The sequence below is a fragment of the Oncorhynchus clarkii genome, chromosome 21, assembly GCF_045791955.1.
Source record: "Oncorhynchus clarkii lewisi isolate Uvic-CL-2024 chromosome 21, UVic_Ocla_1.0, whole genome shotgun sequence".
NCBI classification, from domain to species: Eukaryota; Metazoa; Chordata; class Actinopteri; order Salmoniformes; family Salmonidae; genus Oncorhynchus; species Oncorhynchus clarkii.
In genome coordinates this window covers 9,561,983-9,688,662 of record NC_092167.1, presented here as the reverse complement: position 1 = coordinate 9,688,662, position 126,680 = coordinate 9,561,983, and the positions used below count along the sequence as shown (strand labels likewise).

At 41.7% G+C, this 126,680-nt stretch overlaps 10 protein-coding genes across 28 annotated transcripts; 4 read left to right on the top strand and 6 right to left on the bottom strand.

Annotated features, from left to right (window-relative positions):
* Positions 1–5,070: 5,070 nt before the first annotated feature.
* On the bottom strand, positions 5,071–6,761 carry LOC139379299 (RAD9-HUS1-RAD1 interacting nuclear orphan 1). 2 transcript variants are annotated; one of them, XM_071122101.1, is made up of 3 exons: positions 6,631–6,761; positions 6,254–6,456; positions 5,071–6,099 (listed from the first exon to the last, which is right to left on the bottom strand). In XM_071122101.1, exons 2-3 carry the CDS (start codon positions 6,434–6,436, stop codon positions 5,338–5,340), a joined length of 945 nt encoding a protein of 314 aa, XP_070978202.1. In that variant the 5' UTR covers positions 6,437–6,456; positions 6,631–6,761; the 3' UTR covers positions 5,071–5,337. The 2 variants fall into 2 exon arrangements, with proteins under 2 accessions (XP_070978202.1, XP_070978203.1); XM_071122102.1 differs by having other exon boundaries at positions 6,655–6,761.
* Positions 6,762–6,879: 118 nt separating this feature from the next.
* On the top strand, positions 6,880–11,907 carry LOC139378498 (forkhead box protein M1-like). 2 transcript variants are annotated; one of them, XM_071120718.1, is made up of 9 exons: positions 6,880–7,016; positions 7,737–8,239; positions 8,357–8,505; positions 8,735–8,929; positions 9,117–9,245; positions 9,423–9,479; positions 9,790–9,841; positions 9,976–10,145; positions 10,246–11,907. In XM_071120718.1, exons 2-9 carry the CDS (start codon positions 7,780–7,782, stop codon positions 11,050–11,052), a joined length of 2,019 nt encoding a protein of 672 aa, XP_070976819.1. In that variant the 5' UTR covers positions 6,880–7,016; positions 7,737–7,779; the 3' UTR covers positions 11,053–11,907. The 2 variants fall into 2 exon arrangements, with proteins under 2 accessions (XP_070976819.1, XP_070976820.1); XM_071120719.1 differs by lacking the exon at positions 6,880–7,016 and having other exon boundaries at positions 7,717–8,239; positions 10,246–11,193.
* A 455-nt stretch (positions 11,908–12,362) lies between these two features.
* LOC139378499 (cystine/glutamate transporter-like) lies at positions 12,363–19,274 on the bottom strand. Of its 2 annotated transcripts, none has more exons than XM_071120721.1 (12): positions 19,124–19,274; positions 15,185–15,311; positions 14,803–14,918; positions 14,582–14,707; positions 14,374–14,473; positions 14,241–14,285; positions 14,021–14,144; positions 13,815–13,918; positions 13,624–13,720; positions 13,352–13,501; positions 13,051–13,228; positions 12,363–12,903 (listed from the first exon to the last, which is right to left on the bottom strand). In XM_071120721.1, the coding sequence occupies exons 1-12, from the start codon at positions 19,176–19,178 to the stop codon at positions 12,839–12,841; spliced, it is 1,287 nt and encodes a 428-aa protein (XP_070976822.1). In that variant the 5' UTR covers positions 19,179–19,274; the 3' UTR covers positions 12,363–12,838. The 2 variants fall into 2 exon arrangements, with proteins under 2 accessions (XP_070976822.1, XP_070976821.1); XM_071120720.1 differs by lacking the exon at positions 19,124–19,274 and adding an exon at positions 18,431–19,041.
* Positions 19,275–20,609: 1,335 nt separating this feature from the next.
* On the top strand, positions 20,610–24,158 carry LOC139378500 (peroxisomal biogenesis factor 26). Of its 4 annotated transcripts, none has more exons than XR_011628303.1 (6): positions 20,621–21,043; positions 21,138–21,278; positions 21,443–21,771; positions 21,860–22,000; positions 22,230–22,983; positions 23,038–24,158. XR_011628303.1 is itself a non-coding variant. In XM_071120723.1 (5 exons), exons 1-5 carry the CDS (start codon positions 20,832–20,834, stop codon positions 22,331–22,333), a joined length of 927 nt encoding a protein of 308 aa, XP_070976824.1. In that variant the 5' UTR covers positions 20,610–20,831; the 3' UTR covers positions 22,334–24,043. The 4 variants fall into 4 exon arrangements, 2 of the variants coding, with proteins under 2 accessions (XP_070976824.1, XP_070976823.1); XR_011628304.1 differs by having other exon boundaries at positions 22,230–22,956; positions 23,038–23,806; XM_071120723.1 differs by having other exon boundaries at positions 20,610–21,043; positions 22,230–24,043.
* A 6,307-nt stretch (positions 24,159–30,465) lies between these two features.
* On the top strand, positions 30,466–35,189 carry LOC139378497 (protein mono-ADP-ribosyltransferase PARP12-like). The gene is made up of 3 exons (XM_071120717.1): positions 30,466–30,916; positions 32,088–32,223; positions 32,623–35,189. Exons 1-3 carry the CDS (start codon positions 30,645–30,647, stop codon positions 33,556–33,558), a joined length of 1,344 nt encoding a protein of 447 aa, XP_070976818.1. The 5' UTR covers positions 30,466–30,644; the 3' UTR covers positions 33,559–35,189.
* Positions 35,190–62,819: 27,630 nt separating this feature from the next.
* On the bottom strand, positions 62,820–80,608 carry LOC139378495 (basic helix-loop-helix ARNT-like protein 2). Of its 12 annotated transcripts, none has more exons than XM_071120704.1 (17): positions 80,415–80,591; positions 75,509–75,635; positions 75,364–75,402; positions 75,199–75,240; positions 74,297–74,454; positions 72,375–72,463; positions 71,580–71,672; positions 70,702–70,819; positions 70,206–70,352; positions 69,776–70,007; positions 68,206–68,312; positions 67,782–67,929; positions 67,498–67,550; positions 67,290–67,401; positions 67,041–67,125; positions 65,029–65,128; positions 62,820–64,838 (listed from the first exon to the last, which is right to left on the bottom strand). In XM_071120704.1, the coding sequence occupies exons 1-17, from the start codon at positions 80,470–80,472 to the stop codon at positions 64,666–64,668; spliced, it is 1,881 nt and encodes a 626-aa protein (XP_070976805.1). In that variant the 5' UTR covers positions 80,473–80,591; the 3' UTR covers positions 62,820–64,665. The 12 variants fall into 12 exon arrangements, with proteins under 12 accessions (XP_070976805.1, XP_070976808.1, XP_070976809.1 ...); XM_071120707.1 differs by having other exon boundaries at positions 62,820–64,823; XM_071120708.1 differs by having other exon boundaries at positions 62,820–64,820.
* A 4,723-nt stretch (positions 80,609–85,331) lies between these two features.
* Positions 85,332–95,417, bottom strand: LOC139378494 (serine/threonine-protein kinase 38-like). The gene is made up of 13 exons (XM_071120703.1): positions 95,035–95,417; positions 93,304–93,443; positions 92,358–92,409; positions 92,077–92,199; positions 91,642–91,849; positions 91,138–91,292; positions 90,873–90,975; positions 90,685–90,746; positions 90,346–90,463; positions 90,092–90,215; positions 89,835–89,930; positions 89,539–89,630; positions 85,332–88,948 (listed from the first exon to the last, which is right to left on the bottom strand). Exons 2-13 carry the CDS (start codon positions 93,435–93,437, stop codon positions 88,824–88,826), a joined length of 1,392 nt encoding a protein of 463 aa, XP_070976804.1. The 5' UTR covers positions 93,438–93,443; positions 95,035–95,417; the 3' UTR covers positions 85,332–88,823.
* Positions 95,418–97,053: 1,636 nt separating this feature from the next.
* LOC139378493 (mediator of RNA polymerase II transcription subunit 21) lies at positions 97,054–100,483 on the bottom strand. Its single transcript, XM_071120702.1, has 5 exons — positions 100,465–100,483; positions 99,983–100,079; positions 99,573–99,687; positions 98,830–98,930; positions 97,054–98,338 (listed from the first exon to the last, which is right to left on the bottom strand). Exons 2-5 carry the CDS (start codon positions 100,022–100,024, stop codon positions 98,159–98,161), a joined length of 438 nt encoding a protein of 145 aa, XP_070976803.1. The 5' UTR covers positions 100,025–100,079; positions 100,465–100,483; the 3' UTR covers positions 97,054–98,158.
* Positions 100,110–104,741, top strand: LOC139378492 (FGFR1 oncogene partner 2 homolog). Of its 2 annotated transcripts, none has more exons than XM_071120699.1 (7): positions 100,110–100,376; positions 101,335–101,488; positions 101,603–101,720; positions 101,863–102,005; positions 102,118–102,231; positions 102,349–102,481; positions 104,519–104,741. In XM_071120699.1, exons 2-7 carry the CDS (start codon positions 101,354–101,356, stop codon positions 104,530–104,532), a joined length of 657 nt encoding a protein of 218 aa, XP_070976800.1. In that variant the 5' UTR covers positions 100,110–100,376; positions 101,335–101,353; the 3' UTR covers positions 104,533–104,741. The 2 variants fall into 2 exon arrangements, with proteins under 2 accessions (XP_070976800.1, XP_070976802.1); XM_071120701.1 differs by lacking the exon at positions 104,519–104,741 and adding an exon at positions 102,570–102,788 and having other exon boundaries at positions 102,349–102,533.
* LOC139378491 (transmembrane 7 superfamily member 3-like) lies at positions 103,064–115,473 on the bottom strand. The gene is made up of 12 exons (XM_071120698.1): positions 115,167–115,473; positions 113,262–113,416; positions 111,991–112,141; positions 111,374–111,494; positions 109,849–110,020; positions 109,537–109,714; positions 108,911–108,997; positions 108,391–108,471; positions 106,916–107,068; positions 106,682–106,779; positions 106,344–106,506; positions 103,064–106,228 (listed from the first exon to the last, which is right to left on the bottom strand). The coding sequence occupies exons 1-12, from the start codon at positions 115,237–115,239 to the stop codon at positions 105,975–105,977; spliced, it is 1,686 nt and encodes a 561-aa protein (XP_070976799.1). The 5' UTR covers positions 115,240–115,473; the 3' UTR covers positions 103,064–105,974.
* Positions 115,474–126,680: the final 11,207 nt, after the last annotated feature.

Genomic DNA, 126,680 nt, shown 5'->3' with positions numbered 1-126,680 from the left:
TATGCGTATGGATGTCCCGGTAAGTTTGTCAAACATCCGGTAAATTAAAATCTTGCTGGTCACAGTGTCCGGCACCAAATTTTCCAAACGGAAACCCTGCCCAGGCTACATGTCTGTTCTTTACACTAATCCTCTACACATATCCTCTGAAAGACTACACAAGCAGATTACATCAAATAATCACAGTCCACATTGCAGCATTCAAAACAGGAAAGGGTGGGAACTGCCCTCTGATTTTATTCTCCTCTCAGGGTAAAAATGGACCTATGGATTTCACACTTTTTCTGCCGAGCTTACAGTAACCTCCTACGCACACAGCACCAAGCTCTGCTCTCAGGGCACCTCTGGCCAGCACAGTCCTAATGCACTGACATCAAACAGACATCAATAGGAGTGCTGGGGAACCATAGGGGGAGTTGGTTTCCCTCAGACAAGCCATTACATTAAGGACAGTGCCCTCAGTTCTGAAACTGATTGAGAAGCTAGTGTAAGAGGAGGGAGGGAGAGGCATGGTCCAACACGTCATGTCAGTGTTTCCCCTGTATTCATAAAACGTTTTCAGTGTAAACTTAAACAACTAAAACCAGATATAAAGAATAGAGGTCGACCGATTATGATTTTTCAACGCTGATACCGATACTGATTATTGGAGGACCAAAAAAAGCTGATACCGATTAATTACATTTTTTTTGTAATAATGACAATTACAACAATACTGAATTAACGCTTATTTTTACTTAATATAATACATCAATAAAAATCTATTTAGCCTCAAATAAATAATGAAACATGTTAAATTTGGTTTAAATAATGCAAAAACTAGCTAGCCATTTCACATCGGTTACACCAGCCTAATCTCGGGAGTTGATAGGATTGAAGTCATAAACAGCGCAATGCTTGAAGCACAACGAAGAGCTGCTGGCAAAACGCACGGAAGTGCTGTTTGAATGAATGCTTACGAGCCTGCTGCTGCCTACCACCGCTCAGTCAGACTGCTCTATCAAATATCAAATAATAGACTTAATTATAACATAATATCACACAGAAATACGAGCCTTTGGTCATTAATATGGTCGAATCCAGAAACTATAATTTCGAAAACAAAACGTTTATTATTATCGCATATACCCATGACTCTGTGTGCAATGAACGCAAGAGAAGTGACACAATTTCACCTGGTTAATATTGCCTGCTAACATGGATTTATTTTAGCTAAATATGCAGGTTTAAAAATATGTACTTCTGTGTATTGATTTTAAGAAAGGCATAGATGTTTATGGTTAGGTACACGTTGGAGCAACAACAGTCCTTTTTCCGCGAATGCCCACCGCATCGAATATATGCAACGCAGGACACGCTAGATAAACTAGTAATATCATCAACCATATGTAGTTAACTAGTGATTATGATTGATTGATTTTTATAAGATAAGTTTAATGCTAGCTAGCAACTTACCTTGGCTTCTTACTGCATTCGCGTAACAGGCAGGCTTCTCATGGAGTGCAATGAGAGGCAGGTGGTTAGAGCGTTGGACTAGTTAACTGTAAGGTTGCAAGATTGAATCCCCGAGCTGACAAGGTAAAAATCTGTCGTTCTGCCCCTGAACAAGGCAGTTAACCCACTGTTCCTAGGCCGTCATTGAAAATAAGAATGTGTTCTAAACTGACTTGCCTAGTTAAATAAAAGGTGTAATTTGTTTTAAACAAAAAATAATAAATAGGCCAGATCAGTGTCCAAAAATACTGATTTCCGATTGTTATGAAAACTTGAAATCGGCCCTAATTAATCGGCCATTCCGATTAACCCGGTCGACCTCTAATAAAGAATGCGGAAACGATAATGAGGGTATATATTTTTAAATAAGATCATCTTTGAGAACTAGCTAACAACCACCAGAATAAAAATGGGGCATGGGGCACCTATTGATTTTGTTATGTTTGAGTCACTCAGATAGCATAAGAACACAGCATAAGCCCTGGCAAAATGTGTAGAATTGCATGACATTTGCATAAAAGTAGCTATCCAGTGTTTCCAGATTAATACGAAATATGACCTATAAAGAATTACAATATGAGTAAAATAGCTTTCCTTCCCAAAAAATGCTTTTCTGTGTTGGAATGGTTTAGGCGTACCCCAACAACAGAATGGTGTGGGCATATACCGATCATTAAAAATATTAATACGAGTAGACTGCTGATTGGCCAGCTCAACCTCCTTAGGAGTATTACATCATACTCCATCAGGAAAAATCAAGCATTTTTTAATAAACGGTCTGTTTGAGATGCAAGTTTGAAGTGTTTATTCTCCAATTTTTGCTTTGGCCACAAATATGAGTATAGGACAAGTCTATAACATTATTTGGATATGAGTTAACAGAATACTAACTTTTAAAGTGAGATTTTCACTGGACAGTTACTTTAAAACTGCACATTTTCTCTCAGTCCCATGGTAAAATGTGTAGAATTGTAGGAAAGGATTAGCAAGTTACTAGAATAACGTCAGCACAAATATGGAAAACATCAGATCATGATGTGATCCATATCCGATAGAAATTTAATTTTGTGTTAACAGGTTACCCTAGCTAGCTAGCTAACGCTACTTTAATTTGCTCATCAAAAGAACCTTGGATACTTTTTTAACTAACTGCTGTTGCATTGAAAGTCTTGCTTGCTTAGTTGCAGCCCATCAACACGAGTCGAAAGTTGTCAGCACCTGATTCATCATCACCTCAACTGTATAGCTGTCATTTAGCCATTATAGCTAACCATCTTTTTCTGCCCCAGGTAGGAAAATGTCGATGTGGCTGTAATTTATGCGTTGGCCACAAATACAAGTATAGGACGAGTCAACAACATTATTTGGGAGTTAACAGCATATAAACTTTTTAAAGTGAGATTTTCTCTGGCCAGTTACTTTAAAACTGCTAATGCGCTCTCATCCCCATGGCAAAATGTTTAGAATAGCATGAAACTAGCTATAAAACAGTAAAATGTTCCCTCTGCCCCATGGCAAAATGTGTAGAATTGCAGGAAATTAGCTTTAAAACTGTAACATTTTGTCTCAGCGTCCAAGAGGGCCTCTAAAATGTTCCGTGGAAATCCTAGAGGAAATACTGCATTTCTTGTGCCTACATGTTTGCCTATTAATTTTCCTGAGCCATTTTCCACAGTGTGCATTGATGTCACAAAGGGAATAGCCAATAATATTGTTTGTTGTGGGTGCAATGGTATTGCAACATTCGTGAGCACGCTTTAAAAACCAAAGACTGTGGAATTCATAACATTCAGCCATCCTACATTCCAATCCACAATCATATGGGGGTGGAGTGTCATTATTTTGACCAGGAATGCACAGCATATGGAAAACGTTTGCTAGTGAAATAAGCAGTAAGAATCCCTAAATGAAACTCAACTTCACAGGGTGAAATGAAATGCAGTGGATTTCACTTGTGGGTGCTAGTGTAACACATTAAGCTGCTCAAAAGAACAGTGTTTGTCATAATAGCAGGGTCATAAACAGTATAAAGTCAGTTGTAATTTTAATGACAAACTGTCATGACTGTGTTTATGACAACTGATTCTGTTATGCCGAAGGGTTCTGGTAGTGTTAAATAAGAATCATACTCTGACACATTATCATTTGTCTATTGCCTCCATGTAGCCTATCACATAACTATCACATCATTAACCACGAACTGAACCATCCAACACCCTAATCAACATCGGATTGTCCCCATGTTGGCCACAATTCCATACCATCATCATGCTATGACATTAGCTTGATTCACCTGCTTTTGTTGATGTTGTTCATCCTGTCACTTCTTCCGTTTCGGGAGACTTCTTCGGTAGTGACCGTGCCAAGTGATGTTGCCAAGATTGCCCCCCCTCATAGGCCCTAACACTGTATTTTTTAGCAAGCTACCCACATTTCTGCGATGCCGTCTCCAAGGAGAATGGCGCAAGCTCCTATGACAAAGACACAGTAACTCGAGAAATCGAGTGTAATATATTCCCCATCTGATGGCTTTCGTGACGCAATAATGTAACGTTAGCAACCCAACATATTCAAGACTTGAGCCTTGACAGATGTTTATAACGTCGTTATAGCTTCGTTGTCAACATGTATGTTCATACAATTTTGACATTTTTCAGATGGAACGTTATAGCTAGATAGCTAGTTAAAATGAAAAAAGATTCCCTCATTTTCAAACACATTCCTGTTACAAAAAAATATTTAAAAGTTTTACGAGCAATCCATGAAGAATTGTGCGCTTTCTGCTTTACCGTTAACAAGCACGCTAACATTAGCTAGCCAACAATCGATGGGGTTTTCCTAGCTACAATTCACTGACCAACTCACGCTTCCCTTTCGCGATAAAACGATGCCCAAATGGTTAATGATACGCGTTTAACTCTGCTTGATTCCTGTATATAATAGTTAGCTACATTTCAAGTTGTGGAAAATATGTATTTTAGTTTTTGCTTGGTATTATCTTCCATGATTGATTTACCACTCAGCGTGCTCGGCTATCTTCAGGCAAGCAAGAAACGTTAGCTAGCTAGCCTAACATTAGCCAAACTAGCATCAGTCTTCTCGAGCAACAGTGCCTTCTGAATAAGTTAAGTGAGACTAGTCTCGCGCACCACCCACCAGACACGCTTCGCCCATGCAATTTGGACACTGCATGTCTACATAATATAATGGGCAAAGAACTATATATATATATATATACACACGTTTTACTTACCTTATGCTGTAGTAACTCATGTTTATCCACGGTTGCTATGGATCCCAGCTGGTGGTGCAGCATACAACTTTCCTTGACACGCTTGGAAAATTGTTCCCCACAGCCCTAGTTACCGCACATGACTACAACGGACTATCCTATTGGATGGCAGGTTATATAGACTTGAGTGATTGGACAGGTTTCTTTGCCTCTGCATTCCATGTTACCACAAATGTAGCTAGTAAATAGACCCCTCTATTTATACCAAAAGTTACTAGCTAGTGTTGTAACACTCACACCACAAAAATGCATTATGCATTTATGTAAAATTGAAAAACAACCAATTAAAAAAAATATTTAATGTGGACCCAGGATACAAAGAAAACAAGAACCTAGACAGAGTCACATCCATAGTGGGCTGAACTACCAACTGCACATGGACAACGTTATTCCGAGCAGCAAAACAATTGAGTGGACTCAATAATATTATAGTTATTGCAACATATCACTTTCAATCAGTGGACTAATTTATTAATGTGGTGTTAACTACAATTCAGTGTTAATTGCAGAACATGATAGTAAAATGATGTCAACATTTACAGTTATGTTGATTAGATGCTAATTAGTGCCTCTGCACTTGAAAGATAACCTCGGTCCATCAGCAACCTCATCAGCCCTTTCCTCCTCCTCCATGTAACCTTGACTCCATAGTCCCTCTCTGGGGTGTCTGTTGCTAAAATCTCTGAAGTCACAGTATGTGGCGGGGTCATCGGCTTTGGCAACAGGAGGCGAAGAAAGGAGGAACTTCCATCATGGTGTAACTCTGGAGTCTCTACATCAATTGGGGAGAAAACATTGTCCGTGCCAGGGGTGTGGTGTGTTGCTGAGGCAGGAGTCTGAGCAGAGCATGACGCTGGGCTCTTGCCATGTCTGGCAACATTGGCAGCTGATGTTCTAAGGACCCCCACACATCTGCTGGAGGTTGATGCTGCATCTTCCGGTGTTACCTCTGACAACCGTCTCCTCTCAGCTGTCCCTTTCCTGAGAGAAATTATCCGTGTTGGTGTCTCCGTTTCACCTTGGTTACTTAGGTACTCTGTACTTAGAGAACCAACCTTATGAACTTGCAAGCCCTGCTGCTCCTCATGGGCCCCAAGAGCAGATTCTACAGCTTTCTTTCTATGTGCATGCTTTTGATGGAGAGGTTGGGCTGTTGACCTTCTCTGAAAGGATAAGGCTTGGAACTTGCAAACACTACCTTTTCTGGATAAGTGAGAACTCCTGTCAAGAATGCTTGGTGCAGAGGGGCACTTCTTCCTCCCTCGCCTTCCTCTGGGTGCAGGGGGCGGTAACTGATCAAACTGTGGACTCACCTGAAATTGAGTGAATGAGTGACATCTTTGAACATGTTTGTCATACATTATTTATAGTCTATGGTTTGAAAGGACAACATTCAGAAGATAGTAAATAATTACATTAAAAACATGATTATCATCATACACATTAACAGTTATAAACTGTGATTACCCAAGAACTACAGGCTGTGCAGCTGTTCTGTCGCTGCTCCTCATCTAGAAATGACTTGGGATTGAGTGCGCCTCTCACTTGAGGCACATTGTGGTATCTGGCGTCATCAAGTGGTGGCTCAAAAAACAACAGCGACGGCTTCTGTGAGTATGGCAAAGATTTCTTTCTTGTTTTACGGGGCATCAGAGATCATGGTTGAGGAGCTGATGGGATCAAGAGAAGGTTAAATATATGGTGACGTATTAAAGGAGTGCAGTATGAAACAAATGTGGCATATAAGAAACGTTTTAACGCTATAGCCTGCTTTGGGTTAAGTAGCTAGTTAGCTACAACAACAAAAAAATAACAACAGAGTGAACACATGGAAGAGTACTTACGCCTTCGTATATCACACGACGTACCTGGGTGTAAACTGCATGTCAGAAGTAGCTAGCTATCAATGTTTTGAATAAATAATGTCAGAATCAGAAAGGGCAAACATTTTGCATTTGCTTCGCTGTCCTCCAAGTCTTTCCGTTAACATAATGGTTAACACTGATTGGTTTTCACATCCACTGGGTCACCCATTGGATATGCAAAGACCACATGACCGGAATCGCAAATACCGCGCCAAAATTCAAAATCCCATTCACTTTCACACTGAATGAAAGGAGATTGAGATATACAAACTACCTGTCAACTTTCATTTTCGATTATTGTCATTGTTTAATTAAGGAGTCAAATAACCCAGAACAAAAGCGCATTGCATCACCATAATATGAAGGTTTGTGATATGCAACTTGGTTAGTTGCTAGCTAGCTTGCTAATTAACTGGACTAACGTTAGCTTGCAAACTAAACGCGTTAACTATTACCGCTATCTAACTAACTACTAGTTTAGTTTGGGGAATATTTTTCTACCTTCTTTGTATGTTAGCTAGCTAACTATAAACCCGTGGATTAGCAACTATCTAATTTAGCTAACACCATCATGTTCTAGAAGACTGCGTCATAACCATAGCTGATATTTGAAAGACTGGTATTTCTATTCTAAAATCGTTAGCTAGCTAGCTATAGTAACAATTATCTGGCTGCTTTATTTTTAATTGATACAATCAAATAGATTTTAGTATAGTTAGGTTAGCAAGTTACTAGAGTAACGTCAGCACAAGTATGGAAAATATCAGTTCATGATGTGATCCATACCCGATATACATTTAATTCAGCGTTGTTACCAACGCTACTTTAATTTGCCCATCAAAAGAACCTTGGATAATTTTTTTGAACTAACAGCTTTTGCATCGACAGGCTTGCTTACTTAGTTGCAGCATATCAACTCAGGTAGAAAGTTGTCAGCGCCTGATTCGTCATCAGATCAGTTTAGCTATCATTTAGCCATTATAGCTAACTAGCTCAAACCTAACCAGCTTTGTCTGCCCCAGGGAAAATGTAGTTTTGGCTGTAACGTTGCATTCTAACTTTAACGTTACCTGTTATCTCTTCAGACATCAAGTGAAGTCAAAGGGCCAGCTCTGTAATCTGGGCAGAATGAGACAGAGCCCAAGAAGGCCCCTGATCCTTAGGAGGAGGAAGCTTCCTTTTCAGCTAAATGAACCAGCAATTGATGAGCCGGATGGACTACGACACAAGGAAGCATCCACATCCAAACCCTCAGGTGGCCAGTGTTTTCCTGATGGCATCCGTATCATGGACCATCCCACTATGCCTGGCACACAAGTGGTTGTCATCCCCAAAACTGCAGACCTTCAGAGTGTAATTGGGGCCCTCACTGCCAAGGGGAAGGAGTGTGGCTCTCAAGGACCAAACAAATTCATCCTTCTAAGTGGTGGTGGCTGTATCAAGGATGGTGCAGATTCTTTCTGTCAACCTAGCTATATGAGCGGTTGCAGCTCTGGTAGGGGTAGCATGGCTCTTGTCACACAGCCAGAGAAGGCAACAACAATGGACTGCCTAAAGGATACTAAGGCTTTGACTACAATTAAACCATGTATGTTTATTTGCTTTCATGATTTTGGGTTAAATGACCCTCTACTTTTCCAGTGTTGTTTAATTAACTGTTTGATGATGAACATTGTTGATGCGCACAGTTTTTATTATTTCACAGTGAATAGGGACCTTGATTGCAGTCCTCTAGATGACAGCCTTACTAACATCCAGTGGCTTGGGAGGATGAATACAGACGGTCTTGACCCAGATCCTGCTAAGAAAGCTGCCAACAAAGAGAATCTTGACACTTGCCAACAGATTCTCCAGGTTTGGCTCCTCTTTTAGCTTCTCGGTGTGATTGTCAACTGACGTATGTAAACAGTGATGCCGAGGGTGTCACCGGCAACGTGTTATATGTTTATTTAGAATGTTTCAAGTGTTGCACTTAAGTGTGATATTAGTTCTGTGTGCTTGCTGCATATGTTGAATCTTAAAAGAGTAGTATCTAAATAGGCCAAACAAAACCAACCTCTCTCTTGTTCTGTTTTGCACACAGTCACAAAGTGAGCAAATGGAAGCACACAGGGTTGTCAAAGACCCCTTGTCAGAGAGACCACCCTACTCATACATGGCAATGATTCAGTTTGCCATCAACAGTAAGAAGAGCAGGAGGATGACATTGAAAGAGATCTACACTTGGATTGAGGATCACTTTCCATATTTCAGAAAGGTGGCCAAGCCAGGCTGGAAGGTAAACATCCACAATAAGCCCTTGGTCACATAAACATTTTATTGGTGCCATTGTAGTAGTTGAGGACCAAATCATGTTACAATAGAAGCAGAAAAATACCCCTTAAGCACCAAACAAAAACTTGTATAATTGCCAATGGCATAAGCCACATCCTCTTAGTTTGATATTGTCTATGCTCCTCTGCCAGAATTCCATCCGCCACAATCTCTCCCTGCATGACATGTTCATCCGTGAGACAACACAAGATGGCAAGATCTCCTACTGGACCATCCGCCCAGAGGCCAATCGCTGCCTTACTCTTGACCAGGTTTACAAGGTTGGCATGTTACCCACTTTTCTGTTCTAAGTCATATTTTGTCGCTGGCCAATTACAACTATGGGACTCCACAAAAGGGCAAATGCCTGCAAATAACTGTCTTCACTCTGAAATCTACTTTTTGATTATTATCTTTATGATAACTCTGTCCCTTTTGACCAATTTTCCACCCCACAGACTGAGTCTGATCCAACTTCCATCTCGTCTCGGACCATGCAGGTCTGTGACCAACATGTAAGATCGTTTTACCCTTCTTTTCATCTGTGGCAGTCAGTCAGGGAGGACAGGACAGTCGGAGAGAGGACAGGACATGCTTTCCATCTGCTCTTGTTTAGTTCATTAAGCTGACAATTAATTTCAGGGGAGATGTGAGGTGTAGGCAGAGAGAGGCAGACGTCACAGGACCACCGTACATAGTAACTTCTCCTACACAGGTCGAACTCATGCCGTCTTCATATGTTGTCTTTGAGAAGAGAAAGGGACCATTTCAATTAGAATAGTTGTGTTGGGAATAAGAAGTTAACATCTCAATTGTTTCCCGCAGCAACAAAAGAGAATTGCTCCTGACATCAAGAAAACATCTGCCAGTGTCCCTGGTGAGTGAGGGAAAGACGTGGGGGGAAACAAGCAGCTGGACGATTACCAAACCTTTGAGAGTTGGAAATGAGAAATGATTGATGTGTAGCCGTTGCCTCATTACTTCTTTTTTTCCTGCCATCCATATGTTCAGAGAGGAAGATGAAGCCCCTTCTTCCTCGTGCAGACTCCTACCTGGTCCCCATCCAGCTGCCTTTCACCCAGTCACTCTTCCTGTCCTCGTCCACACAGCTCCCCCTCTCTGCCCCCCAACAGAAATCTAGCTCCTCAGGAGGGGGCAAGAGGGTCCGTATAGCTCCCAAGGTAAAGTCTCTCCATACCTTTTTTTTATTGTAAAGTGGCTGGAGGTTACTTGATTCCCTATAATTATTAAATTAATACATGTTGTGACTGCGTTTGGCAGGTTACGTACAGTGATGCCTCCACAGTGATGCTGTATGCTCCTCCAGTTGAGGAGATGAAGGAGGAGCAGGTCTGTGTGCCCCTGATCTCCGTTACCCCTAGGGCCATTCTGACCAACACCAGGAAGGCAGTCAGCAGCTCCCGTCGCAAGCAGCGCCTCGTCCTGCCTTCCAACGAGGAGCCCGTGCTCCTCTTCCCTGACAGCACCTTCTTCGACTCGGGCCTGGCCTCCGACGGCTCCGCCTTACAGGACGCCGAGCTCGACCCCCGGCCGGAGCCTGACAGCCCCTGCAGGGAGTTCTCTTTCAAGACCCCCATCAAGAGCAGCCACCCAGCCTCCTCCACCCCCAGCAAGCCACCCACTGTGCTGTTAGAGCCCTGGAGGGTGACGCCGCTGGGCAAGGAGAGAGGCGGCATGCTGGACTTCAGCCCCATCCGCACTCCCGGCCCCAGCTTCACCCCGGACCGCCATGACCACACCCCCTTCAGCTTCAGTAGCACTCCCTTTAAGGACCTGCCCTTGTTCAACTCCCCTCGCGAGCTGCTCACCTCTGCACGCTCCACATCCGCGGCTGGCCCCACCGGCACCTGCTCCCCGGGGCCAGAGCGTCTGCAGGGCTGCTCCAGAGAGCTCCAAATCGGGGGTCCCTCCACAGCCAACCGCTCCCTTACGGAGGGCTTGGTCCTGGACACCATGAACGACAGCCTGAGCAAGATCTTGGTGGATATCAGCTTCTCTGGCCTGGAGGATGATGATCTGGGTATGGGGAACATCAGCTGGTCTCAGCTCATCCCTGAACTCAAGTAGCCACTGCCGAGCAGAGAGCGCAACCCTTTCAAAGTTTTTTGCTAGATGAGGATGTCATAGTCTCATCATTACCCAAGCTGCTCACATTGTCTTCCAATCTGTAAATGTGGGAGTTTTCTTTCTAACTTAGATTTTACCTTTGTCTTTGGTTGCTTTTGTCACTACTAACCAGTCCTTTTCCTCTCTCTTGGTTGTGTTTCATGCCACAAGCTTAAGTGACCATATTTTGATTACAATTCACTGTCTCCCACGATAGTCTTGAAGGAACTTCTAGGGAACCGAAAAGTATGCCTGAGTTGTATGTTGATGTATGTAGCCTAGATAGAAGATGTATGTTTAATTTGCACATTTTGTAATATGTTTTGCTCTTTAAAATGTACATTTATACATAGATAAATCATCACTATCCAGTGAGACCGACACTACCATGGTAGAATATAAGATGTGGTGCCTCCTCGGAAAGTGAGCGAGTCGCCATTTGATTGGACCTCTGAAAGGACGTAACATGATGTACAGATGATCAACCAATGAGAGAAAGTAATAAACAACAAGGACTGTCTACACCCAAAGGAGATGCCATTTTTGATTGACCAAGTCAACACTTATTCTAGTGCACTTTTGTAACTTATTCTAGGTATGACACAATGTCCAATCTGCTTTGTGAACTTTTAAAGAGTGGTGGTAGTAGTGAGTGAGAAACTATGTAAAAGCATGAAGTAGTATGGTGATGTCTTACATCTGTCTGTAGAAGGGAAATGTATTTGAATTTAAAAAAATGTATGTTTGAATTGTCATTGGAAGTTTTTTGGCTAGAAGATTAAACATGCATTAAATGAGTTTATGGTTTTATCTTGATCAAAGGGTCATAGTTGTTACTTTGTTATGGGAAAGGAAGACGGCATCATTTGCATATGACCAATTCTGAACGATGTATGGCTTTTTATAGTTCTTCTGGGCTCGTTTGTTAGCTGTGCTTGTGGTGGACACATTCAGGTTAAAGTTTGAGGAGCATCCTGTCTGCTAGTGTTTAATATCATGGCATGGGATTGCTGGTGATTGACTTGGCTTCCTCTTTTTACAGTACTGGTGTCTTGGAAACTAGTTAATGTAAACGTTTAAAGTGCCTTTTTTCTTTTTGGGTGGGTGTGCTGACTACAGTGAAACCCGCTGACTTTGCTGCTCCTTTTCACATTGGTTAGGTTTAGATGTCTTAACTAGATTCCACACAGTCCTGGGTTTATTGTCCCATATTATAATTGAAGGTATGATAAACTGGAAGGGGCATGAACACAACATAATATGCAAGAACCTTTACATTCTGGCTCAGTATTTATTACATGACCGGTACAACAGACCCCAGAACAAGGTTTGTGGAAAAACTGACATGGGTCACTTTTAGGATGTTTAAGAAAATAATGTCTGTTTACTGAATCCTATGTAAATGGAATAAATGAATACGTCACAGTTTCTCTTTTTGTTTTCAGTACTAAATACCAGTATGGCAACATTTGCTCATGATCGTCATTTTAAATGTAAATAATCAACACGAAACGTCTGTCGTATTCAAAGCGTAAAAAGTACACCTCATTAATTCAAGTAAACAAAAACAATAGTCATTGGGGTTTTTTCAGCAGAACTAACTTACCCAGCAGTGAATGCTGTAGAGTTAACGGCTCATTATTTTCCAAATCTAACTAACATGCCTTGGTGTTCACATCTACATACAATATGGAGGGCACAGCAATGGGTGTCCGTTTGGTCAGTGCGTGTGATTAAAGAAGCGTCTTTAGTAGGTCTGAACTTCCTGCTGAGCCACCTCCAGCAGTATCTGAAGCTGCTTACTGCAGTAGTCTGGAGAATAGAGAGACAGTCCTGTCGGTGACTCACACAACAGCCGTAACTATCCCACACAACACCACCCTCACCTGACATTTCTGCTATCAGTAATTTAGTATGATGACAACGACATTATAGTGGCATGATAAGGATGTGACTCACTGAAGCTCTTTCTCCATCGAGTGGGCAGGTGTGAGCGGTGCACGGTCAGGTAGTAGACAGGGACTCCAGACAGGGTGAGAGCGCAGCTGCCCCCTGTGTTCCAGGGGTCTGAGTACAGAGACAGCCCAACGATGAAGAAGCACACCACTGTGAAGGTGACTGCAATGGCCAGCGGCACCTAGTAGACATAGAATAGAATTATGAGCTGATCATAGGAATACAACTAGGTAAGCAGTCAAGAAACAGCCAACTAGTAAGTACCAAACAAGGGGCATTAGTTAATTATAGTAGTCATAGCGACCTTGAAGGGTCTTGGGTGGAGGGGGAAGCGGTAGCGATGGATGAGCATCCCCATGGTCGCCATGGCAATGAAGAGCCACCGGGAGAAGGAGGCAAAGTTGATCAGCTGGAAGATCTCTCCTCTGGCCACCATCACTACCACCATCGGATACTGCAGGAAGGACAACACAAACATCTCAACTGGACCATGAAAGCAAAGCCAATACAGATGTTTGTAAAGAGACTCTAATTGGGTTGGCAAGGTAAACTATGGGCAGTAGTAGTAGACTATACCAGCAGCAGAACAGCAGGCAGAGGCGTGTTTCGATGGATGTGGATCATTGAGAAGAGGACTGGCCAGTGTCCCTCCCTGGCCCCCACGAACAGCATCCTGCACCACGGACAGACAGACGTCTCGTGAATAGAACCAGCCAAGAGTACAACAAGGTGTATGTTTCTGAATTACGAGAGTGCAGCATTATTACCTGGGTGCTCCAAAGAAGCCACCATTAAGCGCCCCAAGACAGGACACAGCTACCAGTACAGGAATCGCAGAGGCCAAGCCGTGAAGCGCACGATTGGCAAACGTCTGCGATAAACAGACAGCATATATGAGACTGACATGCAGTTCACTTCATATGCAGTTATTTTCCGTCTCTTGGCTTTGACCATCTGGTGCCATATTACTGACCACAGCCACAGCGTCAGACACAAGCAGCTCCTCTGCTGTCATCATGGTGTAATAGGCCACGTTGACAAGAACGTAGCACACAGTCACCGTCACCATGGAGAAGATGATTGCCAGTGGGATGTTTCTGACAAAATAGAGCAGACAATCAAAGACTTGAGGTTACTTGATTTTTTGTGTGTAAATAATTGGTCAATCACATTGTTTTTTTAATGTAAAATACCTATTTGGGTTAATGACCTCCTCTGTGACAAAATTCAGATAAAACCTGCAAAGAAAGTAAAAGATGTCCATTTATCAGTTAACAGTTCTTTATGGATGGTATGGTATGGGATTTTTTTGTGTGCACTGCATACCATCCACCATAGGCATATAGACCAGAATAAAAGGCCAATGGTAGCTTATCCAGTGTTAATGTATCAATCTCAAAGCCATTCTGAAAGTTCTCTGTCTGTCCTGGGGAGGGGAGCGAGGAAAACGAGTTAGCAGGGTTTGACTGAATAGGGTCCTGGGTATATTGTGTACATCGTGTATCATGTAACTCTACCAAAACCACTACCCCACCTCTGGCTAATGCCATGATGCCAGGAACGATGATTAGGACTAGGGCAAACATCTTGATGAATGTCAGCGTGACCTGGGTGCGAGATGCCAGGGTCACACTCCAGCAGTTTATCGCCACCACAAATGCTACAGTGAGAGGAGGAAGATAAACCTTGTTGAAATAGTATACCATAGTAATCAAACAATTCACAAAGTCTTATCGGTTGTATTTTATCACTCACTCACTCCAAGGATGCTGACCAGTTTAATCAGTGCTGTGGGAGGAGCACAAGGGCTGAAAAAGGGATCCACCACATAGCGTCCGAACGCCAGGGACACGTAGGATGCTACAGCTGGCCTTTACAGTCCACATGGAGTACAGTATTAAAGTATTAGAAAAACTTGTAGTAAACCATACTGTCTCCTAAACTATTCTAAGAGTGTATGCACAGAGACACGGAGATACAGGCTGCTGACCTGATGAATAAAAACTCTGCAGAGAGACACGGAGATACAGGCTGCTGACCTGATGAATAAAAACTCTGCACAGAGACACGGAGATACAGGCTGCTGACCTGATGAATAAAAACTCTGCACAGAGACACGGAGATACAGGCTGCTGACCTGATGAATAAAAACTCTGCCCAGAGACGCAGGAACGCAGGCAAGGGTCCTAATGTCTCCAGCAGATAGGTGTAGTGGCCCCCTGACTTTGTAAAGGTGGTTCCCAGCTCAGCATAGCACAAGGCCCCTGGACAAAGGACAGAGACAGATGACACATCTCCCACAGGGCATAGACGTCAGTTCAACATAAAGTTTTGATTTACATTTGGTTGAGTGGTCATCTAATGTGAATTCAACGTGAAATCACAAAAGAAATTTGCCATGTCATTGGATTCAGGTGAAAAGTTGAGTGGAAAAAATGCTAAATTCCCGCACGTTGATGACTTTTTTCAAATACAGTCAGTTTTCCACGTTGACTCAACGCCATCACATTGGATTTGTTGGTTGAAATGATGTAGAAATCATGTGGACTCAACATGTTTTTGCTCAGTGGGCTGGGATATTTTATATTGTATAACTATCTCTATACATTCAGGAAACATATTTTTTTTTAAATATTCATTATTCAGTGCATATCACTAGTTATAGCTGTGCTTATAACTGTGGTATAATAAAGATAAAACTGGAGGAATACCTGGGAAAGGTCAGCCACACATCCACCCCATGCTTTCAGCCCATTCTACCCTTTTCATCAGTTTATTTGGTCAGCCATAGGCTATTACCCTATAAACAACCTTGATGAATAGTACAGATCTGAATTTGATCACTTGTTGCTTAGAATTTTGTTGCTTAGAATCTGTGCAGGAAATTCAAACTTGTAGTGTATTTGAGGTTTAAAAAGGCTTCTAAAGTTTGTAATTTCCACTAAAATTTCCATTTCAGACTTGATTTGCTCTAATGAAAAATGCATCAACCCCTACAAAAATGTCCATTAATTATAATCCACATAATAATTCACATTTCCTGCTCATTTTCCTGCTGTAGCAAACTGGCTCAAATTAAGATCCTACATCTGTATATTAAACCATCAGTTTAATAGTAAACATTTGGACATCTGTGCAAGGACTCATTTACTTGAATGATAATAAATGTTTTAAATTATGTTAATGGTACAAATAATAGTGGAGGCATGTATTGACAATAACCTGTACAGGAAACTGTTATTATCTTAATTAAATAAGATAAGTCAAAGTTACTTTTACAGTTGAAGTCAGAAGTTTACGTCCACTTAGGTTGGAGTCATTAAAACTCGTTTTTCAACCCCTTCACAAATGTCTTGTTAACAAACTATAGTTTTGGCAAATCGGTTAGGACATCTACTTTGTGCATGACACAAGTAATTCTTCTTCTAAGGACAGATTATTTCAATTATAATTCACTGTATCACAATTCCAGTGGGTCAGAAGTTTACATACACTAAGTTGACTGTGCCTTTAAACAGCTTGGAAAATTCCAGATAATTATGGCATGGCTTTAGAAGCTTCTGATAGGCTAATTGACATAATTTGAGTCAATTGGAGGTGAACCTGTGGATATATGTCAAGGCCTACCTTCAAACTCAGTGCCTCTTTGCTTGACATCATTGGAAAATCAAAAGAAATCAGCCAAGACCTCAGAAAAATAATTGTAGACCTCCACAAGTCTGGTTCATCCTTGGGAGCTATTTCCAAACACCTGAATGTACCACGCTCATCTGTACAAACAATAGTACGCAAGTATAAACACCATGGGATCACGCAGCAGTCATACCGCTCAGGAAGGAGACTCGTTCTGTCTCCTAGAGATGAACATACTTTGGTGCGAAAAGTGCAAATCAATCCCAGAACAACAGCAAAGGGCCTTGTGAAGATGCTGGAGGAAACAGGTACAAAAGTATCTATATCCACAGTAAAACAAGTCCTATATCGACATAACCTGAAAGGCCGCTCAGCAAGGAAGAAGCCACTGCTCCAAAACTATTTCACAAAATAGATGGCATCATGAGGGTGGAAAATTATGTGGATATATTGAAGCAACATGGTCGCAAATGGGTCTTCCAAATGGACAATGACCCCAAGCATACTTCCAAAGTTGTGGCAAAATGGCTTAAGGACAACAAAGTCAAGGTATTGGAGTGGCCATCACAAAGCCCTGACTTTTTTTGAGCAGAACTGAAAAAGTGTGTGCGAGCAAGGAGGCCTACAAACCTGACTCAGTTACACTAGCTCTGTCAGGAGGAATGGGCCAAAATTCAGCCAACTTATTGTGAGAATCTTGTGGAAGGCTACCCGAAATGTTTGACCCAAGTTAAATAATTTAAAGGCAATTCTACCAAATACTAATTGAGTGTATGTAAACTTCTGACCCACTGGGAATGTGATGAAAGAAATGAAGCTGAAATAAATCATTCTCTCTACTATTATTCTGACATTTCACATTCTTAAAATATAGTGGTAATCCTAACTGAGCTAAGACAGCAAATTTTTACTAGGATTAAATGTCAGGAATTGTGAAATGTTTAAATGTATTTGGCTAAGGTGTACGTAAACATTCGACTTCAACTGTAGGTGCAAAGGTTGATCGCATGTGCAAATACCAGAGGATTGTGGTCCTTGACCAGATCATTCAACTAAGTGAATATATCCTGCAGAGTTTCCTGCCAAAGAAAATACAGCGAGTACTAGAATACACCTCTGAGGTAGCCTAAACTTCCATTAGGGGAGTGAATGTTGTGTGCTGTCTGTGAATTAAAGGGGCAGTGCTGTCAAATGCATGATTTACCTGTGTTTTATATATATTTCCACACTATGAGGTTGGAATAATACTGTGAAATTGTGAAAATTATGATAATGCCCCTTTAATGTAAGAGCTGTTTGAAAAGACTGCCTGAAATTTCAGCTTGTTTTGCCATGCCTGGCTACATCAACAGGCAGTGTAATAACAGCTAGTTTCCAGGTTGCATATCCCTCCCATTAGGCTCCTCCAATTAGGCTCCTCATTCAGACCTTTCCCATACAGTCCTAGCAAAATTATTGCGAGATAAATTGCTTTTTGCTAAGAAGCTATTTTTGTATCTTTTTAACCATTTTCTTTTTTTAAAATCACAGTAAGTTGCTTAATTGTTACTCAGAAATGTTTTAATATTGAGATAAAAACGGCTGCATTGGACCTTTAACAATACTGAATCAGACTGATGTGTGAATATCTAATAAAAATGTTTCAAGACGGATATTGTGTTAGCAACTGCCACTCTCAAACATCACAATTATGCTCCTCTTGCTCTCATAGGTACCCAATACCTCTTTTAAAATGACAGTTGGTGCTTACCGAAGGTGGAGAGGACCCCACACAGTGCCCAAACCACCAGTGACAGCCCCACACTACCACTGTTCATCAGAACCCCTTTTGGTGCAATGAAGATGCCACTGCCCACCACGGTACCGATGATGAAGGAGATAGCCGGAAGCAGACCTATTGTCCTCCTCAGGTGGATCTCTTCATCTTCTTTCTTCTCCTTCACCTCATCCCCCTCTTCCTTCAACTGAATTCCATCTATGCCCATGCCTATGCAGCCTTGAAGGTGTGAACACCTTGTTTAGATATCCAGCCTTACACCAACAAGTTCCAGTGAATAAATCAAATACCAAAAATTACTTTTAAGCAGCAAAAATCCACATTCCAGTTTAAAGAAAACACAGAAGTAGTCCATTTAAGTGAACAAAAAAGTATTTTGTCTTTAAGAACACAAAAGTATGGTCATTCCCTTTATGGATAAACTATAACATTCATATATCTCTCTTCTTATACTGAAACTGCTTGTATTTATCCAATGAAGATTGCTGTACTAGCATAGAAGATGAGACAAGCTAAGAGACGAGACAAGCCGAGTGGAGCTGTATGAGCTGAACGGGTAGACGAGTATAACCCTCACACTTGCACAAGGCCCTCTCCCCTGAACTTGTTTTTTACCCCCTCATTGGCTCTTGCAAATCAGCACAGTCAGTAACCATAGAAACTCACCAATCCTGCACAAGCAGGAAACAAAGCCAGTAGTCTTCCCAAGCTTCAACAACATGAGTAATTAAGGCAGTTTAGACAGGTCAAAGCCATGGTGCATTCATTGTACTGAGTATGAGTGTGTATGTGTTTGTGTGTGTGTGTGTGTATGTGTGCGTGCATGCGTGTGTTTGCGCATGCACTAAAGTTTTTGTTGGTCTTTGCGTGTGTGTGTCGGTGTGTGTAAAGTTTTGCTTGTGTGCACAGCTTTAAACACGGACTACCATGGGGAGAGAACCCAAACACCCCTTGTAGAGGCAGCTGTACAAATAACAGGAGGGTCACTTTCAACAACAACTTCACAACAGAGAAAGTATACGTGCTATAGGAGCAGATGACCTTACTGATGTTCTCACTAATATCCACAAAATATCAGAAGAATTTATTCATAACCAAATCATAACCAAATAACATCCAATATGACACAAATGTCAACACTAAAATGGGGTTGAATGCAACATCAAATAATTGGCATGTCAATTCTGTCTCTCTGCACACACGCCTGATGAATAAAAGCAAGGTCATGTAGTTTGTCCCTGTGTGTGTGAACTGTGAAGTATTTCTGTCTTGAGCAAGGAAACGTCAGCGTAAGATCACATGTGAGGGATCCAAAATAAAACTGTGAAAAAATGTATCTGGCCTCTCTTTTCTTAACGCTTGGGAGACTGTGGCTGCCCATTTCAGTTAATCCGTCGCTTGTTAACAGCAGTTAACAAAGGCATCATAGCTGCTTTATTTTCAGTTGACATGTTTAGTTTCCGGGAAACTAAGGATCATATTCACAATAACTTATCTGACATTTCACCACTCTACACCATCACATTATGTGGCTAGAATAATACAGAAAGGGATAGTATATCATTTATTTGTCTTATTTTCATGTTTATTCAGCTGAGAATTGTGAGGATGTTTTGGAGAGATCCCTACTGCTATGAAAAATAAGTATTTCAAATAGCTTATGTCCAACATCAAACATCACGTCTAATATTTAGAACCTTCTAAATCGGTCTCTCAACAGAAAATGGAGTAAAGAAAAGTCCCTTAACACCCAAACCTTACTTTGCACAGTATAATCAGCTCATGCCATATAGTTATTTTGAGTTCTACAACTTCATCACTTTCTGTCCTTGTCTTACAAAAACAGTGATGCAAATGTATTGCAAATGCTCTGTTGTTCCAGATATCCCACAAATCAATTATCATATTCTGTGGTTATATTTATGAATTAATTAATACTTTAATGTCGCATAGAGAACTCTGCTTGGCAACATTATTTTTTCTTTGAATTGCAAGCATATTTTGGGGATGTCAAAATAGGTCCCAAACGATCAACTGGAACCCGACTCATCCGGCACGCCGGGCGAGCTAAAGCTAAATCGAGCGCACCTGGAGGGTTACGTATGAATAAGAGCGCAAGTGATTGGCTGCCTTGTGTTCATGAGTAATCTCCGAATATGATTGGTGGCGAGTGCGGAAGCCAAATAAGAGCGTGTATATTGCCTCAGCATGTAAACAAATTTGTACAAGGCAGGTACCACCAGCACATAATTTACGGCACGTTTAACATATTGGTAAAAACATTACTAATGTTTGGTTGACAGTTGGTGATTCGTCTTACAATTTATCGGCACAAACAACTAAAATAGATATAACGTTAGCTACCAACAGTACAATGATGAGCAACTCGTCCACCTCAATGGCTCACACTCTCAGCTTCGGATCTGTCCGTCAAAGCCCCCCGCTGACTTCAAATTTTGCACTGACACATGGACTGTTGGATTCAGCTGCCGACCAGTTAATGGTTCAGAGGGATTTCCAAGCTGCTTTCGACACATGTGAGAGAGGTCTGGTGAGCCTTTTAAACGCGGAGCAAGAAGACAGCAGGTGGGTACTAATTCTTAGAATTTGCTCTGCTTTTATGACATGGTCCTTGTTGCATTGCATTATTGGACTAAACCGTTGTCCATCTGACTTTCAGGTTTGGGGAGTTGAAGGCTGCACTCTGCATTGTGGGGATTCAAGCATTGGCTGAACTCAATCAGTGGCCTGGTGTACTGGCATGGATTCTGCAGCATTATGAGTGCCCTGAGAAAATACCTGCCAAAATAATGCAGATGTGGTGAGGAAATTGTAACATGGTTAATTTGCAGGATCTCATTTCTTCCATTATAACAGTTTTGTACACTGCAGATTGTGATTTATGTTTTCAATTGGCATGTAAATGTATTCCCCAATTCACCCTACAGTCATGTTTTTCTCCATGTCCCTCTTCTTTTTTTGTAGCATACTCCTCTACACCAAAGTGGGTGAGCAAGCTATGATGCAGGAGGCAGGCCATGTTTGGCTGTGCTGCCCATCCAATGGGAGATTGGCAGGATTTGGGACTGTAGCAGAGCTTTATTTACTGCATATTCTAGTGCCTTTAGGTCATATGACAGAGGCACGGGAGTTGGTTTTTGGTGAGGTGGGAGGTATTGCATTCACAGAGGACCAGAAACAAACAGCACTGGATATCGTGGAGAATAAAGAGAACCTCAGCCAAGAACAACCTCCAAGCCCTAATCCCAACACCAGTCCTGTGGTGGTGGTTGCTGGACTTAACACACCTCAAGGTGCATCTCACTTACAATTGCATTAACCATTTGTATTGGCTTTAATGTTGCCAGACAATGTGACTGACTGTGTGTTTGTGCTTTATAGGTGCTGTGATTCAGAAACTTGAGGCCTTGCTTAGGCTTTTGAACAGAGGACTATCAGTAGCCAGTGGTGGGTTATTCCGTGTTCAGAGATTTTTTCTGGCTGCGGTCCTTCTCTACATGCTTTTTGTCCGAATGGATCCAGGTACAAAATAAATAACGTTGTAAGCCAATTGTTCAATCATTGAAAGAAACTGTCAACATCCAAATAATGTGGTTGCTTTAGTTAATACTAGTCTAGCACTTAGCATACAGCTTTTGTCTAACTTTTGATTGCACCCAACCTACCTACAGTATTTAAACACATGAGAGACTAGATATCAGCATGAAGAGCAGAAATGTTATGATGATTCTTGGATATGGTTTCTCCACAGCTCATCCCTCATCTTTCCCCTGGATCTCACAGATGCTGCAGATGCTGAAGCAGATGTGGGATGCCATGTTTGCTCCTTACTATCGAGCCAGAGCTCAGAGCTAAGAACTGTAAAACCATACAGGCTGGTGCTGGGACATTATGGTTTAAATTTGACTGAGAACCAAGAGCTCACCATTGACCCTCACCATGTAAATATGAATTAGTGACTGAGATAAAGAGAGAAATTAGGGGAGCTTTTGTTGGCAACAACAACATTTATACCTGTGAAGGCAGAATGTGAACAGCATGGATACCTGTGAAGGCAGAATGTGATAGTAGTAGTCAGAATTAATTTCCTTGGTGTTGCAGATTCAGTTGCTCCCATATAGGTGTGTGTGTGCGAGCGAGCCAGAAAGCGATTGAGTGTGTGTAGCGACACATTTTGTGTTGATATGAATTGCCCAATCCAAAACAACTGCTGTAAGCAAGCTAATTGTAATCAGATGCATGTCAGACAAATTATAACTTTTACATGACAGTGATAGATTTTTAATTGGTAAAATGATAATTCTCTCATGAATTACTCCAGTATCTTTCAATAGGGTCTGGCTCCAGCAGATACCTTCTCAGGACACAGATGCTGTGAGGTATACAGGCTCAGACTGGTTGAATGCTGCCAGAGAGGATGGCGCATGTATTAGATAGCTAGTGTGTACTAGGTTTACTAGCTAGCTAGTGTGTACTAGGTTTACTAGCTAGCTAGTGTGTACTAGGTTTACTAGCTAGCTAGTGTGTACTAGGTTTACTAGCTAGCTAGTGTGTACTAGGTAGCAGTGGTGTAGTGGGAGCTATACGCAGGTATACCCACTTTTTTTCAGTGGGCATTGCGTATTACTTCTTAATCCCCACTGATGCATATCCAAGTTATACGCCATACCAATTATGTAGTACAATAGCGACATCATGCACACAGTAGCCTACATAATCGCAAAGCATGTGAAATATATTCACATGCGCAGCACACACACAGCTCATTTCTGCAGAATATCAGGCAGCAACCACACTCAATTGGTTTTCGCATTGGAGCAGCTCACAGAATTGAACGACATCAGTAGCTGGTATTGTAGGAAAGAGGTTTCAACTTTTATCTACCAGGAACTGAGGAAACAATGGAACCAGGTATTGAAAAAGTTTGGTCCGAATTCTTGGTTGAATCTTTGTAATGTTCAGTCATCAAGCGCTGTTTGAGTGAACATTTCTATAGGCTTCACCAAAAAAAACCTTGGTAAAGGGTTACCTGGCAGAATTAAATCATGATGATTTGTATCCATTTGGAGGGCATTTGTTTTGCAAACTCTGCCATGTAGGCCTACATTGTACAGTACAAACACATGGCTAGCCAAATGGTCACTTGCTAGGTGAGCAATTCAATTAAAAGGCAACTACACCCTCCAAATATTTATATTTTTCCCAGACCAGAGAAAATGGACTCCTGATGTGTTTTAAGCATTGTTGTGGACTTAGTTGTTTTTCTATTAAAAAGTGTGATTTTGAGTGAAAACCTGAAAAAATATAGTAAAACAGAAGAAAAAAAAACTGTAGCATTTTTCACACAGGGTACCCACTTCTCCAAGCACCACTGCTAGACAGGGTTTCCAGTTAGCCTGTAATAGCTGTTTTTTATTATTATTATTTTTTTGCAGATTAAGTAAAATTGCCACCTGACAATTGTCCGGGAGAAGGAAAAAAATCCCATTGCGAAATAATGCTTTTTAGCCTATTAATTGATAGAAATACCAGTTTGATGGAAATACATTTGACCAGTCATGCTTATTGGCCTATGTCTTAATTTGCATAATTTTGTGGAATTGAATTGGCATGTGTGTATTATATTCCTTATGTATGTTATTTATCACATGCACAGCATACAGATACGGGGCCTTTTAGCGGAACATGTGTCAGAGAGCTCTTTTATAAGCCCAATCAATGAGCAACAATTCTAAATGCAGTCCTGTGGTAATAGTTTTTTGGGCCTCCCGAGTGGCGCAGTGGTTTAATGCACTGCATCGCAGTGCTTGAGGCATCACTACAGACCCGGGTTTGATCCCAGACTGTGTCACAGTCGGCCGTGACCGGGAGACCCATGAGACAGCGCACAATTGGCCCAGCGTCGTCTGGGTTAGGGGAGGGTTTGGCTGGCCGGGATTTCCTTGTCCCATCGTGCTCTAGCAACTCTTTGTGGCGGGCCGGGCGCCTGCAAGCTGACTTCAGTTGTTAGCTGGACTGTGCTTCCTCAGACATATTGGTGCGGCTGGGTTAGGGGAGGGTTTGGCCGGCCGGGATTTCCTTGTCCCATCGTGCTCTAGCAACTCTTTGTGGCGTGCCGGGCGCCTGCAAGCTGACTTCAGTTGTTAGCTGGACTGTGCTTCCTCAGACATATTGGTGCGGCTGGCTTCTGGGTTAAGCAAGCAGTGTGTCAAGAAGCAGTGCGGCTTGGCAGGGTCGTGTTTCGGAGGACGCATGGCTCTCGACCTTCACCTCTCCCGAGTCTGTAGGGGTGCTGCAGAAATGGGAGAAGACTGTAACTACCAATTGGATGTATTTGGCCATGATAAAAAGAGCAAATATTTGTGTTTCTCAACTGGTAATTGAAGCATGCTTCCCATTTGCACAGAAGGCAGGCTTCATCAGGGTGTCACACACCACTTTGCAGTGAGCTGGAGGAAATATGCATTTTGAAGTATGCATATTTAATTGTTTGAAACCTGAAGGTTTTACTACATACAGTATTATCAGTACATGTCTTGGGCCGGAGCTGTCCGCAACCCACCCACTTGTGAGTTAGGCCCAGCCAATCAGAATTTGTTTTTCCCCACAAAAGGGTTTTATTACAGACAGAAATACACCTCAGTTTCATCATCTGTCCAGGTGGCTGATCTCAGACGATCCCGCAGGTGAAGAAGCCGGATGTGGAGGTCCTGGGCTGGTTTGGTTACATGTGGTCTGTGGTTGTGAGGCTGGTTGGACGTAATGCCAAATTCTCTAAAATGACCTTGGTTGAGAAATTAGCATTACATTCTCTGGCAACAGCTCTGTTGGACATTCCTGCATTCCCGCTCCCTCAAAACTTGAGACATCTGTTACAGTGCCTTGCGAAAGTATTCGGCCCCCTTGAACTTTGCGACCTTTTGCCACATTTCAGGCTTCTAACATAAAGATATAAACTGTATTTTTTTGTGAAGAATCAACAAGTGGGACACAATCATGAAGTGGAACGACATTTATTGGATATTTCAAACTTTTTTAACAAATCAAAAACTGAAAAATTGGGCGTGCAAAATTATTCAGCCCCCTTAAGTTAATACTTTGTAGCGCCTCCTTTTGCTGCGATTACAGCTGTAAGTCGCTTGGGGTATGTCTCTATCAGTTTTGCACATCGAGAGACTGAAATTTTTCCCATTCCTCCTTGCAAAACAGCTCGAGCTCAGTGAGGTTGGATGGAGAGCATTTGTGAACAGCAGTTTTCAGTTCTTTCCACAGATTCTCGATTGGATTCAGGTCTGGACTTTGACTTGGCCATTCTAACACCTGGATATGTTTATTTTTGAACCATTCCATTGTAGATTTTGCTTTATGTTTTGGATCATTGTCTTGTTGGAAGACAAATCTCCGTCCCAGTCTCAGGTCTTTTGCAGACTCCATCAGGTTTTCTTCCAGAATGGTCCTGTATCCATCTTCCCATCAATTTTAACCATCTTCCCTGTCCCTGCTGAAGAAAAGCAGGCCCAAACCATGATGCTGCCACCACCATGTTTGACAGTGGGGATGGTGTGTTCAGCTGTGTTGCTTTTACGCCAAACATAACGTCTTGCATTGTTGCCAAAAAGTTCAATTTTGGTTTCATCTGACCAGAGCACCTTCTTCCACATGTTTGGTGTGTCTCCCAGGTGGCTTGTGGCAAACTTTAAACGACACTTTTGGATATCTTTAAGAAATGGCTTTCTTCTTGCCACTCTTCCATAAAGGCCAGATTTGTGCAATATACGACTGATTGTTGTCCTATGGACAGAGTCTCCCACCTCAGCTGTAGATCTCTGCAGTTCATCCAGAGTGATCATGGGCCTCTTGGCTGCATCTCTGATCAGTCTTCTCCTTGTATGAGCTGAAAGTTTAGAGGGACGGCCAGGTCTTGGTAGATTTGCAGTGGTCTGATACTCCTTCCATTTCAATATTATCGCTTGCACAGTGCTCCTTGGGATGTTTAAAGCTTGGGAAATCTTTTTGTATCCAAATCCGGCTTTAAACTTCTTCACAACAGTATCTCGGACCTGCCTGGTGTGTTCCTTGTTCTTCATGATGCTCTCTGCGCTTTTAACGGACCTCTGAGACTATCACAGTGCAGGTGCATTTATACGGAGACTTGATTACACACAGGTGGATTGTATTTATCATCATTAGTCATTTAGGTCAACATTGGATCATTCAGAGATCCTCACTGAACTTCTGGAGAGAGTGTGCTGCACTGAAAGTAAAGGGGCTGAATAATTTTGCACGCCCAATTTTTCAGTTTTTGATTTGTTAAAAAAGTTTGAAATATCCAATAAATGTCGTTCCACTTCATGATTGTGTCCCACTTGTTGTTGATTCTTCACAAAAAAATACAGTTTTATATCTTTGTTTGAAGCCTGAAATGTGGCTAAAGGTCGCAAAGTTCAAGGGGGCCAAAATCCTTCCGCAAGGCACTGTACAGTGTGTTGTGTGACAAAACTGCATATTTTAGAATAGCCTTTTATTGTCCCCAGCACAAGGTGCACCTGTGTAATGACCATGCTGTTTAATCAGCTTCTTGACATACCACACCTGTCAGGTGGATGGATTATATTAGTAAAGGAGAAATGCTCACTAACAGGGATGTAAACAAATTTGTGCACAAAATCTGAGAGAAATAAGCTTTTGTGTGTATGGAAAATTTCAGGGATCTTTTATTTCAGCTCATGGAACATGGGACCAACACTTTACATGTTGTGTTTCTATTTGTGTTCAGTATACATATCAGTCATTATCAGAATGACCTTCAGTGCATGTCTGTGGTGCTGTGTGTGTGCCAGTGCGAGTGGGCCGTTGCGCCAGGAGAGAGAGCAACATTTCAGCAGCAGGTGCATAAAATAATAACAGACAGACTAATTAGAACATTAAAACATTAAAACATAACTTGTAGCAGTTATCTCGCGAGTTAACTATAGCTAACTATGCATAAGTTTTGTTGTTCCTTTCCACCGGCACTGTAGAGCCTAAACAAATCTACACTATTGGAAAGCTGGGATTCCCAAATTTAAAATGAATTCCCCTCTATTAAACAGTAGCCATGTAACTGCAACAACGTAAAAAATATTCTAAGAATAGCCTGATTGGCAAATAATTTGCAGTGCATAGATCTCCCCCAAAACATGAATATTTTAGCCTTATATATAAATATGTCTAGTTAGATACCTTGCTTTTGAAGTAGCCAACCTTATCCATTTGATCTCTGATTCATTGAATGAGGGAATCATTGTATAAAGACAAAAGTATAAAAAAATGTGGGAGGGGGACCCCCGCGCCACCCTTGCCGACCCCTTGCTCCACAGTTTGGGAACCACTGGTCTAATGGACAGACTTGGAAAAAGACAGCTCCTGCACTTAAGGCATAAGGCTATGGGAAGCAGCTTTCCCGAAGTAAATTGAATGAAATTGTCAAAATTATATAGCGTACTCCTGTCTATACAGAATTTTAAAAATAATTCAAAATAGGCTACTAAAACATGTTTTGGCCACAGAGGATCATTAGCTGCCCCTAGCCTTAAGAATCATTTGAAAGTGATGCAAATGGATAAAAAATAGTGCAGTCTAAGCATATCTTCATTAGAGAATGCTAAATTCAATCTGTTGAAATCGCACTGTGGATGTATTAGACTTCAGAATTGCATTTCACTGTACAGCCTATGGATTGTGGATCAATGAAATTGGTTATCGGTCTACTCAGTGCCACACAGAACTAAACTGTGAAGAGTTTACACAAATATTAGTGCCATAGCTCTTATTGTGGGACTTTGACTGTAGTAAATCATCAATACACATAGTAGGATGTCTGGTTAGCTTTATGTGGCTCATTTCACAGTGGTTTCAGAGTCCCGCAATATGAGCTATCACGCTAATATTTGTGTAATCTCATTGCAGTTGTGTTCTGTGGGTGTCACTGAGTAGACTGATACCCCATTTCATTGAGCCACAATCCATAGGCTGTACAGTGAAATATAAGTATGCCCCCAAATGCAATTCTGAAGTCTAATACCAGTCAAAAGTTTGGACACACCTACTAATTTAAGGGTTTCTTTTTTAAAACTATTTTCTACATTGTAGAATAATAGTGAAGACATCAAAACTATGGAATAAAAGATATGGAATCATGTAGTGTTAAACAAATATATTTTTGATGCTTCAAAGTAGCCACCCTTTGCCTTGATGACAGCTTTGCACAGTCTTGGCATTCTCTCAACCAGCTTCACCTGGAATGCTTTTACAACAGTCTTGAAGGAGTTCCCACATATGCTGAGCACTTGTTGGCTGCTTTTCCTATACTCTGCAGTCCAACTCATCCCAAACCATCTCAATTGGGTTGAGGTCAGGTGATTGTGGAAGCCAGGTGATTGTGGAAGCCAGGTCATCTGATGTAGCACTCCATCACTCTCCTTCTTTGTCAGATAGCCCTTACACCACCTAGAGGTGTGTTGGGTCATTGTTCTGTTGAAAAACAAATGATAGTCCCACTGTGCGCAAAACAGATGGGATGGTGTATCGCTACAGAATGCTGTGGTAGCCATGCTGGTTAAGTGTGCCAAGAATTCTAAATACATCACTGACAATGTCACCAGCAAAGCACCATCACACCTCCTCCTCCATGCTTCACGGTGGGAAACACACATGCAGAGATAATCCGTTCACCTACTCTGCGTCTCACAAAGACACGGCCGTTGGAACCAAACATCTCAAATTTGGACTCATCAGACCAAAGGACAGATTTCCACTGGTCTAATGTCCATTGCTTGTTGTTCTTGTCCCAAGCAAGTCTCTTCTTATTGGTGTCCTTTAGTAGTGGTTTCTGGGCAGCAATTTGACCATGAAGGCCTGATTCACACTGTCTCCTCTGAACAGTTTATGTTGTGTCTGTTACTTGGAACTCTATGAAGCATTTATTTGGGCTGCAATTTCTGAGGCTGGTAACTTTAATGAACTTATCCTCTGTAACAGAGGTAACTGGGCCTTCCTTTCCTGTGGCGGTCCACATGAGAGCCAGTTTCATCATAGCGCTTGATGGTTTTCGCGACTGCACTTATAGAATCTTTTAATGCGGGAAATTTCAAGAACTTTATCTGACCTTCATGTCTTAAAGTAATGATGGACTGTAATTTCTCTTTGCTTATTTGAGCTGTTCTTGACATAATATGGACTTGGTCTTTTACCAAATAGCCCTATCTTCTGTATAGCACCCCTACCTTTTCACAACACAACTGATTGGCTGAAACGCATGAAGAAGGAAAGAAGTTCCACAAATTAACTTTTAACAAGGCACACCTTTTAATTGAAACACATTCCAGGTAACTACCTCGTGAAGGCGATTGAGAGAATGCCAAGAGTGTGCAAAGCTGTCATCAAGGCAAAGGGTGACTACTTTGAAGAATCTCAAATATAAAATATATTTTGATTTGTTTAACCATTTTTTGGTAAACTACATGCTTCCATGTGTGTTATTTCATAGTTTTTAACCCTTGAATTAGTGGGTGTGTCCAAACTTTTGACTGGTACTATATGTCATAACACACAATAGGCTGACTGCGGAGGCCATTTCCCACAGTCAAAGTCCCACAATAACAGCTACAACACTAATATTTGTGGAAATTCTTTACATCTGTGTTCTGTGGGTAACACTGAGTAGACTGATACCCCATTTCATTGAACCACAATCCATAGGTAAGGCTGTACACAGTGAAATATAAGTATGCCACAAATTATTTGGGAGTTTAATACATCCACAGTGCTGTTTCAACTTATTTTTTTGCCAGGTAGCTAATTATTGTCTTTTATTGAATTTATATAACAACATTCCCAACTTGTTTAGCATTATCTAGTCCAAATATGGCATGATTCCACAATTTGCAACCAGTTGCATCACTTTCTATTAGGAACCTTTATTTTGAAGGCGACCCGCAAATTCCACTAATGTGGCTAATCCTTATTGTGGCTAGCTTCACATAGGTAGAAGTGGTTTATTGCAGGGACCTGTTTTGAATGCAGAGGAAAGTTCTACTTCAGCGTTGTCAATGTTTGCTGTCAATATGTACAGTCATGCATTTGAACCGATTTGAACAGTCAAGGCAGAAGATCTACGGTGACGGACATGGATACAACAGCTCTGGTCTATAAGATCCTCTGTGCCCATAATGGGTATTTTGAGCTGGAAGAAATGCGTGCCAACTTTAGCACGCCAGAAGATGACCTGGAGAGTGTTTTAGGGAATCAGGATATGTTTACCAGTGCTGTCTTTGAGGGAAACAAACTGATATTTGCCAAGACGAAGATGAGATTATGCAGAGACAAGGAATGTAATGGCTGCAGCAATTTACATCTGTGTGTATTCTACCTTTATGGAACGTGTCGATTCAATGAAGGGTAAACCTTGTTATTACTTTGGTCAATAGGCCTTGTCAGACTCCCTAATATGCCGTTTTTTAATCATATTGCTGGGATGTCACCTATTAATTGCCTTGTTTTGAAATGTTCTATATAAAAAATTGTCTTGTATTATGCAACATGTAGGCTAACTTAAATGACACGTTGTGAACAGTTGGTTGTAGTGGCAGTAGTCCGGTTAATATTGTTTGTAGATTGTTTTTCTCTCTATATAATGTGGTTCTAAATATTAAGATTTAGAGGTTGCAGTATGTCATTTGGAAACTGTAAAACGTTATTGCAATGTCATTAAGACAAACAAAATGGTGTCATTTTACTCTAGCTAAAACACGGCCATAAAAGCTGGGGCGTGTTATAAAGCAACACAGCTGTTCAATAGCCATTTTCATTTGATATTATATGCTTTCGCCAACATTTTCCCGTTAGTATTATCAATCTCAAAATGCTGTTTAAAAAAAGAAGGGCAGTAGGCCTATTAGGAAACTATTGCTTTCTTTTGATAAGGACTCCATGAAAGTGCTAGCCACTGCCCTCATTCAATGCCATTTTGACTACGCTAGTACTTCCTGGTTTCGGGGCTTATCGACATTTATGAAGGGGATGCTACCAGATAGCCCAGAATAAACGGATCAGGGTAGTATTAAAGGTGAGTCCACGTACTCACATAGGCAGGAGCTGCTTTCAGGAATTTAACTGGAGGATAGGGTGTCCCAGATTAGACTAGGTTTGGTTTACAGGAGTATTTATGGTCGTGTTGGGATGCACACAATCACAGCACCAGGTGAGGTGTTCCTGATGTGTGCTTATACAGGTTCAGGAGTAATGCAGGGGAAGGTATTTTCTTGTTCTGGGCAGCTTTAAACATTTAAGTAATAATATGTTTGTCTTCTGTGCCCATATGATGTAACTGCAATGAAGAGAGAGATGTTATTCTCTGTTATTGTTTTATTATTTCACTGCCATACTGTGTTTAACTGTGTTCGATCTTGTCTAGCCATCTTGTCTCAAGGACCACAATGGAAATAAGTCCCAGACTTTGTGTGTTATCCTCTGATTTTGCTCATGTGCATGTATGGCTTTTTCAAGTTTTATGTGTGCTTGTTTTTTTAAATGGTCCAATTAATAAACTAAACTAAACTTTGATTTTCAGACAACGGTGCCACTTCTGTCATGAGCTGACGTCAGAATACAACATCAGAGTCCTGAGAGAGCATCACCTGGAGAAATTGGACAAGAGGGAGCTGTGTATGTTACTACTGCAGAATGACAACACCCTCTTACCCCCAGTAAGCTCGTATTTTCAGGCTCCTTGCAACTTAGTGGAAGCAATTTAAAAGCACACACACAAACATACTTTCAGAAGATAAATTATGTTATATTCTTACTTGGAATTAAAAAAAATAAACATTCGTAAGTAAAATGGGTTCATACGAGAATGTACTAATGCATCTTAAATGCATGACAAAACATATTTTTGAGCTAGACATGGGACGGGTTGGTAACCAACTGGCAGTGTTTTCTTTACTTCATTCTCTTGAGTCTTGTTCATATTTACATCATAATATAATTACCTAATACTGTATATCCTCTAAATTGAGCATGTAGATATCCAGAGTAAAGAAATGTGATTTCCATTTAATACATTTGATGTGCACCTACTAGGAGTGGTCTGTGTTTGTCTCCAGGTTTGCTTCACATACAACAAAGGTAGTGGAGAGTACGGATACTGTCCTGACAAGGAGAAATGCAGAAGACTCCACGTCTGTCAGCGCTACATTACAGGAACCTGTGCTGCAGATGTGGACTGTGACAGGTCTCACGACTTCTACGAGCCCCACCCGCTCAACACCCTACAGCAGAGGGGAGTACCTAATGAACTGGTGGCATCCATGTTGTACACCTACCGCAACAACCAGGCCATTCAGTATGAGGAAGGCTCTAGACCTGTGTGTCATCCTCCTCCACCACCACCACCACCCCCACCCCCACAAACATATCTCCCGGCCCCCAATGTTGTCCAAAGAGAGACCCACTACATCCACTTGCAGCCAATCATAGTACACTCACAAGTGACCCCTTCAATGCTCTGCAATTTCAAGTTAAAATCCCGTCCCTTTGTCCAGACCAAATCCAAGAGCCATACTAAGCCATCATCAGCTTCACACCAATCAAAACCCTCTAAACCACCTACACCAGCTCCACACCAATCAAAATCCTCTCACACGGCTCCACACCAATCAAAATCCACGAAACCACCTTCACCAGCTCCACACCAATCAAAATCCTCTAAAGCGCCTCCACCAACTCCACAGCAATCAAAATCCTCTAAAGCGCCTCCACCAACTCCACAGCAATCAAAATCCTCTAAACCGTCTCCACCAACTCCACAGCAATCAAAATCCTCTAAACCGTCTCCACCAACTCCACAGCAATCAAAATCCTCTAAACCGCCTCCACCAACTCCACAGCAATCAAAATCCCCTAAACCGCCTCCACCAACTCCACAGCAATCAAAATCCTCTAAACCGCATCCACCAGCTCCACACAAATCAAAATCCTCTCAACCAGCTCCACATCAACCAAAAACAACCAAAGCTCCTCCATCAGCCAGGCGAAGATGAATTTTTGTCAACCCCGATAAAATGTAATAATAATCCACATTTCCTGTTGCTTCAGGATTGTTTTCCTGCTGTGAAGAAACTGGTCAAATTAAGATCCTACATCAGTATCATACTGACAAGATATACAGTACGTACATGGGTCAGGATTTGAACCCTTGGGGGTAGGAGAAAACTGAGACTGTTTGACAGGAGCATTATCTCTGCGCCACCCCTAAGCTTTGCTTGTTAGAATTTCATGATATCTTGATAGTTACATGTGTTTCCTAGAATACATCAGAAGAGAGCAGCCTTGGCTGGATTTTAATTCACAACATTTGCGCTTCTAATATGTATTTTATCAACTTTCTAATATAGAAATGAAGAAAGTGTTTATTGTGCAAAATCCTTATGTTTTGTGACTGACATACTGGATATCTCAAGGCTGTAGCCTGACAGAATTTCAAAAGAAACAAAGAGAAAAGTATTCTTTCTCTACAGTGCAGTGACCATTCCTCTCTGCCACCATAGCACTTGAAATTGAGGTCATACATTTGGACACCACAGAAACACTTTTTATATACAGTACAAATAGTATATGAAGTCAAATGCATATCACCTGATCAGGGGTTGCTGGGCACAAAGGATCACCTGACGAAGAGGATTAACGTGCGAGTCCTACTGTACAGATGTAGGATCTTAATTTGAGCCAGTTTTCTACAGCAGGAAAATAATCCTGCAGCAATAGGAAATGTGGATTATAATTATGGACATTTTTGTAGGGCTTGATACATTTTTTGTTTGTGCGAATCAAGTTTGAATTTTCAAATTGGAAATGTAAAAGTTTAGAAGCATTTTATTAACTCATACTCTACGTTTGGGGCGGCAGGGTATCCTAGTGGTTAGAGCGTTGGACTAGAAACCGAATGGTTGCAAGTTCAAATCCCCGAGCTGACAAGGTACAAATCTGTCGTTCTGCCCCTGAACATGCAGTTAACCCACTGTTCCTAGGCCTTCACCAAAAATAAGAATTTGTTCTTAACTGACTTGCCTAGTTAAATAAAGGTTTTTAAAAAGTTTGCATTTCTTGCCAACGTGGTCTCAGAGCATTTCAAATTATTCTGTACGTTATGAGGTTTCTGTGTTATGCACTATAGACCATTACCATATATATGATTGAATATTATCTGCTGTTGGCTTGTGTGGATGTATGTATGTGTTATGCAACATAGCTGACTTGAAACATTGTTAAAAGTGTCAGGGCCATGGGACTTTCTCATGATGGAAAAATACAGAAGACAGGGCACATTCAGAGCGTGGGGTTGCAGAAAAAGCGGTCTTTTGTTAGATAACAGGAGCCAGGTGCGAGATAACGGTATGGAGCATGAGCGCATGGATGTTCTTCACAGCAACAGTTACATCTATCAACAGAAGCGCCAAGAGGCGGGGACCCGCCTGAGCGCCTGCAATAGACTGAGCAAGTTTAAACCACGCCCAGCCTCTACTGTGATAGGCCAACAGACGGGTTGGAACTGTCTATCACAGTATAAAGAATTCTCTGTTTTTGCCCTGCGAGGTGGGACAGAGAGCCCGTATATACGAAAATTGCATTTACCACTTATTGCTTAGCTAATAAAAAATACATAGTATACAATCTGTGACTCATTGTCATATTTATCCTGATACCAGATTCGAATTGACGCAAATCTAACAACGTAAATCTGAGACACTCCATTTAGTATATGTTACGTTTCGTATGGTATGTATTCATTTGTGGATGTTCATCATCCATTTCGTGTGATATGTTACGAATGACAATTCATATGATATGTTACGAACTGCAATTCGTACAATAGTTACAAATTGTAATACATACAATATGTTATGAAATGCAATTCATACAATACGTTACACATTTTCCATAATAATATATGTTACAAATTTGCAAACATATATGTTACGAATTCCAATTTGTTGTGGCTAAGGTTAGCTAGGTTGCTAGCGCTAACTTTAGCTAGGTTGCTAGCGCTAACGTTAGTTAGGCTAATGGTTAGGTTAAAGGGTTAGGGGAAAGGTTAGCTAACATGCTATGCAGTTACAAAGTAGCTAAAAATTAGTATGTAGCTGCTAAAATTGTCTGTGATGAGATTCAAACACACAGCTTTTGGGTTGTGTTATATAAATATTCATACACATAGCTCATATAAACAAAGACATTCCGTCGCAAGAACACATACACCCAGCCACAAGACTGACCCCCTCTATTGGTCGGATGCTCAGGATAAGGCTCTGCTGTGCACCAATGGGGCTTCTGCTCTGGCTAGAGCAAGGCCCGCCTCCAACCCTCCGACCAGTCAAGAAGACCGAAACGACAAGACTCCACCTACTTTATTCTATGTATAAAAATGAATGTAACCGTTGTATAAGGCCTCTTTTTCACCTGACTCCTTGCCGAGTTATGTGAACTAGGTCCGTGCACGTAAAACTGCGGGACAAGATATCTTTGACTCATTAAAACTGTCTTTTGTTACAACTGAAATCCACTCTGTCCAGCGTCCGTGATTTGGTCTCAACTCTCCAGTATTTAAACACTAACAGAACTTGGTAGCAGAGGATGGTTATTCTTGAATTCGATCTATGATAAGTTAGTGTGAGAAGACGAGACTGATCACGGCTAAAAAATCAGACGGAAGAGTGACTTCCCCAGCCATTCATCTTGCCTCAGGAAATCTGATCGGAGCGCTCTATATAAGGTGAGCAGAGCCTGTTAAATCGAAATCTGCATATTGTATTATAGCCTAAACCAAATTTTGATCAGAAAGTACTGGGCGTGAGTATGAATCGGTGCCCACATTTTTTTACATAAGAACCTAAGACATTGATTAAAGATATCTTGTTTTGTAGAAAAAAAAATTAAAAAGAAAAAAAAAATACTCTTATTAATTGGCCTATACTCAGTTATTTTAATAGGAATGTGTGAATTGTGATTGACCAATGTGTTAAATTCCTCCAGGGACCCTATTTGTTCTGAAATCTGCATAGAAAACTGTCCTAATTATATATGTATTGGGTTGTGTATAGAGGTGACGTTAAATAGTGGCTGTGTTTTAACACGTAAAGGACACAATTATGGATGTTGGAAATTCAATGAGAATTTCATACGAATGAATAAATGATAGATGAACTGAATCTGCAAGTAAAAGTGTCCTATTTTGATACGTTCTGTACTATCGAATAGGGTCTTGTGGAGGTGTGGTTATAGTTGAATGATAGATGAACCGAATCTGCAAGTAAAAATGTCCTATTTTGATACGTTCTGTACTATCGAATAATGTCTTGTGGAGGTGTGGTTATAGTTGAATGATAGATGAACCGAATCTGCAAGTAAAATCTCCTGTTGATACATATAATATCGAATAGGTCTTGTGGAGGTGTGGTTGGATTGAATGAATCTGCATGAAAAATGCCCTATTAAAAAAGCTGTGTATTATTTAATAGGTTATGTAAGAGGTGTAGTCGAGTAGATACAGGATATGTAAGTTTGGCGTTCCACAAGACAGAGATCGGGAATGATGTGGCTATTGCACATCAAACAATAAACATAATATGAACCAGAGTTGACATTCCATGATTTGGAGACCGGGGAAATTAAATTGAAAGAAACGTTTGTCGCGGAGTAAACCGCTAGGTTGGGATACGTAACTGGGCTATTATGCACACGTGCTGAAAGACAAAGCTACCTTAGTATCGAATGGCCGTGCAACTTTGATTGACAGCAGCCGGGCTGAAATACTGATTTTCGCTTTTTTCATTCCTGTTGATATTGTCTAAAGTTTAAAATTATTCTGACAATTGCTATAGAATCGCTCAAATTTACTGATATAAGTTCATAAAGGAAGTTACTGAATTGTGTACAGAAAGTATTTAAATAATTAACTTAACAACTCTTAGTTTTCTAGAAATTCTATCTATATTTCCTACAGAGCTAGAATTACTCTGAAAATTGTTATAGAACCGCATATATTCACTGATATATTGTTCCGAAAGGAAATCGCCGAATCATTTCTAGAAAATTACCTAAACAAATCGCTGAACAGATTCGAATTACATGCCGGAGAGGCACACACGTAACTGCAACCACATTACTGATAAGATCTTTCTGTGCCAGGGTGGGGGCGAGAGAAGTTTGAGCTAACACAGTACGGGCTGGGTATACAAAGTACGGGCTGGGTATACAAAGATAGAAATAAAGATAGAAAGATAGAAATAAACACCACACAAAGGACTGACTAAAACTTTGATAAACGCATTATACACATTATCAGACGACTTAGATAAAATGTCTGCAGCCACCACGCCCAAACAAATGATTGCAGTAGAAACTCAAGACCAAGGGAAGCAGCCAGATAACACTCAGATCGTGGCACAGACTGTCTCTCAGATGATCCAACAGCAGGCAGCCCCACCACCCCATTACCCTCCCCCACAGCGGTATATCCTGCAACAGCAAGGGGCTCAACAAGGCCCCTACACTGGACCATACAGAGGGGGAAACTACCAGTGGTATAACTGCGGAATTCCCGGTCACTATGCCAGATATTGCACGAAACCACTCTCCCCGCAGCAACAGCAATGGAGAGAAAGAGAAAGAGGACGTGGAGGGGCACTGTTACGGATACAGGTATCCTGTGTCTGTGTGTATCCTGTGTGTGTTTCTTTTCTCTCCTTCTCCCCTCACAGGTGAAAATCATTACTCCCCAATCAGTCAACAATCAACCCATCAATCAGAAGACACACCTCCTCCTGTTTCCTACCCTATCACAGTTCCTTCCCCATGGTTTAAAAACCCCATCATTTGTTTGTTCAGGAGCTCAATCTTTGTAATGCCATGTTGGTAGATAGCTGTTCTTTGTAGATTTCAGGAGAGCTCAATCTCTTTGTAATACCATGTTGGTAGATAGCTGTTCTATATAGATTTCGAGAGCTCAATCTTTTTGTAATGCCATGTTGGTAGATCTCTGCTCTTGATAGATTTCAGTAGCACAATCTCTTTGTAAATGCCATGTATGTAGATCTCGCTCTTTGTGTAATAATTAACCTCTTCTTTTGTTTGAGCACCTCCAAATCACTTTGTCATCTCCTGTGAGTATTGTTTTTGTTTATGGTGTTTGCTGGTGGGAAAAAGGGGAAACCAAGACAAGTCGCCCATGGGCATACACTACCCGTAGGTAAACTTTGTTAAAACACACTAGTTAGAACTGGGCGGACCACCCACTGTATTTTTGGTTAGTTAGTCAGCTGTTGTTGAAATAGGCTAGTCTAGCTTAGGGGTGTTTTTGCATATTTGTTTCTTTCCTTGGGTCCAGCTCAGCCCCTTTTCCTGCTCCCCCCCATTACCGTGTGTTTATAATAAACCCTGAGTTTGACGGTATTATTTCGGTTGTCGTGGTTATTTCGTTCACTTTTACTTTGTCACTATTATAATTTACATGAGTTATGTTACGGGTCTCACTACCATCCCCCCTAGACTGTCGGGCCAAAAGAGATTCGTAACATAAGTGGAGCCTCATCCGGGATTTGTCTTTACTGACACCCATGCCGCTCATGTAGATTGTTGTAGTGGTATAGTTCAGTGTTGAGCGTCATAGCTGAAGTAGCATTAGTGTTTGCTATTTTCGTTGGCTCTTGTGAAGTAGTGTAAGATGGCTACTTTTGATTTGAAGTCCTTTTTGGATAATCCTTCGTGGGAGGTTTTTGATAAATGTCGTAGAGTTGATTTAATGACCTTGGCTGACCATTACTCAATATCAATTCCGCAGAGTGTAGTTAAGGCGGAGGTTAAACAGCTAGTGTTAAATGTATTGTTGGAAGAGCAGGTGCTTGTGTTACCGCTGCCTGAGTCTACTAACCCTGTAGGGGATGTAACTGCTCCTATAAGCCCATTGGTATCTGATAATGAGGGTGAGGCTAAAACACCAGCCACATTGTCCCATTTTGAACCACTCTCCCCACTGTCAAACGGTGATGCCAGAAGGGATGTCCGTTTAGCACAGTTCCAACTAGAGGTGGAAGAGAGAGCCCAAATTAGGCGAGAGACTCTCCAGTTGGAGATGTGTAAAATTGAGGCAGAAAGAGAACAGCGGCATTTAGATTTGGAGATGGGTAAAATGGAGGCAGAAAAAGAACGAGAACAACGGCAGATGATGTGTAAAATTGAGGCAGAAAGAGAACAGCGGCAGATGACGTTTAAAATGCGCCAGATGGAACTGGAGGCAGAGACAGCGAGGCTAGCCTTCGTTCCTACTGTGCCTGTTTGTGAGCCGTCCCCACCTGCTGTGTCCTCAAACACGTTTGACATTAGTAGGCAGATAGCCTTAGTACCTTTGTTCAGAGAGTCGGAGGTTGACTCCTATTTTTGTGTATTTGAGCGTATAGCCGTAGCATTGAAGTGGCCTGAAGAGGTATGGTGCCTATTACTTCAGTGTAAATTAACTGGTAAAGCCCAAGAGGTTTTGTCAGCGCTACCTCTGGAGGACAGTTTGAATTATGAAGTGGTCAAAGCTACTGTTCTTCGTGCCTATGAGCTTGTGCCTGAGGCATACCGACAGAGATTTAGGTCTCATAGAAAGTCTTCTAGTAAGACTTATGTGGAATTTGCTAGAGACAAGGGAAATCTGTTTGATAAATGGCATGCTGCTAGTAAGGTAACTGATTTCAACTCTCTCCGGGAGTTAATCTTGTTGGAAGAGTTTAAAAATTGCTTACCCGAACGCATTGTAGTTTACCTAAACGAACAGAAAGTATCCTCCCTGGCAGAAGCGTCTGTGTTGGCAGACGAGTTTGTGTTGACGCACAAGAGTGTGTTTTCGGCTCAAACTGAGAGTAGAACCACTGAGTTTCCTACCTTTAGCCCTAGTCGGCCCGCAGTAGTATATCAAGCACGCCAGAAGAATGAGCGTTCCTGTTTCTATTGTCATAAAGTGGGACATATGATTAATGATTGCTTCAAACTTAAACGAAAACAAGGGATGCCTCTTCGTGCCAAGCCACCAACAGGTGTTGCTCTAATTCGTACGGTTGTGAGGTCTGCAACAAAACAGGTGCCTCAGGGTAACTGTAGTTTGAAAGACCCAGTCCCCGACCGCAGTTATGAACCATTCATTTTCGAGGGGTTTGTGTCCCTAGAGAATGACGAAGCGTCTCAGCGTCCGGTTAAAATCCTTAGAGATACTGGTGCGGCGCAGTCGTTTATATTGTCTGATGTGTTGCCCTTATCTGACGATACATACTGTGGTTCCAGTGTGTTAGTGCAGGGTATTGAAATGGGTTTTGTCCCAGTGCCGTTGCACTTTGTGAAAGTACACTCTGAGTTAATCAGTGGAATATTCAGAGTGGGGGTACGTCCTAAGTTGCCAGTGAAAGGTGTGACCTTTATAATGGGTAACGATATTGCCGGAGGAAAGGTAGTACCCGTATTGGAAGTATTGGATAAAAGTGACCACTCTCTCTCGAATGAGTTGGCACAGAGTTATCCACATGTGTTCCCCGCTTGTGCTGTCACTCGTGCTCAGGCACTACAAGAGGGTGACGTGATAGATTTGTCGAACACTGTTCTGTTCAAAGAGGATGATCAAGAGGATGGATTGTGTGATACCTCTGAGAAGCTGATCACCTCTGACAAACAGCTCAGGAAAGAATCAAAGTACGTTGAAGTTATTGCTGATGCAATACAATTACCAGTCACTCGTGAGCAGCTGATTGCTAACCAAAAGGTTGACAACAAGCTTGCTAAATGTTTTTCTAGTGTTGTCTCGTTAGAAGAGGTGAAGAAGAAGAATGTGGCTTACTTCATTGATGGTAATCTCCTCATGCGTAAATGGAAATCCCATGTTGACGCGGGTGGAGATTGGAATGCTGTTTACCAAATAGTGATTCCTACAGCCTTTCGACAAAATGTGTTATCCCTTGCTCATGATCACCAGTGGTCTGGTCATTTAGGAATTACAAAGACGTATGATCGGATCCTTCGACATTTCTTTTGGCCAGGTTTAAAACAAGATGTGGCTCAGTTCTGTCGGACATGCCACACCTGTCAGATAACAGGAAAACCAAATCAGGTTATTCCTCCTGCTCCTCTTTGTCCTATACCTGTCATAGGTGAACCATTTGAGCATGTGGTGGTTGATTGTGTCGGACCGTTACCGAAGACAAAATCGGGTAACCAGTTTTTGTTAACGATAATGTGTATGGCTACAAGATACCCCGAGGCTATTCCTCTGAGAAGGATTACAGCCCCAGTAGTGAGTAAGCAATTATGAGTTTTTGTCTCGTGTCTAATGATTGTTGTATGTTTTGCAAGGTTGTTGCTTTGTTGTGAGTATTCCTTTATACTGTAATCGCAATCCCCCCTAGGGTTGCTCTTTTAAGGGTGGGAGTGTTACGGATACAGGTATCCTGTGTCTGTGTGTATCCTGTGTGTGTTTCTTTTCTCTCCTTCTCCCCTCACAGGTGAAAATCATTACTCCCCAATCAGTCAACAATCAACCCATCAATCAGAAGACACACCTCCTCCTGTTTCCTACCCTATCACAGTTCCTTCCCCATGGTTTAAAAACCCCATCATTTGTTTGTTCAGGAGCTCAATCTTTGTAATGCCATGTTGGTAGATAGCTGTTCTTTGTAGATTTCAGGAGAGCTCAATCTCTTTGTAATACCATGTTGGTAGATAGCTGTTCTATATAGATTTCGAGAGCTCAATCTTTTTGTAATGCCATGTTGGTAGATCTCTGCTCTTGATAGATTTCAGTAGCACAATCTCTTTGTAAATGCCATGTATGTAGATCTCGCTCTTTGTGTAATAATTAACCTCTTCTTTTGTTTGAGCACCTCCAAATCACTTTGTCATCTCCTGTGAGTATTGTTTTTGTTTATGGTGTTTGCTGGTGGGAAAAAGGGGAAACCAAGACAAGTCGCCCATGGGCATACACTACCCGTAGGTAAACTTTGTTAAAACACACTAGTTAGAACTGGGCGGACCACCCACTGTATTTTTGGTTAGTTAGTTAGCTGTTGTTGAAATAGGCTAGTCTAGCTTAGGGGTGTTTTTGCATATTTGTTTCTTTCCTTGGGTCCAGCTCAGCCCCTTTTCCTGCTCCCCCCCATTACCGTGTGTTTATAATAAACCCTGAGTTTGACGGTATTATTTCGGTTGTCGTGGTTATTTCGTTCACTTTTACTTTGTCACTATTATAATTTACATGAGTTATGTTACGGGTCTCACTACCATCCCCCCTAGACTGTCGGGCCAAAAGAGATTCGTAACAGGCACCAGGAAGAGGAAGAGGAAGAGGACCCTCTCCTAGACACATGCAGCAGGAGCAGCAAGATTACAACCAACCCTCCCACTTCAACACCTGATCGCCCAGTAAGAATGATGAGGATGCCACTCCTGCCGATGACCACACTGTCTGAAGCCCAAGAAGTGTACTGGCTAAAATGCCTACCCACAGGGCCTGCCACCCCTCACATCCAGTTTAAGTTCAACCAACTGAAAGCTCAAATCTACACTCTGCACCCATATAAGACTCCCCAAGCTGAGATCCATTGCACACTCAATGCAACAGAAACTGATGACTGCCTCTACACTGCAGACTGGGACGAAGACATGATGCACCTGACCCCACCTATCAGGTGTTGTGCCATTGGGTGTGGCCCAGAGGGGGTGGCAGCACCGGTCATCCTACGATCAAGGAACCTCCATGCACCCCTGGCCTGGACGGCTGAAGCATCAACAGCCATAGCACTCCTGAAAACAGATCTATCAGCGGCAGCAGCTCTGACTGCACCTGACTACAAGAACAAGTTCCATTTGGATGTTTCTGAAAGGGAAGGATTCACCTCATCCGCCCTATTCCAGAAACAAGAGGGGGAGAGAAGGGTCTTGATGTACTACTCTTCAAACTTGACCACATTGAGGTAGGACAGTCAACATGCTCCAGATACGTTGCTGCAGTAGCAAAAGCTATTGAAAAAACAGCTCACCTCGTGATGTCACCCTTCAATCAGCCATCATCCCTCAACCAGCATCGGCCAAATTAGCTGAAATCATCGGATTGACGCAGGCCCTCATCAGAGGAAAAGGAAAGACTGAATATCTATACAGACTCAGCCCATGCCCATGAAGCAGGCCACACTGATGGACCCAGAACTTTTATGAGAAGCACATGGCCCCACACACGAAGGCAAACTAAAGACCCTCCAAAAGGCCTCGCACATCTGGTGGCACCCTCACATAAAAAAATATGACTGACTTATTTTATGACGATGATTTATTTTGTGACGAATGCAATGTTTGTGACAGACACAACCCAAAGAAACCATATCGAACACCAATGGGCTCATACTTAATACCTAATGCATGTTTTCAGGATATTAGTATAGACTACACCGACATGGGCCCCGAAAATTTATCTAAAGGCAAACTCTATCTCCTAGTTATAGTAGATAGGTTCTCCAAATGGGTAGAGGCAATACTAACAAAAGGGGAGGATGCTAGGTCAGTCTTTGAGTGGCTACAAACCAAACTAATACCCAGGTATGGCATCCCAAGACAAATCAAATTTGACAAATGGCTCACATTTAACAAACACCTGAGACAGGTGGAAGAAAGATTTGGCATAACCCACAGATTTGGATCTGTGTACAGGCCCCAATCCCAAAATCTGGTGGAACGTCAAACCAAAAGCAAAAGCTAAGATAGCTAAAGTATGTGCCTCATGGGATAATGACTGGTAGAGTCATGCATGGTCCACCAAGGGAGGGAGGTCATATGCCCGCCCTTGATGTACAACAAATTGTAATGTCTAATTATGTGAAGAAACTGACGGTTCTCTCTGCAGCACTCTCTACCCAGGTTGACAAGGTCCAGGAGGGGGAGCTGCCGGGGGACACGCCACTACTGAAGGTAAAGGTTGGTGACTGGGTGAGGGTTAAAGTCCACAAGAGAAAGTGGCTGGAACCCAGGTGGACTGGACCGTACGAAGTGAAGGAGGTTACTTCACACTCAGTCCAGGTCAAAGGTAAATCAGGCGCACCTTGGCACCACCTTACACATTGCACCCCAGCCCCAATTCCTTCTAGAACACTGACTGAAGTCAGAGCTGATTTGAGCGGCCTAAATTTGATTCCAAATGAAGACACTCCTTCCTCAGGTGATGCGGCATCAAACTCCGCCTCCCCTGAGAAGGGAACCTCGCCCAGTTAGAGGGAAATTTCTCCCTCTCTGGGTGAGGCTGGGGATATCTGGTCCCTTATTTGTGATATTCCTACTGATATTTGGAGTAACCCTAGGACTTTCACATGGTTAATTGAACAACTATTTCACCCTGCCACATCACGTACACCAACCCCTACACATGTCCCTAACTCCTTTCCTGATATCACTCCCTCCAATCACAAGGTTAGAAGCACCACCTTATGTATACCCACGATTGCAACCGCCACCTTTCTGCGATAGTTTTCACGTCTAATAGATGTGAAGAGGGGGATTTGTTATATAAATATTCATACACATAGCTCATATAAACAAAGACATTCCGTCGCAAGAACACATACACCCAGCCACAAGACTGACCCCCTCTATTGGTCGGATGCTCAGGATAAGGCTCTGCTGTGCACCAATGGGGCTTCTGCTCTGGCTAGAGCAAGGCCCGCCTCCAACCCTCCGACCAGTCAAGAAGACCGAAACGACAAGACTCCACCTACTTATTTCTATGTATAAAAATGAATGTAACCGTTGTATAAGGCCTCTTTTTCACCTGACTCCTTGCCGAGTTATGTGAACTAGGTCCGTGCACGTAAAACTGCGGGACAAGATATCTTTGACTCATTAAAACTGTCTTTTGTTACAACTGAAATCCACTCTATCCAGCGTCCGTGATTTGGTCTCAACTCTCCAGTATTTAAACACTAACAGTTGCTAGACATTTGTGTTATTCATGCAGACCAACCACCCTCCTTTCGATTTTGCCTTAATGTAACTTCTATCTTATGTTACATTTGGTATGGTACTTCTAGTCTATTAGACCCATTCTCAGCAACAAAAGAGTGATCAAATGAAGATGTCCTAAAATGGTAAATGTGACGTAGGGCACACACGTGCTCCAACACATACCTTTATTGGTAAACAAACAGTCAACTTCATTAATATTGCCACTGTATTCAACCTTAACAGCAACGATTCCAAATGCGTAATGGCCAACAAACAATCCACAGAATAAAAAAATTGGGTTTGGCTGGCAGGGCCAAGCTTTTGCCGAGATACACGTCCAGGCTTTGGAGTATGATTTGTCTGAGCTTTAATAGTGGAGTTACCATCACTGTTCTGTATGAGGCACTGGGGGTAAACCTGATACTTTTCAAAAACTACGAACACATTGGGGTCTTGGATGTTGTCCACACAGCTGTCATAGAAGATGGATCCTCCTGTTTCTTTAGGAGGTGGTTTCACATAGCTGAAGTTTCCCTCAGTGTAGTCTCCCACCAGCACATGACAAACAAACATGGACCTTGCTCCTGACTGTCTGGTGTAGCTGTGGGAGAACTTAGCATCCCTTACAGTAACTTGTTTTTAGCCCCAATATGATCTATGATGTTCACAGACATAGGCAAGCACATTTTCTGTGCCAATTCAATAGTTATTCATCTGAATTCATGGAAATATTGCATATACACTGTAGTGGCATCCCACCTTTTCCGTAGGCAGTTCTATTTGCTCCACATAGTCTCCAGTCAATGTTGTCTCTGCAAATACTGTCAACATCTTGAGTCAATCACCCCAAAAAACTTTCTCATTGATGCTTCTTCCTGAGGATTTGATAATCTGAGCATGAATGGACCTATTTCAGTGTGGAATCATTTACAATTAGTAAGACTAACAAAGGTGCCATTCAAATGGTAAATTCCATTAGAAGCTGTTCAATAAATGAATATTGATATAACTATCTCTTTAAGAAACCTACAGTGTATCAATTCTTTTGGCCAGAGTTTAGCACTCTCCCAACAGTGGGTTTGTGAACCCCCACTGTCATTTTCTCAAACGTTCTTGTGTACAGCTTTGTATTGCTTTGACCTTGAACACGTTACTCTCTGATGAAAACATATTTACAGTAAGACAAAGTCTTACTGACAGCAAGGCCATTCTGGCACTCTTACATACTCTTATTAGATGTGCTTGCTGATTTGTTTTATTTTTATTTGCCTTCCCCTGCCATCTGTAGTGCCAAAACCGTAAAAGCTACCAACACCAAATCAACTTTAAAATGTGCATGCTGACTGTCTTAATTTTATATACTACTTATACTTTCCACACTACAACCATATTTGCAAGAATTCCAATTTTTCAATGGTCATTGGATTGAATGAGGAAAATTGTGGTCGCTACTAGTTTTCAACCGTTTAAAATAGAAATACCATTCAAACTTTAAAACGTGCAGACCAGTCTTGAATAGTGTGCTTGTGTACAGCTTTTTGATACCGTTTATACTTGAACTAGAACCATTTAAAGTTTGCATAAACACTCCAAAGGCTTAAATGTGAAGTATTTGGATTAGCCACTGCTCTTGAATCCTTAAAGATGCAAACACCAAACCAACTTTGACATGTGCAGACTGACTCAACTTAGATTGTTGATGCTTTTTGTACTTTTTGAAATATAACCATATAAATTAGCATAAAACCTCCGTAGACTTCAATGGTCAAATTTGGAATTGCCAATGTTCTTGAACCATTTAAAAATGAACCAATGTTAAAATGTGCAGCTTGTCAATAGATCAGGTTGATTATATTTAGACTTTATAAACTGTAAAACTTTTTTTATCACCAATAATTTTATTTTATTTTGGTAAGATTTTATTTTTTATTTTGGTCTTGACATAGGCTGCAGTCCAAACATGTAATTTTTAACCCCTCAGCTCTCGCGCTAGCCACTTTCCCTCAGGAGAATCGCCATCAAAACCGGATGCAGTGCAGTTTGATTGCCATCTTAAGTGGAGGTCTAATTCACAAACGTTGCCCCCTCTACCCTCGATTTAGCTAGAGGGAGCAAGTGAAGAACGTTGATCACTTGTGGGGTTAATATGACCCACAATTCAGTGAAAACTGTAGTCACGTGTCCGGTGACCGCGAAGTGTCCAACTTAATCAACATGGCTGAATTTTTGCCTTTTGTGAGCTCGACAATAGCTTACTAAAAATATATACTGTATATAGATTAAATTGATTTTAGCATTGGCAAATAGGAATTATGCTCAAATTGGCTTAGTCTCATTGTGAGGAGCCTATAAAAAGTAGCTAGCTTCATATACATATAAATTAATAAATAAATTACATAACTATAAAACTATCTAGCCAGCTATGGGTAACTGTATACCCTGATGAAGACAGCATGTCTGTCGAAATGTTGGATATTAGGTTTTTAAATGATTGCATTTGAGCTAGAGTGTGTGGCTCTCCTTTTAATGTTTTAACTGTAGCTAGCTACCTGACAGGAGTGCTAGGTAGCTACATTAGCTTGCTAGGGGCATTAATAGCTTTAGGTTGGTTGTTTTTATGCTCAACTTCTCTCCCTACTTTGATACTATTTTATACTTTTCAACAATAAGCATTTCAAATTTGCATTAAAACTCCATAGATTAGAATAGTACACTTTTAATTTCAGATGAGCGGGGCCTCCTGAGTCGCGCAATGGTCACTACAGATCCGGGTTTGATCCCGGGCTGTGTCGCAGCTGGACGCGATCAGGAGACCCATGAGGCGGCGCACATTTGGCTCTGCGTCGTCCGGATTAGGGGAGGGTTTGGCTGGCTGGGAAGTCCTTGTCCCATCACGCTCTAGCGACTCCTTGTGGTGACAGGGCTCATGCATGCTGACTTCATCGCCAGCTGTAATGTGTTTCCTCCGACACATTTGTGCAGTGATGCTTAGCTGGGTCGTGTTTCGGAGGACACATGGCTCTCGGCCATGGCCTCTCCCGAGTCTGTACGGGAGTTGCAGCGATGGGACAAGACTGTAACTACCAACTGGGGAGAAAAAGGAGTAAAAAGTACTAAAAAAGAAGAGAGAATTTCAGATGAGCAGACTGACTCAACATAGATTGCTTCAATAAAGCGTTACAGTACTATTTAGTGCTAATACTACAACTATTGCAGTAAACCTCTACTACTACCACCACCACTAGTGTTGCAGACGCTACTGATACTACCATTACTACTAGCCCACTATAACCCACTATAATAACTCCACACCTACAAATCACCCCAAAATAGATCACTATAACTAACCCATAGCCTATTGTCATGAATGAGCCTGGTCATTGTGACCTGATAACTCCTCCAGCCCCAACCGGACTGTTAATACTGAAACAAAGAAGCAGAAAAAGAGGAACCAACAGCAAGCTGCTGAAGAGGCAGGGAGGAAGTGGCGGGTGCGGGTAGACTACAGATGTTCCACTGCCGGAGGGCGGAAGTTGATCTTACATAGCGTCACCCTCGTCGAACTCAAGCCCTGAGTTAGAGCCACAGGTTTGCGGCACCTTAATTGGGGAGATCGGGCTGGTGGCAATGGCTGGAGCGGAATTGGTGGAATGTTATAAAATACATCAAACTCATGGTTTCCATGTGTTTGATGCCATTCCATGAGCTCGGTTCTGTCGATTATTATGAGCCGCTCAGCAGCCTCCTGTGGTTAGTGCTGGTGGAGCTGCCGAATGGCACGTGGGCGTTGAATTAGATGTCACCGTGGATCATCGTCATATGTGAAGAAGACAATGTGTTACCTAACTCTGTTTAGACATCACGTGTAAAGGAGACAACGTCTTGTATGCCTGTAATTAAGAAAGGCATGGGCAAAATGTATAAATAGCAAAGTAAGAGATAGGGAAAGGGCAGATGCTGGGGCAGACAGAGCAGGAGCAGATTGATTTGTCAGAAGCTTGAAGATTTTGGTTAAGCCCTTTCCTGCAGTCGAATTACCTAGTGGCTTAATGGGTCGAATGGTAATATTTTTCATAATTAATAAACATTTTAAAATACCTGACGAAAATCCGGTGTTTCTATGTCTATGTTTCTACAGTGTTGTTTCAGTCTTCTGGGCTCTGCCCCACCTGCCCTAAATGACAGGTCACCTCTGGGAAAGAGTAAGCTAACATCTGTGGGCAAGCAGGGATAGACCAAGATGGGTGACCCGGTTGTTTTGAGTGGAGCTTAGCGCTCTCTTTTGGAAAACAACTAGTTGTCGGAAGACCCCTCACCGGGAAATACATTTATACCACGGGATAATCCAGGCCTACAACAATTAGTAAGAGTTGACCCACCCTTTGTGGTCAGTTGAAGATCCACAGGCAATAATTGCCCACGTGGGAATGAACCTAGTAGGGATGTTTTGGAGACAGCCCACACTAGTCACCTCAGCACTATGAAAACGTTATTACTACCATTACTACTATCTTATAAATGTTTTATTTAACCTTTATTTAACTACTAACTACATCACTACTGCCGTCACTACCACTACTATTTCACCACCATAAATACTTTAAGACTAGCAAGCACACACATTTACTACAGGAAATGTAATTGTCTAGTTATTATTTGCCTTCTTCCAACTGCTCTTGTGCTTAAACTGCTTTGGCTATCAACACTAAACCAATTTAAGAATGTGCAGACAGACCGGTGTTCAGGTTGCTATTTAGACTTTTTTGTATTAAAACCATATTTGCATAAAAACCAGTGCACGTCAATGGCCATAGACTTGAATTGAGAAAAATGAATAAACCCGCACACTGCTCTTGCCAGTATCACCGCTCTTTTTTAAAGCTTTACATATCGGCCTCAAGGCCTTCGTCAGAGCTTTTGTGAGTGTTTACAACTTGCACCCCTATGTAGACACTGCTCCGCCCACATCTATCCAAAGCGCTGCATGGGGTTGAAGTCTAGCGAAAACAAGCAAGTGTTACCAAACATAACAATGTGCACCTCACAAGTATTCCGATAAAGTGTGCACATAAAACGCACCGAACACGTCTCCAAAACCCCAATGAGGACATCGACCCACCAAGCAAGCCTTCACAAATCATTGGGCACAGTGCAAGAAAAAAATTCAGAGCAGTCTGAAGTGGTGGCATTAATTCATGTTCACATTTACATAATAACATGCATGGGCATTTCATCATTAAGACCTTTTGGGACTAATGTCTGGAGGGTGAAAAAATATATATATATTTTGTTCAGAGTATTATTTATATAACCTCCCGTGTCTGATATCTTGACATTCTCTATGCCACAAAATCTAAAGGTATGAATAAAAATGTACTGCGACTGAATAATGACAATATTTGTTAAATAAAATGGCAAAGATGAATAAATATGAATTGAATGTTTTCTGAGCTCAGTCTGAAATATTAAGGACAATCTCAAGATTAGATTCATGTTCAAATTCTCAATTGAAAGCATTGTTTTATTTACATGATGAGCCTGCTGACACATAATGTGTATATTTCAGGGTTTAATATAGCAGAATTCTAAGATTTTACATTTATTTTATATTTATAATAATTTAATTGGTTTGGGGGGACACATGAGCATTAGGTAAATGTTGATTTTAGAACAAGTATCTTTTATGATCATAGTCAGACAAATTCCATATTGTCTGTGACTGGGTTGAAAATAAAAACTTTTTTTCCCCACCATTATTTAACCAGGTAGGCTAGTTGAGAACAAGTTCTCATTTACAACTGCGACCTGGCCAAGATAAAGCAAAGCAGGGAGACACAAACAACAACACAGAGTTACACATGGAATAAACAAACATACAGTCAATAATACAATAGAAAAAGTCTATATACAGTGAGTGCAAATGAGGTAGGATAAGGGAGGTAAAGAAGTAAATAGGCCATGGTGGCAAAATAATTACAATATAGCAATTAAACACTGGAGTGATAGATGTGCAGAAGATGAGTGTGCAAGTAGAGATACTGGGGTGCAAAGGAGCAAAATAAATCAAATAAATAACAGTATGGGGATGAGGTAGTTTGATGGGCTATTTACACATGGGCTATGTACAGGTGCAGTGATCTGTCTATTTTACCTCTGACAGCTGGTGCTTAAAGTTGGTAAGCGAGATATGAGTCTCCAGCTTCAGTGATTTTTGCAGTTCGTTCCAGTCATTGGCAGCAGAGAAATGGAAAGAAAAGTGTCCAACGGAGGAATTGGCTTTGGGGTTGACCAGTGAAATATACCTGCTGAAGCGCGTGCTACGGGTGGGTGCTGCTATGGTGACCAGTGAGCTGAGATAAGGCGGGGCTTTACCTAGCAAGGACTTATAGATTACCTGGAGCCAGTGGGTTTGGCGACGAGTATGAAGCAAGGGCCAGCCAACGAGAGCGTACAGGTCACAATGGTGGATAGTATATGGGGCTTTGGTGACAAAACGGATGACACTGTGATAGATTGCATCCAATTTGCTGAGTAGAGTGTTGGAGGCTATTTTGTAGATGACATCGCCGAAGTCGAGGATTGGTAGGATAGTACGTTTTAAGAGAGTATGTTTGGCAGCATGAGGATAATTTGGTGTCCATATCAGACAAAAATGGAGGGCTTTAATGACTGAGGTGGCAACATTTGTATTCTTTGATGTTTAATATGTATTTAATGTTGTGGGGTGTTCAGAAAATGCATTTATTCTAGTAAAAAATAAGAAGTTTATTTACAAACAAACATTACCGCAGCCCAAGAATGACCCATATATGGCGCAGTCTGACTTCTTGCTTCTTGGATGTCCTCTTTTTAATGGCTCAGGGTGGAAGCTGTCCCTCTGTAATAAGGGAAAGGGGGACACAACTGAATGCATTCAACTGAAATGTGTCTTCTGCATTTAACCCATTCTGTCTGAATCAGACTATTTATGTCATTTCTTTCTGTACAGAGTTGTGAACAGGATTCCATTTGATTTCTCAATCCACATGTCGAGGTAGTGAACACGTTTAGTGTCACATTCAATAGTTATTTTGAGATTGGGGTCAATGTCATTGAGCAATGCCTAAAGTCTGACAGCTCTTCTCCCGTTCCTCTCCATATGCAAAAAAAAATGTAGTCAATTTATCGATACCATTTCAGGATTATATTCAAGAATGGATTTTCATTTTTATTCTTAACAAAACGTTCTTCAAAATTACCCACATAAAGGTTAGCATAGCTTGGAGCGAATGTGGAGCCCATCGATGTTCCATTCGTTTGGAGGTAGTATTCATCATCAAACCTGAAATAGTTATACGTCCAAACATATTCAGCCAGCTCTAGAATAAAGTTTGTTGGTGGGTATTTGTTAGTATCTCAGTCTCTCAAATAGTGAGCTAGGCCTGCCTAGCAAAATGTACAGGCATGGAGGTATGGCAAAGCTATTCATATTCAGGTTTTGAGATAAGGTTGTTTAATATGGCTTGCTCCACTTGTGTGGGAACAACACTCAGTTTTCTATAGAAAGGTTCATTACTGAGTTGTCTCAGAATCTCGTATTTGTATTTTTCAAAGTCTAAAACGACCACAGGTTTGATAACCAAAGATGAGTCTTTCATTAGTTCATTAAGTTCCTGTTTTTCTGTCCTGGTGATGTTCTTCTGAATATGGTTTGTTTTTCTCTTGTTCGACTAACCTACAATAGGTATTAATTGAGGAGTTGTTAACCATAAATGTCACGCCCTGGCCATAGAGGCTTTTATTTTCTATTTTGGTTAGGCCAGGGTGTGACTAGGGTGGGCATTCTAGGTTCTTTATTTCTTTGTTTTCTATTTCTTTGTTTTTGGCCGAGTGTGGTTCCCAATCATAGGCAGCTGTCTATAGTTGTCTCTGGTTGGGAATCAGACTTAGGCAGCCTTTTTCCCACCTGTGTTTTGTGGGTAATTAATTTCTGTTTAGTGTCAGCACTGTTTCGGTTTTTTTCACCTTGTTATTTTGTTCGAGTGTTTTTTTGAGTAATAAAATATCATGAACACTTACCACGCTGCGCTTTTGTCCGATCCTCATTCCGACGAGAGCCGTGACAATAGGACAGAATTTGCTTTTGGACTTAAAATGGGTAACAGTTCTGTTGGGTTTCTAGGCCAGACACAGTGTTTTAGGAAAACAATGAGTTTAATCTTGCGAAATAATTTAAATATATATACTTTAGTATCAAATGGTGTTTTATGTAAATTTCGGTGCAAAAGAGACCCTTAGATAAGACAGACTTGTGCGTCAGTGTGGCTTTTTTTTCACGGAGTCCTGCTACAGCTCCGTGTCCACGGTCTGTGTTCCTGGTCCCTCTTTTGACTGCTTGCCTCTCCTACATCGTTTATTTTCTTTCGTGGAGTCTTTTACAGCTTTTCAGTCTGTGTGCGATGGTAGCTGGATTCACTGTCTAGGGAATTCGCTCTCAGTGGATGCCTCTGTCTGCGTTTCCGTGTTCCCCGCTGCTGCGTATCTGCGTCCTCCGGTCAGTGGTGCGTTGCTACGTCGGTCTCTCGGTGCTCCAGTCCTTGGGCCTTCCCATGCGTTGTGCTGGTAGTCCTCTGTTTCTCGCTGATATTTGAGATTTGATCCTTGTAGGAACTCGCTGTATTTATAATGGACTGGTTGAAGTCTGGGCCTAGAATCTCCTTCGTCATCACCTCTTGTTCACTGATCTTCAACCTCTTTTACTTCCTTCGACACATGTTCAACGATTAGTAGTTTTAAATCTAAACATTTGTTGCGGATTATATTTTTAAAAGATACCACTGTATTCCTATTCTCATTCAAGCCATGTTTAATGTATGCAAAATTCGAAAGGGTATGCATACATCTGTGCCATCTTTGCTGCAGGCGCATGACAACAGTTGAACAAGATGAGGAAAAAAGAAACCCGCACACTGCTCTTGCCAGTATCACTGCCCTTTTATTACGCTTCACACATCGGCTCAAGGCCTTCGGAGCTTTTGTGAGTGTTTACAACTTGCACCCCTATGTAAACGCATATAATTTGAATGTATGGTCTTTCCATTTTATTTCAGCAAGCCATGACACCAACCATCTCAGATTAAAAACAGATCAAACAAGCATTCCTGCAACATTTTGTCGAATTATTTTGTCTTCCAAGTATGAATCCCATTTCTACCAGTATTCCTGGCCTATTTGTCAAGGCAAAAGGTCATAGGACCATAATTCCTTGTAAATTACATTTACAAACATTCAAGATAACACCAGTTTCATATTCAACTTTATTGATGGATAAAGATTTGTTTTTTCATCTTCATAAAACATACAACATGAAATTACCATAGGCCCTAAAGGTACTAAAGGAGGAGAGGTAAATGTTGGTGGCATGGGAGGAGACTAATGGACACACCTGACAAAGTTCTATTTAGATCCAAAGTTTGTTAAAATTATCCTGAAACATTTTTCAGAACTTCAAATTGACCATTTTATGACATCTGTCCTCTATCCAAACTTATTTGGTACAACCCAGAATCCTATTACCAGAATTTAGTCCATGGTAGTTGTATTACTAAATCTTCTTTCAGCACTGTTGGTGATGGCGTCAAGGTAAGAAATAGTAAAAACAAAAAATGTCAAGCAAGCATTTATTAGTGTACTGTATGTACTGTGAACCCAAGAAATGATCAAACTACATTTGTGTAGTTTCCCTACTTTATATTCTACCTTTATTTAACTAGGCAAGTCAGTTAAGAACAAATTCTTATTTTCAATGACGACTTAGGAACAGTGGGTTTACTGCCTTGTTCAGGGGCAGAACAACATATTTTTACCTTGTCAGCTCTGGGATTTGATATTGCAACCTTCCTGTTACTAGTCCAACACTCTACCACTAGGCTACCTGCCACCCCATATTATCAAATCACAATACACAGTTCATCCCTGACCTTGCCAACTGCTGACAGTTAAGTAGCCTTAACTTTCTATTGCTTGGACACACAATACTAAGGTCCATACAGTCAATTATGCATTACTAATCTACCAAATACATCTGCAACTAAACACTAATTTCCAAAATACATGAATGGAATATATATATATTTGCTTTGCCATTCAAATTGGAATGGAAAACCTGGCCAACCCATGCTTTACATCATCTGGTATGATCATTAACTAAGACAAAATAATTTATCTTACGTTTTCCTGCACAATATCGGTACAGCAGTTCCCTTTATTGTATGGGACACCTGCAAATGTACTTTGAGGCCATTCAATACAATACTCATCATTAAAACAAAAGCAGTTTCGGTCCAAAGAGACAAGACTAACAAAGGAAATGGAGGAACTAACAGCACAGGTAGACAGGAGTAACTAACAGCACAGGTAGATGGCAATAACAACTGTACTATAGAGGCACAGAATAAGTTGGAGGAAAAACAAAAAGAACTGGAGGAACTTATTCAAGAACGATCAAGTGTAATTTATTACAAAAATAAAGCTAACTGGAAAATGTTAAATGCTTATATTTTTCTTGAATCTTCAAGATAATGCTACCAAAAATAATATACAGAAACTTGTTACATATTATTATTATACCAGGTAAGTTGACTGAGAACACATTTCCTTAGGAGGTGGTTTCACATAGTTGGAGTTTCCCTCAGTGTAGTCTCCCACCAGCACATGACAAACAAACATGGACCTTGCTCCTGACTGTCTGGTGTAGCTGTGGGAGAACTTAGCATCCCTGGCAAAGTAACTTCCTGAAAGTAGCAGTTATTGACCATGTTTAGCTCAGTGTTTAGATGCTTTCATTTTGTAAATCTTAGCTATAAAGTGCCTTTGTTCTTACTGACAGTAAGGGAAGGCTTATTAAACCAGTTGCAACATTTTTCTATAAGAATATGTAATTGGCCATTTGAGCAAAACATTTTAAATTATATTGTTTATCCATTGGGCATGCCCTAATAGGCTATGATATTCACAGGCATGACAGCCTTTGTTTTTGCCAACACAACAGTTATTAATTTGGATTCATTGAAACATTGCATACACAAAGTACACTACTATACTGGCATCCAACCTTTTCCAAATAAAGTTCCATTTGTTCCACATAGCCTCCAGTCAAAGTTGTTTCTGCAAATGCTGTCAACATGTTTGGAGTCAGTTCCATGGAAAAGCTGCTTCTCATTGATGCTTGTCCCTGAGGATTCCATCTGATCTCTTTGCCTAAAAGGGAGTATATTTGGGTTAATTAAACCCCAACTAAAGAAAAAACTATATACATTTATTTTTAAAGAACTGTCTTTTAGAAACCTACAGCATGTAGAACTTCCATAGGATAGGGTTTTGCACTCTCTCGATGGTGCGTATGTTGAACCCCACTGTTGTTTTATCAAAAGTGGCCTTGATGTCTTTGTATTCCTTTGCTGAGTTTGGCAACATAACTCTCTGTGAAGACAGATTTACAGTAAGACAAAGTCCTCATAAGCTAATTCATATTCAATGTTATTTCAATGTAACGCCAGACTCCCAGTCAGTGAGTATTGACACAATGCTCAGTGTTTTGTATTACCTCAAAGCCAGTCCCAGGCAACCGAGACTGGTCCCAAAAAGGTGGCACAGAAGAAGTGGTGGTATTAGATGTGCTTAAGAAAGAAATGAGGGCATTCCGAGTGTCATCAACGAACACATGGTCCTCATCATACCGCAAAGATAATACAAATCTAGAGACCCAACATCATACTCAGTGAACCAAAATCTAATTACCTATATGTTGTATCCTTCCCCTAGAAAATCAATCATCAATTGAGTTTGCTGTATTTCACTCTTACCCAGTAGCTCTCTGAACATCTACGGATGATTTGAACATCGGCCGTCTTCTTACCAGTCTTTGGGTGTTGTATTTATCTGGATCATGACTAAAAATATATATTTCTCAGTTCAGAGACTAAAACAGGTATACAAAAATGGATGAGTAACCTACAGACACAACATACAAGGTACTCCCTATCAACAATGAAATTTGACTATCCTGTGAGTTTCAGATGGGACAACATGTTTTATTGTTCAATCTTTAGTGTTCCGTAAACCTGTTTTTATGACCAGTATTTTAACTACTGGACCTACACCATACTGAATCACATCTGATACCTGCCTACCTTCCAAATTTACTTCATAGGTGAATCTTCCAGCAGTAAACTCAATCAGTGAGCCACGGGAGGGATCGATGTACACCCTCTCTAGGTCCTCCACAATCTTAGGAGACACACACACACACACACACACACACACACACACACACACACACACACACACACACACACACACACACACACACACACACACTATAGACACTTTCTTATTTTCTTTGTGCCATATTAGAGGGAGAAATTAGGTATCATCACTACATACTGGTGACAAATATGGAGTCCAGCCACCATGGTTTTCCTCCCAGTACTAGGTCCACTTGGTAGCAAAGACAGCATCTGGCTGGTCCAGGGAGGAAACCGTAGCAAGGCGGCAAACTTTGCGGTGCCCACGAGTCATGGTGATAAAGTTAACTGCAAAAAGTATCCTGCAACAGGGTAAAGTATCCTGCAACTGTAGGACAAAGGAACATCTTCAATGCTTTTATTTCATTTTTAAACATCCCCATTGTCTCACGGCATCCTAACAACACGTTGTGCACATACATACCTCTGTGTGTTTGCTGGGTCACAGTAGTCCCTTTCAATGCCCTCATTGTCTGGGATACGTGACCAGCCACGTCCATTCTCCACCTCTCGTTGGTATGGCATAGTAGAATGAACGCCCATGCACTTGGCTTAAATAGAAATCAAAATCAGTTCAGTAGATCTTGCTGATTAAGTCTGGGAAATTAGAACATTGTGTTATTCAAAATACTGTAAAATACTGTAAAGATAATACACCAGTGCTATTGTACCTGAGTTGGATTGAAAACCTCACTCCATTGAATGCCTAACTTTTTGGTTGCGCAACATGCTAAGTTGTTGTCAAGAGGGCCGGCACTTGTGTTTGCAAGTCAGAGGATTTGAGATCACTAACCGGTAAGGACTTGTGAGAAAGTTAGCAATACTGTTAAGCAAGCAGTTACTGTACCTTGTTGAGAGCAGCGTCCAAAGATGAAGTCATGACAAATGTCTTTTTTTTCTGTGGTGAATGTAAGATTTCACATTTAATTTGACATTAGGTTGTAAAGTAAGCTGGTCATTTATTTGAAGACCACATTAAACCACAATGCAGCAATACAGTTAAATAAACAAAGCATGACATTGTAAACTTTTAACAGTTATCTGAGTGGCCAATAAGGTCAACATAAAGGTTTATGCAGTATTTCACAATAATAATGATTCTGTAAATCTGTGCATTGCATTACCTCATGTAAAAAATGTAATATTATTTAGATCATTACCAAAGTTGGGCGCATTTGCTGAACCTTCCATGATTTTGAAAAATTGCAAACTCTGTTGGTAAATCTTGGTCCACATCCTCCATCGTAGGATAAACACGTATAGACATACTGTGTATAGAGAGACAAGAAGAACAACAACGACAACAGACTTCACTCCTCCCGCAGCCGTTGCATAGGCCTATAATGCTGATAGGCTATAGTCTAATTTACTTTCACATTCCCACTGCAGCCTACTATTACAGGTTAGGGTAGCTTATTCATCTACACTCTTAAAAATAAAGGTTCCAGTTGGAATGTTTTTCAGAGCGATGCCAAAACCTTAAATGGGATGGTTCTTTGAAGAACCGTACACAAATCAATATAAGGTTCTACAAGAAACATGATGGTTCTTTACCGAACTGCATTGATAAATGCAATTAGGTGTTGTTTTAATGCTGTAGGGAGTTGAGTCATATTTTCATATTTCCCAGTGTGCCTTCCAAGTGAATTTTAGAGTTGCCAGTATCACTTATGACTGTTTGCTAGTGACAGAGACATGGTTGTTACATTCATTCCTGTTCAGTCCTGTGACCTTCACCAAGTGAGATCTTAAGTGAAAATGATATTTTATTAATCAGTTCTGTTTAGATCCCCCCCACATACAACTCTTTTAGCTCTGGAGTGGATGCTATTTTACTTTCTGTGGGGAAGCAAGTGGGAGAGGCTGAGGAGGGAGGTGGTTAAGAGGCCCAGGTCCAAGGGGGGGAAAGTCTTGTCTGACGTCTACTTGTTCTTGGGCAGCTGCTACACAGCATGACATCTCACTCTTGCCAACTCCCCGGTCAACAACAAGACCCAGGCCCTTGCACGGTTCTGGCTGGGATCATACCTCAGGACTAGGGCTGATCCCAGTTGACATGCAAGCCCCAGTCTCTTTCCTGCTCCCCACACACTATGTCCAGCTCCAAAAGTTTTAAAAACATTTTAAACTGGAAAAACAGGCAATCACGGTTTTAACTAAACACAGCTCTCTTCTCTCTCTCTTGTGCAGGAGTGGGAACCAGTGTGTCGAGTGTGCGGGCTTGCTATAGGCGAGCCCACAACGGTTTGGTGCAACGTGGCCCATCCTGTTCTGCTGAATCGGCAACGGGACCTGTCCTGGATGGTCGCCCACGAGATCCTCCCGGTCAGGGCCGTTATGCACTCCCGGGGCATGGCGAGGACATCCGCATGCCCCAGACCAGGTTGCGGCCAAGATGAGTCGGTGAGGCACTTGCTCTGGGAGTGCAGAGCCGCCAGGGACCTGTGGAAGGAAGCAGGCCCCCTGATCTCCCCGTGTCTGCCAGTAGGGGAGGACCTAATGCCCCAGCTCGTGCTGCATGGGGTGGGCCGAAAGGCTTATTCCACCGAAGGCCTTCACCAAGCTCTGGCCCACACTCACATGTCTGAAGGATGCACTGCGGTCCTCCCGCAACCTGCTGGTAGACCACCCCCAGGCAGTGGCCATGGTAGCCACGGAAGCCCTGGGGTGGTACAGAATAAATGGGGCCTCGACCCCAGGCGAAGGGTCCCCCACAACACCCAAGGTCCCGGCGGCCACGGCACCAAGGGCGATGCCCCTAGGGGAGGGATCTGCTCTGGGCCCCGAAGGACAGGACGGTAATTGATTCAGAAGAGCAGGAGGAGGCGAGTTTGATAAGGACTCACCCTGTTCCTGTACAAAGGACGGAAGACAGCTTTTTAACATGTTTTCCATATCTAAAAAATATTTTACCTTTGTTAAATAATTTGTGCACATTTTAAATGGCTTTTACAAGAAAATGTACTTTTATTGATGGTTGTTTTCTTGTTTTAAATAAACAACTTTTTTAAAACAAATATAAATGTAATATTCAAATGCTGTTTTTTGTGCCTTTATTTATTTTTTTACGTGTAAAAATGATGTATAAATATATGAGCTGTTTTTAAGGAAGTTTATAAATAAAAACTTTCCAAAACAAATACAAATAATAATAACTAAAATACAATTATTTTGAAGGGCTCATTTAACCCTAGTACAGTGGCCTGAAACTCATCACATCCAGCCTGCAAGTCACATTATGCTGGCTTTCAAAGTGATGTGTAATTCCTATTGGAATCCAGCCAGGTATATCCAACATTTTACATTTTTATTCACCCCTAACCTATATTCAGAATGAATGCCAGGGTTGGGAATACTAAGTTATGAGACTACCTAACACTTCTAAACAGGAACAACCATTAACGGTTGCAAAAAGTCCAAGTAATAGATTGGATTAGCTAAGAAAAAAGTGTTATTTATAATTGGGGTAGCATAAGATTAATTAATCAATCAATTACATCCAAAAAACATAGATATTGGAAAATAAAATAAAAAGTCTACCTGCAATAGAGCATGCTGGGAAATATAATGATTGGCCTGGTTTTGGTTCAAGTCTGGTTATTAACACCAACACGGGGGATAATTTACACCACTGGGTGTTCATTTAACTCTTTAGTGTTAATTTAACTCCTGAATAAACACTATAAATGTTAAACTGAAAAATTAAAACTATAGGTAATTAACTTCCAAACATTTCAAGTAAGTATGTTTTAGAATTCTGAAGAATCGTGGATGCCACGTCAAGAACCCCCCACTTAACTCAAAGGCTATTTATTGGGCAAGAGTTCTCCAATTAACCTTAAGAGCTTAAGTGCACTTTGGACAGGCAAGATTGCACTACAGTGTAGATAGGCTAGGTTGAGCTCCCCCGTCACTGTAGTGGTAGCATCCACTTGACCTACAGACTTAGAAATTACTCTGTTTTTCCTACTAACCACAACAATATTTCAAGATTAGAAAATGGAGAAAAATAAAATAAAAAATAAAATGGAAAACTATTTATATTATACCGTTTGAATTAGTGGGTTGGAAAAATGACAAATTTAAGGGTTTGAAACTACAATTCAATTATTCAATTTGACTGTAGTATTAGATCATTGAACTGCCAAAATATATGCTGGCTATTAGTTACCTACAACTGTATGAGATCTGTGTACAGGTGTTAGCTTTGGCTATGTAAAGCTCATCTTTAGAGAAGGCATTGCCTGTACTTAAAGACTGGACTCTTATCCATTGTCAGATATTAGGTACTGTACCATAGACATCTTGATTCTATACAGAGAAAACAAAGTAAGTCAGCAACTACATCTGATTCAATAGGATCCTAAAAACAGGAAGAAGTGTGAATGCTTACCTCTTGTAGCGAGATACAGCCTCAAGTGTGCTCAAAGACTATGACACTAAGAGGAATGCTGTGTTATTCCTACAAGGAAATGGAATATGGCTTACCGTAACTTAAGCCAAAGAAAAACGCAAAAATGCCACTCTAAATGGTCAATGGACTTTTCCCTTTGATTTAGATAATAAGGAAATACCTACATCACACCTCTGACCCATAACTGGTCTATAGTAATACAATGTATGCCATTTAGCAGACGCTTTTATCCAAAGCGTCTTAGTCTTGCTTGCATATATTTTAGATATGGGTGGCCCCGGGAATCAAACCCACAATCCTAGTGTTGCAAACGCTAATTGAGACAATTATTTTTTAATTCTGTTAAGTCAACAAATATGAATCTCTATGGATGACATACAGTATTGGCTAAGGTGTTGAACTGACAGTCACAGGGACCGGGATCGAATATTGGTCGGTACCCCCTGAATTAACTACATTGGGTGTCAGAAGTGGGATGGCAATGCTGAGAGGTCATACAAATGATTTCCCATCAGTACGGGCACAAGGGACTTGTGAGAGTGAAGCAGAGGGACTCACTTTCTAAAGGAAGAGGGTAGTGTAAGGACCATAGTACTCCTAGGGACAATTACACTTGATTGCATTCACATACATATTTTTTTATATTTAATCTGAATTGAAATGCAGTTTCCAGATGTTCTATATTTAAGTCATGCCTATAGATGACGATTACACACTTTCAAGATAAAAACATAAGTTTCATATTAAACTTTGTTAATGGGTTCAGATTTGTTTTTAATGTTTAATTGCATTGCATGGTCAGAGCCAAAGAATATCAAAGTTTGACATGCAGTTTATTCATTTGCTTTTCTGTGCCAGATTACTTGATTCTTTGCACATGAAGCCATGATCTTCCCTCACCCAAAAAAGTGTAATAATAATCAACACTGCAGGAGTGCACACAGGCATTACAATTCAAGTCATTACGGATTCACTGATATTTCTCCCCTTTGTCCCTCATTTTGTTCCGCAACCAAAATTGCAGAACAAAACGTACAGTGCATTTAGATTGAATTCCAGCAACACAGACTTCATTTATTTTCAAGCACTTGGATTTTAAGTATTTGGAAGGTGTGCAAACTTCACACAGAGAAAGTGATGCTCTGTTCATAGCAAAGGCAGACACGGTACTGAGATTAGTTCTGGGGCTAAAGAGGCTTTCGCAATAGTTTGCTGAAGCGAGGATCAAAAGGTTGTTTGCAAGCATTATTTTCCTTGTCTGGATTAGTTTCACACCTCCACATTTCAAACAAACTAGGATGTGTTTGTATAAGGCAGATGCACAGGGATGTAGTGGAAAAGGATTCAACTGGGTAAGACCTGAATGCTGGTTGTGATGACGGGCAGTGAGTATTTTATTTGATCATTAAAAAGTTGAAGAACAGATATTTAAAACCATTGAGGACAAAACACAATCAAGCCCGAGAGCTTATTTCCATTGTGTTCCTCTAGGATAGGCAAAGCACATGCTATTGCTAACAACGCCAACGTTGCGGAATAAATGTGTAAATGCTTTCAACAAAATAAAAAGTTGTTTCTGTGCGTTTAGCCTCCATCACATCCCTGCAGGTGCATCTTCAGGGTGTTCTGTTTCAGTGTAAATGAAAACATTTCCAGAGAAGCAGCTCTACCTCTTGAGTGACTTCAGAAAAAGGAATGCTGGTGTCTTTACAATAGACACCTACACAGAAGCCTACAATGCAAGAGCAAAAAGACAGAACAATATACAATTTCACTTTATAATAATAGACAATGACAATTTGAGTGAAGACACGTTTGTAATGTTTCATTTCAAGTTATTCACACAAGTGATCAGTGTTCAGAGTTAATATACTTTGCAATTGATTAACCTATGCCTCCGTCCACTACCTTGGAATTTGAGTTGATCACTTTCACACCGGCGCGAACCCCAAGAGTACCGAACTGCTATCGATCTGTGACCCCCCCCAGATATAGGCAAACTCGGGTGGTTTTAGTACACATTCAGTTACATTGAAACATTGATCAAAACAATTCCCACCAATTGAACCAGCTGTGTAAGCCACCAAAGAGTTAGCTGGTTTTAGCGCAGGCTAGATTTATCTTGCTGAAACTTAAACAGAGAGCTGTAGAAGTCCCTCAGAAGCACATAAATCTGTTTCCTTGGTAGCGGAGCACATGAAAATAGTCCCTGGATGGAGTTCGTCTAACCATAAACTACAGAGTTAAGGACTGATGGAGTTGGGGGTCAATTCCATTTCAATTCTGGAAGTGAATTAAAATCCCAATTCAGGAATTGAACGAAATCCTCTTTGAAAATGCTTAAATAAATAAATGAAGTAATGTAGATAAGAATAAATATCATTTTTCAATTCTTGAATTGGAATCTAAATTCTTCTCCTGAATTCATGGCATTTGAATCTATGCTAGTGAGACCAGTGCATGTTGTCAAAGTCTACTGCGTCCCCCAGGTTGGCATCAGTGTCCAGCAGGCTCATGATGACAGCCATGGCAGCCTCGTCGTTGCTCAGGATACCGAGGCCTGGTCCCACCATGCTGTCCAGGTCCATCTGGGAGCTCTCTGCTGGGGGAGAACGGGCTGTCATCAAAATCAACCAATACACAAAGTTATGTTAGTCATATGCTAACCAAGGATAACTCTAAGAATAACTAAGTAACCCAAACATACACTTAAAACCGTCTGACTGATAACAGTCTAGGTAAATGAAAGATCATGTAAATGCATTGCTTCTAAGATTACTTAGTATAGGATTTTGAATGGTAACTACCTGTGTCCATATGTGTGTTGCTGCCAGCGTATGTGGCCCCCTTTGAAGCAGACTGTAATCTAGGCTTGCTCACTGTATCAGTCACCTCCTCATTTGACATCTGCAAGAGGACAAGTAGGTACATAATAATACAGAACATGTTTTGCTCTATAGATTTTTTGATACAAAGTTCCATTTACAAAACTTTTCAAGCGCAACTATTAAGAGGTGTAATATTTACTCAAGTGGTTATGGTTGCGACCTGCATGTAAAAAAACACCATACTCTCTCCCTTTATGCCGTAATGAAAATAGTAAAAACATATACAGTATATCACAAAAGTGAGTACACCCCTCACATTTTTGTAAATATTTGAGTATATCTTTTCATGTGACAACACTGAAGAAATGACACTTTGCTACAATGTAAAGTAGTGAGTGTACAGCTTGTATAACAGTGTAAATTTGTTGTCCCCTCAAAATAACTCAACACACAGCCATTAATGTCTAAACCTCTGGCAACAAAAGTGAGTGCACCCCTCAGTGAAAATGTCCAAATTGGGCCCAATTAGCCATTTTCCCTCCCCTGTGTCATGTGACTCGTTAGTGTTACAAGGTCTCAGGTGTGAATGGGGAGCAGGTGTGTTAAATTTGGTGTCATCGCTCTCACACTCCCTCATACTGACTGGTCACTGGAAGTTCAACATGGCACCTCATGGCAAAGAACTCTCTGAGGATCTAAAAAAAAAGAAATGTTGCTCTACATTAAGATAGCCTGGGCTATAAGAAGATTGCCAAGACCCTGAAACTGAGCTGCAGCACGGTGGCCAAGACCATACAGCGGTTTAACTGGACAGGTTCCACTCATAACAGGCCTCGCCATGGTCGACCAAAGAAGTTGAGTGCACGTGCTCAGCGTCATATCCAGAGGTTGTCTTTGGGAAATAGACGTATGAGTGCTGCCAGCATTGCTGCAGAGGTTGAAGGGGTGGGGGGTCAGCCTGTCAGTGCTCAGACCATACGCCGTACACTGCATCAAATTGGTCTGCATGGCTGTCTTCCCAGAAGGAAGCCTCTTCTAAAGATTATGCACAAGAAAGCCCGCCAACAGTTTGCTGAAGACAAGCAGACTAAGGACATGGATTACTGGAACCATGTCATGTGGTCTGATGAGACCAAGATAAACGTATTTGGTTCAGATGGTGTCAAGCTTGTGTGGCGGCAACCAGGTGAGGAGTACAAAGACAAGTGTGTCTTGCCTGGAGTGTCATGGTCTGGGGCTGCATGAGTGCTGCCGGCACTGGGGAGCTACAGTTCATTGAGGGAACCATGAATGCCAACATGTACTGTGACATACTGAAGCAGAGCATGATCCCCTCCCTTCAGAGACTGGGCCGCAGGGCAGTATTCCAACATGATAACGACCCCAAACACACCTCCAAGACGACCACTACCATGCTAAAGAAGCTGAGGGTAAAGGTGATGGACTGGCCAAGCATGTCTCCAGACCTAAACCCTATTGGGCATCTGTGGGGCATCCTCAAACGGAAGGTGGAGGAGTGCAAGGTCTCTAACATCCACCAGCTCAGTGATGTCATCATGGAGGAGTGGAAGAGGACTCCAGTGGCAACCTGAGAAGCTCTGGTGAACTCCATGCCCAAGAGGGTTAAGGCAGTGCTGGACAATGATGGTGGCCACACAAAATATTGACACATTGGGCTCAATTTGGACATTTTCACTTAGGGGTGCACTCACTTTTGTTGCCAGCGGTTTAGACATTAATGGCTGTGTGTTGAGTTATTTTGAGGGGACAGCAAATGTACACTTTTATACAAGCTGTACACTCACTACTTTACATTGTAGCAAAGTGTCATTTCTTCAGTGTTGTCACATGAAAAGATATACTCAAATATTGACAAAAATGTGAGGGGTGTACTCACTTTTGTGATATACTGTATATAGTCAATGTACAACTACTGCCTAGGGTCCTAAAGACACTGTAGGATGAGAGGTGAGGTAGGTAAGGTGACTCACGTTGGCATGAGAGGAGACCATTGGAGACCTGTCCTGAGGTGGACAGAAGGGACTGGAGGTTTCACTCGATGGAGAACAATTGACCCTGCACATTTTGGCGGTGAAAGAAAGCAGGACTAAGGCAACAAAATATTCAAAGTCATGCGCCAATAAAACAAAAAACAATGTAAGCCGACTGTACAAGCACCAGCTTCCTCCTGGTGGTCAAAGAAAGCTCTGTAAAACAATGCCATAATACACGCAACACACCTGTTGGAGTCCAAGAGCTCGTTTGCTATCTGGGTCCCTATGCTGCCAGCGTAGATCATAGTGGCCATGCCACTGGAGATGCCAGGGATAAGGATAGTATGTTTGCTCTCTTCTGTAACAGAGTGAGGGGTCAGGACAGTGAGCTGAGGTCAGTCAACTACACCCAAACAACATCCAGAATGACCAGGACAAATATTCCTTTCCTTACCGTCCAACAGCTTGGAGCTGCTCGGCTGTTCAGCTTCTGTGTGACCGGGTCCACTGTGAGTGGAGAGGGTACAGATGACAAATGACTGTACATTCCTTGTATGATGTCATTAGTACAGCGCTGAGGACTCTCGAACAACAGCTACATTTTGGGTCCAAAATGGGACAATTTTGACTGAACTTGTGTCTTGATTCGAATCAGATGATTAAATTAAATGTATTTTACTGAATATCATTATAGATTGTTCAACTCACAATCTAGACCTAATGTGAAAAGGCACTTACAAAACTCGGTTTGTTGACACAATAAACTCAATTTCTTTGGTCCACGGGTTTATAAAACTAAACCACTGACTTTGAAGCATGACGAAGGAGCCAAGTTTTGTTTTGAACTTGTAGCAGCTGGTCTCAATCTTCTCTTTACTGCGGAGAACTGTTGAGACACAAAATGCCACTTCGATCACTGCAATGTGCTTGTTTTAGTCATGAACCCCCCCCCCCCAATAAAAAACTAATAATGCACAGGTTATTATAGTGTAATCACCATTTTACCTTGCGACAAATGTAAGAACCTGTTCATCTTCTGCAACCCAAAATAAAGTGCAACCGAAATATAATTCATATCTGCTTGAGCACCTTGCACATCTGGAGAACATATGACTCTCACCTATACGTAGATACGAAAGACAACCAAACTATTCTCCATTACCTTTCCTGTGTGTCTCTGCGAGGGGTCGCAGGTCGTCCTGGTGGAAGTACTCATAACAAGACGTCCCCAGTAGTTCCTGTGGCAAGTAGCCCAGAACAGTAGTGGCTCTGAAGGACAGAGACAAGGAGGCTGTTATTCTCTCTACACCTACTACAGTCCGAGGTTGATATCTTCTGTCCACTTACCAGCTCTAACTATGTACATCATTTCAGAATGGCACAATAAATACTAACTATAATCATCAATATACATGATTCAGACTTTCTGTTTCTATGGAAAAGAGTAAATGGAATGGTTGTCAAACATTTGACCACGGTAAAGTGAGCTGGGTTCTTGTTCCCTGAATTGGGATGAAATGCCAAAGTAGAAAGAATCTCACTCAAAAGCAACAAAAAGAAAACTACTTACAGATAATATGAATTATACTGTAAACATAAATCAAATTGGACTGACGCGTTCAATGCACTCTCTGCTGTTGGTCAGAAGATCTCACCACCAGTGTTACATTTTAGGACAGCCTGGGTCACAATAACAAATCCACATATGTTAAAGGGCTCCTGTTGTGAAATGAAGCTAACTATTTGACAACCGATAAGAGAAAAGGTCTTTATCTTGACATGCTTACTATGTGAAAAACAATACAAACAATGTTCCAAGTAAACATTTTTCAATTTATAATCTGCATTTCAAACCAATAGTACTAGTATTGTACTGCTGCCATCTCTTGAAATAATCAGTACAGTCATCTCTTCAAGGGGTATATTGTCTCACTTAGAATGCATTCAGACCAGTTGCTGGAAAACTTGGGGTAGCTCCATTACACTTACAGCCACTGTGGTATGGGTAGGGGGTGCCATGGCAAACCCTATCCAAGATGACTGCCTGCCAGGCCTGCCTTAACCAACGTCATTGCTTTTCTCTTTATTTGTTTCTTTCTTTCGCTGTTAATACAAGCACAGGTTGGGTTACCCAGGGTATAACTGTAATGTTAACCAAGGCCAATTTAACTTACCGTAGCCTTGGCTAACATTACAGTATGTATCAAAACATACTCAACTCAGCTGAAAGAGATCGAATATGAACAAAAGACTGAGAACAATACGCTATGAAAGTTACCAGGAAGTGACTGCCCCTCAGCCTTGTAGTTTTTTAAAACTTTTGTAGGCTTTTTGAATGGTCTTCCATGGGCAAAAACGTAGCGCAATGGTCTTAAGTGCAAAAACTCAGTAAAAACAAATATAATTGTAATATATATATATATATATATATATATATATATATATATATATATATATATATATATACTATGAATTTGATTATATAATCGGTAAGCCTGTTCAAAAGATTAGCGGACTTGATCCAGAAGTAAATGGAAAGGGGCGGTTACTTTCACAGGGTATAGATTCAGTTTTATTTCCCTCCCAGTGTTTTTCATCAGGTGAAGGATATGCCCACAATGCCCCCTTATGAACAGTATTGGTTCAAAATTATGCCAACACTTTCCAAGAATATTTAATAATGAGCGAAAATCGCAAAAAGGTTTGTGGAGGGGGTAAGAGGCACAACTTACTGTTGGTCCACGAAGGTGAACTTGCCGTCAATTGCAAAGCGAGTGACAAACTGGGTGGGTTTGACCTTGACCTCTAGTGAGGGCTGACAGGCATCGTTAGGGTGAACACGGCACACAGCGACCAGGCAGGACAGATGGGAGAACTCGTTATCGTCACTCTCAGCATCCAGCTGGGTGGAAGGCCAACTCCGCATGTAACCAGTGCAATGGACAGTGCAGTATCGTTGAGACTCTACAGGGGGAGACAGTGTACATAAAACACGTGTTTACATTTAACCCCCATATGCAATTCCAATCATGGCCCTATCAGGGCTAACCTCAGTGAGATGGAATCAAGAAAAATAAATTGTGCTTCTGGGTTGATGACCAACACGTTTCGCTCTGTTCTTACGATGTATTTAGTGAAGGTGTCTCTGCATGGCTCTCTCACCCTTTTTCTTGGAGCTGCTGGGCTGGATGGTTTTGTCTTCTGTCTTCATAACTGTTCTGCTGTGCTTCATGCGGCAGAAGAAGGAGCGTCGTGCCCCTGTACACAGTTGAACTGCTCCCACAGGAAGGTCCTGCACCTGTAACCCTGCTAAAGAACCGGGAGAGCCTATGATACAACAACATCACATTATATTTACAATATAAAAAAACACATTGAAGACATAATATAAAAAGTACGAATCTGTGACCTCAAAAGAGAACGAGGGCAAAGTGGAAACCAGTAAAGCAACAACAAACAGAACCCAGGCTCTCTGCTCTTTCCCCTGTGCTAATAGAACTGAGATAAAAGCTGCAACTTTCTTTAAAGTAATACCGTTATAGTGGTGACATAGCTTTAACTGCATCTCAACAAGACACAAACAAAACAGAACACAGAGAGAAATAGATATGAAAGTCCCAGCATCAGATACATTTAAATGAAGTCTTTGCAGACTTACTTTTGGCATCTATGAGCCGTTCGCGAGGGTATAATCCTGAGGCTGACAGCTGCTCTTTCACTTTACTAATGTCCTTCGGGTGGACATAATCAAAAAGACTCTGTCCAATTAGTTCCAACTGTAAACAAAAACAGCACTTTAATTATCAGAACCAAACTATTCATCTCAGAACCCGGAACCAAATCTTGTGTGAGCTAGCTAGCTAGCCAACTATAGTTCTGAACTAGGGGAAATAACTGATTCAGATCCCCACTTCAGAACCACCTGAACTTTCTGGTTAAACCTCCGGTCTCCACTTCAAGCATCACCTCCACAATATAAAGCATGAAACAGATTCAGGTATAACTTTACTATGGTACAGAAATTACAAGGTACTAAAAGAGAATTTCAGTATTTTACAATTTAATGTTAGATAGTTCCTCACCCTGTAAGTAATCAATGGGCCAGGAGAAAATATAATCCATGGTTCAGTTTTCTTTAGACAGCCACTACAAACGTCTGCTAACTTTAGCCACCGCTAGCTAAAAATCAATGGGAGTGGTAAGGGCATGGGTGCCTGTTACAAATGGCCAAAGAAAACCAAACCATGGAACTAAATGAACGGAATAAACACTGTTAAGTAATGACCTCTTCCTAAAGTTGTCATTGAGAGTATTTAAGTGGATAATAGATAGGATTGAGTGATGGGGACATTGATGGAATCCACCTCAATAATTAGCTCAATTTAGAATTAAGTAGTAAATTAAGACTGCCAGACCTGCTTATTGTATATTATAAACTGGGTGAAGTGAATGCTGATTGGCTGAAAGCCGTGGTATATCAGACCGTATACCACACCCCCTCACGCTTTATTGCTTAAGTATAACCAGTTCACTGACCCGACTGTAGTTGAGGAACTTCAAGACGGATTCTGAAGTAAAGAGGATCTTCCCCCTGTCACAACTCACCACGAACAGGAACCCATCTGCAGCCTGGGGAAATGAGACACGGCACGACCTCAATATATTTCAATCTGGATCCATGAAAACGCTGACACTGCTACAGTATTTTGAAACCATCCGTGTGTATCCACTCTCTCGGTTTACTCTAAAATGGAAGACTGTGTGACAAACATGCACACTTGTGGGAGATCAGAGCTGGCAAAGGTTATACAACAGAACACTCCAAGTGAGGGGAAAGAACTGGCTACTTCTATATTTAATTCTACATTGAACTGAGCAGTTGACACATCCTTTTCTAATTAGGAATTTCCCAGAGTAAAGTTAGTTAGCAACTGAATGGAAAAATACTGTAGCAAACCAAGAGGGTATACCTGTGGTACTGTCCATAAAATAAAGTGCAGACTTAAAGTCTGAAGAAGAAACATGTCCACCATGTTCTCATAACTTTGGATAAAATGTGGCACTTTGAAAATAAAAACCATTGTAGATTTGACCTCATTATTGTAATTATAAAGGAATAACCCTAGACCCCTTTATTATTGGTTAATATTATATTTCCCATATCCCAAATTCTCAGCTAGTTTTGGAGCCTAGTAGACCCAACACACAAAAACTATAAATCGACACACTACATAACCCTACCCCACTGTTGTGACTGCTGCCACAATACCAAATGGGATTGATTTTGGTTGATTGGAGAAAGAGATTGAGACAGATTGAAAGGTGGCCTACCGTGAGCACCAGGTGCTTGAGATCATCCTGAGGCAGAAACGAAGGCTTGCGTTTGTAGTTAACGTCAGTAAAGGAACTGCTAGCACCTGCTGTGGAGACGAACACAGCACTGAGCTGTTAGTCTGTGATGTACCTGTCCCTTAGGAGCTCAACATTTCTATCATAACTTGAGTTAAAAATACATATGAATATTAAATCTTTATACAACACCAGTCAAAAGTTTGGACACACATACTCCTTCAATGGTTTTTCTTTACTTTTACTATTTTCTACATTGGAGAATAATAGTGAAGACATCAAAACTATGAAATAACACATACACATACACTGTGGAATCATGTAGTAACCAAAAAGTGTTAAACAAATCAAAATATATTTTATATTTGAGATTCTTCAAAGTAGCCACCCTTTGCCAAGATGACAGCCTTGCACAGTCTTGTTATTCTCTCAACCAGCTTCACCTGTAATGTTTTTCCAACAGTCTTGTTGGCGGATTTTCCTTCCCTCTGAGGTCCAACTCATCTCAATTGGGTTGAGGTCGGGGGATTGTGGAGGCCAGGTCATCTGATGCAGCAATCCATCCCTCTCCTTCTTGGTCAAATAGCCCTTACATAGCTTGGAGGTGTGTTTTTGGTCATTGTCCTGTTGAAAAACAAATGATAGTCCCACTGTGCGCAAATCAGACGGGATGGCGTATCGCTGCAGAATGCTGTGGTAGCCATGCTGAATAAGTGTGCCAATAATTCTAGATAAATCACTGACAGTGTCACCAGCAACACACCTCCACACCATCACACCTCCTCCTCCATGCTTCACGGTGGGAACCACACATGTGGAGATCATCCTTTTACCTACTCTGCGTCTCACAAATACACGGCGGTTAAAATCCAAGAATCTCAAATTTGGACTCATCAGACGAAAGGACAGACTTCCACCAGTCTAATGTCCATTGCTTGTGTTTCTTGGCCCAAGCAAGTCTCTTCTTATTATTGGTGTCCTTTAATAGTGGTTTCTCTGCAGCAATTCGACCATGACGACTCCTCTGAACAGTTGATGTTGAGATGTGTCTGTTACTTGAACTCTGTGAAGCATTTATTTTGGATGCAATCTGAGGTGCAGTTAACTCTAATGAACTTATCCTCTGCAGCAGAGTTAACTCTGGGTTTTCCTTTCCTGTGGCGGTCCTCATGAGAGCCAGTTTCATCATAGCACTTGATGGTTTTTGCGACTGCACTTGAAGTTCTTGACATTTTCTGCATTGACTGACCTTCATGTCTTAAAGTAATGATGGACTGTCATTTCTCTTTGCTTATTTGAGCTGTTCTTGACATAATATGGACTTGGTCTTTTACCAAATAGGGCTATCTTCTGTATATCTATCTTCTACCTTGTCACAACACAACTGATTGCCTCAAACACATTAAGGAAAGAAATTCCACAAATTATCTTTAACAAGGCACACCTGTTAATTGAAATGCATTCCAGGTGACTACCTCATGAAGCTGGTTGAGAGAATGCCAAGAGTGTCCAAAGCTGTCACCAAGGCAAAGGGTGGCTACTTTGAAGAATCTCAAATATAAAATATATTTTGATTTGTTTAACACTTGTTTGGTGATTCCATGTGTATTTTTTCATAGTTTTGATGTCTTCACTATTACTTTATAATGTAGTAGAAATAGAACAAATATTGAAAAACCCTTGAATCAGTAGGTGTGTCCAAACATTTGACTGGTACTGAATATTGTCAACAATGAACCAAGCTATTTGTGCACAGCTGTGTATTTTGCCGCCATCGTGTGTCCTAGGATCTAATTGCATTAGTATAGCTTCATGAGACCTACCTTAAAGAGATGTGTGGTGCTGCACAGATTGCCTGGTGTGGTACTGTGTTGTAAGAACAGTTTAGGGATGATGAGGCCTACCTTTCAGGGCTTTGAGGTGCTGCACAGCCATTCGCAGCACAGTGAGTTTGTCAAGCTTTCTGGCCATGGGGTTACAGGAGGGGATCATGGCTGACAGCTCGTCGATAAGGGTGTTCATTTTGTCCCTCCGCCGCTTTTCAATTTGGCTGTGTGGCTCCCTTTGAGTGAGGGCACAATGACACTTATTTGTCTCTCTCACACATATCTCACACACTTAAGTATACAGGTGTCTGATGGGTTGCTATCAAGTCAGCATGATATAATTTATAAAAGCAACAACACATGAAAGCGTGTGTGTTATTGTTATTATTGGCGTTACATTTATGTGGTCATTCACATCATGCCACCAGCTTCAACTGTATTATTAGAGTATTAGGTTATATATAATATTAAAGTATCCTCCTGTTTTTTAAAGCCAGTGCAGTCAAAAATGTGATTTTCCTGTGTTTTATATATATTTTCACGAGGTTGGAATAATACTGTGAAATTGTGAAAATGATGATAATGTCCTTTTAGTGTAAGAGCTGTTTGAAATGACCGCCTGAAATTTCAGCCAGTTTTGGTGGGATGGAGTTTTGGCCTGCCTGGTGACATCACGGTAAATTAGTTAAGAGACCAGTAAGAGAGTTCCAAATTGCTTTTCAGTTTTCCCCTCCCCACTCAGACCACTCCCAGACAATCCTAGAGGAATTCTTGCTTGAGAAACTTCTCTTGCTAAGAAGCTATTTTTGTTTATTTTCGACCATTTTGATTGAAAATGTGATTGTGATTGAAAACAATCACAGTAAGGTACTTAATTGTTACCCAGAAATTATTTGATATTGAGATTTTTTTAAACGGCTGCATTTGGCCTTTAACTCCCTTTCAATATACCAAATGAATATGTATGCCCAGGCTCTTACCTGAAGCATTTTATTTTCACCTGTTGTTCATCATCTTCCGATCTGAATTGGAATGGGAAATATATATTATTTAAAATGATTCATTTCAACACTTGGCCTGGCCCTGAGAGATCTTGCCAAGATTAGTGCTGAAATAAAATTCATTTCTAAAGAATCTTCAAATACCTGCTCTGTTCCTCCTCTATTTGAGCATCACCATTTTCCCTGCAGGACATGGAGAACACAACATATAAGTCCACCGGGTAAGAGACAAAAATAAGAATGTTATTTTTATCCTGCTTTATGAAAGGTGAGGTCTCTTTGCTCTTACCTGTTATCTAGATCCCCCTTCCGTTTCCTAGACAGCTCTTGGATTGGCATGGCTCCTGCCAGGTGGGGCGTTATGACGTCAGGCCGAGAAACAGGAAGGCTATTGGTTTCTCCTAACTGCAAGGGTCCTAAACCACAGGCACAAGAACCATACAAAACTGATACATTAGTTTTGATTTCTCATAATTTGTCATTCATCCAATGTCAAATGCAATGCATTATTGTAGCACTGACACCCTTATGGAGGCCTTGAGACAAAATTGGTTGGTGTTTTGTTTAATTGCCCTGATTTTTATATTTGCCAATGTTGAAAACCTCCATGAAGAACATTCACATATCCCGATCCTCAACTGAAACCCTCAACTGAGGACTGAGAAAATAAAATAACGAATGCTTGCAGTTACTTGCTTTCCTCAGAAGATGGCACAAATACCAACTCAATGGATGTTGACCTCAAGCATCCCATACACATGGTTGGAACTTTGTATCATTACAAGCTGCCTTGGAGTGTAACTTAATATTGTGTAAAAAGTTTTAAAAATAATAATAATTTTAAACCATCTTATAAATATAAATGTTCTTGTGGTGATCAGTCACATGATAAGTGTGTATGCACTAACTAACAACCACTTGAGAGGACTGTAAATAAACTCTCAATTGTAAGCTCATTGACAAATGCTCCTCAGTGTAAATTAATTTCAGTTCAGTTCAGATAACTGGAAATGGCCTTCCAGCTTGTAACTAGTAATCTTGAAAGCCATAAACCTGGCAGGTGGGGTGAATGAACTCTCCAACCTAAATCAGCCTACGAGACACCAACCTCTGGCACTGACAGTTTCTCCCGGCTGTCATGCAGCACGTGGTGAGTTTCCATGTAGCAAGTAAAAGTCACCATAAGAGGGCGTCTAACCACTCACTGGCTTTATCCCAGTTTCCCCCAGCATGCGGCACGTGATGGTTTCTGCTATCGCCTTACTTCACTGCTTATATAATGCTGTAACATTGACCTACTTCCTGCACAACTCCCCATTATACTGTAAGCGGTGATATTTTTATATAAAATATTGTTTAAAAGGGGGAAGATCTTTTGGGATTCTAATGCAAACAAATGTTTACGAATAATGAATAATGAACTAACCTTGGCTATGTCTACAAATTTTGGGGTCCTTTCTGATATAGGTGGAATGCAGAAAATATTCCAGCCCTGCCCTCTCTCTTCCTTTTCCTGCAGGCATCTCACCAAGCATGAGAAACTGTAGTAGCATAAAAGCAAAACAAGTGGAAATATTCCACAGGTAGAGATGGTATTGGAACTATGGTAATTGTAATAATTTAGCGAATTCTGTAGTTGTATCATCATGTAGGGTTAATATTTATTTATTTTTCAATTTTCATGAAAATAGTTAAGACAAATCTGACAAAGTTTGTTGCCCAATCAAGTAGAAACATTGTGGCTTTTGGATGTTTGACTATGACAGTGAGCAGCTCAGGGTTGAGGTAAATTTAGAATGTACATTGACATTTATTAACTAAAAATGGATATAAATTAGAACATCATACATTTCATAAAATCCAACACAATTCTAAAGGGAAGAGTGAAGATCCCTATTTTGCAGTAACTAACTTAAGGGGAAGACAATGTCATATCAAATACAATTAGGTAGTTATGTGGGGAAATGGTTGTGCTACACATCCGTTTCGTTGACCCAGTTTGGATCAAAGTTCATCAGGGGACCAGAGCAACCCCTGGTAAATACGCAGCAGTCATTTCCTGGCTAGGCCAGCCTCTCTCCATGTCATCTCCTGCTGTTGTGACTGAGCAAAGCAGTTAACCCTTAAATGCTCAGAATGCTTCCGACCCCTTAGGGTGTGTGTGTCTTGGGGGGATTGGGATACAAGCAGAAACAAATTTCTGTTCTCTGAAAGTAAAAATTCACAGTACTCTTCTTAAATGTTGATCCAGTTCTTGACACTAATAGATGCAGAGGGAAACGCAAACACACTGACAACTGAGAACCAGACATCAACAAGTTCCCTGGTTGTGCAGGACATGAGTGGGTGGTGCAGAAACCAGGTCAATTGATTCACCTTGATTACACTTCTGGTCCTGGCTTCCTAAGAGATGACTGTATGGCAAGTGAGGCCTGTGTGACGGAGTGAGAAGGCTGTGCACTGGAGCTCGATAACGCAGCCACTGAACCTTCCATGGATGATGCTCTCTCCTGGCTGGATAAATGTGGCGAGGATCGCACTACTCCATTGGTCCAAGTCTTCAGCTGATGATGATAATGATGAAGACCCTGGCAGTCACAGCCATATAAATGGACCCTCAAAAGGACTCTCCCTCATCAGATGAGCTTCCTGTGGCTAGTTCTACTGGTGCTGGTGCCTCATAATCAACCTCCCCTATCCCTCACTACTCACCTGTCGCTCTCACACAAGAATCCCAGTGTGTCGATAGGGTCTATGGTACAACTAGAACATTCATGTCTAAAAGTTGATTAGACAGCACAGCAGTATGGTGTTATGGCAGTATATTGTTATGGCAGTATCTAGTTAAAGCTGTATGCCATTATGGCAGTATCTAGTTAAGGCAGTATGAAGTTATGGCAGTATCTAGTTAAGGCAGTATTGGTCAGTGGTGAGTATCCGAGTTCAGATTCCCTATTATATTCACTGGAAAAAAGCATGTAGTTTATTACCTGATAGTTATTAGGTAATAGTGTCCAGGTTTACACTAGTTATTAGTGTCCAGGTTTACATTATGCACTTTATTCTCATCTCCCCATCATAACCCCGCCCCCTCATGGAAAAAGGGAAGTTCCATTGAAGTTGTCCTGCACAAACCTCTTCATCAATCTTACATGTAAAAGCCTAGAATGAATTATGGGTTAATCATTAATGGCTAATCATACCTCCTTGTGTTTGCACATTTTCTTTCAGAGGAATCTGAGCTTTACACGTCACTTAATTTAAGGAAGCTTGTTTTTCTTATCTGAAAATAGATCCAATCTGGCTGTCTTTTCAGCCAAGAAAAGAAAGGCAACTCTACACCGGTCACACTGGCCAATCTGACTACTTCACCTGAGAGCCATTCCCCTTCACTCCCACAGGAATCGCCCCCACCCCCACACCAACCTCTGCACTGGTTTTGAATAATACTATGGGCCAGGCAAAATGGCAATACCATGTTGGACACATGCATACACGAGATGAGGTACAATATTAAGAAAGAGGGCTGACAGTAGAATACATTTTGTTTATTCAATATACAAAACAGAGGGAATACATCTTGTAATGGGGGAATCTATGCTATTCAGGTAAAGTACAGTTGACTGTTGGCAATACGGTTTTAACAATTGGTTGCCTAACAGAGTGCTATGTAATACATTATTTCCTCTGTCCATTCTCTTTATCCGTTCCTGTGTTACGTTTGTCATCCTAGAACACCTTTAGGTCTGGTACTACTTTAAGTGCAATCATTATTAAGTCAGGAATAAATAAATATTGTTACAGAAATTGAGTGTTAAGCCTACAACACCATTCAGAATTGTCAACCAATGTCAAAATGTTTGCCTCATATTTGACACGTGCAGCTTGTGTTTGAAAAGTTATCAAATTATAGGCTCTGGTGTTTTACAAAATAACTGATCACTGGCCTACATAGCCCAAACAAGTTACTACAGTTATATTGGCCAAAGCGCAGCTAGCCTATTTGATGTAGCGTATAGGCTCAATTAAAATGTGTCAGGCAGGCCTATACATTTTTTACTAATGTTTTATGCTGCAAATAGGTATTATTTTCAAAGGAGCGTCCTGGGTGACCATATTCAACTACATTCATAACACGTACGGTATTGGATGTTATGGTCAACTTACAGAATGGGAAATTGCGTTATTAAGCATGAATGCAGAATATTAGCCTAGCTTGCACGTTCGGGAAGGAACAATACTTGTTTTGGGCTGCGTTCCAATAAATCCACCCACCCACTTTAAGAATTTGGAAACTGTTTCATAACCCAATTCTTGGAAATATTCTTTAACATTTTACCATGCATTGCCAAAATCCCAATGGGGTCATGGAGATCAGTTTACGAACAAGTGGCAATGCATCAGAATGCTTTAGACATCGGAAATTCTCGTCACCAAAAGTACAAACTTGCCGCGATACATTGAAATTCTACAACTATGAAAACCTGTAAACTAGGCTATGACTTTAGGCTATCCAAACACCTATATAAAACACAATTTAGGCAATACGTGCGACTGAACAGGATATGGTGCAAGCATTATCCACGCATAAATTACGTGATTGGTGCCATTTTATTTGATTAACAGGCTAACCGACATAGACTATTAGTCTAAGCAAAAATACCAAAGGGATGAAGATAAGATCTATTGACCGCCAATGAAAAGGCAGCTGCATAGTTTTACACCAGGTTTACCATAAATACAATTCCACCATGCACATATTGTAATAAAATCACACCAAATCCTACCTGCGAAATTACATGGTAGAATGCCACAAATATGGCCAAAATTATAAAATTTCCACGAGCGCGTCCCAGGACTTCCTCGAGTGTGCGTTTGCTCCACTGATCTACTGACCTACATTTTGGGGAATAACCAGAATTGTTTTCAAAGCGAAAGAAACAGCTCCCCTCAAATCCCACCCGGCGCATAGCATCGACTACAATCAACTTTTATCACCTCATAGTCTAGATAATTCACACGTGGTGCTTTCAAGACAACTCGGAAAGATCAGAACCTCCAAGTGAGAATTTGCGTACGGTTTTTGCGTAGATGTTCCTATTGGTTGATTCTGATCTTTTTCAAACGTGAAACCCAGAGCTCAGTTTCCGAGTTCCAAGTTGTCTTGAACGCGGTACAAGTAGGTCTACCAGTACCTGTTCGTTTGTCTGCGGTCCCGTCATTGCCGCCGGCGGCAAAATTCTCTTTGGACATGGCTGGAGCCGGTCAGCAGCAGCCCGGCGCCGCAGAACATGAGGAAGTGGTAGTGTAGCCTAAATGTGGTAGAAATAGCCTACTGTAGAAGAGGCGGGGGATTGTAAACGTACTTTATTTTTTCCTCCTCTCTCTGTAGTAAGGCGGGGAGGGGGGTAGACATAAAAACGTAGACCTACACGTGCAAGGATAAAGTAGCCTCCTGGGTAATGAGGACACAACTCCAGGAAAACGCGGAAGAGGTCAATCTGTCTCCTCCTATATCACCACTACACTCGCATTCATTCACCCAACCACCCGTGAAGGGGACACTCTGTCCATTGCATTCACACACACACACACAATCGTTTCGTAGGCTATGGTCTAACCCAGAGCAAGTAGGACAAACATTCATGAAACACAGATTCGTTCATTTTATCCTCTAAAATGATAGGCTACAAAGTGTCATTTTTCATGTATTTGAGGGAAAAGTGGTTGTCTAAATAGGCTACGACACAGGCTCCCTATAATTGAATGGTTTCGTGTTGTGAGTGTAAATATCCGTGTCCAACCTGAGAAATTACCATATAAATCAACTCATTCGAGTGGTATTTTTCCCCCTCTTTCGAACATGTTTTTTGTCTCTCACCTCAGTGTTATTCGAGACCTCTGCACGAGACTTTATGTAAGTGTGCACGTGCCAAACAAGAATCGCGCTGACCTAAATATTGTTGCGTTATACAACCATATAACCGTCACGTGTAGCAGCTGTCTCATTAACCCGTCTGAAGCCCGGTGTGTAATCATTAGTCCAAACAGTTGCATTCCGTTTGGCAACTAAAACGAGAGTTTCTGTTGGACAAATTGAGGCAAGTCACTCCACATTCGTTCCGTTTAAGAAACGGTTTGAAACAGAATCGGTGGAATTGAATACACCCGTCTACAGCGAAAGTTAACGTGCGTCCCAGAACACTTTTACAGCCCCGCACACAACGTTATATAAATGTGTGGGGGGGGGGGTTGAAGTTGTATAGGTTAGTCTTGAGCGTCATCGATTGAGGACATTTATAACGAGTTGCCTTTTACGCATGACCATCGGTCACTGTGATATCTTAAATTGTCACGACACTGCGAATAAATAAATTGAACCACAAATTTGCCTACATGTATTTATGTCTCTGAGTGACAATAGGTAAATCCAATGACGGGAAAATAGGCACAACTGTATTTGCGTCATCAGTGGCTAAGATCCGCCCCGTCTCTAAAAGTGAATGCGAACTTCATACATGAATGTTTGGAAATTAACAAAGGCTACCATCAATAGAATGGTATATATTCCTTACTGTATATATTCCCAAAATATTTTTGGGGGAGAGAAATATATTGGTAATACTTTATAATAAGCGTAATTAATAATGTATAGTGTATATAGCATTAATACATGCATTTTGTTATTTGTGAACATTTAAAAGCATTATAAGCGCTAACAATTCAGTAGTAGTGTAGCCAAAAGACCAGCAGATGTGATATAGAGTAATTTCATCTTACTGTCCAAAGGGAATACATGCAGCCTTCTATTATCCATTCAGGCTGCTAAGGTCAATTTCCTCCTTAACTCGATTAAATGGGAAGGTGAAAAAAAAGAAATTGACATTGAATTCTCTGGCAACAGCTCTGATGGACATTCCTGCAGTCAACATGCCAATTGCACACTCCCTCAACAATTAAGACATCGGTGGCATTGTTTTTGTGTGACAAAACTGCACATTTTAGTGGCATTTTCTTGTCCCCAGCACAAAGTGCATCTGTGTAATGATCATGCTGTTTTATCAGCTTCTTGATATGCCACAACAGGTGGATGGATTATCTTGGCAAATGAGAAATGCTCACTAAAAGGGATATAAACCAATTTGTGCACAGAATTTGAGAGAAATACGATTTGTGCATATGGAACATTTTTGGGATCTTTTATTTCAGCCCATGAAAAATGGGACCAACACTTGAAATGTTGCGTTTATATTTTTGTTCAGTATACATACAGTTGAAGTCGGAAATTTACATACACTTATGTTGGAGACAGGAGGAATGGGCCACAATTCACCCAATTTATTGTGGGAAGCTTCTGGAAGGCTACCCAAAACTTTTGACCCAACTTAAACAATTTAAAGGCAATGCTATCAAATACTATTTGAGTGTATGTAAACTTCTGACACACTGGGTATGTGATGAAAAAAAATAAAAGCTGAAATAAATCACTTTATTATTCTGACATTTCACATTCTTAAATAAAGTGGTGATACTGACCTAAAACAGGGATTTTTAACTAGGATTAAATGTCAGGAATTGTGAAAAACTGAGTTTAAATGTATTTGGCTAAGGTGTATGTAAACTTCTGACTTCAACTGTACATACGTAACATGTTTCACAAGCACGTGACAAATGAAAACTACCTTCGACTTCATTCAGAAACAAGTTGACTGTTTTTTGATTGAATTGTCTGCGCTCGACTGATATTGTTTTTAGCGCAAGTCAATGGCGCACCCTACTGGGATACTTTCAGCAGCAGAAATCTGACTGCATGCTCATTATTCCTTGTACCTAACACAGTAAGATCGTCAACCGATGTAGTGACTTATCCATTTAAATCATTTTTGTACCAATAGGAGCCTGGTTCTCAAAATTGTAAATCATTCTGGGCTTTGTAGTTTTGGAATCGTTTATTTTGAGTATGAGTGAACTCAAATATTCAAAAGGCTTTGTACATATATAGTTCTACAGTGAATATATTAATTACCCCATCCATCCTTACTATACCTATTACAAACAAGCAACATAAAACACTTAGACATCCTTGGTCAGTATTCACTGACAGTTATTTCCTTTACCATTCAGTAACACTGCATCATTGTCCTGAGGCAACAGTTAATGGGCATGCAAAAACAATGGCCGATTAATGCTAAAATTAGAACCTATTGAATAAAACGAATCTATAAAACTAAGGCTGCGTTTACACAGGCAGACCAATTCTGATAATTTTTTCACAAATGTCTATTTTTTTTTAACCAATCAGACCATATCTGAAAAATATCTAATGTGAAAATATCTAAATGTGTTTGGTCAAAAGACTAATTAGTGGGAAAAATATCAGAATTGGCCTGCCTGTGTAAAACCTTCGTTGACAAGAGGCCATTAGATCAAGTTCATTTGGTTTTGGCGAGGTACACTCAGTCATTACCATTTATCCCCCAGTGAAATATATACATCACGTTAGGTTTCCAGTTCAGTCATATCCTCTATGTGGCTCCCTAACTATTTAATAAAAACAGCGATTATAAATGTAACAAACAAGCAATCTATTCCACTTATACAATATGCACTACAATCGCTTAGTCCAACTGTCTTCAAGACCATCATTCAGAGTAGCCTATATTATGAGATTGTACCTATGGAATATACTGCTGTTTGCTGTGAAAGACATTACAACTAATGATTTACTCTGATGGAAATCAAGTCTTCCAAGGAAATCCTCTTGCGATTTCCTTTCCCAGGAATAGAAAACAACAGGGTTCATTAAAACACTTGCACATACCTCACAGGATTTTTGGGGGGAGGGGAAAATAATGTGTTACCATCCAACCTTTTTACGCGAGTAAAATAGTTTGATAAAAAATGTGACGACACATGTCGACAAAACATGGTAGACTTTGTGCAGATAAAATGAATTACCGCTATAAATGGCGGTGGAAACTCCTTTATGGACGCGTATTGCTATAATAAACATCATTCGAAGTAAATTTGGAGTCACTCGATGATATTAAATGGTCCTACCACAACGACTCGGGAAAACATGCCGTTTATTACACTACAGATTAAATAAACTAGGATTAATTCCACCCGTAGTGAAAGTGAACAGTGATGAGCTTGATGCTCCTTTCCAATATACATTGAGGGTCTTATTCTGGTGACATGATGATCGATAGTTGGCTGCCTTTTCACAAAAAAAAGAATAATAATCTTGCGGCAGGTAGCCTAGTGGTTAGAGCGTTGGGCCAGTAACCGAAATATTGCTGGATCGAAACTCCGAGCTGACAAGGTAAAAATCCGTCTTTCTGCCCCTGAACAAGGCAGTTAACCAACTGTTCCCCGATAGGCCGTCATTGTAAATAAGATTTTGTTCTTAACCTTGCATAGTTAAATAAAAAGGTTAAATAGATGTTTTTTTACAAAATGTACATTTATCCATAATAATCTCATCGTGTAGGTGGCCTTCCCGCACTGTAAATACGAGCTGTTGGCTAGAGCGCACGTGCCAATACCAGAGTGGGCACATTCACCATATAACGCAACATTTGTTGTGACAAAACCATCAGTAGAGTTGAAAATGCGATAGAAACCCATCTAACATGTATTTTTTATTCGGTACATAGGAATTTAACCGCAAAAGGTTTTGTATGTGCACTGTGTCATCACGCACAGTCTTTTATCCACAACAAGTCACTTTGATGGAAACCTTTCTGGTGGGAAAATGCATATTGTTTTAATGCAGATTGGAGAATATTCACATGAAAATCTGTCACCAATTGGATGGAAACCTATCATCATTTGGTGCAAATCACCTACCACACATACACAACCCGTCCCTGTTCCCGCCCAGTGCCAACCAGTTATATTAAAAGGGATAGTTCACCCAAATTAGTTATTTGTGCCACAAATACTAAAACATTAACATTTGGTAACAGTGCCAGGGAAATTAAAACCAAAGCATAGACTGCTTAAAGGGTAAGGTAACCAATGTGTAATTTGGGTGAACTATCCCTTTAATATATTTGTAACATGTTCCCGTGAAAGACAAATTAAGTTAAGAATGAACAAATAATGAATTTGAGTTAAGGTAACTTTTATAAAAAAAGTAGTTTAACTCTTCTTCTCTATGTAAACAATTCGTTTTTATTTCCATTCTTGAATCATTTACAAGTTAAAGGGATACTTCGGGATTTTGGCAATGAGGCCCTTTATCTACTTCAATGCTAACTAGCATTAGCACAATGACTGGAAGTCCACGGGTATCTTCTAGCATTGTTATATTTTAGGTATTTCGTTTTAGTTATCAACACTAATTCCTTATTAATACATGATGCACCCTAATTTGTGGTGTGTTTGGGTGTTTATTTCAGCAAACATTTGGGGATTTATCAATTTGTTCATGGTCAAAATAAATAATTTGATACATTGAATTTACACCTGCTCCAGATCACATTGCATTTGATCTTTGACTGGTGCCAGATACAGTGGCTTGGGAAAGTATTTACCCCATTTTGTTGCCTTACAACCTGGAGTTTGTATAAATTTGATTTACACAACATGCCTACCACTTTGAAGATGCAAAATATTTGTGTGTGTGAAACAAACAAGAAATAAGACACACACAAAAAACTTGAGCTTGCATACCTATTCACCCCTCCAAAGCCAATACTTTGTAGAGCCACCTTTTGCAGAAATTACAGCTGCAAGTCCCTTGGGGTGTCTCTATAAGCTTGGCACATCTAGCCACTGGGATTTTTATCCATTCTTCAAGGCAAAACTGCTCAAGCTCCTTCAAGTTGGATAGGTGTACAGCAATCTTTAAGTCATACCACAGATTCTCAATTGGATTGAGGTCTGGGCTTTGACTAGGCCATTCCAAGACATTTGAAATGTTTCCCCTTAAACCACTCGAGTGTTGCTTTAGCAGCATGCTTAGGGTCATTGACCTGCTGGAAGGTGAACCTGTGTCCCAATCTCAAATCTCTGGAATACTGAAACAGGTTTCCCTCAAGAATTTCCCTGTATTTAGCACCATTGTCCCTGCCGATGAAAAACATCCCCACAGCAGGATTCTGCCATTACCATGCTTCACTGTGGGGATGGTGTCCTTGGGGTGATGGGAGGTATTTTTCCTTGATGGCCAAAAAGCTCAATTTTAGTCTCATCTGACCAAAGTACCTTCTTCCATATGTTTGGGGAGTCTCCCACATGCCTTTTGGCAAACACCAAACATGTTCGCTTATTTTTTTCTTTAAGCAATGTTTTTTTTCTGGCCACTCTTCTATAAAGCCTAGCTCTGTGGGGTGTACGGCTTAAAGTGGTCCTATAGACAGATACTCCAATCTCCGCTGTGGAGCTTTGCAGCTCCTTCAATGTTGTCTTTGGTCTCTGATTAATGCCCTCCTTGCCTGGTCCGTGAGTTTTGGCGGGCAGCTCTCTCCTGGCAGGTTTGTTGTGGTGCCATATTCTTTCCATTTTTTAATAATGGATTTAATGGTGCTCCATGGGATGTTCAAAGTTAGATTTTTTTTAATAACCCAACCCTGATCTGTACTTCTCCACAACTTTGTCCCTGACCTGTTTGGTGCGCTCCTTGGTCTTCATGGTGCCGCTTGCTTAGTGGTGTTGCAGACTCTGTGGCCTATCCGAACAGGTGTCTATATACTGACATCATGTGACAGATCATGTGACACTTAAATAAAGTCCACCTGTTTGCAATCTAACTAATTATGTGATTTCTGAAGGTAATTGGTTGCACCAGATCTTATTCAGGGGCTTCATAGCAAAGGGGGTGAATACATATGCACGAGCCACGTTGACGTTAAGTTTTTTTTTTTTAAACAAGTTATTTTTTTCATTTCACTTCACCAATTTGGACTATTTTGTGTATGTCCACTGCATGAAATCCAAATAAAAATAAATTTAAATGATAGGTTGTAATGCAACAAAATAGGAAAAACGCCAAGGGGAATGTAGCAAGGGCAACATTACACGAGTTTAGATTATTGGATATGCAAGTTGCTGAGGTGCACAACTAAATCAGAATCACTGAAATGTTTGACCCTTACGTTTGAATATCTATTTTTATGACATCACCCACAGCGGGTGTTCACTAAAGTTTAGTAAATGTTTACTATAAAAAAGTACATTTAATTGAAAATGTAGTTCCCAACTTAAATGGATGCATTTTGGGGAGCGATGTGAAGTGGAGATCAAACATGATTTCCAATGTTCTTTAAAAAAAAAAAGGTGCCATCTGATATTTGTCAATAAATTTGAACAGAAATGTAACTAATGTAAAGTTACACTCAGCGAAATGACATTGCCACGAGCAGCACCGCAGATACGGAGATGAGCGAGATGCAAGACGTTGCTCTCCCGCAGTCACACACAGCATCTGCGCATGTGCACGGGTTCGCTTCACACCGTATACAGCGTGGTAGCCACTGGACCAAAAAAGCAGAGAAGTTAAGCATCACGCTTCAACGCGCTTAGTTGTTGCAGAAATTGACCCAATATACGGTTTACTTTCTGCATCATAATGCTACTTTTTAGTATTAGTGGCATTGCATTTTCATTGACATCCATGACAAGTCCTCTAACTTGCAAAAACAAATCTGCTTCTACATTACCGTTTCTTATCTCAACCACTAGAATGCAACACTTTTCTATTCCTCTGACACCATTAAATAATTTAGAGCTATTAAATTCCAGATTATCAAGGCATTAAATAGACACCACAATGGATTAATCCCAGAGCCATAGATACATGTACGGATGGCTCACCATACTCCATGTTAGCAGCGAACGTTCCATGACAGAAGGATTACTATTTGCATTGTAACTAGAATGAAACTTTTTGGCTAACATGGCACCCATAAAAGACTTGAAACGTTAGAACTTTTTATACCTACAAGTTTAGCAAACCACGTTTACTTAACATTAACTACATGCATTTTTCTGCAGTCATACATGAGGTCACGAGATAACCCCCAACGAATACCCTGTCCTTCTCCAGCGTTTTAGACCCTGCAAATCAGTGTGTAAACATGCAGATATGATGGTCGCGTTCCCCTGCTCAGACGTTGCATCAACCAATGGTTGCCTACCTCGTCATCGACTATGCCGTCGGACACCAGATTGCTATAACATGTGGTTAGCCGATAGGTAAAATACCTATCCAGGTGTTGTAAGATCGGGCATAATTCAGCAACGCCTGGGCAGAAGAACCGCCCGTTGATTTAGTCACCTAGTAGTAGTCACTTCAAAAGGGGAAGTTCAGTTTTTTCAGGTTGAGGAACAATCTAACATCAAGTTGTAAAACACAAACTTCCCCTTTAACAGCCCAAGCAAGGCCTAAGACATAATATGATACATGTATTATTTATATCCCTGTTCCTCTTGCCGTTGGTGCCCCAATGGATGTGGCCAAGCAGGAAAACCCTGGTGAAGCATGTAGCCAAGAACCTCATCATTATTCTTGATCCTGTGCTTTCAGCACAGCAGGGGTTTACCGCCCAACCCTGTGTCTACATTGTCTCTCCCATTTCCCTCATGCCCTCCTCATCTCAGGCCTTCCCTGCCTTCATGTATGTGGGGATGGTGCCTCGCTGAGTCAGCCCCTCAAACCTCTTGTAGGTGTAGTTCAGGAACACCCAGTCCTTGGATTTGTCTGGCTCCGTCACGTTGGAAACTGAAACAACAAGATGGTAAATTATATACAACAGTGTATTAAGGTTAACACCAGTGTTATTGTCGCCTCCTTGCCACTAGAGGGCAAAACTGAATAGGAAATGAATCTCGATCTCAGAAGTGTAGGAATGTATGAATAACAACAGGACTATGGGTCCTATTTCATCTAAATTGGAGATGACTCAAAGATTCCTGTACACCAAAGCAAACCTGCACTGCAGCACAAATGTTTCTTCTGCTTTCATAGTTTTTACATTTTATCATTCATTTCATAAATATTGTGAACAACTTTTCATACATGAAATGCAGCTCAAAGTAGTAATAGAGATGTAACGGATGTGCAACGGCTAGCTAGTTAGCGGTGGTGCGTGCTAAATAGCGGTTCAAATCGGTGACGTCACTTGCTCTGAGACCTTGAAGTAGTGGTTCCCCTTGCTCTGCAAGGGCCGCGGCTTTTGTGGAGCGATGGGTAATGATGCTTTGTGGGTGACTGCTGTTGATGTGTGCAGAGGGTCCCCGGTTCGCGCCCGGGTATGGGCAAGGGGACGGTCTAAAGTTATACTGTTACAGAGACAAAGTGATTATTATTACCTGGCTGAAGGATGTCCGATTCTGGGAACTCATCAAAGTTCGATGTGTCATCGATGCTCTTGATCTCAATGGAGATGGCGGCTGGTCTTTCCCTATGGAAGGAAAGCTAATGTGAGTCGGTCTATTTAAAACCTTTTTCCTACTGCATTTTGCTGAAACGCACCAAAGACAATCAATTTAAAGCTAAGTGACTTGGCTTTTGTTTGGGCTGTGATTTCATGTTATACCTCCTTTAAGATATTGCCATCACACATGCTTAGACACACACACGTATGTACTGAAGAACAAACACATACCTGATGTGTTCCCAGTCCACAGGCTCAAAAAAGGCGTGACTCTTCATCTCCTCAACACTCACAGCACCAACACGGTTCTCAGCATCATTACAGTACCTGAAATGGATTCATGATGTTGGAGCACCAAAGCCTTTGTTTCACAAAATAGGAAATTTATTGCACTGAAATAAAATGTCTACTTTACTGCAGTTTGATACGGCGTGTTTTTGTGGATGTGATCATTTTGGTAACTCAGCCTGCAGATGTGACTTACAAACCTGAGAATCAAGTCCTTGGCCCGCTCTGAGATGGGCACCTCAGGGGGGAAGACCAAGGTCTCCTTCCAGTTCATCACCTTCCTATACGTCTCCTGGGGTGTTTCAGAACAGAACGGGGGGTACCCTGAGACACACAACAGGGGAGAATGTCAGTATGTTACAAAGTAGGAGCAATGAGTTAGCCAGCTAACTTTCTGAAAAAACGTCCTAACATTATTGGGCATGTTGTAATTGACTCGGTTACACAGACATACCTATCAGCATCTCATACATGATGACCCCCAGAGACCACCAGTCACAGAGCTTGTTGTATCCCGTCTGCAGGAACACCTCTGGGGCAATGTAGTCCGGTGTTCCCACTGTGGAGTAGGCCTGTTGGTTAAACACAAACAGATGGGGAGACACTAATAAGTAAATACAACCCAAAGGCTACTTGTTTCACAGTGCATGGTCTGTGGTGCTCAGAGGATCCTTAACAAAAACATTCATGAGATCCCCGAGAGGGATCCTGCTCAAAGGACCAATGAGAAGGGCGGTACCAAAGATATAATAGGCAATAAAATATATAGTCTCTCACATCCACAAACTCTTACCAGTTGCCTCCGGTTCTTCTTCCACGTCTCTGCTTTTCTCTTTGAGTTCATGTTTTGGAAAGCTGTGGAATATTTCAAGTTCAAAGACATGGCAGTGTTCTATCATTAAAACGACTGAATAAACAAATTATATTTTGTCTGAATGAAAATAAAAGTGAATGATTCACAAGTAGTAAACATTGACTTACAGAAGTCACTTGGAGGGTTGTGTGTGAGGTTCCTGTAGAACTCTGTACGGTGGGCTTTCTTCAGTCCCGTACACAGACCAAAATCAGACAGCTTTACATGGCCCTGCAGAAGAAAAAGACTCTCCGATCACACCTCCAATACAAACAGTTATTATATACTTTAATTTAATTGGCCATCTGTAAGTGAATGCTTCTCTGTGTGCGTGTCTCTGAGCATGTGTCTGTTTGTGTACAGGGGTAGGCCTGGACCAGGCCAGTGTCTCACCCTGGAGTCCAGAAGCAGGTTATCAGGTTTGATGTCTCTGTGGATGAAGCCCAGCTGGTGGATAGAGTCGATGGCCAGGACAGTCTCAGCTATGTAGAACTGGGTAGCCTCTTCAGACAGGGTGTCCTTTTTCATCAGCAGGGTCATCATGTCACCTGCACATATTAATGACACTATGCCGCTAACCCCGTTTTTTTTACATGATGTGTGTAACACATTTGGCCATGTTACAGTTTATACTTCCCTCTTTCAATTATCATGTGGGGAGGTTAAAATAATGAAAAACGATCTACCAAATCTATTCTTTGATTGCTTCTCCTTGACATTATCATTCACCCGATAAGATGTGAAAATAGTTTGTAATACTAACATGATGGGAAAGGTTAAAGAACCCTGCTCTAGATGTCTCTATGTACAATGTGTAATGTCACTATATCTATTCCTAATACAAAATGGTTTAATGTAATTTGTGGAGTCAGACTGTGGCCAGCAAGAGAAACCCACCTCCAGGTAGAAACTCCATGATGAGGTAGAGGTTCCTCTTATCCTGGAAACTGTAGAACATCTTAACCACCCAGGCCCCGTCCGCCTCCACCAAGATGTCCCTCTCTGCCCGAATATGAGCCACCTGCTCCTTCTCCAACATGTCAGCTTTCCTCAAGATCTTCATGGCATATATGTGCCCGGTGTCTTTTTTCTGCACCAAGCGGACCTGAGGACAAACGTAGGAGTCACACATGAGTATGCCACATTTGAGAGGCTTAAGTATAATTCTTTGCTAACTGCTTTATAAAATGAGTGGTCAGACCAAACCATGCATTGCAAACTTTTTTGAAAACTTCAGTAAAGACCATATTAATCCACAATCAATACCAGCATACACACAAAGGTCCATATAAAGAAAATAAACTGGAGAGCGAGAGAGATATAATAACCTACCTCTCCAAAGGCACCTCGGCCAATGACCTTTAGTGACTCAAAGTCGTCCAGGCCCAGCCGGGTCCTCTTCAGCCGCAGGAACTCTGTCTCCTTCCTGGCGTGCTGGGAGCGTCGCATGACCTTCTGTTGAGAAACGGGCAAAGAGACACCGATAATCAGTTCCATTTGGCTTCCTCTAAAATAGTAGATGTGACAAACATGCAAAGAAAGTGCTACCCACAACATTGATTCCAATCCCTTATTGGAATTAAAGCCATCATTCCACACGAGTGGAGGTTTACCTCTTCATCTATCAAGCCTTCGTCATCCATGACTTTCTCCAGCTTCTTCTGCCTGGAAAAACAGAGGGGAACATGCAGGTATTCTGAAGCCAGTCGACCCCAGTCTAGTTACTCTGAAGCCAGTCGACCCCAGTCTAGTTACTCTGAAGCCAGTCGACCCCAGTCTAGTTACTCTGAAGCCAGTCGACCCCAGTGTTGTTACTCTGAAGCCAGTCGACCCCAGTGTTGTTACTCTACAATTTTGTTTCTGGTGTCCTTTGACAGCTCTTTGGTCTTGGCCATAGTGGAGTTTGGAGTGTGACTGTTTGAGGTTGTGGACAGGTGTCTTTTATACTGATAACAAGTTCAAACAGGTGCCATAATACAGGTAACGAGTGGAGGACAGAGGAGCCTCTTAATTAAAGAAGAAGTTACAGGTCTGTGAGAGCCAGAAATCTTGCTTGTTTGTAGGTGACCAAATACTTATTTTCCACCATAATTTGCAAATAAATTAATAAAAAAATCCTACAATGTGATTTTCTGGATTTTCTTTTCTCATTTTGTCTGTCATAGTTGAAGTTTACCTATGATGGAAATTACAGGCCTCTCATCTTTTTAAGTGGGAGAACTTGCACAATTGGTGGCTGACTAAATACTTTTTTGCCCCACTGTATGTTATTGTTGTGCGTTACGGTTTCACCCTCCATAGTAGAGATGTCCTACAGGAGCCACCGTACTTTGGCTAAACAGTTTGGATTGTGATGCTAGCTCACAAAACGTGAGGATGCTCGGGTTGGAATAAACCCCAGCCATTTTATGAAGAACAAAGTTTCTCCCATTCTCTCAACATAACAACCCACTATTTGGGTCCTCTTAAAATGTAGCCAAAACAAGCTTGCGTTGCCAAATGCAAATATTCAGAACACCTGGCTGTCACATTCATGGGTGGCCTATAGAAGACACGTACCTTGTCTCTCGCTCCTCGTGTTGTGTCAGCAGAGTGCTGTAGAAGTTCTCCAGTGTCAGCTTTGCCACGGTCACCCTCTCCCGGGTATGGTTGCTCATGGGAAGGGCAGCTGCAGTCCCTCCCGTCATGGCCATACTATCCTGTAGAGCAAAGGGAAACAATGACAACACTGACTGACTGAGGCCCAACACACATGTACTGATATTCAACATAAGCCTACTGTACATCCAATAGCTTTTAGTTCCAGTTGAGTAATATCTGAGAGACATTGTATTGCTACTGTCTATTACTAGCAGTGAGGAGCCTGTTTTAACTTGTCTTTGCATAGTACAGACCAGTTATGCCCACACTAAAACATCTAATCTTACTGCTGTACCCATTCATAGTATATCTTATGTAAATTCATCCAGTGTAGATACGTATAGATTGCATTTGGATGACTGTTAGTGGTATTTGGGTTGTTAGGTTAATTGGATTCATTCGGATATTTCTTCACCTTGTATTATTTATGTTCTTGCTTGACATTTTACTGCATTTTTAGGTGCTAGTAACATAAGCATTTTTCTGCACCTGCTATAACATCTGCTAAACTGTGTACGTAACCAAAAAAACATTGATTTGATGCAAGTTCACGCTTTCTTGAAAGACAGGTGCAGAGAGAGGGGCCATTGTGTGTGGGGGGGGGGGGGGGGGGGGTTAAACATGCAATCAAGAAACCAAGTGGTCTCCACCCTGTGAGTCAGCATCGGACAGGAAGCAACTCCCCTTCAGCATGAAAAGACCCAGTCATGATGCCAGAGGGAGGGGAATGTCTGGTACACATACACACAGCCAAGAACAACACAAAAGCCCAATGCCCTCAGAAACATCTCAATGGGCAGTGAGGAAGAGTGTCTTGGGGGACTGGTCCATAGGGTTGAGCTCATGTACCAGTCCAATGAATCACAACACAATTTCCAATGCCTGTTTTCATGAGTTGTGCACCAGGCTCCTACTCCGGTTGCCTAAAACATCATCCTTAATTTCTTCTGCTTTCCCTATGCAAAGGCCATCTTTAATTATACTATTAGGTATGTCAATTTAGCAACATCGACATATTGTATTTTCCTGAGATTTAAGCTAGTAGTTAGTACTAGCAGTAATGTCCTTTGTTGTGTGGATTTCAGATATTCTGTATCGCATCACTACTCAGGCATGATTGAAATAGGGAGATTTCGGATGGCCTTACCAAAGCTTGTGAATTGTGATGTTTTGAACCAGTGCTTCGGAGGTCCAGTGCTTCGGAGGTCCCATTGTTATTTGTGCATTTTTAACTATTGAATTTGATACATAGCTAGATCCAAAATAGAAAAGGATTGGACGTAGACGCAACATTGGAATGTTTTCACATGTTATTTCATTCAATTCCAATGACTCACTGTATATAACAAGATGGCCATGATGAGGACGCTGCTTATGTGGCGCCAGTGTTAATAATTGACTGTACGAGCAGGTGATGATGAACACGTCATTGCCATGATTTGTGCATTGAGTTGCGTAACAGACGTAAACATGACAAAACCACAGGTATGCATGCAACGAAACAAGTCTGCCAACGAGAAGATAACTGTATTGAATGCTGTCATTGCAATTTGACATCTAGGCTAGGTGTAGGCTGTCTATGTCTTGATAGTTGTTGATCAACGTCAAAACTATCCAGACTTAGATTTAAGAAAGCTTTTAGTTACCTACCTCTGTATCCTGCTCCAGATTCAATTGATGGCTAGGCTAGCTGCCCAGCCCTGCTCCAATATGACAGAATTTAGGTCCGTAAATTTGGCTAGGGAATGAGGGGAAAGACTCGACGTTAGGTACTAGCTATCTAGCGTTAACTAGATACACACACTGCAAACACGGACTGTGTATGGAGAAAATAAAAGACTTGAGTCAATGACATCTATTTTTTGATATTTAACAAGACTAACAGTACAAGGGTTTGGTAAGCGTTGCTCGTCTCCACTCATCAATCATCGACCTCAACCCTCCCTGTAAATAGTAAAATAGCCAATTAGTCCCAGAATGGATGCACTAAAAACATAACGCTCACTCCACGCAAGTACATGCTACAGAAATGACACCGAGATGAGCCAATAGAAGAAGAGAAAATGAAATACATTTTTATTTTAACCAATCGGTCGTGGAAATATTGGGGGACGTAACCTAGCTAGCTACCAATCAGAGGAAAGTAATATGCCTTTTTTTCAGGTCCGTCCACCGGTTTACCCTGAGCGTGGTTGCGTTCCAGGCTGCCTACATTGTAGTACTTGAAAATACAGTACATTACAGGGAATGGTTTCACGATGATAGGACAACAATGTAGCCAGCCTCTGGAACACTTCTCACGTTTCCCAGCTAGTGAGGGAGTTTTATCAATGTCCCGGTTGAATATTTTATGATAAATAATACACTGCTCAAAAAAATAAAGGGAACACTAAAATAACACATCCTAGATCTGAATGAATGAAATATTCGTATTAAATACTTTTTTCTTTACATAGTTGCATGTGCTGACAACAAAATCACACAAATTATCAATTGAAATCAAATGTATCAACCCATGGAGGTCTGGATTTGGAGTCACACTCAAAATTAAAGTGGAAAACCACACTACAGGCTGATCCAACTTTGATGTAATGTCCTTAAAACAAGTAAAAATGAGGCTCAGTAGTGTGTGTGGCCTCCACGTGCCTGTATGACCTCCCTACAACGCCTGGGCATGTTCCTGATGAGGTGGCGGATGGTCTCCTGAGGGATCTCCTCCCAGACCTGGACTAAAGCATACGCCAACTCCTGGACAGTCTGTGGTGCAACGTGGCGTTGGTGGATGGAGCGAGACATGATGTCCCAGATGTGCTCAATTGGATTCAGGTCTGGGGAACGGGCGGGCCAGTCCATATAATCAATGCCTTCCTCTTGCAGAAACTGCTGACACACTCCAGCCACGAGGTCTAGCATTGTCTTGCATTAGGAGGAACCCAGGGCCAACCGCACCAGCATATGGTCTCACAAGGGGTCTGAGGATCTCATCTCGGTACCTAATGGCAGTCAGGCTACCTCTGGCGAGCACATGGAGGGCTGTGCGGCCCCCCAAAGAAATGCCACCCCACACCATGACTGACCCACCGCCAAACCGGTCATGATGGAGGATGTTGCAGGCAGCAGAACGTTCTCCACGGCGTCTCCGGACTGTCACATCTGTCATATGTGCTCAGTGGGAACCTGCTTTCATCTGTGAAGAGCACAGGGCGCCAGTGGCGAATTTGCCAATCTTGGTGTTCTCTGGCAATTGCCAAACATCCTGCACGGTGTTGGGCTGTAAAACACAACCCCCACCTGTGGACGTCGGGCCCTCATGGAGTCTGTTTCTGACCGTTTGAGCAGACACGTGCACATTTGTGGCCTGCTGGAGGTCATTTTGCAGGGATCTGGCAGTGCTCCTCCAGGCACAAAGACGGAGGTAGCGGTCCTGCTGCTGGGTTGTTGCCTCCTTTACGGCCTCCTCCACGTCTCCTGGTAGCGCCTCCATGCTCTGGACACTACGCTGACAGACACAGCAAACCTTCTTGCCACAGCTTGCATTGATGTCCCATCCTGGATGAGCTGCACTACCTGAGCCACTTGTGTGGGTTGTAGACTCCGTCTCATGCTACCACTAGAGTGAAAGCACCGCCAGCATTCAAGTGACCAAAACATCAGCCAGGAAGCATAGGAACTGAGAAGTGGTCTGTGGTCACCACCTGCAGAACCACTCCTTTATTGGGTGTGTCTTGCTAATTTCCTATAATTTCCACTTGTTGTCTATTCCATTTGCACAACAGCATGTGAAATTTGTCAATCAGTGTTGCTTCCTAAGTGGACAGTTTGATTTCACAGAAGTGTGATTGACTTGGAGTTACATTGGGTTGTTTAAGTGTTCCCTTTCTTTTTTTGAGCAGTGTATGTTTCTGAATGATGCACAATGTTGACGATATCACGAGCTGTGCAGATTACCGTTCGATTTGAGCAGGGTGCCCCTCACTCACGAGTTTGCCCAGTCACGTTACGAGCTATAGTCGGTTCAACCCGGACTGCTCAATCGAACCCCCTTAATATATAAGACTGGAACACTTTCAATTCAAGGGCATTCTGAAAGCCATCTTTCGGTGGGGCCAAGGTTTGTCTGTGTTGCATATCAAAATACAAAACATTAAAAAAGCACCAACGTGAAATGCAAAAAGTCAACTTCATTTTAAAATGCCATTTATGCCTTGAAATAAACTGTTGATAAAAACATTGGTATAAAATAATACAAAACCTGACTTTCTAAAACAACAGGGCTTGCTTGTAAAGGGGTAGTATTTGTTGGTGTGCAGCATGGTCTTCTATCAATTTAGGATTGTTGTTCCTTTCACCAGCTGCTTTCAGTATGTACAAAAATGGCTACCAACAGCACTCAGCAGACCCATAACTAGCATCCTCAAAATAACCAGGGTTAAGAAATTGACAGCAGATGTTGACACCGGAGCAGTGCTTTTTAATCCAAAATAGAGTGTGCTAAGAAAAGGACAGAGTAAACAGTTCCTTGCTGGAAGAACTCAAGGTCCTTGTGTAAAGAAACAGGTGGGTTAATGGCCTCACTGAATTCCCCAAGCACCAACTTCCCAATGTCCCACTCACATATTGCAAGAAGTATTTTCCATAGATTTACATCCTTGAGAGGTCAGCCGTTCAGGTCCACCCAGTGGGTTCTTTATTTGATTTCCTGTACACATTTGCGCCCTCTGGTGTATTTATGTGAGAAAGTGATGTGAGAATGTCTTTGCCCCATGTGTGGGGGTCATGAGTCAGGCGGTGTGGTCTGGCTGGGCCCTCCACTGCGAGTACGAAGTTGTGACTGAGCAATATCAGCCAGGGCGCTTTGGATCTTCTCCAGTAGCAAGTCCCCTCGGTATACCACCTCTTCGAGACGTGCCGCTGCATCATGATTCTCCTCCTCCAACTGCCGCAGACTGGCCGCCTAGGGAGAGGGGCAGGGAATAAGATAAGAAAGGTGAGAGGTGGTGAGGGGAAAAAGAGGGAGCGAAGAAAGCCAATAAAATCTCCATACAAAATGTATAGAAACTGTTATTTTATTTGAGCGTGAACTCATTGAAGTAATGTGTGCCAAAGTGAGAGTGGAGAGTAAATAGTCCCATCTACACTTCTTATAAGGCAATTTACCAAAGCTATTTGTTTGTATGCCCGGGACAGGGCTATGGTAACCAATGCTAAGGATAGCCACTTACAAGTCTGACTTGGATTGCAACCAAAGTAGTTACAGATTCCAGCCAGTCCTCAACTGGCTCCATATGCTATTTCCAAAGTAAGAGTATAGCAATACAGAATTAGAATTGAACTATCGCTTTCACTTGAAAGAATGTACTATAATCATTTTCAACATGGGAATGGCATTCTAGTTGGAGGTTTTCCACTCCTGTTGAATCACAGGAGTAAATTCAGCCTCCATACCTGTAGAGCTGCCGTGGACTCCTCACTAGGCAGTGAGTCAATCAGCACGTCCACATCCTTAGCTGTCCGGGCAATGAGTGCAGCAAATAGTTGGGCATACTCTAGGGAAAGAAATAACAACCCCATTTCAAATTAAAGATGTAATCCGTAAACTTTTCATATGCAAATAGCGCTGTTAGGTCAAAGTCGTTATTTCCGTCAAATTGTATTATATTTATGCGACATAAGATTACATTTGTATCAGCAAGGTGTCTAAAATGATTTTCACATTGCTGGTGGCTAACAATGTAAGCAAATGGCAAGTGTATGTCTTGAACTTGGGTCACCCTGTCCGAAGGCAAACACACTGTCCACTGCTCCAACTTGGGGAAGGTTGTAACAGACTTACATTGGCTAGGTTCCTTATACAAACCCCTCAGAACTTGAAGCACTCCAACTTTCTTTCAAGTGCCTTCCTATGTCCGTCCTTACCTCCAACAGCATCACAGGAGAGTACATCAGAGAAATAGAATCAAGGATTCTATTTCTGTGGAGTACAACCCACTTCTGACACCAGTGCATTGTTGGTTAAGGGCTTGTATGTAAGCATTTCACTGTAAGGTGACCTGTTGTTGTATTCGGCGCAAATAACATTTGCTTTGTAGCAAACGATGGGTGTAAGTCTTGAACTCAGGTTGCCCGGCGCAAAGGCAAACATGCCCCGATGGTATCCCACTTGGATCTAATATTTGACATGTCCTTACCCTCAGTTGGGTTCGATGGCTGGTCCTTGTTGATTGCTGTCTGTATGTTGCTGAACGAAGCTGGCGGCGCACACTGCTGCAGCACCCCGATTGCATTGCAAAACTGATCAGCAAGCTGAAAGACATCAAAAACACGTCAGAAAAATATTGTCATGAGAGCATTTTGACCTAACACAAATATAAGACATTAAACAACGTGATTGTTAGGTAGCTAAAGTTAATTAGCTCAGCAAACCTTGCAACCGAGAAACGATAAAGAGAACTTAGCCAACTAGCTAGCTGTCATTATTCAGCCTAGTCCGTTTCCAAATACTAAGTCAGTCAATCTAAACGTGACATGACAACTTGCTGAGCATTAAAAAAAAATTGTGGGGTGTACTAATAGCTAAATGAAAAAAAAAGTATCATACCGAATTGACTGCATCTTGAAGTTGCGTTAGCCTGTCCGCCATCTTTGTTGTTTCTCCTACTTCTCCTAAATTGGATTTCCGGGCAGACTAAATGTTTCTTAGCGTGTTGTTGCCACCCACAGGTTGGAGTACACAACGCACACATTGAAAGAAATTCAAAGAAAGAAAACTGGAAAATTAGTATCAGATATATTAAGTAATGTAATCAGTATCTGATTGGGGAAAAGTGTCTGATAGACCTAGCTATCCTAACTGGAATATAGAAGGAGGGGAGGCTATTCAGATTGACCGCAGCGCTTGTAATCTAAAGAATCCGGAACGTGTTTATACATTTCCCAGACTGCAGCAGTAACAACGGGAAGTGTACCGCTTGGCTAAGGAGTTTCTCGCTAAGGTAAATCTACGAGTATTGGTTCGTTTTGTGTGTAATTTCACTTTTTTTCTGACAGCTAAGTATAGCAACTTTTCAGAAAATACAATACCAACATGAGACTCTTGCAGATTTTGTTTGCTTGTATTTTCAGTGACCGATTCACCTGATTTCCGTAGCATTTAACTAGCTACTGTAGCTAGCTAATCTTGTTGATTCGCTAGCTAGTATCTGACTGACAACTGTCTGTAACAACATCATTCCGATTGCGACAGCCAGTAGGTTGTCGTAATTATCAGCTAGCTAAAGTACCCTGTTAGAATACTTTGAAAACATCCTTTTGGTGTCCACTGGTCAGTCACTGGAAAAAGAGTCAAACTCTGAAGGTTAGCTGTATACCAGGGGCGTATTCATTACGTCGATTCTATTGTGAAACGTTTCCCAAACGCAAGCAAACGGGGCGGGACCTTCCTTAAATTGTCCAGTAGAAACTTTTGTTTTTCTCTGTTTGCTTCTGTTTGGTTCTTGAAGGTAAAACTGTTTACGTAATGAATATGTCCCTGCTGACCGGGAGATTATGCGAGCTATTTAGGCAGTAAAGGTACATGAATGAGGGTCCAGGTCAAATCATGATGTTTAGTATTGTTTGGATATGGTGACTCTGTCAGGATTTTATTCCATGCATTTTGACAAGCTCATGTGCCAAGTATTTATGTAATGGATGCCAAGATGTAGCCTTGGATGCCAAGATGCAACTTTGCCTAAGAATCTTAAGTCTTCCTCTAAGTTACATTTGGACTGATTTGATAAATCTGGTTGGATCTCCCTCTAGTTTAGCACATACTTATACCAATCCAATACTTTCAAATCCTTGAGGGGCAGTGAGCAAGTGCACATTCTAGGGAGAAGGGGGAGAAATTGAATGATGTATTCATGTTTGGTGAGGCTTTGGAGCAGCATCTTAACCTTATTTTCCTTCCAGTGTACTTATTCAAACAGAGATGTCGTGTTCATTAGAAAATGTATTGTCAGACGCCAAGTCGCTGGTGGAAAGACTTCGCAACCATGACAATGCAGCGGAGGTACTTATCGAACAGACAACGTCCCTTAACAAGAGGGTGGAGGCCATGAAACAGGTAATGCCAATGTCACTGGTGGTGCAGCTCTTTTGATTGGTGTTGGAAAGGGTACACACTTGCCTTTAACTGACCTTTATTGAGTTGACTGGAGTTCTGTGTATCTGTTTGCAGTATCAGGAGGAGATTGAGTCGCTGAACCGGGTGGCCCGGCATCGGCCCCGTTCCAGCCTCGTCATGGGCATCCAGCTGGAAAACCGTCAGATCCGTGACCTACAGCAGGAAAACAAAGGTAGAGCAGAGTGTGATAAGCTGAAAAACAAATGAAGCTACTCTATTTATTGGTTTCATAACAGGCATATTACCAGTTGAAAAAGTACCCTGTCTGGATAAATCCATAGAAATGTGTGTATCTATATCTTCTCTCCCTGCAGAGTTGAGAACCTCCCTGGAGGAACACCAGTCTGCCATAGAGCTCATCATGACTAAATACAGGGAGCAGGTCTTCAGACTCCTCATGGCCAGTAAGAAGGACGACCCAGCCATCGTCAACCAATTAAAGGAGCAGCACACCACTGTGAGTGACCCACCCTCTTCTAGTGTCACATCGCACTCAGGAGCTACCTTTTCTTCTTGTATCGAAGAAGTTCAAAGCAAATATTTATATTGTTTCTATTCTATGACTGCAGGAAATGCAAGCGCACATAGAAAAGATCAACGAGATGGCTACGGTGATGAGGAAGGCCATCGAAGTGGACGAGGGGAGGTTGTGTGAAGATGAGGAGAGGATCAAGCAACTAGAGGTGAGTCACACAGGTTGTCTGTATTCTCACTGTTTACTAAAAGCATTGACTGAGTACTAACAGTACTACTATTTCAAACATACTGTTAAAAATGTATGCATGTTTTTTTTTGAGCAGCTGGAGAACAGTGGTCTTCGTGAGCTGCTAGGGATCAGTCGAGAAGCCTTCCTAGTTCTGACGAGAGAGGAGGCCTCGGATAGCACATCCCTGTCTGCCCTGTTGACCAGCGCTGACATCAGCCTCCGGAAGAGTTAGGCCCACACCAGCACGAGCTTGGAGTGTGTGTGTGTGTGTGTGTGTGTGTGTGTGTGTGTGTGTGTGTGTGTGTGTGTGTGTGTATGCGCCCCCACCTTGTACAGACCATACCCCCCCCCAATCACCTACAGCCACACAGACTCCCAGAGTGCACTCAACAACGAACGATGCCCCAGGTCATACTGCCGCCCAACTGTCACACTACATTGGAGGTATACAGTAGGAAACCTCTGAGACAAATGGGAAAATCCTCCAGCAGTGTAGTCTGTCATGCATTTTTAGTCTTGGCACGCATTGTGCTATATCTGATGAGCCTGTGGGGTTTTAAAGTGTGAATGAGTGAAAGTGCTGCTCTTGAATGACAATAAAACACTTGAAAGAAACATGTTAAAGTTTGGCCAGTGCCCTCCGGCTGAAACCCAGTGGTGGAAAAACGTATGTGTGAACAGGACTATTTGGAATGCATATCTTACTGTACGTAGACTGTAAATTGGACCTAATGGTTGCACCATGATACATCACAACTTCACTGATGACAAACGTTTGGGACAAGAGGAGCAGAGAAACGAACAAGTGATTTTTAGGAAAAACAATTTATCAAATTTCTCACACAACAAAACAAACACTGTAGACAAACAACCCATTTTAAAACAAGACATGGCACATGAAAAGGTAAGTACCTAAGAGCTGTAGTGAAAAATACTGAAAGGTAACCTTGACCTTTAAGAAAGCTTCATCAGTAATCTTAGTGCATAGAAGCATTTCCTAGTGAGGAATTTCAACAGTATGGCTATAATTTTACAATGTCGGCGTCCTCACACCCCTGTGTGTTTTGGTTTGCAAACTGAGAAAAGTAGAAATAGCCATTTCTGCCTGCATTTCAGTCTTTCCCATCCTTGACATTGTAATCCTAATCTGAATCCTGTCAGGTGATTCTGCTAATCATAAAATATCAATAAATTCCCTATCAAATTTTTATTCAACATCCTGTAGTGTGCAAATGGTGAGTATTTGGAGAGTATTCACAAAATCACTGGTTGGATATTGCACAGCATCTGAGGATGCCTTGTTGTTTTGCACAAGAGGGAAAATAATCTCTTAAATTATCTACTTAAATTTCAATATTACTGAACATTTGGAGGAAAAACTGACATCGGTCATGGAATGCATTAATAAACTGTCATGTGACTGCAGGCAAACTCCTGTACACATCATTAATGCCTCAATAAGCCAGCTTTTCATACCAAAGCACATACTGGGTGGGTAATGAGAGAAATAACCTAAAGAAAAAGTCCCACAAAACCCATATTGGACTACCTTAAAATTAGGAACCCCTAGGTTCATTTAGCAGCGGTGGCCCACCTCTGCTAAATTGTAGCCACCGCTGCAATAAATTGCCGAGACGCGCTTTTAAAGGGATAGTCGTTTGGTCAATGATTGCAGGTCTATGGGAACAGCTGGCAGGACATTGTGCTTACAATACTAGCAATGCACCCACCCAGCTACCCTTGCACCACTGCTAAAGAAAAGTCATAGGGGAAACACTGAAAATGCTTTACCAAACGAAAGCTGGCAATAGAGAACATAAACAGCAGGCCCACTTTAATGACGCGTTAGGCCACCTGACAGAGCAATAGAGGCTGTGGCACTTGTTGTTTGCTCTTCCTGCTAGTGCTCAACACTTCAGGAAACCCCCCTTGGGTTGTGCCGTGGCGGAGATCTTTGTGGGCTATACTCGGCCTTGTCTCAGGATGGTAAGTTGGTGGTTGAAGATATCCCTCTAGTGGTGTGGGGGCTGTGCTTTGGCAAAGTGGGTGGGGTTATATCCTTCCTGTTTGGCCCTGTCCAGGGGTATCATCAGATGGGCCCACAGTGTCTCCTGACCCCTCCCGTCTCAGCCTCCAATATTTATGCTGCAGTAGTTCATGTGTCGGAGGGGCTAGGGTCAGTTTGTTATATCTGGAGTACTTCTCCTGTCTTATCAGGTGTCCTGTGTGAATTTAAGTATGCTCTCTCTTTCTCTCTCTCGGAGGACCTGAGCCCTAGGACCATGCCTCAGGACTACCTGGCATGATGACTCCATGCTGTCCCCAGTCCACCTGGCCGTGCTGCTGCTCCAGTTTCAACTGTTCTGCCTGCGGCTATGGTATCCTGACCTGTTCACCGGACGTGCTACCTGTCTCAGACCTTTTATTTGACCATGCTGGTCATTTATGAACATTTGAACATCTTGACCATGTTCTGTTATAATCTCCACCCGGCACAGCCGGAAGAAGACTGGCCACCCCTCATAGCCTGGTTCCTCTCTAGGTTTCTTCCTATGTTTTGGCCTTTCTAGGGAGTTTTTCCTAGCCAACGTGCTTCAACACCTGCATTGCTTGCTGTTTGGGGTTTTAGGCAGGGTTTCTATACAGCACTTTGAGATATCAGCTGATGTACGAAGGGCTATATAAATAAATTTGATTTGGGCTATATCACCATTTCCTATAAACGTCAGTGCTCAGGATCCACCTACACCTACCACTTGTGGTTTATGATTTTAGAGTGCTATCAAACATGTCCATGAAATCAAGAGAGGATACATTTTATGCTGCAAGTTCCATACCACTAATTGTTCGATTCAACAATTATGTTTCGCAAAAAGGGTCCCCAAAACACATGCATATTTCAATATAAACATCACTCATATTTCTTAAATGTAATTGTTCATATTTGTAAATAGAAATAAAATAGTGGCCTCTAAATACACAGTTTTACAGAACATGGTGTAAAAGTGACAGTTTGCATACGAAAATGTTGACAAAACATTAAAAACAATTTGCAGCCATTGGAGCCAAAATGGGCATACCCAGAACTCCCTGACAGTGGTGTCATACCCATTAAAACTGGGGGGGAAATATGCCCTCCAATTTCAATGAGTGATATTAAGATAAACAAAGTATACTTACTTTTACACTAAAATGAATACCTACCTACCAAATGTTGCTGTCAAAGCCATTTCAAAAAGACTGTCTGCATGATGTGTCTGCATCTTACTGTTCCAAATGTTTTCTTGTGCTATTCAGTGGTACTAAAACACATTAGTTGCCCATACCGGTATGCTGCAACCCTAGTTGTTTAAAGTCAGTGTGATGTAGTAGGGGAGATAGTGGCCAACTATTTTGGCACAATATTAAGTGGCAGTGGTAACAACTTCCTCAGTACCCTCTTAGAACATGCAGCCAAATACCACAAGACTGAGGAAGTGAATCATGCTTGAAAATAATCTTTTGAAAATTCTCTGTGTGCACTTTGTGACAAAGTTCCTCCCCAGGCATATAAACACTACCTTAATGGACAGTTACCATCAAAGACATGAAAACATACATAATCTGGAATAGAAAGACTCCAAACGCAATGGTGCTTCCCCTGTAGATAGAGAGCCCATGCCCCATAGCACCCTCCTAGTGGGGTGAATCTGTCTACCTGGCTGGGTAAAATCGGTGGGTTTAAAGGAGGAGGGGTGTGCACTCGCCAGCGGACTCTCTCCTGCCAGTCAGCTGTCGGGCACGGGCGAGGAGACGGGAAGGGAGTGAGGACGTGTGGTGGCTTGGGTCCAGAACGTTGGTCTTGCGGCGCTCCCGCTCTTGCAGCCACATGAGGTAAGGGCTGGGGGGGAAGAAGGGCCGTGTGCGTTCCCGGTAGAGCTGTAGCACGATACCAGACACACCCAGAACCACCCACACTGTGATCATGATGAAATCTGGAAGACCAAGAGGACAAAAATATGTTAGGTTGAAAGGTCAAAATCAGGTGCACAACATATGGCCTGCCTGCAGGTTAAATAAAAGAAAACTCTCTGAAGTGATTTTACTCACCAATGTCCTGGAAAGGCACATCAGTAAAGGCCTTGCTGAAGTTGTCGTTGAGGAAGCGTTTGAGGATGTTAAGGGTGATGTAGGAGAGGCTGGTATATATGTAAGCATTCACAGCCAGCACCACAGCATAGGCTCCAGCTACACCACACGTAGTGATGTTACCCTGCAGACAGACAACACCCACACAGCAATATTACCCAGAGGCTCCATTTCCACATTGTCCTCCCAAATCTTTGAAAGTTCTAAGCCCTTCTTGAGTTTAAAGTGGGAGGGGACTATGGCATTGAATTGGACAGCCACTGTAAAGAAAGTGCAGAGGTGTAGGGACCCAGGCCTACCTCTCTTGGCCAGCGGACAAAGAAGAGCGGTACCACCACCACGATGCAGCTGAACGTCACCCAGAACACCACATTCGAACGGAACACCTGTATGTCACCTGAGGAAGTGATGAGATTTTTTTTACAACTTTGTTACAATACTTTCTGTGTCATACAACATTCATCTGATTGAGCATTATCCTGCTTGAACTAGTCAATCAAATAAATAATAATCTGACATAGGTGTTTTTTTACCGACAGGCGTGAAGAAGACAATGGAGGAGATGAGGAACCCCAACATGAGACCGACGGTGACGACACAGGACATAACTGAGCCGAAGCGCCACCAGCTCATCACCAGGATAACTCCCCCCACTACGCCAATCACTGCTGTCAGGGTCAGGCGGACTGCAGGGAGGAAACACAGACACTTCTGTCAGGGTCAGATGGAGAGGGAGTTGGACAAATATCTTTATTTTTCATAGAGCCATAGAAGAATGATAACCTGAGCTTCTGGCAGGGGGTCCAACTCAGACTGACCCCAAATAATTTAAAGCAAGTCCATCAATTCTAAACTCAACTTCTCTACAGATAATTAAAGAATGTTAATCTATCTTTATACTAAACCATGTGTTCTTCAGCATGTTGGAACCCGTGCGCCAACTTAATTACTGGAATGGGCTTTTACAGTGAGATGTTTGTTCTATGCAGAAATGTGTTGTTTCACACTGAACTGTGTGTTGTGCACTGGGGAAGTTTCCCATTGCGTCCTGGATGAGTTCTGCCACCCATCCATCAGCTCCACCACTGACCAAATCACATTAGGGTTCGAGTGTGTAATTCTGAATTCAAACGCTCACCGCCATCCTCTATGACTAACACATATACAAGCCAACACTGACATCACCTTGCATATGGGGAGCACGAACACCCATGCAAGCCATTCTAGGTTTCTCCAAATCAAAATACACAAACTGTAAAATAAGCATAAAATGCATTAGTGACATGTTTTGCTCTTCCTTTTAGATGGCATGTGAGGCGGCAGGTATCCTAGTGTTTAGAGTGTTGGGCCAGTAACCGAAACGTTGCTAGATCGAATCCCCGAGCTGACAAGGTATAAATCTGTTGTTCTGCCCATGAACAAGGCAGTTAACCCACTGTTCCTAGGCTGTCATTGTAAATAAGAATTTGTTCTTAACTTACTTGCCTAGTTAAACAAAGGTTAAATTAATTTTTAAAAATTAAATATCACTCATCTTCATACTGTAACAACTGTACTGACTTAGTACTGGCGAATCTGATTTCCCAGTTAATGAAACCAACAGGAGTTTCTTTCAACTGAGCTGACCTGATTGAATCACAGAAAAACTCTATGCTTTCAGGGGGCACCGACTGGAGCTTCCAAATTAAAATAGGATAATTTTTGGGGAAAATCATATTGATATGGCATGACTATCTAATTCGCATTTATGAAAGACCTGTGACGATTAATGCAATTTGTCTGGCCGCAAAGCCAGTTTATATGGCTAATTTCATTCCAAAATACTGTATGCTTTGGAGACGCATTAAAAACTACAGAGGGAGTACAGAGATAACTGAACAAGCATATGACCAAATAAACTGAAGACCAATATTTACTATAGAAAAAACACACAACATAATTAATGTCCTTATCAACCTGGCTGACAAGGTCTACAATCTTATGTTCATTTGAAATCACTTGAACTTACTGTCATAGTCCAGTTTTGTAGTTCTTGTGATCAGGACAAAAAAAAGAAACGCTGCAAAGCCAAAGCCCATACAGAAGAGCTCTAAGAGAGAGGAAGATGGAGAGGGGAACAAGGGAGGAAAGTTTAATACGGGAGAGCGACACAGTAAACACACATTTTATAGCATGACATCTACGACTGGTTTCATAGACCCAGATTAAACCTGCTACTGAACTAAAAACATGACCAGCGAATAGTCTATTTATTATTTTTCTTTCACATTATTTTTGCCCATTATGTGGGAGCAACAGTTTACAACAAGACCTTTAACCTCCAGGCCATATTTTCATTAGCTGGCTGGCATGAACTTTAAATGAGACTTGGACTTTCACAAACTATAAATAACTGGGATACAGCTAGTTGGGAGCGGCTATTTATTACTGGTGTTCTACAGGGAGGAAAAGCCCTCGACTTCCCAGACTTATCTTCCAGTGATGTAGTGGAAAACTTGGTAAGTCAACACTTGTTTCCCCCTACTCACCACATTTGAAGAAGCGGTGCCCAAAGAAGCACACGAAGAGGCCAGCTAAACCAGCGATGGTGAAGAAGATCCTTGTGGATATCTTCCCTAGAAGAAAAGAAAGTACATCAGCCTTTAGTCATTCTGTCTTTCCCCATAGTTGGTCTAACTTGTTGTTGGTCATACAAGAGACACTGTGTCGATTGTTTCTCTTTTTTCTCCTGCTCTGAAATTGCTTATTGCTCCATTACAGTGTGTTACTGTTGACAAGAGTTGACATATGGGCTCATAAGTCAGTTACTAATCAAGATAGAGGCTGAAATCAGCTGACAACATATTCCCAGGGGACTGGTGTTGATCTTCCCTGGTCTTAAATGCATGCTGTCCTTCAAGGTGCATTCTATAAGATTTCCACGGAAATAGCCCTCAAGGTCTCAGCCAGAACGATTGCAGTACAGTAAACGTCTTCTGTGTAGAATGACATGATGCTCTTCTTCCACTCAACAACAAGTCTCATTGAATAAGGCCCCGGGAATTCAGACAGGAATACTCAGATATCTTTAGAAATGTCTCTATTATAGAAATATATTGACTGACGCTTCCCTGCAAAAAGACCCTTTTGACCCAGTGCTGGTTGTCCCACTTACCCAGAGTGTCGCAGCCATCTAGGGTGGAGGAGAAGCTGCAGGCGTAGGTGTGGACAGGGATATACGAGGAAGAGGTGTTAAGCACTGGGTCTCTGACTATGACAGAGTAGATGACACCCTGGCCCGGGATGGAGCTAAACACTACCTCTGTCTTATCATTGGATGATAGTGTCATGAGCTACAGGGAGAGAAAAAAAATAGAAATGCTCACCATACCATTACACCACAACCAGCAAGTTTACAGTCTACAATCCCAATCTGTATTTTTATACATGTCCATTTTGCACTACATTCACACTATTATCAACTCACCCTTTTCCCATGCTCTCTCATGGTCTGCACATTGGCCACACTCTGGATGCTGGTGATGAGGCTCTGCTCTGAAAGGTCACTCTCAGGCAGGAAGTACTGGTAGATGTCATAACTCAGGCGCCAGCGAGTGTTTTCACCCACTTCAGTGTCACAGGCGGGCGGATTGGAGCCCCTGAGGAGGTGCCAACAGAGGTCAGTTCACAATGGATTCTGAAAGTTTGCTTTAAAGTACGAATGCGCATTTGGGGGAAACAGCACCACTGTTCGCCCCCCAGTGCCTTTGTTATTGTTTTGTTGATGAAAACAGAGCAGAGAAGAGTCCGGCTGCGGGGGGAAAAAAAGTGCACTGCATATTTGGCTGTTCTATCGTGTGTACAGTGATGTCAGAGGAGAAAAACAGTGGTTGTTTACAGTAATTTCTTTGTTGTTGTAATATCCTAAACGGACATGGCACTTTCACCTATTAAGGATTCTAGCTTTAAAACAGAAATGTTGTAGATTTTTTTTATTTAAAAAATTCAAACATTTTCACAATGAAATAAGATGGCTCAGAAGGGCCGTCACAAATAATAATAACACAACAATATGAAACGGCAACGGAAAGGGCCGGAGTCTCTTTCTTTTTTAAATTACAATTCAGAGACTACGCAAAATAAGTGTCCCCATCACTTTTGTCTCATTCAAAATCTTTGAGACTCTTTTTTTGTTTCGCCACAGACCTCCCAGACCTCTTTGGTCTTTTGCTTTTTGAATCACTGCTTTTCAAAACCTATTTATTTTTGTTCCAGGTAAATTTAGATACAGTTCAGTCTACAGACCACAGGCCAATGTTACATTATAGCTTCTTGATGCAAAATAGGAAGAGTGTGTGTGTGTGTGTGTGTGTGTGTGTGTGTGTGTGTGTGTGTGTGTGTGTGTGTGTGTGTTTTCCGCTCTGCAGTCTGCTTGGCCCTGACAGAATTTTGTGTGTGTTTCCACTCTGCGGTCCGTGTAATGCGAGTGAGTAGGTACTGTATGTGGAAATACTAAAAGCCAGCACTTCCCATATCCTGGTCACCAGATCTGTTTGGGATGTCTTGCCAACTCCTATGATCATTATCACACCATAGCCTGATTAATAGCAACAAAGTATTTTCTTTATTTACATAAGAAAATATCAATGATTTCCCTCTCCCAAAATGCTGAAGAGGTTGGGTTCCAATCACTGTACCTCGCCACTTGTGGGTAAATCTATTTTCTCTACTAAAGCACATTCCTAGACAGAGCCCTGGCATTAAAACATTTCTTACTCTGCTTCCACCACAACGAAAGCCACACAAATGTAGGACAACACATAATGCACTCATAAGAATGCATTGTCTTTCAGTCACAGGACAATTTCTTTGGCTAATTGTTGACTTTTCACCAGGATTAACTTTAAAACGAAAACATATGCAGAGTGTGCCCTGCCTCACATCTGTTTGCAGTGAGACAGAAGTGATTAAATCAAAGATGCACATTCATAAACCCTCTAGTGTGTTGTTACCTTGAATATCCAATATTTGCAGGTGCAAAGCGGATAGTAGTCTCAAAAAGGTTGTAGTGGAGATAGACATTTGGGTCAATGTCCAGGTCAAACTCCAGATTACAAGCTCCAGGGACTGGGTCTGCAGAGAGAGAGAAAACACGTTATTAAAACCAGCCAATCAAGTTACTGTTTTTTCTTGAAGTCCATTGACAGTACAGAAGTAGCAGACTGTTGAGAGTTTGTACCATTGGTCTATGCAGATGGCCTACTGGTGACTGTGGAGAAGTTGTAGAGTGCAGATTACTCTACACAGATACAATCAGTTTGGAGGAAGACAAAACAGCTTTGAAATGTGTTCTCAGTTGACTATTTGTTTTGTTCAATAATCCACCTGACATACTTTGTTTTGGGGTTTGTTTGAAACAGGCTCCACATCTACAAGATACTCTTGCTATTGTTTTGACATGGTATATGGAGTGGTTAAAACGATGGTGGATTGAGGGTGAGTAGTGAGAGGTAAAATATCCTGGAACACTAAAAGGGATGTAAGGCATTGACAGATGGTGGGAGGCCACCTAAAACTTAGAGGAATTGGTGGATTATTTTGGGAAGCGGAGATGGAAGGGCATACATACCAGAGCTGGTGTAGGGTAGGATGACCCCAGTGCCGGCCACAGAGTCACCATCAGGGGCCAGCAGGAACCAGGAGAGCTTGGTCTGACCGGGGATCAGGGGTGAGAGAAGGCCTGAGTCCACCGCTGTTAGAGAGAGGCCAATCCCTGGCATCTGCCCAAAGTAGTCAACCAGACAACCAGAAAATCACTCAAATAGTCAGTCAACAACACAGCCCTAATCCATCCAACTCTGTCGCCAAACCAAAGCCTGAAATCCCATGAAGACCCGTGTTCTAAAGCTCTAAGTCAGTATTTAGTTGATTTCAATGCACTGATTTGCCTGAAAGTTTCAGTTGCTCTCAATTTTCTATGTATCCTGGCAAATAATGTCTCCATTGTGAGTAACTCTAACGTAGTAGTTACCATACTACCACCATGTTATTACTGCTTTATTCAGTGCTGTAATGTAAAGTACTACTGAAAAGTGCACAGACGCCCGGCTGACCACCTCTTCACACCTAGCTGTAGGCTATACCTGCCAGATGGTTTTGACAGGCAGTGGAGAAAGAACGACTTGTAGTGATATGCACTTCCAGACGACACTCATTAACTGTCTACGCTGTGTTTGGTACATTTGGACCTTAATAGTTGGGGACAGTTTTCATTGTTGACTTCACTAGTCAGAGCATGTTTACTGCTTTAGCCTATTCCCACCATGACTTACAACTACTTTGAGTTACTTGTGTTATGACTACTTTGAGTTACGACTATTCTGAGTTACGACTACTTTGAGTTACTTGTGTTACGGTTACTTTGAGTTAGTTCAAAGCGTTTTCAGTAGAAAGAGGGAAAGGCGTTCACAAAGGTTTCTATCAGCACCAAAGAGCTTGTGACCAGCCTAACACATGACCATAGCTCTACTCAGAGTGTCTGCAAATCTCACAAGACTCTGCCGCAAGTGGGTCACTAGAAACGGTGTGTGTGATAAGGTGATTGGCGATTGTTTCGTCACCCAACTCTCTGGGACCAAGGCCAGGATTGGTCAATCCATCTTACCCTTGCCTCATGCCTGTCTTCCTCCCATGATGAGCAACCAGCCTGGTTCCACATCATCTGACTTCCCTCCACAAGTCAGTAGACCAATCAGTGCCGATCATGTGTGTGAGTTTGTTTGTACGTGTTTGATAGGGCAATAGGTCATTTTGAATTAATGAACATTGACCTGAATTAGACTATTAGATACATCTATTTTACTGTGAGCGTGTGTGTTTGTGCGTGAGCCAGTGTCTTACCCTGGTGTAGGACAGCGTAGCATTGCTGTGCTGTGTGTGGAACTGGAGGGTGATAAAGGCCACGTCAAGGGGGATTCTGGAGACCACAGCCTGCACTGTCTCGTTCTCATTCACATTCACGTTCTGAAAGGTGTTGAACAGGAAAACCACCTGATCTGAGGGAGGAAATACATGTTACAGCATTGTCCTCCCAGGCTATCCACAACCTGCTACTAGGTTTATTTATATACAGTGGTTCCTAAATTATTGACACCGTTAAAGATGAGCCAAAATGACTGTATAAAATCCAAAATTTAAATACAGAGCTACAGTATATTCTATGCTCAACAAAGTTGGAAATGATATTGTTTTAAACTAATACAATTGCTCAGAGAAAGAGATTCTGTTTACTAGTAATACTTTTTTCTCAAAAAGGTAGTGGTAAAAAGTATTGACACGCTGTTTTCAATACCACTCAATACCTCACCTTGCAAGGATAAAATGTTTTATGAGTTGGCCACCCGTAAGTGTGAATGTCTTTCCAGTTCTGCTGTTCTGATTTCCATTGACGGCCCACTGATAAATCTCGCACAGGGTGCTGTGACTATGTGGTTACCCCTGTGGTTGTGACAACATCATCCAGGATGTGAGCCTATCGTAAGTACATCTGAGAAGGACACCTTTAATCCGCAACATATACCAAAAAACAAGGCAGGCCAGATCCTCATACAACACAACTATTGTATTGTAACTACCAAATAGACTGCTGGTTGTTCTCACTGATTGTGTATTGCACATGCTTTTTTCACTTTCTACTCTCCCCATCCTTTGTACAGCCTTGTGTCTACTTTTCTGGTCTCCGTCTGTCCATACCTCCTGAATTGTCACCTGTCTTTCTCACCGGTCTCTTTTCTCTCTCTCTCTCTGTTGAATCTTTCAACACGTGATGGTTTGTCAGAGTACAAAAGTTATAGACTGAAAAAGAAGCATGACTGCCATGATGGGTTCTTTTCCATTCATTTAACAAAAAAAACATAAGCAGCCAATTCCTAATGCTTGCTGCTTTCTCAAGCATTAAATATGTCAATGGCATCCAACCTGTCCACTAGGGCCAATCCAAAGATGCCTCACTAACGGCCATTTCACTTGCAGTGTAATTAGCCCTACATTTCAATTATATGTAGTATTAAAGGAATTAGATTCCATGAGAGAAATATCTATTTTTTAATGTTGTGCATACTGACATGGCAAGAGTGGGTGTATACAATCAGCATTTTATCCTATGTTTAGTGTAGCATTTACATAGCCTATACAACCTGGGTATGAAATTGAGTTAAAGATACAACTTTTTTTTTTATACCATGAAAAATAATAGCCTTTTTTGAAATCCCAGACTAATTCCACATAACTATGTTACTGTTGAAGACATATTGAATAATGTTTTGCTTCCACTTTTCCAGCAACTAGTACAACTGTCTTAACTTCATCATAACCCAAACAATAAGGATGTTTAAGTCCATTGTTTGTTTTTGTTGATATTTGAGTCTTTGTAAACAAACAATGCCATTTCAAAATACAACTAGTTAACGTTAGTCCATGTCGTCATGGACTATCAGCCCGTGCATCCACAGTTCCATCTATGAATTTGAGAGTGGCTCATATTTCTCCAGCCTCAATGTGAAGACTAACTACAACAATAGGTAACATCTCCAAACATAGGAATGGTTAACAATTCACTGAGTTAGTGGAGTTGATATCTCTGATTCAAAGAAGGCGTATGTATATATCTTCTTCATATAAAACAATAAGACGCTAACGTTAACTAGAGTATGATTGGCTTTCAACCAGAAACCTTGATGTAATCTGAAAGTTATACAAATTAATCTCTTGCCAATTTTATTTTAAAATATTAAAAGCACTACTTACTTTCCACTTGTGCTACAACTCCATCACAGACCAAGACATATAAAAATATGTACATTAGCCAGGAGGACGGCATTTTCTTCAGGCCCACGTTCCTACTTCCTAGTCTGCTACATTCACTTGCAACACAATTGTTGAGATATTCAATAAAGGCTTACAGGCCAGTGCAACATAGTGTGGCTACAAATTCGTTTTCATTGCTGTTGTTGCTTCCGCGGAACAACTCCAACCACGTCCGGTCGCTCAAACGTATTACGAACGTCAACTGCTGCAAGCCACTTCCTTTCTCCAGGAGACGTCAAAACAAACTGGGCAGGTCCCAATCCCTAGTCCTAGCGGGCGTTCCAGAGCACAGAGATTGTAACCTCGTGCTGGGTTTACATTTGCCCAATAACTGAACAAAGCAGCAACTGGGTGATTATCATGAAACCAGTTTTAAACATATCTGTAGCAAATTGATTTACAAAACCATAATGCATCTGCAAAAATCAACTATCATCCTAAGGACTAAGATGTATCATTTTTGGCAGTGTATATTTTAAATCGGTTTTTAACGTTCTACAGAATTTTGTAAATTTTCATACCAAATTCTCATTACCGAAATGCATCCAGACTAAATTCTCGGGTCCAGATTGTATACAATTTTACTTTAGAAAACCAAACTTATTTGAATAAAACACAAAATATGTTGCTGTAGTTTGTCCATAAATCATCAAATGTAACACGTTGACATTTACATTAAACTATCATATTTAGTTTTATTTACCTATGATGCATCATCTAGAGTTGTAGAGGTTAAGTTAATTGATTTCATTTCAATGCCTTCAGAATGAAGTTCTTATTCTCAATCACCCACTTTATGCAATTTACCTTTTCATTACAAAAACGGCTAAAACACTCAAATCGGAAAACAACGTCTGATATAATTGTATAGCTTTTTTATAGTTTAATTTATTTTCAGTGTTATGTTTAACTCAGGCTTTTTTATTTGGCCAGAAATGTGAACAAAATATTAGAATGGTATTGGTTTATTACTTTTTTGTACTGTTACGGTAATGAGAATTTTGTGGAAATTTCGGTCAAATGCACAATATCTGATTTTTTTAAAAAACATAAAAATAATTATGAAACAGATACATTGCCCTCAGAAAGTATTCACACACCTTGACTTTTTCCACATTTCGTTGTATTGCAGCCTGTTGTCTCTGGCCTACACACAATACCCCATATTTTCAAAGTGGAATGATATATATATATATATATATATATATATCATTCCAACTCCTGGACAGTCTGTGGTGCAACAGTCTGTGGTGGATGGAGCGAGACATGATGTCCCAGATGTGCTCAATTGGATTCAGGTTTGGGGAACAGGTGGGCCAGTCCATAGCATCAATGCCTTCCTCTTGCAGGAACTGCTGACACACTCCAGCCACATGAGGTCTAGCATTGTCTTGCATTAGGAGGAACCCAGGGCCAACCGGACCAGCATATGGTCTCACAAGGGGTCTGAGGATCTCATCTCGGTACCTAATGGCAGTCAGGCTACCTCTGGCGAGCACATGGAGGGCTGTGCGGCCCCCCAAAGAAATGCCACCCCACACCATGACTGACCCACCGCCAAACCGGTCATGCTGGAGGATGTTGCAGGCAGCAGAACGTTCTCCACGGCGTCTCCAGACTCTGTCACGTCTGTCACATGTGCTCAGTGTGAACCTGCTTTCATCTGTGAAGAGCACAGGGCGCCAGTGGCGAATTTGCCAATCTTGGTGTTCTCTGGCAAATGCCAAATGTCCTGCACGGTGTTGGGCTGTAAGCTCAACCCCTACCTGTGGACATCGGGCCCTCATACCACCCTCATGGAGTCTGTTTCTGACCGTTTGAGCAGACACATGCACATTTGTGGCCTGCTGGAGGTCATTTTGCAGGGCTCTGGCAGTGCTCCTCCTTCTCCTCCTTGCACAAAGGCGGAGGTAGCGGTCCTGCTGCTGGGTTTTTGCCCTCCTACGGCCTCCTCCATGTCTCCTGATGTACTGGCCTGTCTCCTGGTAGCGCCTCCATGCTTTGGACACTACGCTGACAGACACAGCAAACCTTCTTGCCACAGCTCGCATTGATGTGCCATCCTGGATGAGCTGCACTACCTGAGCCACTTGTGTGGGTTGTAGACTCCGTCTCATGCTACCACTAGAGTGAAAGCACCGCCAGCATTCAAAAGTGACCAAAACATCAGCCAGGAAGCATAGGAACTGAGAAGTGGTCTGTGGTCACCACCTGCAGAACCACTCCTTTATTGGGGGTGTCTTGCTAATTGCTTATAATTTCCACCTGTTGTCTATTCCATTTGCACAACAGCATGTGAAATGTATTGTCAATCAGTGTTGCTTCCTAAGTGGACAGTTTGATTTCACAGAAGTGTGGTTGACTTAGAGTTACATTGTGTTGTTTAAGTGTTCCCTTTTTTTTTTGAGCAGTGTATAATATATATATACATAAACTACCGTTCAAAAGTTTGGGGTCACTTAGAAATGTTCTTGTTTTCCATGAAAACATACATGAAATTAGTTGCAAAATGAATAGGAAATATAGTCAAGACGGTGACAAGGTTATAAATAATGATTTTTAATTGAAATAATAATTGTGTCCTTCTTTTGTCAAAGAATCCTCCATTTGCAGCAATTACAGCCTTGAAGACATTTGCTATTCTAGTTGTCAATTTGTTGAGGTAATCTGAAGAGATTTCACCCCATGCTTCCTGAAGCACCTCCTACAAGTTGGATTGGCTTGATGGGCACTTCTTACATACCATATGGTCAAGCTGCTCCCACAACAGCTCAATAGGGTTGAGATCCGGTGACTGTGCTGGCCACTTCATTATAGACAGAATACCAGCTGACTGCTTCTTCCCTAAATAGTTATTGCATAGTTTGGAGCTGTGCTTTGGGTCATTGTCCTGTTTCAGAAGGAAATTGGCTCCAATTAAGCGCCGTCCACAGGGTATGGCATGGCGTTGCAAAATGGAGTGATAGCCTTCCTTCTTCAAGATCCCTTTACCCTGTACAAATCTCCCACTTTACCACCACCAAAGCACCCCCAGACCATCACATTGCCTCCACCATGCTTGACAGATGGCATTAAGCACTCCTCCAGGATCTTTTAATTTTTTCTGCGTCTCAAGAATGTTCTTCTTTGTGATCCGAACACCTCAAACTTAGATTCATCTGTCCATAACATTTTGTTCCAATTTTCATCTCTCCAGTGTCTGTGTTATTTTGCCCAGCTTTTCTTTTTATTGGCCAGTCTGAGATAGGTATTTTTCTTTGCCACTCTGCCTAGAAGGCCAGCATCCCAGAGTCGCCTCTTCACTGTTGACGTTGAGACTGGTGTTTTGCGGGTACTATTTAATGAAGCTGCCAGTTGAGGACTTGTGAGGCGTCTGTTTCTCAAACTAGACACTCTAATGTACTTGTCCTCTTGCTCAGTTGTGCACCGGGGCCTCCCACTCCTCTTTCTATTCTGGTTAGGGCCAGTTTGAGCTGTTCTGTGATGGGAGTAGTACACAGCATTGTACGAGATCTTCAGTTTCTTGACAATTTCTCGCATGGAATAGCCTTCATTTCTCAGAACAAGAATAGACTGATGAGTTTCAGAAGAAAGTTATTTGTTTCTGGACATTTTGAGCCTGTAATCGAACCCACAAATGCTGATGATCCAGATACTCAACTAGTCTAAAGAAGGCCAGTTTTATTGCTTCTTTAATCAATACAACAGTTTTGAGTTGTGCTAACATAACTGCAAAAGGGGTTTCTAATGATCAATTAGCCTTTTAAAATGATAAACTTGGATTAGCTAACACAACGTGCCATTGGAACACAGGAGTGATGGTTACTGATAACGGGCCTCTGTACGCCCATGTAGATATTCCATTAAAAAATCAGCCGTTTCCAGCTATAATAGTAATTTACAACATTAACAATGTCTACAGTCGTGCTAAAAGTTTTGAGAATGACACAAATATTAATTTCCACAAATTTCCACAATTTGCTGCTTCAGTGTCTTTAGATATTTTTGTCACATTTTACTATGGTATAGTGAAGTATAATTACAAGCATTTCATAAGTGTCAAAGGCTTTTATTGACAATTACATGAAGTTGATGCAAAGATCCAATATTTTCAGTGTTGACCCTGCAATTTGCCCTGGCATGTTGTCAATTAACTTCTGGGCCACATTATGACTGATGGCAGCCCATTCTTGCATAATCAATGCTTGGAGTTTGTCAGAATTTGTGGGTTTTTGTTTGTCCACCGCCTCTTGAGGATTGACCACAAGTTCTCAATGGGATTAAGGTCTGGGGAGTTTCCTGGCCATGGACCCAAAATATCGACGTTTTGTTCCCCGAGCCACTTACTTATCACTTTTGACTTATGGCAAGGTGCTCCATCATGCTGGAAAAGGCATTGTTCGTCACCAAACTGTTCCTGGATGGTTGGGAGAAGTTGCTCTCGGAAGATGTGTTGGTACCATTCTTTATTCATGGCTGTGTTCTTAGGCAAAATTGTGAGTGAGCCACTCCCTTGGCTGAGAAGTAACCCCACACATGAATGGTCTCAGGATGCTTTACTGTTGGCAAGACACAGGACTGATGGTAGCGCTCACCTTGTCTTCTCCGGACAAGCTTTTTTCCGGAAGTCCCAAACAATCGGAAAGGGGATTCATCAGAAAAAATAACTTTACCCCAGACCTCAGCAGTTCAATCCCTGTACCTTTTGCAGAATATCAGTCTGTCCCTGATGTTTTTCCTGGAGAGAAGTGGCTTCTTTGCTGCCCTTCTTGACACCAGGCCATCCTCCAAAAGTCTTTGCCTCACTGTGCGTGCAGATGCACTCACACCTGCCTGCTGTCATTCCTGAGCAAGCTCTGTACTGGTGGTGCCCCGACCCCGCAGCTGAATCAACTTTAGGAGACGGTCCTGGCGCTTGCTGGACTTTCTTGGGCACCCTGAAGCCTTCTTCACAACAATTGAACCGCTCTCCTTGAAGTTCTTTATGATCCGATAAATGGTTGATTTAGGTGCAATCTTACTGGCAGCAATATCCTTGCCTGTGAAGCCCTTTTTGTGCAAAGTAATGATGACGGCACGTGTTTCCTTGTAGGTAGCCATGTTTGACAGAGGAAGAACAATGATTCCAAGCACCACCCTCCTTTTAAAGCTTCCAGTCTGTTTTTCGAACTCAATCAGCATGGCAGAGTGATCTCCAGCCTTGTCCTCGCCAACACTCACACCTGTGTTAATGAGAGAATCACTGCCATGATGTCAGCTGGTCCTTTTGAGGCAGGGATGAAATGGAAATGTTTTGGGGGGATTCAGTTCATTTGCATGGCAAAGAGGGACTTTGCAATTAATTGCAATTCATCTGATCACTCTTCATAACATTCTGGAGTATATGCAAATTGCCATCATACAAACTGAGGCAGCAGACTTTGTGAAAATGTATATTTGTGTCATTCTCAAAACTTTTGGCCACGACTGTACACTGTATTTCTGATCAATTTTATTTGTAATTTTAATGGACAAAAAAAAAATGCTTTTCTTTCAAAAACAAGGACATTTCTAAGTGACCCCAAACTTTTGAACGGTATATATTTTTCTGTCACAATTTTAGTCCTATTTCACCTCCAATTCAAGCCACCAGGAGGCCTGAGTGTAACGCATATAGAACCTTACAATTGGGTGTTTAAACACTTGAGTTGAGGCACAGGCATTTTGGCATTGATTGCACTGTAAATTTGTTTCAGTTGGGTTGATTCAGACAGTCTGTTGTTTTACACTATGGAAGTTTGCAACATTATTATATGGTTATCAGGGTCATATTCATAAGGACATGCATACCATAGCAAATGTGGATGGATTGAATCTCATCCCTTTTAAGAAATGGCACTGGGTATTACATTTACATAACATTTGATTAGTTTAGCAGACAATCTTATTTGCAATTTACAGTTAGTGCACTCATCTTAAAGGGGTAATCTTCTACATCCATAGAAAATATGTAATTGCTAAATCAATATTGGGACTTTTAAATTAATGATATGTACCTATTGATTCTTGAAGAATATAATTTATACACTGAGTGTTCAAAACATAAGGAACACCTGCTCTTTCCATCACCTACATTGCCTTCAGAAAGTGTTCATAACCCTTCACTTATTCCACGTTGTTGTGTTAAATCCTGAATTCAAAATGGATTAAATATATTGTTTTTCTCACCCATCTACACACAATATCCCATAACTGGAAAACATGTTTTCAGAAATTGTAGAAAATTTGTTGAAAATTAAATTCAGGGGGCCTCCCGGGTGGCGCTGTGGTTAAGGGCGCTGTACTGCAGCGCCAGCTGTGCCATCAGAAACTCTGGGTTCGCGCCCAGGCTCCCAGGGCCGTGCGCAGTGCGCGCCAAGATTGCCAGGTGCACAGTGTTTTCTCCGACACATTGGTGCGGCTGGCTTCCGGGTTGGATGCGCGCTGTGTTAGGGTTGTGTATCGGACCTTCGTCTCTCTGGAGCCCGTACAGGAGTTGTAGCGATGAGACAAGATAGTAGCTAAAATTCAAAGAAAATGAAATTGAGATCTAATTTACATAAGTATTCTATTCACACCTCTAAGTCCCCCCTTGCAGAAGCATGTTTGGCAGCAATTACACCTGTAAGTCTTTCTGGTTAAGTCTCTTAATAAGAGCTTTCCACAACTGGATTGCGAAACATTATTATTTTCAAAATTCTTCAAGCTCTGTCAAAATGGTTGTTGATCATTGCTAGACAATGATTTTCAGGTAAAGCCATAGATTTTCAAGTAGATTTATGTCAAAACTTCTCAGCCACTCAGGAACATTCACCGTCTTCTTGGAAAGCAACTCCAGTTTAGATTGGGCCTTGTGTTCTAGGTGATTGTCCTGCTGAAAGGTGCATTCATCTCCCAGTGTCTCTTGTGGAAAGCAGACTGAACCAGGATTTCCTCTAGGATTTTGCCTGTGTTTAGCTCCATTAGTTTTTAATCCTGAAAAACTCCCCCACCCGTAAGGATTACAAGCGTACCCATAACTATGCTTGAAAATATGAATGGTGGTACTCAGTAATGTGTGACACTTTGTATTCAGGACAAAAATGTAATTGCTTTGCCAGATTTCTTGCAGTACTTCTTTAGTGCCTTGTTGCAAAGAGGATGCAGGTTTAGGAATATTTTTATTCTGTGCAGGCTTCCTTCTTTTCACTGTAATTTAAGTTAGTATTGTGGAATAACTACAATGTTGTTGATCCATCCTCAGAGTTCTCCTTATCACAGCCATTAAACTGTAACTGTTTTAAAGTCACCATTGACCTCATGGTAAAATCCCTGAGTGGTTTCCTTCCTCTCTGACAACTGAGTAAGGAAGGCCTGTATCTTTGTGTATTGATACACCATCCAAAGTCAAAGGGATACGGAATATTTTTTATTCTGTACAGGTTTCCTTCTTTTCACTCTGTCATTTAGTATTGGGAGGGTGCTCTAGCCAACAAACAGCAGAGACCTGAGGACACCATTCCAACCTGGAACTGAGCCAGATACAAATTCAATTAGCACTAAGGTGTGAAGTAAAAGGCCTTTGGGCCCAACAAGAGGCTTTGAAGCGTCCTCTGAAGCCCCCTCCTGCTGTTCAAAGACCATTCACTGGCATTTTCTACAAGAAATCTGCCTCCAGAAATAAAAGCTTCTCCCCAGTGGGTGTGACATCTACTCCCGTTGCCTGCTGCACTGCTGCTTGGATTCCACCTGGCGATCTGTTCACCGTCTGCCCTGGCCTGTCTCCCCCTGTCTGGTACAGGTACCTCCATCACACTCACCCCTCTCTGTTCCCCATCTGCCCTGGCCTGTCTCTCCCTGTCTGGTACAGGTACCTCCATCACACTCACCCCTCTCTGTTCACCGTCTGCCCTGGCCTGTCTCTCCCTGTCTGGTACAGGTACCTCCACCACACTCACCCCTCTCTGTTCACCGTCTGCCCTGGCCTGTCTTATCCTGTCTGGTACAGGTACCTCCATCACACTCACCCCTCTCTGTTCACCGTCTGCCCTGGCCTGTCTCCCCCTGTCTGGTACAGGTACCTCCATCACACTCACCCCTCTCTGTTCACCGTCTGCCCTGGCCTGTCTCCCCCTGTCTGGTACAGGTACCTCCATCACACTACCCCCCTCTCTGTTCACCGTCTGCCCTGGCCTGTCTCCCCCTGTCTGGTACAGGTACCTCCGCCACACTCACCCCTCTCTGTTCACCGTCTGCCCTGGCCTGTCTCCCCCTGTCTGGTACAGGTACCTCCACCACACTCACCCCTCTCTGTTCTCCATCTGCCCTGGCCTGTCTCTCCCTGTCTGGTACAGGTACCTCCATCACACTCACCCCTCTCTGTTCACCCTCTGCCCTGGCCTGTCTCCCCCTGTCTGGTACAGGTACCTCCATCACACTCACCCCTCTCTGTTCACCGTCTGCCCTGGCCTGTCTCCCCCTGTCTGGTACAGGTACCTCCATCACACTCACCCCTCTCTGTTCACCGTCTGCCCTGGCCTGTCTCAACCTGTCTGGTACAGGTACCTCCATCACACTCACCCCTCTCTGTTCACCATCTGCCCTGGCCTGTCTCTCCCTGTCTGGTACAGGTACCTCCATCACACCCACCTCTCTCTGTTCACCGTCTGCATTGGCCTGTCTCCCCCTGTCTGGTACAGGTACCTCCACAACACTCACCCCTCTCTGTTCACCGTCTGCCCTGGTCTGTCTCCCACTGTCTGGTACAGGTACCTCCATCACACTCACCCCTCTCTGTTCCCCGTCTGCCCTGGCCTGTCTCCCCCTGTCTGGTACAGGTACAGTACCTTGGGAAAGTATTCGGCCCCCTTGAACTTTGCGACCTTTTGCCACATTTCAGGCTTCAAACATAAAGATATAAAATTGTATTTTTTTGTGAAGAATCAACAACAAGTGGGACACAATCATGAAGTGGAACGACATTTATTGGATATTTCAAACTTTTTTAACAAATCAAAACATTTAAAATTGGGCGTGTAAAATTATTCAGCCCCTTTACTTTCAGTGCAGCAAACTCTCTCCAGAAGTTCAGTGAGGATCTCTGAATGATCCAATGTTGACCTAAATGACTAATGATGATAAATACAATCCACCTGTGTGTAATCAAGTCTCTGTATAAATGCACCTGCACTGTGATAGTCTCAGAGGTCCGTTAAAAGCGCAGAGAGCATCATGAAGAACAAGGAACACACCAGGCAGGTCCGAGATACTGTTGTGAAGAAGTTTAAAGCCGGATTTGGATACAAAAAGATTTCCCAAGCTTTAAACATCCCAAGGAGCACTGTGCAAGCGATAATATTGAAATGGAAGGAGTATCAGACCACTGCAAATCTACCAAGACCCGGCCGTCCCTCTAAACTCTACAGCTGAGGTGGGAGACTCTGTCCATGGGACAACAATCAGTCGTATATTGCACAAATCTGGCCTTTATGGAAGAGTGGCAAGAAGAAAGCCATTTCTTAAAGATATCCATAAAAAGTGTCGTTTAAAGTTTGCCACAAGCCACCTGGGAGACACACCAAACATGTGGAAGAAGGTGCTCTGGTCAGATGAAACCAAAATTGAACTTTTTGGCAACAATGCAAGACGTTATGTTTGGCGTAAAAGCAACACACCATCACCCTGAACACACCATCCCCACTGTCAAACATGGTGGTGGCAGCATCATGGTTTGGGCCTGCTTTTCTTCAGCAGGGACAGGGAAGATGGTTAAAATTGATGGGAAGATGGATGGAGCCAAATACAGGACCATTCTGGCAGAAAACCTGATGGAGTCTGCAAAAGACCTGAGACTGGGACAGAGATTTGTCTTCCAACAAGACAATGATCCAAAACATAAAGCAAAATCTACAATGGAATGGTTCAAAAATAAACATATCCAGGTGTTAGAATGGCCAAGTCAAAGTCCAGACCTGAATCCAATCGAGAATCTGTGGAAAGAACTGAAAACTGCTGTTCACAAATGCTCTCCATCCAACCTCACTGAGCTCGAGCTGTTTTTCAAGGAGGAATGGGAAAAAAATTCAGTCTCTCGATGTGCAAAACTGATAGAGACATACCCCAAGCGACTTACAGCTGTAATCGCAGCAAAAGGTGGCGCTACAAAGTATTAACTTAAGGGGGCTGAATAATTTTGCACGCCCAATTTTTCAGTTTTTGATTTGTTAAAAAAGTTTGAAATATCCAATAAATGTCGTTCCACTTCATGATTGTGTCCCACTTGTTGTTGATTCTTCACAAAAAAATACAGTTTTATATCTTTATGTTTGAAGCCTGAAATGTGGCAAAAGGTCGCAAAGTTCAAGGGGGCCGAATACTTTCGCAAGGCACTGTACTTGGGAGTATGGCTAGGCGGTGCACTTTCCTTGTCTCAGCACATATCAAAGCTGCAGGCTAAAGTTAAATCTAGACTTGGTTTCCTCTATCATAATCGCTCCTCTTTCACCCCAGCTGCCAAACTAACCCTGATTCAGATGACCATCCTACCCATGTTAGATTACGGAGACATAATTTATAGATCGGCAGGTAACGATGCCCTCGAGGGGCACGACGTTCTTTACCATTCGGCCATCAGATTTGCCGTCAATGCTCCTTAAAGGACACATCACTGCACTCTATACTCCTCTGTAAACTGGTCATCTCTGTATACCCATTGCAAGACCCACTGGTTGATGCTTATTTATTAAACCCTCTTAGGCCTCACTCCCCTCTATCTGAGATATCTACAGCAGCCCTCATCCTCCACATACAACACTCATTCTGCCAGTCACATTCTGTTAATGGTCCCCAAAGCACACACATCCCTGGGTCGCTCCTCTTTTCAGTTCGCTGCAGCTAGGGACTGGAACGAGCTGCAGCAAACACACAAACTGGACAGTTTTATCTCAATCTCTTCATTCAAAGACTCAATCATGGACACTCTTACTGACAGCTGTGGCAGCTTTGTGTGATGTATTGTTGTCTCTACCTTCTTGGCCTTTGTGCTGTTGACTGTGCCCAATAATGTTTGTACCATGTTTTGTGCTGCTACCATGTTGTGTTGCTACAATGTTGTTGTTATGTTGTTTTGCTACCAGGCTGTGTTGTCATGTGTTGCTGCCTTGCTATGTTGTTGTCTTAGGTCTCTCTTTATGTAGTGTTGTCTCTCTTGTTGCGATGTGTATTTTTAATCCCAGGCCCGCAGGAAGCCTTTGGTAGGCCGTCATTGTAAGTAAGAATTTGTTCTTAACTGACTTGCCTAGTTAAATAAAGGTTAAATAAATAGTCCACAATTTTTATTTTATTCTAACTATAATATTGTTGATCCATCCTCAGTTTTCTCCTATCACAGCCATGGAGTACAGAGAAGAGGTAGTCCTTCAAATATCATGTTAAACGCTATTATTGTACAGAGTCCAT

Bases quoted from the DNA above. Each gene is read 5' to 3' on its own strand.
- LOC139379299 (XM_071122101.1), bottom strand. From the start codon at position 6,436: ATGCCCCGTAAAACAAGAAAGAAATCTTTGCCATACTCACAGAAGCCG. The intron at 6,100-6,253 runs GTAATCACAGTT...ACTCAATTTCAG, and splicing joins GCACAGCCTGTAGTTCTTGG to GTGAGTCCACAGTTTGATCA.
- LOC139378498 (XM_071120718.1), top strand. From the start codon at position 7,780: ATGAGACAGAGCCCAAGAAGGCCCCTGATCCTTAGGAGGAGGAAGCTT. The intron at 8,930-9,116 runs GTAAACATCCAC...CTCCTCTGCCAG, and splicing joins TGGCCAAGCCAGGCTGGAAG to AATTCCATCCGCCACAATCT. The intron at 9,246-9,422 runs GTTGGCATGTTA...TCCACCCCACAG, and splicing joins CTCTTGACCAGGTTTACAAG to ACTGAGTCTGATCCAACTTC.
- LOC139378499 (XM_071120720.1), bottom strand. From the start codon at position 18,665: ATGGGCATAGATGGAATTCAGTTGAAGGAAGAGGGGGATGAGGTGAAG. The intron at 14,286-14,373 runs GTATGCAGTGCA...CTTTCTTTGCAG, and splicing joins CTATATGCCTATGGTGGATG to GTTTTATCTGAATTTTGTCA. The intron at 13,502-13,623 runs GTATAGTCTACT...TCCTTCCTGCAG, and splicing joins TGCCTGCTGTTCTGCTGCTG to TATCCGATGGTGGTAGTGAT.
- LOC139378500 (XM_071120722.1), top strand. From the start codon at position 20,832: ATGATGAGCAACTCGTCCACCTCAATGGCTCACACTCTCAGCTTCGGA. The intron at 21,044-21,137 runs GTGGGTACTAAT...TCTGACTTTCAG, and splicing joins GCGGAGCAAGAAGACAGCAG to GTTTGGGGAGTTGAAGGCTG. The intron at 22,001-22,261 runs GTACAAAATAAA...TGGATCTCACAG, and splicing joins TTTTGTCCGAATGGATCCAG to ATGCTGCAGATGCTGAAGCA.
- LOC139378497 (XM_071120717.1), top strand. From the start codon at position 30,645: ATGGATACAACAGCTCTGGTCTATAAGATCCTCTGTGCCCATAATGGG. The intron at 30,917-32,087 runs GTAAACCTTGTT...TTTGATTTTCAG, and splicing joins ACGTGTCGATTCAATGAAGG to ACAACGGTGCCACTTCTGTC. The intron at 32,224-32,622 runs GTAAGCTCGTAT...GTTTGTCTCCAG, and splicing joins ACAACACCCTCTTACCCCCA to GTTTGCTTCACATACAACAA.
- LOC139378495 (XM_071120704.1), bottom strand. From the start codon at position 80,472: ATGTCCAAAGAGAATTTTGCCGCCGGCGGCAATGACGGGACCGCAGAC. The intron at 75,636-80,414 runs GTACTGGTAGAC...CCTGTGGTTTAG, and splicing joins GACCGCAGACAAACGAACAG to GACCCTTGCAGTTAGGAGAA. The intron at 67,930-68,205 runs GTAATGGAGAAT...GTGTCTCAACAG, and splicing joins CGCAGAGACACACAGGAAAG to TTCTCCGCAGTAAAGAGAAG.
- LOC139378494 (XM_071120703.1), bottom strand. From the start codon at position 93,437: ATGGCCATGACGGGAGGGACTGCAGCTGCCCTTCCCATGAGCAACCAT. The intron at 90,976-91,137 runs GTGAGACACTGG...TTTCTTCTGCAG, and splicing joins ACCTGCTTCTGGACTCCAGG to GGCCATGTAAAGCTGTCTGA. The intron at 90,216-90,345 runs GTATGTCTGTGT...TGTGTGTCTCAG, and splicing joins CATGTATGAGATGCTGATAG to GGTACCCCCCGTTCTGTTCT.
- LOC139378493 (XM_071120702.1), bottom strand. From the start codon at position 100,024: ATGGCGGACAGGCTAACGCAACTTCAAGATGCAGTCAATTCG. The intron at 99,688-99,982 runs GTATGATACTTT...GATGTCTTTCAG, and splicing joins TTCAAGATGCAGTCAATTCG to CTTGCTGATCAGTTTTGCAA. The intron at 98,931-99,572 runs GTAAGGACATGT...TTCTTTCCCTAG, and splicing joins GCCATCGAACCCAACTGAGG to AGTATGCCCAACTATTTGCT.
- LOC139378492 (XM_071120699.1), top strand. From the start codon at position 101,354: ATGTCGTGTTCATTAGAAAATGTATTGTCAGACGCCAAGTCGCTGGTG. The intron at 101,721-101,862 runs GTAGAGCAGAGT...CTCTCCCTGCAG, and splicing joins CCTACAGCAGGAAAACAAAG to AGTTGAGAACCTCCCTGGAG. The intron at 102,232-102,348 runs GTGAGTCACACA...TTTTTTGAGCAG, and splicing joins AGAGGATCAAGCAACTAGAG to CTGGAGAACAGTGGTCTTCG.
- LOC139378491 (XM_071120698.1), bottom strand. From the start codon at position 115,239: ATGCCGTCCTCCTGGCTAATGTACATATTTTTATATGTCTTGGTCTGT. The intron at 108,472-108,910 runs GTGAGTAGGGGG...CCTCTCTCTTAG, and splicing joins GCACCGCTTCTTCAAATGTG to AGCTCTTCTGTATGGGCTTT. The intron at 107,069-108,390 runs GTAAGTTCAAGT...TCCTCCCTGCAG, and splicing joins TACAAAACTGGACTATGACA to TCCGCCTGACCCTGACAGCA.